We start from the raw sequence: 143,548 nt of genomic DNA, 5'->3' as shown, positions 1-143,548 counted from the left end.
AATGTACGAGAACAAGCCATTTAAGTCGCATAAATATGCTCCTATCAATATGCTAAGTGTAACCCTAATCTAATTAACCATAGGACTATATAAACATAATTTCAGCCACAATTTAGTAACACCCCCTTATGCTATTCAAAAACTTGTGCCGCAACACCTTAGCCTTCATTCTTCATCCTTCATCCACTCCATACACCTCCATACACAACCTGCCGCACCCTACCACCATAATCAACCATTATTCATCATCCTAAACAAGAACACACCATTCACAACCCCCAAATCCACCACCCACAACTTGTGTCGCAGCAAGGAAGAGGAAGGGAAGCCTAGCCATGTATGCCATTCATCCTGGAATTGCTGAAACGTTTAGGTGTAATCTTTCTTGTGTTTTCAATGTTTAATTTCAAGAATCTTTGCTTTGCGAGTATGAGGAACTAATCCCCTTTTTGAGCTAGGGGGAATTTCGAAACCATGGCTATATTTGCATTATGATTTGATTACTTCTAGTTGTGATTTCATGAATTGTGAATTCAATTTACTTATCTATTTGAATTAAAACTTGTTTGCGTATATGGGTTGAGAATGCACACTTAATTTGCATGCATAAATCAAATTTTGGCGTCGTTCCTTGTACATGCAGGTTTTTATCGAAGGTTCATTAAGGATTTCTCGAAGGTCTCCCAACCTCTATGTCGTCTCCTAGAAAAAGATTTAACTTTTGATTTCAACAAGGAGTGCATGGCAGCCTTCCAACACCTCAAAGACTTGATAACCACAGCACCCATCATTGTTCCCCCGAATTGGAGCCTTCCTTTCGAGCTCATGTGTGATGCATCCGACTATGCGTTAGGGGCTGTTTTAGGCCAAAGAAAGGACAAGAAGCCGCATGTTATCTACTACGCATCCCGAACGTTGAATGATGCTCAATTAAACTATTCGACCACTGAAAAAGAACTTCTTGCCATTGTCTTTGCTTTAGATAAATTTCGATCATATTTACTTGGTACTAAGGTTATTATTTTCACTGATCATGCAACTTTAAAGTATTTGTTCACCAAGAAAGAAGCCAAACCAAGGCTAATTCGATGGATGTTGCTTCTTCAAGAGTTTGACATCGAAATTAAAGACAAAAAGGGGAGTGAAAACGTGGTGGCTGACCACCTAAGCCGTATGGTACATGAGGAGGAGCGCTTACCTATTTTAGAAACATTCCCTGATGAGCAGTTGCTAAGCATGAAGGTAAGTGAGCCTTGGTATGCAGATTTAGTGAATTATTTGGTGGCTAAACAAGTTCCAAGCACTCTAAACAGAAACCAACGTGATAAATTGAAAAAAATGCTAGATTTTATGTTTGGGATGATCCATACTTATGGAAATATTGCTCGGATCAGATTATACGTAAGTGTGTGCATGACATGGAATTCAATTCTATTTTAACATTCTGTCACACTTATGCATGTAGGGGACACTTTGGGACACAACGCACAGCCCTTAAGGTTTTAGAATGTGGATTTTATTGGCCAACTTTATTTAAGGATGCTAGAACCTTTTGCATGTCTTGTGATCGTTGCCAAAGAATGGGTAACATAAGTGCAAAGGATCAAATGCCGCAAAATGTTATACTTCCTGTTGAAATTTTTGATGTTTGGGGCATTAATTTTATGGGTCATTTCCCTTCCTCACATGGTTTCCTTTATATCTTACTTGCTGTGGATTATGTGTCGAAATGGGTGGAAGCAAAAGCCACCCGAACTAATGATTCTCGAGTGGTTGCAGATTTCATTAGAACTAACCTATTTGCAAGGTTTGGAATGCCACGAGTAATCATAAGTGATGGAGGGTCTCACTTTTGCAATCGAACCATTGAGGCTTTGCTCAAGAAGTACAACGTCACGCATAAGGTTTCAACACCTTATCATCCTCAAACCAATGGGCAAGCCGAGGTTTCAAATAGGGAGATCAAGCAAATTCTAGAGAAGACCGTTGGCCCAACAAGGAAGGATTGGAGCATACGTTTGGAGGATGCGTTGTGGGCATATCGCACAGCATAGAAGACACCCTTGGCCATGTCCCCATTTCGGCTCATTTATGGCAAACCATGCCATCTTCCTGTAAAATTGGAGCACAAGGCGCATTAGGCCGTCAAAACATTCGCGCATTGGGCCGTCAAAACATTCAACATGGACATTGATGCCGCTGGAATTCATAGGAAGCTCCAATTAAATGAACTTGAAGAGATTCAGAACGAGGCTTATGAAAACGCTCGAATTTACAAGGAGAAGACAAAGGCTTTCTATGATAAGATGATTCGAGGCAAATCATTCTCCTTTGGGCAGAAAGTGCTACTCTTTACTTCCCGCCTTCGCTTGTTTCCTGGTAAGTTGCATTCTAAGTGGGTTGGCCCGTTTGTTATTACTAATGTCTTTCCTTATGGTGCAGTCCAAGTTCAAAGCTTGAAAACAGGACAAGAGTTCAAGGTGAATGGCCATCGGTTAAAGCCCTACTATGAGAATTTCGAGGAGCATGTTGTGGATGATGTACCCCTCCATGCCGTGGGTACTAGTGAAGCTTAGCATGGCGTATTCGTCCGGCTGGAAGATGTTAAAGCAAGCTCTTCTTGGGAGGCAACCCATGTATTCCACAAGGAGAAGATGGAACTTCCACTCCAAACCCAGATTTGTGTTTCTAAACCCTTTTCTTTGCTGCTTTATTTTATCATGCTTAGTTGTTTGTTATTTGTTGCTTTTGTGTGAGTCTTTGTGTGAAACATTGAGGACAATGTTTGATTTAAGTGTGGGGGGGGGGGGTAAACAAGTGTTTTTATGCAAATTCATGGGGTTCTATCACCTATCACTTCTAATATTGTTTCTCACTGTTTTTAAGTGTTTTTAGTGCATTTTGAGCTGTTTTGGTGTGTTTTGAAGTAAAAATCCGAAAAATTGAAAAAAAAATTGAAAAAAGAGTTTTGAAAAAGCCAAAAAGAGTTGTTTTTGTGTGTTTGTTTGTGTCTTAGGGTACCTTCCAACACAATGATGAGGATTTGGTTTTTCATGCATGACTGTTAAAGAGAGTCACAAACATAGATGAAAATTTGAATTGCTCTTTGGTTTATGCTTGGTTGTAGTTATAGTTTACGAATTCACATGTAATCACAAAGGATAAAATCAATTTTTGTAACATGCTTGAAGGAAGGAACTTAAACAAACGCTACATCCTTGAGAGACTTGAGCTTAAACATTTATTTGGAGAGTTATTAATCTGTGCATTCTTGTTTCTAAAGTCGTTGCATGATCTCATTATTCTTTGCTTGGTTGCTACTTAGAATGCATTTCATCACTATAGTTCCAAATACTAGAACTCATACCTGTTTTATTCAAAGCATGAAATTGATTAGCATAACAAATAACAAGATGAAGTTGTTGAGTAGTCGCCACCATAGCCAAAAAGCCGAATCCACCCTTGTCATTTGTATTGTAGGATTATCCCCTTTGACCCTTATTTAGCCTATTTTCTTTGTTAACCACATCCCCCTTACCTAGCCTAGAATAGGACTTTCCATACCCTTGTTCTTGAAGTATAGTGGAGCATGACATGGAAGGAATTCCTTTTGAGTGACATTTGGGCAGAAAATAAGTGTGGGGGAAGGGATTTTGTGTGTGTGTGTGTGTGCCAAAGTCTTAAAGGAGGCACGGATAGAAAAAAGAAAAAGAAAAAGGAAAAGAAAAAAAAGAAAAAAAAGAAAAAAAGCTGAAAATAAGTGAGAATGAACTCACATGTATTGATTGTTGAAGAAAGGGTCCAAAAAGTTGAATTTGACCCTAAGTATTGCATGAATCTCCCCTTGTGTTTAAAAGGTAGTTTTCTGCATTCTAAAGGGAATTCTAAGTGCCTAATTCATTACTTTACTCACTATTGCTTTAAGAACGTTTGTTTCCTCTACCTTTCCTTGTTAGCCAATACCTTAGCCCCCTTACAACCCTTAGACTTCTATCTTGATTGTTATGTGTTTCAATATGTGAAGTTTAGAATTGGTTTGAGCATGTGGTATCCCTGGTTCTCGCGTCTAAGTAGTGGCATTCCATTCATGAGATCATATATATATATATATATATATATATGCATTAATAATTCCACAAAGTGCTTTCTTTCATTATACATATGTGAGTGGCTCGTCTACATGTTTACATCAATCTTCTGACATATACTTAGTGTAGGGAGTGTAGTCAGAAAATCTGAGTGAAAATAGAGAGTATATCCGGTGAGGAATTGAGGGAATTCTCTAAGGCATGTTACTACATTCAAAATGTTGTTTTAATTGATTAAATGTGAGCTAGTGAATGGTGACTATGATTAAGTATGCTCGAGGGTAAGGATTGCTTAAATCTATGTGAGTGGTGATCTTTGACATGTTATGTTTCATTGGAAATCCTTGAGGCAAACGTTGGAAGGTTTAGATTATTTGTTTTGGTTCTTTTGTTTGTTTGTTTTGCTCGAGGACTAGCAAAAGCTAAGTGTGGGGGAATTTGATAGGAGCATATTTAGGCGACTTAGCTAGCTTATTCTTGTGCATTTGTGTTATTATTTCTTAGTTAATATAGTATTTCAACTCATTTTCGTGTGTTTGTAGGTCCAAAGGGTTAAAGTACCAAGGAAGTGCGTTTTGGTGCATTTTGGAGCAATTTTGGGCACTAAATGGATAGAACATGTATGGGCCAACATGGATGGACGAATTTGGAGTTCAAGAGGCTAGAAATATGGTGAGAAGATGAAGGAACTAAGCTCAAGACAAAGTGGATAAGGAAGTAGCTCAAAAAAAGGAAACATTATCCAAAACCTTATCCAACATTATCCAAAACATTATCCAAAACCTTATCTCATCTTATCCTATCCTAACCTTATCATGCCTTAATCCTAGTTGCAAGGGGACCTAAATAGATATTTCTAGAACCTATTTCTAGAAGCATTGATAGGAGCATATTTAGGCGACTTACTTAGCTTGTTTTCGTGCATTTATATTGTTAATTCGTAGTTATTTTAGTAGTTTAAGCCATTTTCGTGTGTTTTTAGGTTCATGTGGCTAAGGAAGCAAAAAGATGCATTTTGGAGCATTTTGGAGCAAAATTGGACTTGGAAGGGATAACTTATACTTGGAGCAAAAGGAATGGACGAAATTGAAGAGTTGATGTCACAAGGATTCCTACTTGAAGTAGCCACACACCTTCCACATTTCAGCCACATGCACTTGTTCCTCCATCATTGCACCAACAACAACATTGCACATGCACTCCCTTTAGTTAATTAACCCACATGCACCCTTTATTCTTTCATCATTCCAGCCACTCCACATCCCTCACCAAGAAATCATTCAACACATGCATCCATAATCATTTCTCCACACCAAAACCGTGCACATGCATTCCCCTTGTGCAATTCCATCATTCCACACCTCCATGGCAGCCACCAACCAACCTAGCTGTCATGTTTCCCCTTTAATCATTCAAACATTCACCCACATGCATTTCTAACCCACATGCACCCTAGATTCTAATCAGCCATTCACATTTAATCATTCATTCCCATCAGATTTCTAGCATATTCACATGCATTCCATCCTTTAAAACATTGCACATGCACTCCACATGCATTCATCCTAGCTGTCATGTTTCCCCTTTCATCATTCCCTCACATTCTTTAAATCAGCCAACACATGCATCCACCTTTCTCCCATCAGATTTCCAACATTGCACATGCATTCCCCTTACAATTTCAGCCATCCTAGCTGTTTTGCACATGCATTCACTTAACCTAGCTGTCATGTTCCCTCTCCCATCCATTCATCTCCCTATAAAAACCATACACACTTCACACAACATTCATTCACACTCATTCACATTCTCATTCACTCTTCCATATTCCACAAATTCGTCAAAACCTCTCCACACCCTTGCAGCAGCCACCAAAACACTTTTCTCCTCCATTGCAGCCACTCCAACCACTCCCCAAACCATTCACACCATCAAACTATCCTTAGACCTTGTGCTACAACGAAGAGGAAGATAAGAGGGCCTAAACGTTCATACAATTCAAGTTTGAGTTGTTGGAATGTTTAGGTGTTTCTTTGATTTCAATTTTTAATTTCAATACTCTTTGTTTTGTACGAATGAGGAATGGAAGAGAAGAGGGCCTAAACGTTCATACAATTCAAGTTTGAGTTGTTGGAATGTTTAGGTGTTTCTTTGATTCCAATGTTTAAATTCAACTAAACCCCCCTTGGCTAGGGGGGAATTCGAAATATATGTTTATGCTTGCATTTTGATTTGATTACTTCTAATTGCGTTTCATAAGTTGTGGATTCAATTCGTTTAACTGTTTGATTGATAACTTATTTATGTATGTTTAATTGAGAGTGCACACTTAATTTTCATGCATGAATATGACGCTAGAATATAAGTGAGTTTCACCTAATAGTTACGAACTTATATTCACAAGTAGTGGAGGTTGCTTATAAACAATCGCGTTAAACGAATTCTTGGCATAAGTTTTATGCGTATTCCATAGTAACGAATGCCTCGTCAACACTTATAATTTTCATAGAGCGTAATGATTCTTGCTTGTATCTCTATTATGCAATCATGTAGGGGACTTGTGGGGAATGTTTTGGGTTGTCGTATGCAATCATCCAATTCAATAACGTTAGGAAGATTTGAAAGTTAATTTAAGCGGACCTAATTAACTTGGAGCATTGAGAAGTCATGGTTTATTGAAATGCAATTGGAAATCATTTTATTATGCAAGTGTAACATATATGGAGATGAACCCCTTAGCTATTCTATCATCCATTCATTCCATTTCATCAATTTCATATTTACAATCTGTTTTAATTAGAATCTGTGCATTTTAGTTTAAATTCGTCCAAAACTCAATCCCCCTTTACTTTATTGTCCAATTTAGTTAGAAAGTGTCTTAGTTTATGTTTCTAAGTGTTTTCATTCAATTTATTACACAAATTCGTCCAAATTCACCAAAGTGCTCAAAACTGCCCAGAAAGTGTTTTTAAGGCAGTTTTGAGTGTTTTGGGTGATGTTTGAGTCTTTTGGTTTGTTTTAGTGTTTTAAAGTTTAGTTTTGCATTCTTTGAGTCTAGTATAGTGTTTTATATTGTGTTCTTACGTTTTTGAGTCAAATCCAAGTGATTAACAATCCCTCCTAATCCCCGGTCTAGAACGATCCCTACTTATACTTATACTACAATTGATAAAAAGAGGGTTTAATTTGTGTGCATATAAATCACGCATCAAATTTTGGCGCCGTTGCCGGGGATTAGCAAATTTGCTAATCTCTTGGATTGTTTGTTTCTGTTATGTATTTTAGTTTTAGTTTTTTATTTTTGTTTTGTTTGTTGAATTCAAATACTAGAGAAGAACAACATGGCACTTGATAATGCTTCTCTTTTGTCACAGCTCATGGAAAGGTCTCAAATGCAAAGTGTTGATATATTTGATCTTCAATCAAGGAATAACGTGTTTTCCAATACTTACAGTTCAGATTGGAGTGATCATTCAAACTCTATGTGGTGGGAACCTCAACATGTTCAAGAAGAAGGATATTGGCAGCCATATGAGGAGTTCTATTCAAGACCTATACACCCACCACAACCTCATATTCAATATGCCCAACCAAATTTAAGTTCGTCAATAGATTATAATTAAAAGCTTAACGAATTAATTTGTTTGGTGCAGGGCTCACAAAATCAAGACAATGAGGCTCGACAAGAAGACAAAAGGTTGGACCACTTGGAAAAGCAAATTGGGCAGATAGCGGAGTTCGTAGGACAATTTTGCGACCAAGGCAAACTCCCTAGTTCAACCATTGTAAATCCGAAGGGAGGATTTGAAGCACCTTTGTCAGAAGCACTTATTGCTCCTACGCCATCTAATTCAAGTAAGGTTGTTCCAATTAGTTCTAACCCCATTCCAACAAATATCCCTATTCCTTGCAGGTTCATGAATTCCAAGGAAGAAGAAAGTGAAAAAGACATCTTGGAAGCCCTTCCAAAGGTGCAAAGTAGGGAATGTCATGAATTCATCAAAGAGGACGTTCTTGAAACCACAAAATCCAAAGAAGTTAAATTTGATGACATTGGACAAGTCATAACCATCACTTGCAATCTGGCCAAGTCCAATATCCCTGAAACTTTCAAAGGAGTGGTGTTTGTCATTGAGTTCTTATCGGACAAAACAAGTAAGTTTTTTTTTCCAAATTCCATTACATTTTATACTAACTTGCTGTTTTTTATGAATCAGGCACCTACACTAGAATTCAAACCAATGCCGGTTCACTTCAAGTATCACCTTCCATTCAAGGACCAAGCATTCTCTTCTAGAAGTCTCAAATCAGCCACAAAGCTCATTCTTTCTAGAAACCCTACAAAGGTGGCGCCTATTCCCTTCTAGAAGGCCTTGCCTTGCCTTGCAAGCCATTCCCCCTTTCCCTCCAATTTGTGCCGCACCCTCTAGGCCCTATCCTTGAATGATTCTGATTTTTAGGGCCTCATTCCTTGTGGATTTGGGTTACACAAATCCTTTTATGAAATTAATTGGGCCAAACCCCCTCCCAAGTGGATTTAATCACCTATTGCCGAACCCTAGGGCCCTAATCCACTAAATCTGCTAAGTGTAACCCTAATCTAATTAACCCTAGGACTATATAAACATAATTTCAGCCACAATTTCGTAACACCCCCTTATGCTATTCAGAAACTTGTGCCGCAACACCCTAGCCTCCATTCTTCATCCTTCATCCACTTCATACACCTCCATACACAACCTGCTGCACCCTACCACCATAATCAACCATTATTCATCATCCTAAACAAGAACATACCATTCACAACCCCCAAATCCACCACCCACAACTTGTGCCACAGCAAGGAAGAGGAAGGGAAGCCTAGTCGTGCATGACATTCATCCTGGAATTGCTGAAACGTTTAGGTGTAATCTTTCTTGTGTTTTCAATGTTTAATTTCAAGAATCTTTGCTTTGCGAGTATGAGGAACTAATCCCCTTTTTGAGCAAGGGGGAATTTCGAAACCATGGCTATATTTGCATTATGATTTGATTACTTCCAGTTGTGATTTCATGAATTGTGAATTCAATTTACTTATCTATTTGAATTAAAACTTGTTTGTGTATGTGGGTTGAGAGTGCACACTTAATTTGCATGCATAAATATGATGCTAGGATATAAGGGAACTTCACCTAATCGTTGGGAACTTATATTCATAAGTAGTAAAGGTTGTTAGTCACGATCATGTTAAGTAAATTCTTGGCATAAGTATCATGCGCTTTCATAGTTACGAATGTCTCGTCAACACTTATGATTTTCATAGAAATTAATGATCCTTGATTGTTTCCCTATTATGCGCTTTCATGTAGAGAACGTTTGAGGAATAATTTGATTGCAATGCGCTAATTCCATTCAATTCAATGACCTGAGGAAAATCTGAGAGTTAATTTAAGCGTACCTAATTAACTTGGGGTGTTGAGGTTCATGATTCATTGAGAAAGCAACTGGAGATTGTTTTGTATGCAAGTATGACGTTTGAGGAATAATTTGATTGCAATGCGCTAATTCCATTCAATTCAATGACCTGAGGAAAATCTGAGAGTTAATTTAAGTGTACCTAATTAACTTGGGGTGTTGAGGTTCATGATTCATTGAGAAAGCAACTGGAGATTGTTTTGTATGCAAGTATGTCATGTGTGGAGAAAGACCTCCTAGCTAACCCATCATCCATCTAATTTCACCAATTTCGTGCAAATCTGCCTAGTTTAAATTCTTGTTTTGTTTATTTTATTTTCGTCCAAAATCAAATCCTCATTTATTTTAGAGTGTCTAACTAGTTAGAATATGTTTTAGATTGTGTTTTCAAGAGTTTTGAGTCAAGTTAGAACCAAATTTCGTCCAATTTGGTGTTTAGAGTCAAATATGCCCAGTTTGTGTTTTTTAGGCAGTTTTGAGTGTTTTTAGCTTAGTTTGAGTCTTGTGAACTTGTTTTGAGTCTTTAAGTTGAGTTAAGTGTTTTCAGGTTTAGTTTTAGTTATTTGAGTCAGTTTAAAGTGTTTAGCAATCCCTCCTAATCCCATGTATAAGAATGATCCCTACTTACTTATATACTACAATTGTCAAAAGAGGGTTAATTTGTGTGTTAAGTTAATTTTCGCATCATGGCCATAGAACACCTCATCGTCAGGCAAGTCGTTTGAGATTTTCCAATCAGTTGGGATTGGGTGATCGGCAAGGAAGTCTCTAGCGCTTGTCCTTTGATGACTTTAGCTGAGATGCTAATGATCTCATAATGATTGAGAAGCAATGCCCATTTAGCTAGTCGCCCTGTTATAATGGGTTTCGACATAAAATACTTGACTGGGTTGTCTTTAGCAACGAAGTGGGTGGTGTAAGCATGCATGTAGTGTCTTAGCTTTTGGACGGCAAAGACTAAGGTAAGGCATATCTTCTCAATTGGTGAGTAGTTAAGCTCGGCGCCAGTGAGAGTTCTACTTAGGTAGTAGAGTGTTCTTTCCTTTTGGTCTTCATTTTCTTGTGCCAATAGTGCTCCAATGGAACCCTCTTGTACGACAATGTATAGGATGGGCGACTTTCCAAGCACGGGAGCTCCTAAAATAGGTGGGGTTGCCAAGTACCTTTTTATGCTCTCAAAGGCATTGCGATAAACGTCATCCCATATGAACAAAGCGTCCTTCTTCATGAGTCGACTAAAGGGTTGACAACGTCAAGCGAGGTTGGAGATGAAGCGTTTGATGAAGGCTAGTTGCCCTTGTAGACTTTTCAGCTTGTGTAAGTTGCTTGGTTCGGGCATGCTTTAGATGGCCTTGATCTTCGATTGGTTTACTTCAATGCCACGGTGCTTGACAATGAAGCCGAGGAACATCCCAGAAGTGACGCCAAATGCACACTAACGAGGTGGGCATGCTTTTGAGGTTGTAGTGCCGTAGTTCATTGAACACCATTCGTAAATCCTTCAAGTGATCGGATCTCTTTTTGGTCTTAACAACTACGTCGTCCATGTAACATTCTACATTTTTGTGTAGCATGTTGTTAAAGATCTTCTCCATTGGGTGTTAATATGTAGCTCCAGCATTCTTCAAGCCAAATGGCATTACTTTGTAGCAGTAGATACCTTTTGGAGTACGAAAGGTTGTTAGTTCCTCATCTTCGGGAGCCATGCATATTTGATTGTATCCAAATGAGCCGTCCATAAATGATAGTGCCTCATGGCCAGTGATTGCGTCCACCATGATTTCGATGATTAGCAAGGGAAAGTCATCATTTGGGCAAGCATCGTTAAGGTCTCGGAAACAAACACGTATTAGTCCAGATTTCTTAAGGACAATGACAATGTTGTAGATCCATTTAGGGTATTGCACTCTCGAATGAAGCCTACTTCGATTTGCTTGTCAATCTCGGCCTTAATTTGTGGGATGAGCTCGAATCGATAGCGTCTTTGAGTTTGCTTGATTGGTCGTGTTCCAAGCTTGATTGCAAGACGATGCACGACGATGGTAGGGTCAAGGCCGTCTTTGTACTCCATTAGCAATTGGTAATACTCCTCAATCTCGTCTGTACGTAGTAGTGCACTTACGAAGATAGCCTTCAGTTCCTCGCTTGTGCCTAAGTTGAGCTCCTTGAGATCATCAACAGTGGCTTGCCCCCCATCCTTGAGCTGTGGTGGCGCAGTCGTGACGTCCTTCTCGAGGATTTCGTCTTCATTGTCTTCTTGGATTATGATATGGAAGACGTCTTGGACCTCCTCTTCAGTGTTGTCCTATTGAGCTTGTTGGCGTAAAGATTGGGTAGTGTGGATGATGGTGCGCCTCTTTACCTTCAGTTTTCCTTTTTGTGTCAATTTTCAAGGTTGCTTTGCGCTTCATCCTTGAAAGAATCAAGCTTTGAACGTCATCCTTTGCTGCTAGACCGTCGAGCTTTTTTCTTTTGGCGTTGTCTTCCTTTTTCTAAAAGGCTGCTTGGTTTCTTCAAGTCTTTCCAAGGCCAATCGTCGTGGAGGAGAGCTAGCCATGTTGCTTTGCTTCTTAGGTTTTGACAACCTTTCAAAAACACAGTTTTGGGGTGCTGTAACATCCTTGCTGGAGCATCAAATATTCAGTGTTTGGCTTTGCTTCTCTATTTTCTTTTTGGTCATGTAAAGGTACATATCTATATTAAAAAAAGAAAAGAAAAAAAAAACAGGAATTGTGCCAAAAACATGAGGAAGGGGGAGGGGATGAGTCTATATACTGTTAAAAGAGTCTCCTTAGCATTTTTCAATTATGGAAATTTCTTTTTGTTCTTAAGGTTTTCAATGCCGAAATGTCCAAAGTGATTGTAGGTTTTACTAACTTTAGTATTATCAAACTTGTGTTTGTCTTATTTATTTCAAGTTGCCTAGTTTTTTAGTTTAATTGCCACATGTAAATACAAATATGAGCGGGTAGTAGCATTGTTCAGTTTAAGAAATAGTCAGTGTTTAGTTCCAAAAATAGTCAGTGTTCAATTTAAGAAATAGTAATAGTACATGTGTTTAATTTTAAAAATAATCAATGTTCAGTTTTAAAAAGTAGCAATAGTATCAGTGCTTAATTTTTTGAAATAGTCGGTGTTCAGTTTAAGAAATAGTGATAATATCATTATTCAGTTTAAGAAATAGTCAATGTTCTGTTCTAAAAATAATTAGTGTTCAGTTTAAAAAAATAATATAGTATTAATGTTCAATTTAAAAAATTATCAATATTCAGTTCTAGAAATAGTTCATTTAGAAGAAACCCCAAACAAAGCGGTGTTCAATATTTATTATGGATATATTGATTGCAACGATGCAATGTAAAATGTCTAAAGGAGCAACTTAATTGCTTTAATTTGTCCTTATTCCAAGCACCTGCTAATATTTTGATTAACCAGAGGAAATGGAAATTATCCAACTAAAGGTCCAAAATTTAATATAATCATTTCTTATTATTCATATGATTGTCAACTTAGTATTACGATATGGTGATATTCATTTTTATTTGTAAGTGAGATGTTTTAGGTTTGATTCTCGTCAAATACGAGTTTAAACCACAATATTGCTAGTCTATTGTGAGATGTAGCTGACTCTCTAATTCTCTTAATGTAGATAACGTTTGTTAAAAAAAAAAAAATTATCCATCCGATTGTTTTAAGAAGGATGCTCCATTTCCAAGGAGACCTTTCCACGTTGATGATTTTAAGTTTAACAATTGGAAGAAAGGAAAAAAATATTTAAATCCTTGGAATAAATAGTAATACTTGGATCCAGTAGTTTTTGTCTCAGTAATTATCTTTCATCCAAGTTTAGCCAAAGCAACATTATTAAAATCAAAATGATTCATTCATCGTAGACTTAATCCTCCCACGTTTTTAGATTTACTTGCTCGGGACATTTTTTGCATTATTTGTGCCCTAGCAGCATTGACGAGAAATTAAATGATTAGACATTTTTCACTCAATACACCACATGAACCATATAGGTGTAGACACAACCAAACAAATTTTTTTGGAGAAATATGAAATGTACTTTTTCAAAATGAAACTCTCCACTATATTATTTTTTTACATAATATTTTATAATATTAACATAAAATTTACACTAAAAATATGATACGGCAAAAAGTTAACAAAGAAACTTCTTAGCATTCTCATATTTTAATGGAAATGTGGCCCTGACGAACTTATCACTCAGAGCGTGTGGGGAAAATTTAACTTTCAAATTCCAAAAAGTCTAACTTTTCACTCAAAGCGTGTGGGGAAAATTCAACTTTCAAACTCTAAAAAGTCTAAAGCTCAATACAGGCTGCATATTGGTCTTCTATAAAGCCCCAAATAACTTTGCAGGATCCTATTGTTATGACAATTTTTCTGATGGATTTGGACTGACGGAATAAGTAGTCTGTCAGGTGCAGCCAATTTTTTTGTTGGAAAATTTTATTTTAATTTATCTAACATTTTTTTATATTCAATTTAAATTTTAAATATAAATTGTTTATTTTACTATATTGCAGAGTTATCATTAAATACAAATGAAATTAACAATAAAACTAAAATTTATAAACAAGCCCACACTTATTAATCAAACTCTAACATCACATAATCTTTATCTTACATTTATTCTGACTAAAATCTTAAAAATTGTCATAAAACCCTACCATCTCCCAATAATCAAGCCCAGTTGCTTTCGTTTCGTCTCTAGCTTCATGTTAACTCGATCAACAAGAGCAAATAACTACAAGGCATATCACCACAAGAAACAAAAAAAGTTGGAAAGCTTTTAACACATCGAAACATTTTTCATGTCATTACCAGCTTCTGTTTAAGGTGTGAGTTCTCTTCTCGTAATTGGTTCATTTTTGCTTCTAATTCAACTATGTATGCATGTAAAAACAACATATATCACTCAAATAAAAATAACTTCCATGATCCTTCAAGAAAACTTGATGAGAAATTTTATCGAAATTTACTTTTACTAAGGTGTCCACATAATTTTATATGATTCAAAAGTCCAAAAGGACATGTTCAAATTACCTGGACAACTCTATTAAGAGCTTGGCGAAAATCATTTCCTAGCAGCCTTGCACTCTAAGCCGAAATGTTTAAAAAACAAATTGATGATGCTGATCAATCCATCTATAACACTTTAATTCTTCATTCACACATTTGGTATTTTAGTTTCTAAATAGGTATAAAGATGAATTTACATATTGAATTGGGTTTGTAAAGGTAGTTTAGGTAGTAAATTTGGGTTTGAAGAGAGATTGATTCTTTAATTAAAAATAATATGGATCTAGGGAGTAAGTTGGATGTAGAAAAATGTTATATATATTCAAATAAAATTTTCCTTTTTAGTTTTGTATGTGGGCTTGTTTCTACTCACGAGGCTTTTATTTTTGTCCTTATTATATTTTATTTTGTCATTTTAATTAAATTTCAAACTCGTTACATTAAATAAAGTTATTAGATGATTTTTGGTTAAATAAAACTTAATTCACGCTAATGAGTCGATTTTATGCTTTATATTTTACCCTACTCTTAGTTATAATTTATTGATTATTTTGATAGAACTTTGATCCTTTGTTATGTATTTTCAATGTAAGACATTCAACTTCCTCTTGAGCAAAAAGTGATTAAACGGATGAATTTTGGAGTGATTATAATTGGAGGATGTTCATGAGTCTTTCAAGATGATTGTGTCAAAGTTTCAGATTTTTCTACCAAGCCGTTTGATCGTGGCAAGGAAATGAAGGTCCACTATGCAACTTTCCCAATTTGACGTTTTTTGACGTTTTGGGAATAATCCGGCTTAGAGAGCCTTTGACGATTCAAGTTTATTTACAAGGTGTTTTCTATTCCTGTTTTTAATAATATTTTGTTTTATGGTTGTTCGTAACCAATTTCCGCTTGCTAGGGCGATGCCTTGAACCTTAGCATGAATATGTAGTCATTATTTAATTGCTTATGATATTATACATGCATACTTTGAATTATTAATCACTGCGTTTAAACTGTCTCTATATTTTAATGCTTAGCTACCACTAGGATGTTTAGATAAGCAATTGGATGCAATTCAGTTGGAATGCCACTGGATGATTGAGTATTGCTTCTTGTGATTGATAATTGTAATTTCACTTTGGGCGAATGCCACGTCTTAAGGATTGAATGGTTTTTCAAAGGGTTTTCACAAAGCATAATGAGTCATGCATGTTTATATTTGATCTGAATGCCACAAACGGATTGCATGTTTGATATACGTTCTAGCTTGAAAGCCACAAGTAGAATATATATTAGGAAAACATAACCTTCAAAGTTGCATGGGTAATTCATAAGTAATCTACATATGATTGTTAAGGTGACGGCAGAATCCTAGTGCTTTTCCAAATTTATTTCTCAAAACCTTTTCTTTTTTATGTGATTTCTTTTTAATTGGCTACTAGTTGGTTTTCTTAGATTACATTTATTAAATTCGTTTTTATTATGTTTAAATTCAAAAACAACCTTTTCCAACCTTTGTTTTCAAATTATTAACTAAGATTTTGGTTTCGCATAAATTGTTTTAAATAATCCATGTGGAAACATTGCTTGAGCCGTTTATACTACAACTACCTTGTCCTCTTGCAAGTATTTTTATCCATACTTTTGCATGTGGTAAAAATTCTATCACACACCATTTTCATTAAAGCTAGACCTAACAATTTCTTACACGACTCGTGTTATACGATATGAAAATAACGGGTTTATGGTAAACAGATAACTAATTAGGTCGTTTTCGAGTCACCCGTTAAGAAACCGTTACTAACGGGTCCTTAACGGGTTTACATGCAGGTAATCCGTGGGTAACTCATTTCAACATGTTAAGAAACAAATTATTTTGATGATTATAAAGCTAAACTACAGAAAAAACTTACTATAAAATACAATAGTCATAGTGAACATATTATATATTTGTTCTATATAAGTTTAAAAAAAAATTAAGTTTTATTTATTTATTTTTATTATGAGAGTTTTTTCTTATCATTACTGGTATAAATTTTACTTGACATGCAATCCAAAATTCAAATAAGCTAGTATAGTATTAGTATAGGCAACAAAATAAACTTTCAATTTTAGAGTTAACTACCTAACAAAGTTGCTATAGCCTACTAGATTTTCCTCTTCTTGGAGTTGTTCATGGCCTCCAAGTATTCAGACTCGACGAAGATGCCGTTGATTCTGATGGTCTTGACAGGTGGTTCCTCGTCTGCTTCTGCGTCTGCGTTCTTCCTAGGCTTTGCAACTGGCTTATCCAGGTATCTGTCGCATTTGTCGTCATTCACAAGCTTTTCTAGGTAATCCTTCTAGGTATAGTAGTTGTTGGTCATGTGACCGGGACCTTGGTGGAACAAGTAGTACTTGTTGTGATCCAACTTGGAGGTGTTTCATCTGGATTGTCTTAGCAGCTTGAACCAAGGCTTACTCTCGAGGTCACGAAATATCTAGTTGATCGGGGATCGAGAACTTGGTATAATTCTTGGTAGCCTGACTTCCTCTTGTTGGGGACCGGTCTCTGTGCTTGTCCATCTTCTTTTGGGTTGTCTCGAACTCTTTCTGAGGCTACTCAGGTGCTTTGTTTGCATGTTAGGCCTCATCCCAAAGCACATGTTTTTCTGCTAAAACGAATAAGTCTGTCGAGTCAGGTCTTCTTTTATGATCAATTCTCTGCCTTGAACCTTTTTACATAGTCGTAAAGCGACTCATTTGGATTCTTCTTGGTGTTGAAAATATGGTCGAACTTCTTCTTGATCGAGCGATAGGATGAGTATTCCTTGGTGAAAACTATAGAAAGCTCATCGAAACTCTGGATGGATTGTGGAGGCAAGGTGTGGAACCAATCCTACGCCTCACCTTGCAAAGTAATGGCAAATAACTTACACATGAAGGTGTCAATGGACCTGTAAAGGATCATCGCTTTCCGATAGTGTTTCAAGTGCCTTTTCGGGTCTTTGTCTCCTTTAAATAGGGTGAAATGTGGCATATTGAACTTACGCAGAGGCTTCGTTTGCTCGATCTCGTCCTTGAAAGGTGTTTCACCCATGTGTGCCACGTCCTTGTGAAAGGCCTCGTCTGTGGTTTCGATGTGCAGGAATTTACACAATCGCTCAATTAGTTGCCTCTCTACTTCTTCATGAGTTTGCCTCTGCTAAGGCAGCAGGGCTTCTGGCTGCCCTCGATTATGACATACTGGGCTGCGTTGCTATTCCTTGTGTTTGGCTCATCTATCTCATGGTCCGTTCCTAGCAGGCAAGCAGGATGCTCGTGGCTCCTCAGAGCACAAACTGTCAGTTGAACTCAAGCATAACTGTTTGGCTGCTTAGTCCACTATGCTGCCTATTCTGAGGTGAAGTGGAGGATACTCTTTGCGGGCCTAACCGCGAATGGACGTTTCGCCTAAAAGGTTGCTCATAATTTCCATCAGTGCGTGGACTTAAATGTGAGTGCACACTTGCTTGTAGGCCTAAACAATAATGAATGCTCATTTGCGAACTTAGGCAGGAGAAGACGTTTTCCCAAAGGCCCATGCTAGAGTGCACACTGCCTGATTGCTCAACACATGGTCGGTGAAGTGGCTGCTTGTCCTATTTTATAACATTTCGTATGAGGCACACTACATCTCGGTATGCTACATGAGTTGATTTACCAAGGTAGTTTGCTGCGCGATAGCACTTGTCAACTCGGCAACCTGTCAGGACATGAGTTATTGCCCATTTAGAGTATAAAAGCTAGGACGATAGGCGTCTACTTGAGTTATGGAAGTGTAATGGACTCCAGGTACAAAGTTTGAGCTAGGATGGGTCGGATCTGTAGAAAGGTAAGGTGAAAATACTCTTGGTTCAACCGTCAGCCTCGAAATCTGGATCTGGGCTGGTTGAACTAGTTTGGGACCATGATGGACCATCTGGAAGGTTGTGGGAGTAGGTCGGGCATATGGGTACTGGGCAGTTTTGGTTTATCCTGCTTGACCTCTAGTTGGAGGTGCGTCCGAATGCGAGCAGCTGCCTGGGCTTGTGCCTGCTGGCTATTTGCGTCGCAGGCCTCTAGCCCTAGGTTTCCCCTCCATAAGTTGGGGTGGCCTTATGGGCCATTGCAGTAGCGACTGCAGCTATTGGCATGGCTATGGTACCCCGTGGAGGCAAATGAGCGTTTCTTATTGTGGTAAGCCTCGAAGAGCAATGACGTGGAGCCACATTACGATCTTCATCGTTTGGTCAATGTCCTTCAACGTAGAGGCCTCATTGGTTGTAATTTCGGAATTTCTTGCCATCGTAGTAATGGACCTACGAGCGAAGGAAGTTGAAAAATGATAGTCTTCTTCGAGTCTTCGAATCAAAACTCTCAATGAAAGCACTAATTTGTGGATGCAAAGTTCCATTGTTTCTTCCTTTGATGAAAATGCACCTACAAAATAATAACACCTAAGATTAAGGCCAAAAGCCTCACCCGCCCAAGATGAATTGGGGGAGGGGGCTTTGGCCAAAGAATCTCTGATGCCAAAGTTAGAATTCTGAAAAGAATGTGTTTGGGTGTTTGTGGGTAGCAAAAAGCATCTTGAATTTTAGAAATAAAGTGGGCATTTATAAGAGAAATGGAGGAAGTCGGCCGGCCTTCTAGGGTTTAGGGGTGGCCGACCCTAGGGTGGTATTTTAGTGGAAATATTCAAGATATTTGTGTAAATAAATATCATTAGGAATGATTAGGAATGATTTAGTTGAGTATGGAAGATTCAAAATATGACATTGACATGATCTTTTTTTTCTGGTCCAATTATACGTTTATTTTCTTCCATGCTATAGCAGACATTGACATATTGATAATTTTAGACGTTTAGACATTGAAAAGAACTTTGACAGTTCTATTTTAATATCTCGAAATTATGTGCAAGTCGTTTCAATAAAAATTTGAGTGGGGCGTTTATGGATGACTAAATAGGCATGCAGAAATCTTGACCAACCATAAAATGCATAATCACTTTCATGTCAAATAAGTATAATTATAATAAAATGTGACACACCCTGACCCGGAAAGTCTACTTGGACTCCTAAATCGAGTTGTGCTAGCCGACACCTGGAGGATGACGAAGTCATAAAGTGTAGTGTAGTGGAAAAAGAATGTGAATAAATTTAAACCTAAAAGTGCCTAAACAAAAGAGTGTGTGAGTGAGCGGGATTGCACTCATTTCACATGTGATGGTAGAGTATAAGAACAACGCAGTAATTAGGGTGAGGGTTATACCACTAAAGATAACCATCTCCTGAGATTTTCCAAAACCCTCATTTACACGTAAGTCCAGCTACTAAACCTGGAGGGGAGAAAAACAAAGTTGAGTGGGTCAGCAAAACAACGTTTGAAAGAAAACCTTTATTTTTTAATATATTAACCCCTCACCGTAAAACAAGTATAGTTTCCTTAAAACAAACTACGTATGAGTATGAAGATTAACTGTATGCCAACAATATATATCAGAAATATGACACAACAGAAATAATTCAACAATAATGGAACTACAGGCATGTGCTTGACAATATATTAGCACGCGAGTCGGAGTCACTTAACGTGACCTGTACAACTGCATCTATGGCTCATCAATCTATACTATCACACAAGTCGGAGTCACCTAATGTGACCTGTACGACAGGCTAGTGTAATAATAATATACGCTTTAGTGTTACGATCACGTGAAGCTTGCGCTAAGCGTAGTCACCTACAAGTCGGAGTCACCTAATGTGACATGTACGACAATCTAGCACCTAACTTGGATCCAAGACGAGTATACGATGTGGGAGGTGAACTTACACATGAAGGTTGGCCCTGGCCCGTGGCGGGAGCACTAACACTTGGGTGTAGTAATGATGAGCTAACTATCTGAATATATGTATGCTACACAATTCAAATCAATACTGAACTCACCTGAATTTACCTGCGCGTCCTATAGAATCATTTTAGTATTCTACCACAGTAACATAATTATAAGCAGACAATTATACATATGAACATGCCATAACCATTTTATAATTCCAAGCACAAAGCACATTTACCAAATTAAACTAAAATTGGCATAATAGGCATAAATCATTTAAATGCATTTTATGGAAACTATAAGCCATATATATATATATAGAGAGAGAGAGAGAGAGGGAGAGAGAGGGAAAGAGAGAAAGAGAGAGAGAGAGGGAGGGAGAGAAATAAACTAAGCACTCACCTGGAATCCACGCTACAACTCCCTAGCACGAATATCAAGGCATCACGAACAATCATCGCCTAGAAAAATTATCAAATCACAACTCAGGATTTTTATTGATAGAACACGCAACTCACGTAAAACACATCCCTAAGGATGTTCTAGAATGATTTGAAACCCATTCACCAAAAGTCAACCGTCGGTCAAAGGTCAGCTGTTGATGCGTTACGAATGTGACACACAAATTAAACCCTATTTGTGACAATTGTAGTAATGATGTAAGTAGGGATCGTTCTAACCGGGGATTAACTAGGGGTGCTAATCTAATATAAATTGACTTAAAAACACAAAAACTAAACTTAAAAACACTTAACTCACTTAACAAAAACTCAAAACAAGTCCACAAGACTCCAAATACTTAAAAACACAAAATAAGATAGATTGTAACGACGAAGACTTAACAAAATAAAGGGGGATTGAGTTTTTGGCGAAATTAAATAAAATGCACAGATTGTAATTAAGGGCAGAATGTAAATATGAATGTGATGAAAATATGGATGGAATGCTAGCTAGAAGGTTATTCTCCACACATGTTACACCTGCATACAAGATGATTTTCAGTTGGTCTTTCGATAAATTATGAAACTCAACACCCCGGGTTAATTAGGTCTGCTTAAATTAACCGTCAAGTTCTCCTTAAGTTAATGAATTGGATGGGTTAGCGCAACGCAATTCAAAACATTCTCCAAAAGTCCTTTACGTGAAAAGCACAATAAAGATACAATCAAAGATCATTAAGCATCATGAAAACTATAAGTGTTGACGAGGCCTTCGTTACTATGATGAGCATGAAACTAGTGCCAAGAATTCATTTAACGCGACTGTTTATAAGCAACCTCCACTACTTGTGAATATAAGTTCATAACTATTAGGTGAAACTCACTTATATTCTAGCGTCATATTCATGCATGAAAATTAAGCGTGCACTCTCAATAAACATACATAAATAAGTTATCAATCAAACAGTTAAACAAATTGAATCCATAACTCATGAAATTCCAACCAAAGGTAATCAATTCATATTGCAAGCATAAACATGGTTTGAATCACCCCCTAGCTAAAGGGGGTTTAGTTCCTCATACGTACAAGACAAAGATAAGTAAATTTAACCATTGAAATCGAGGAAAGGAAACACCTAAAAATTCCAACAACTCAAACTTGAATTGTATGAACGTTTAGGCCCTCTTCTCCTCCTATTTGTTGCGGCACAAGGTCTAAGGATAGGTTTTGGGGTGGTATTTGTATGGAGGAATGGATGTGTGATGGTTGGGTAGTGTTTTGGAGATGGTGTGAAGTGTATGAATTATGCACGGGTTCTATGAATGGAATGGGAGAGAATGGATGAATTTCTGTGGTGAATGGAGGTGTGGAATGCTGGAAAGCTGGAGTGGGAGTGCATGGCACAAAGGGAAGTCCTCCTTGTTGGTGAGGGAATGCATGGTTTTATAGGGAGAATGGGAGAATATGTGGCTGAATGATTAAGATTGCATGTGGCTCTATGATTATGGGTGCATGTGGCTGAAATAATGAAGGGAATGCATGTGAAAAACAGCTAGGAAAAGTTGCTGAATGATGAATGCATGTCACGGCTAGGGGAGTGAATGATTATGGGTGCATGTGGCTGAAATAATGAAGGAAATGCATGTGAGTGACAGCTAGGGTGAATGATGATGAATGCATGTGGATTAAAGAGGGAATATGGAAGAGAATGTGCTGCAATGATGAAGTGGGAAAGCTGGAAAATGGATATGAAATGCATGGCTTAAGGATTCATGCTGGAATGGATGGTTTTGCACGGCAAGGGATTGTTATATGGCTTGGGTGATTAATCCATGGAAGAATATATATGGTTTAATGATGAAGAGTGCATGTGGTTGAAATGATAGAATGGGAAACAAGGCCCTTCCTTGCACGACAAGGAAGGCAAACACAAAGGGGATACACGGCAAGGACTTTGATGATGCAAGAGACTTTGTTTTGTGACTTAGAATAGATAGGAGTCTTCAATGTTGCTCAAACATGAGGTCTTTTAGGATTTAACTTTCCTACTTCAAGTAGGAAACCTTGTTTAAGTAGGAATCATCATCTTCAAGTCTTCAATTTCGTCCATCCTCTTGGCTCCAAGCATATGATATCCATTCCAATCTCTAATTTGCTCCAAAAGGCTCCAAAATGCATCCTTTTGCATACTTTGCCCTTAAATCCTGAAAATACATAAAACTAGCTTAAAAGACTAGTTTACTAAGGAAAAACACTTTAAATGCACAAGACAAGCTAAACTAAGGTGCATAAATATGCCCCTATCAAATTCCTCCACACTTAGCTTTTGCTAGTCCTCGAGCAAAACAGAAAAACAAAACAAAACCTAAACCTTCCAACAATGGTCTCAGGGATTTTCAATGCACATGACATGTTAAAAATTCATTATCTCCACAGATTTAAGTCATCTTCACACTTAAGTACATTCTTAATCATAGTCACCACATACTAGTTCACAATTAAGCATTTAAAACCATGTTTTGAATGTAGTAACATGCCTTAGAGAATTTGCTCAATTCCTGACAAGATATGCCCTCAATTTTCACTCAGAATTTCTAACTACACACCCTAATCTAGTTATATGTGAGAAGATTGATGTAAACATGAAAAGAACACTCACGTATATGTATCTCAAAGGAAGCAATTTCTGGAGTTAATAAGCATGTTTAGGTATGATCTCATGAATGGAATGCTACTACTTAGATGCGAGAACCAGTGACACCATATGCTCATACCAAGTTCAAACTCCACAAATTGAAACATATAACACTCAAGATTGAAGTCACGGGTTGTACTGGGGCTTGGAGTGTTTGGATAACAAAGAAGGGATATGGAAAACAAAAGTTCTTAAAGAAATAGTGAGCAAAGCACTTGAATCAACTTAGAATTCACTTTTGAATGAAAACTCAACTTTTGAACAAAAAGGGAGATTTTAGACAATTTAGGGCCAGTTTTGGTGTTTTGGACCCTTTCTTCAACATTCAACACTTAATCACTTATTCTTTCATCTTTTCCAGCTCTTTTTCCTTTCTTTCTTTTCTTTTGTGTTTCAAAACATTCATAAACACTTAAGAACAAACATTCTCTTCCCCACACTCATTTTCTTTCATAATGTAACTCAAAAGGAATTCATTTAAGTCATGCTCACTATCTTTTAAGAACAAGGGTGTGGACTGTCCTAAACTAGACTAGGTGAGGATAATGTGGGTTAACAAGGATAAAGGCTAAACAAGGCTCAACGGGGTTAACTTAAACATATAATGAAGTAGGATACACGGCAATTTGGCTTTGGTGGTGGTCACTACACAACTTCTTCTTGAATATGTGTTATGCAAATCAATAACATGCTTCGAATGAAATGGGCATGAGTTCTAGCATTTGGAACTATACGATGAAACGCCTTCTAAGTAGTAACCAAGCAAAGAATAATGAGATCAAGCAACGACTTTAGAAAACAATAATGCACAGATTTTAACTCTCTAAATAACGTTTAGGCTCAAGTCTCACAAGGTTGTAGCGTTTGTTTGAGTTCCTTCCTTCAAGCATGTTATAAAAACGAATTTTTCTTTTATGATTGCATGTGAAGTCATACATTATAACCATAACCAAGCATATACCAATAGTAAATCAAACTTTTCTCCATGTTTATAACTCTTTTTAACAGTCATGTAATTACAAACCAAATCCTCATCATTGTGTTGGAAGGTACCCTAAGACACAAACACACAAAAACGACTCAAAACACTCTTTTTAGGCTTTTCAAAACATGTTTTTCAAATTTTTATGTGATTTTTGGAGTTATAAAACAAAACATACTAAAACACTCTAAAACAGCTTAAAAACACCTTAAAACAGCAAGGAACAACACTTGAAGTTATGGGTGATAAAATCCCACGAATTTGCATCAAATGTACTTAGTTACCCCCCCCCCCCCCACACTTAAATCAAACATTGTCCTCAATGTTTTAAGCATAGATTCACACAAAACATAAGTAAACACATAAACAGCAACTAAACATACTAAATATGGCAGAATGTAACTTAACAAAGAGAAGAGTTTAGGGACGCAAATCTGGTTATGGAGTGTAAATTCCATCTTCTCCTTGGTGATTGCATTGAGGCTTGATCTTGGTGATTCCACAGGCTTAATCTTGAACTGGGCTGGAGGATTCTTTTGGTTTCCTCCAATCGTTGATTTTCCACAGGCTTAATCTTGAACTGGGCTGGAGGATTCTTTTGTTCAATCTTTCCAATTCGTATTGAAGAGGGTTAGAGGATAACTCAGCATATGCAGTTGTTGCGCTTGTCTCCACATGCTTCAATGTATCATTTTCACTTGCCTTAGCTGTTCTCCAAGCAAATGGGGTCCCTTCTCTGGAAGTGTATCAACCGTTGAAGATGACTACTCGAGAGCAACGCTAGGTAAGCAACCAGGGAATAGATTCCAAGTAGTCGGTTCCAGATCGGAAGACTGACTCCAAGTGCCGACTGATTGCTCTCTTTCACTTTGCTATGCGAGTAAGAACAAGGACAAAGGAAAAGACAGGGAAGGAGCATGATATGAGATACCTTTGCTTTCGCCCTTGATGATTGATGCGAGATTTATACGCACACAAATTAAACCCTCTTTTTGTCAATTGTAGTAAGTATGTAAGTAGGGATCGTTCTGGACCGGGGATTAGGAGGGATTGTTAATCACTTGGATTTGACTCAAAAACGTAAAAACACAATATAAAACACTATACGAGACTCAAAGAATGCAAAACTAAACTTTAAAACACTAAAACAAACCAAAAGACTCAAACATCACCCAAAACACTCAAAACTGCCTTAAAATCACTTTCTGGGCAGTTTTGAGCACTTTGGTGAATTTGGACGAATTTGTGTAATAAATTGAATCAAAACACTTAGAAACATAAACTAAGACACTTTCTAACTAAATTGGACAATAAAGTAAAGGGGGATTGAGGTTTATACGAAATTAAATTAAATTGCACAGATTGTAAATTAAAGCAAAATGTAAATGTGAATGTGTGATAGAATTGAATGGAATGAAGGCTAGCTAAGGGGTTCATCTCCATACATGTTACACTTGCATAATAAAATGATTTCCAATTGCATTTCAATAAACCATGAATTCTCAACACCCCAAGTTAACCGTGATGCACTAATTAACCTTCAAATCTTCCTAACGTTATTGAATTGGATGATGCATGCGACAATTCAAAACATTCCCCACAAGTCCTCAACATGAATGCATAGAAGAGGTACAAGCAAGAATCATTACGTTCTATGAAAATTATAAGTGTTGACGAGGCATTCGTTACTATGATTGCATGAAACTTATGCCAAGAATTCATTTAACGTGATTGTTTATAAGCAACCTCCACTACTTGTGAATATAAGTTCGTAACTATTAGGTGAAACTCACTTATATTCTAGCGTCATATTCATGCATGAAAATTAAGCGCGCATTCTCAATAAACATACATAAATAAGTTATCAATCAAACGGTTAAACAAATTGAATCCACAACTTATGAAACACAATTAGAAGTAATCAAATCAAAATGCAAGCATAAACATATATTTCGAATCACCCCCTAGCTAAAGGGGGGTTTAGTTCCTCATAACTTTGAAATCAAAGAAACACCTAAACATTCCAACAACTCAAACTTGAATTGTATGAACGTTTAGGCACTCTTCTCTTCCATTCCTCATACGTACAAAACAAAGAGAATTGAATTTAAACATTGAAATCAAAGAAACACCTAAACATTCCAACAACTCAAACTTGAATTGTATGAACGTTTAGGCACTCTTCTCTTCCTCGTTGTTGTAGTACAAGGTCTAAGGTGGGTTTTGGGGATTATGGATGATGTAGAATGATAGGTTTTGTGGAATGGTGAAGGAAGTGATGGTGTTTGGATTGGTAGGGAATGCACGGCCAAGGGATGATTTCTGGTGGTGTGTATGGATGATTTTCTGAATATGGAAGAGTGAATGAGAATTTCTGAATATGGGAATGAGTTTTGTGGCTGCAATGGATGCTTATTTATAGGTGGAGAAAGGGGTGAATGTGCATGTGGCTGATTTGTGGTGCAATGATGAAAGGAAAAGTGCATGTGGCTGATTTGTGATGCAATGATGAAAGGCAAAATGCATATGGCTGATTTGTGGTGAGTGGGAATGCAATCTGAAATGGGAGAGCATGTGGATTAAAGGGGGAATGCATGTGGCTGCAATGGATGTTTATTTATAGGTGAAAAAGAGGGAATATGACAGCTAGGAGGTTGGTGGAAAGCTGGAAATGCATGTGGAGTGGCTGCAAGGTGTGAATGATTATGAATGCATGTGCAATGTTTTGGGAGAAAATGGGAGTGCATGTCAATGATGGTGTTTGGTGCTGAAAATGAATGTATTTGCATGTGAATTAAAGCTAGGGTGAATGATGATGAATGCATGTGGATTAAAGAGTGAATGGTGGCTGCAAAGTGAATGAATAATGAAATGGGAAAGCATGTGCAAGGTTTTGGTGTGAATGATTGAATGTGCATGTGGCTGCAATGGAGTAGGAATCCTTCAATTTCGTCCATCCTCTTGGCTCCAAGCATATGATATCCATTCCAATCTCTAATTTGCTCCAAAAGGCTCCAAAAGGCATCCTTTTGCATACTTTGCCCTTAGAACCTGAAAACACACAAAAGAAGCATAAAGGACTAAAATAACTAAAGAAACATAACGTAAATGCACGAGAACAAGCCATTTAAGTCGCATGAATATGCTCCTATCAATGATATGAGATACTTTTGCTTTTGAAGAAGCAGCGAATGAATCAGCACATATATTTGTTGTGCTTGTCTCCACATGCTTCAATCTACCATTTTCTCCTGCCTCATCTATACTCCAGGCATCTGGTATCTTCTTTGGGGGTACATCAATGGTTGAATAGGTGTTCTCAAGGGAAAAAGATAACTGAGCATGTTGAGAGGTTTGGTTGCAGCTACATTCTCGGCCGAGAAGAAGAGTCATGCATTTGTGGATGTATGCCTTGCCATGAATGTTGACATATATAGAAATTTTAATTGCAAGTAGTAGTGCGGATGCGGCTCTGTCACCCACGCTTGTCGGCAAAAGTGTGTAGTTAGGATAATGACTTCCACGCGTTTTCAACTTTGTCAGAGATCTTTTGACAAAATTGCACGCGTTATCTGAAAAGCCGAGATTGTGTCTGAAGAGTGTTGACGAACTTTGCGCAGGAAAATTCGGCTTTTTGAATCGGTGGTTGTGTTGCCTCTCCTTTTATAGTGGTACCGATCACCTCTAACATGCACACTTTGAAGATTGCCCATTCGTGAAAATCGTCTCCGGCCCTTTGAGATTTTACTACATCCAACCCTTCTCTTTTAACATCTTTGAAAAATGGCTAACCCATCTAACATTTGCTTAGATTTGAGTCTCAGCAGTGATCCGAGTGCGCCGCGTCAGGTAAATGTATGGTGCCCATCTTTCTTATCTTCTAATGGCCATCTTACAGGTGAAGACTCTGTGATGAAGGATGCAACAATAGCTACGATAGTAGTTAGGAACCTCCTCACTCCTAAAGATAGTAGGCTGCTTTCAGGATGGTCTGATGAGTTAGCCGTTCAAGAATCCCTAGCTCTTAGTGTTCAGTGTGCGGGCTATGTGTCCAACATGGGCCAACGCCTACTTGCTCGATCCCGTCAAGTTGCATCATTGATGGTGGAGGTGGAAAATCTTAAGCAAGAGATCAAACAGCTTAAGCACGAGAATAGAAGTTTGCACGTGCTTGCAAATAATTATTCGACAAGCATGAAGAGGAAGCTTGACCAGCTGCAAGAATCTGAAGGTTGAATTCAAAGTGACCGTCAAAGGCTTGCGGCTTTCTTCCAGAGGCACCTTTTTCCTGCGTCATCTAGCGTTCCACCAAGTATTGAGGCCTCGAATGATCCATCTTCGATGCCTCCCGCGCCTGGAGTTTTGCCAAGTAGTGGGGCTTCACGTAAACAACCTTTGTGAAGGCTCCATCTTTCGCATTATTATTATTATTATTATTATTATTATTATTTTTGTACTCACTTGTAATTTCTCGAAGATCAATGAACATGCTTTTTTTTATTCAGTGTATTGGGTTGCCTCCCAAGTAGTGCTTTCTTTTACGTCTTGCAGCCGGACAATACCTTCATTTCTTACTTAGAGCCCACGGCATAGAGAGGTATGTCCTCCACGGTATGCTCCTTGAACACTTTCATAATATGGCTCACTGAATGGGCGGGGATAACGATCCTCCCTGATGGTGGTGTTTTGGTTCCGAACGTCCATGTACATGCTCCCACCACCTTGAAATTGATTGGGTACCTGCACCAAAGAAGGTAACAACCTATTAGTTGAAATGGGGATCGGAATTGGGATTGGAGACTTACTAGGATGTTGTGGCAATGCCCCTAGGGCAGCCACCATCTCGCCAATTTTAGCACAAGGCACAGCCATATTGGATGTTTTTAGGGTAGTGGCGTGCTCTTTTTGCTCCAATCCAATTCCTTCCTCGATGGTGGTTCTAGATGCATCCTTCTTGATTGGTGATGAACGTTCCGGCCCTAAATTTTTAATTATACCAATGGCAAAACAAGAACGAACATCATTAGTATTCTCAATGGATTCAGAAACTTTAAAGTTAATAGTATCACCACCAAACTCCATAGTTAAGGCTCCCTTGGCCACATCAATCTTAGTGTGGGCTGTTTTCATGAAAGGTCGTCCAAGTAAGAGTGGCGATGGTCGAGAGTGGGTTGAATCCTCCATGTCAAGCACATAGAAATCTGCAGGAAAAATCAAATGGTCCACCTGCACCAAAACATCTTCCAAAACTCCTCTCGGGTATGCATTAGATCGATTAGCTAATTGAATAATGACACCATCATTTTTAAGCTCTCCTAGATTCATAGATGCATAAACAGAGTATGGCATGACATTAATTGATGCACCTAAATCTAGCATAGCATGTTCGAACCTTTTATTACCAATTACACAAGGGATAGTGAAACTACCTGGATCTTTGCATTTAGGTGGCAGCTTTCTTTGCAATATGGCAGAGACATTCTCACTTACATGTACCACCTCTTTTTCCCGAATCCGTTTCCTTGTTGTACAAATCTTTTTCAAAAACTTCGCATACTTCGGAATTTGCTTTATTGCATCAAGGAGCGGGATATTGACATGCACCTTCCTAAACGTCTCCAGGATGTCTTTTTCATCCTCCTCTATCTTGGTTTGCATAAACCTGCTAGGAAAGGGCACATTTGGTGGAATCACGTTAGAAACAATTGAGTTTGGACCTACCTTACATTTGTTGGACGGCCTAGGAGCTTGAAGTGGTTGCGGCAAGGGTTGCTCCACCCTTGCCGTGGCTTTGCCCTTCCTCTCTTCCTCTTGCAACAACCTTTCATCCTCTTCTTGGCTTGATTTTGGTGGTTGTGCGGTGGTTCCAACTTCCTTGCCACTTCTTAAGGTGATTGCATTGGCGGTTTCAAAACCATCCTTGGGATTGACCACCGTAGTGCTTGGTAACTTACCATTTTCACGGAATTGTCCCAAAAATTCGGCCATTTGGCCCATTTGCTTCTTTAGCTCATTAACCTCCTTTGCTTGGTTCTACATTCCCTGCGCCATTGTGGTTAGTAACTGATATGTTTTATCGTCATTCATAGACGTACCTGAGTTGGTTTGGGATGATTGTGCTTGAGGAGGTGGTTGTGGTGCCATTGGCCTTGGAAAGAAACCCGGGGGTTGTCGGAATCCACTTTGTTGGGCATATTGTGGTGCATCTCTCCATCTGAAATTGGGGTGGTCACACCATCCCTAATTGTATATGTTGGAGAAAGGATCACCCCTTGGTTGGTTTTGATTTTGATAGCCCACGGCATTGGCAGATTCCCATCATTCGTTCTCAATTAATTGAGGGCATTGATCAGATTGGTGTCCTTGAATGGAGCATACACCACAGATTGTAGTTCCTTGCGTTTTAGGGCCTTCAACAAACTGCGATAACATAGACGTAAGGTTAGCCATCTGGGATTGTAACTCAGAAATAGAACTTACCTCATTTACATGATGTGGCCGTGGGGTGTCTCTCTGCCCAACACCTTCATATTGTTGTGCATTGAGTGCTCGATTAGCAATGAGAGTTTTGGCATCCCTAGGTGTCTTGTCCACTAGAGCTCCTCCCGCGGATGCATCCAACATTTGTCGTTCAAGTGGTAGAAGACCTTCGTAAAAATATTGAAGAAGTAGCTCCTCCTTCATTTGGTGTTGTGGACATGAAGCAACAAGAGTTTTAAAACGTTCATAATAAGTTGGAAAAGATTCACCTTGGCTTTGCTGAATTTCACTAATCTTCTTGCGAAGAAGAATGACTCGTGATGTCGGAAAGAACTTCTCTAAGAAGGCTCGCTTCATACTCTCCCATGATGTGACAGTGCCGGGAGCCAACTCATACAACCAATCCTTGGCCTTCTCCAACAAAGAAAAAGGAAAAGCCTTCATCTTCAATATGTTGCTGTCCACGTTCACCGGTGTCATACTTGAGCATACGACTTCGAACTCCTTTAAATGCTTATTGGGGTCCTCCATTGATAACCCATAGAACTTGGGTATATGATGTAGCAAGCTGGACTTTAACTCAAATTCATCGGTCTTCTCAGGGGCTGCCCTAGGGTATTGGATGCAAAGAGGGGCTGCATTGGCCAAACCCGAGGCAGAAAGCTCTTTGATGGTTCGATTGTCCACTGCCATGGTTGGTACTTCCTCTTCAACCTCAATTTCAACTTCTTGCTCCTTTAATTCAGGTTCGGGACTAGGAGGATTAGACGCTTGCGATTTCTTTTTCCTTCTCAAAGTCCTCTCGAAATCGCCGTCAAAGTCGGAGATATGCTCACGAACAGTTTGTGAGCCACGGGTCATAAACTAGTACATGCACACAAGAACAAACAAGGTTAGCAATCAATCTAATAGACTCGGCACAAGTAAGGAAATAAGGTGCCACACACGGCACAAAAACACACACACACGGTGCAAAAAAAAATTAAAACAAAACAGAACTAAACAATTTAAACAAGACTCAAGACAAGGGATTAGCAACTTTGCTAATCCCCGGCAACGGCGCCAAAATTTGATGCGTTACGAATGTGACACACAAATTAAACCCTATTTGTGACAATTGTAGTAATGATGTAAGTAGGGATCGTTCTAACCGGGGATTAACTAGGGGTGCTAATCTAATATAAATTGACTTAAAAACACAAAAACTAAACTTAAAAACACTTAACTCACTTAACAAAAACTCAAAACAAGTCCACAAGACTCCAAATACTTAAAAACACAAAATAAGATAGATTGTAACGACTAAGACTTAACAAAATAAAGGGGGATTGAGTTTTTGACGAAATTAAATAAAATGCACAAATTGTAATTAAGGGCAGAATGTAAATATGAATGTGATGAAAATATGGATGGAATGCTAGCTAGAAGGTTATTCTCCACACATGTTACACTTGCATACAAGATGATTTTCAGTTGGTCTTTCGATAAATTATGAAACTCAACACCCCGGGTTAATTAGGTCTGCTTAAATTAACCGTCAAGTTCTCCTTAAGTTAATGAATTGGATAGGTTAGCGCAACGCAATTCAAAACATTCTCCAAAAGTCCTTTACGTGAAAAGCACAATAAAGATACAATCAAAGATCATTAAGCATCATGAAAACTATAAGTGTTGACGATGCCTTCGTTACTATGATGAGCATGAAACTAGTGCCAAGAATTCATTTAACGCGACTGTTTATAAGCAACCTCCACTACTTGTGAATATAAGTTCATAACTATTAGGTGAAACTCACTTATATTCTAGCGTCATATTCATGCATGAAAATTAAGCGTGCACTCTCAATAAACATACATAAATAAGTTATCAATCAAACAGTTAAACAAATTGAATCCACAACTCATGAAATTCCAACCAAAGGTAATCAATTCATATTGCAAGCATAAACATGGTTTCGAATCACCCCCTAGCTAAAGGGGGTTTAGTTCCTCATACGTACAAGACAAAGATAAGTAAATTTAACCATTGAAATCGAGGAAAGGAAACACCTAAAAATTCCAACAACTCAAACTTGATTGTATGAACGTTTAGGCCCTCTTCTCCTCCTATTTGTTGCGGCACAAGGTCTAAGGATAGGTTTTGGGGTGGTATTTGTATGGAGGAATGGATGTGTGATGGTTGGGTAGTGTTTTGGAGATGGTGTGAAGTGTATGAATTATGCACGGGTTCTATGAATGGAATGGGAGAGAATGGATGAATTTCTGTGGTGAATGGAGGTGTGGAATGCTGGAAAGCTGGAGTGGGAGTGCATGGCACAAAGGGAAGTCCTCCTTGTTGGTGAGGGAATGCATGGTTTTATAGGGAGAATGGGAGAATATGTGGCTGAATGATTAAGATTGCATGTGGCTCTATGATTATGGGTGCATGTGGCTGAAATAATGAAGGGAATGCATGTGAAAAACAGCTAGGAAAAGTTGCTGAATGATGAATGCATGTCACGGCTAGGGGAGTGAATGATTATGGGTGCATGTGGCTGAAATAATGAAGGAAATGCATGTGAGTGACAGCTAGGGTGAATGATGATGAATGCATGTGGATTAAAGAGGGAATATGGAAGAGAATGTGCTGCAATGATGAAGTGGGAAAGCTGGAAAATGGATATGAAATGCACGGCTTAAGGATTCATGCTGGAATGGATGGTTTTGCACGGCAAGGGATTGTTATATGGCTTGGGTGATTAATCCATGGGAGAATATATATGGTTTAATGATGAAGAGTGCATGTGGTTGAAATGATAGAATGGGAAACAAGGCCCTTCCTTGCACGGCAAGGAAGGCAAACACAAAGGGGATACACGGCAAGGACTTTGCTGATGCAAGAGACTTTGTTTTGTGACTTAGAATAGATAGGAGTCTTCAATGTTGCTCAAACATGAGGTCTTTTAGGATTTAACTTTCCTACTTCAAGTAGGAAACCTTGTTTAAGTAGGAATCATCATCTTCAAGTCTTCAATTTCGTCCATCCTCTTGGCTCCAAGCATATGATATCCATTCCAATCTCTAATTTGCTCCAAAAGGCTCCAAAATGCATCCTTTTGCATACTTTGCCCTTAAATCCTGAAAATACATAAAACTAGCTTAAAAGACTAGTTTACTAAGGAAAAACACTTTAAATGCACAAGACAAGCTAAACTAAGGTGCATAAATATGCCCCTATCACTGTACGGTCCACAACCCTACGTAATTCGATCCGGAAGATCTGTACCTCGGATTTTTGATCTGTAAGTTCCTATGGACCTCAAATATTATGTACTATAGGGTACTAAGGTTTGATGACGATCCAATGGTCGGATCATCAATTCATGCAAGAACCCCATGACGGCCAACTAGGTGGTCAACTACGAGACTACATTAAAACATCGTAATTTCACTAAACGGATGTCAAATATAGAATTGCAACATCCAAATTAGCCTAAGATAGTCAGGTGGGGTTTCAGCCCACGCGTCGCCACGGTTTGCCGAAAAATTTCATTATTTCTAAAAATTCTCAAATTTCACACAAATGAAGATCTTGAATAAAGGAAAAACTTTCATACCTGCCATGAAGTCCAAAAGTGGACGGAAGATGGTCAATTTTTCCCACAAAGCCGGCGGGTGCTTAAAGCTTCCCGGCGTCGATTCTTCATCTACGGTGGTCCAACGAGGTCAAGGCTGGTTGAGATTTGCTCCAGGGATGATGGGCTACAAATCCCAAGTGGTAGCATCGGCCATCGCTTTGCTGATTCGTCGAAAAATTGAAAAGAGTGGCCAAAGCACTGTTGATTTTCGTCGACTTTCGTGGCCTCAAACCGCCATATACCGTGGTTAATCAAGGTGGGTCTTGGGTGGGTTTTGTAGAGGGGAATGAGAGTTTCAAGATGGTGGTGGTGGCTTCGAAAAATTCCACTGGAGTTGGCCTTAATCGGCCTTGGAAAATGGGAGGTCGAACTGGGTTGCACGGGCTGAAAGGCTGACGGGAATGGAAGGGAGAAATCCCTCTTTTTCCTGATTGGCTGCTGCCCTCTCCCTCTCTTCTAATTGGTTCCTTGTCCCTTTAATTTGATTAGTCCTTTATTCCTTGCTGAAGGCTGATTGGGCCTCATCCCACAAGGTGGGAATTTAATTTAATTAAAACTAAACTTTGAATAACCAATTTCAAATGTCCGTAACTATACCGTTATACTCCAGACTCGCAAACGGCTTTCGCCCATGCGTTCATAGTGACGAGTACTACGAGCTAAAAGAATAAGTCCTACGTTCCTCTAGACAATGGTCAACGGAAGTTAAAGTCCTTGCCTCTAAGGCATTTTCGTAAATTCACACTTTTAAAATTAATAAAAACATAAAATTAGGGATGGGTTGTCACAAAACGTGTTTAGATATGCGGTGTAGGTCGCATTACATATATATCGACAATCAAAAAACGAAATTCGGTGAAAAAAATAAAGCGTAAACGACAATCGATGATTAAATATAAATCTAAAGTTTATGGACTATGATATCAGATTTCGGAGTTGACCTTTTCATAAAAGTTGTAAAGTTTGCCATTACTATTGATTGTAGATTGTTTTTATATTTTTCACTCATAAAAGTTTATGGACTTTTCATAAAAGTTCACCCTTCTACAATAATTATTATGATTTTTTTATTAATTTTTCACTCAAACAAAATACATTATTCATGAGGGTTTGGAGAGTTTGAAAAATATAAACGACGGTATAACTATCATCTATGCATGGAGGATGCGATCACGAGTGTTTATGTATTCTTTCACAATTTTCACACTTGTACATTAATTATTATTTATTTTGAACTCCCCTAAAATACTACTCACGAGGGTTTGTAGGGTTTTAAAAATTAAAACCACGATGTACCTGTCTCAAAACGTAGAGGATGCGATCACGAGCGTTTGCGTATTTTTTCACATTTTTTCGCAATCGTAAATTAATTATTATAATTTTTAATGTGTTTGGATTATTTAAATTACTATGATATTTTCATTTTTTAAGTGTTTTATAATGTATAAATCCTACTTTTAAGAGGATAAAACATTTATGAGTATGACTTTATGAGAGAGAGTAAAGAACTTTGTTAGGTCGTTGACTTTAGAAAGTTTGTTTTTTTACCTATACTAATACTACGGTCTAGTGGTATTCCTCTTCACTATTAAGTGAGAGATGTTAGGTTCGATTCTCACCAAGGGCGAAGTTGAACCACATTATTGCTAGTTCATTGTGAGGCTAAGCTCACCACTTCTCTTAGTGTAGATAATATCGTTTGTCCAAAAAAGAATACCATACTAGTTGATTTCAATTTTGGATGGCTTGTCAAGTAAAATTTATACCAATAATGATAAGAAGAAACTCTCATAACAAAAATAAAAATTTTTTAACCTATGTAGAATAATAATACAATAATATATATATATATATATATATATATATATATATATATATTTCATATACGTTACAGACACTAATATAATAGTAAGTTTTTATATTACTTTAAAATCATCAAATAATTTGTTTCTTAATGGATTGAAATGGGTTTCCCACAGATTACCTGCATGTAAATTCGTTAAGGACCTTTTATTAACAGGTTTTTAACGGGTGACTCGATAACGATCTAATTAGTTATTGTGTTGACTCGAAACCCGTTATTTTCGTGTCATATAACACGAGTTGTGTAAGAAATTATCAGCTCCAACTTTAATGAAAATTGCTAGGATTAAGTTTTGTTTAACAAAAAATCATCTAGTAACTTTATTTAATGTAAAAAATTTGAAATTTAATGAAAAGCACAAAATACAATATAATAAGGACAAAAACTAAAGCCTCATGAGTAGGAAACAAGCCCACATACAAAACCAAAAATTAGTTGCCCCTGACCGACTCCCTATTACCGCGCAAATAAGTTATTGAACAGCTTTCATTAGGAATGGTGAGTTGGGGTTTGGAAGATTCAAAGTATGACATTGACAGGCTCTTATTTTCTGGTCCAATCATACGTTATTTTCTTCCATGCTGTAGCAGACATTGACATAGTGATCACTTTAGACATTTCAACCAGAAATTTTTTATTGTGATCAGAATATAGATAATACATCACGAGTTTTTATATAAGTAGTGAGAAATTTTATCTTTTAAGCTATTAACTTTATAACACATATCCCTTCATTTGTATAATAACACATAATGTATCATCTTGTGTACCGGTCACACTGAAAAATATTTTCATTTCAACATTGAAAACCTCACACATAATAACAAAGAAGATATTTCGTTTTGCATTATTTCGTCAGCAGGTAACTTTGACAGTTTTATTTTATTATCTCGAAATTATGTGCAAGTCGTTTCGATGTAAGTTAAAGTGGGGGGCGTTTATGGATGACTAAATGGGCATGCAAAAATCTTGACCGACCCCTAACATGCATAATCAGTTTCATGTCAAATAAGTATCAATAAAAATAAAACCTTTAGAAAATATGGAGTTTTAACGAAAAGTCCGTGATACTATTTACTTTAACGAAAAATTATATTTTTACACTAAAAAGTCAATCCTGATATTATTCACTTTACCCCTTATTTTGTTTTTATCGTTAAAACTCAAAGTTTTCAAATCATTTTCATTAGGTTTCCTTTAGAAATATAGTGTAGGTCGCATTACAGATATATATATATATATATATATATATAGGATGATTTTTTTTTTTTTTGAAAAGTCAATATTATCTACACTAAGGGAAATGTGATGGATTTAGCCTCATAATGGGCTAACAATAATATGGTTTAAATTCGCATTTGATAAGAATAGAATCAAACATCTCTCACTTACAAGTGAAGATGAATACCACTTAATATATAAAAGACTAGAAAACGGAGGAGTATGTGAAAGAGAAAAGTGAATGCAAAAATCACCTCTTAATAAGTAATCTACCAAGCTTGTAATTGTATTTTCTACCGGTGAGAGATGTGTGACTAGAAATTAGTATATGATATTAATCTTTAAACTTTGTTAGTTGAGTACAACATTCAAGCGGTTATTCTATGATTATAAAATAAGTGGAAGAATAAAGAAAATATATTATTTTTTTATTTATATTATGACATATAAAGAATCGTTGGTTCTGTATTGAACAGCATTCACTAGTGGAAGATTCAAAGTATGACATTGACAGGCTTCTATTTTCATGTCCAATCATTCGTTTATTTTCTTCCATGCTATAGAAGACATTGACGTTAGTGATCACTTTAGACATTTCAACACTGAAAACCTCGCACATAATAACAAGGGAAGAAGATATTTCGTTTTGCATAATTTCGTCAGCATGTGACTTTGACAGTTTTATTTTATTATATGGAAATTATGTGCAAGTCGTTTCAATATAACTTTGAGTGGGGGCGTTTATGGATGACTAAATGGGCATGCAAAAATCTTGACCTACCCCTAACATGCATAATCAGTTCCATGTCAAATAAGTATCAATAAAAATAAAATACGTTTAGAAATATAGTGCATGTCGCATTACATATGTATGTAGGAGGTTCTTTTTTTTTTTTTTTTTTTTTAAAAAAAAAAAAGTTAATATCATCTACACTAAAAGAAATGTGACAAGATTAATTAGCCTCATAATGGGTTAGCAATAATATGGTTCAAATTCGTCTTTGGCGAGAAGTGAACCTAAAACCTTTCACTTACAAGTGAAGAAGAATACTACTTAATATATAAAAGACTACAAAATGGAGGAGTATGTGAAAGAGATAAGTGACTGCATAAATCACCTCTTAATAAGTAATCTACCAAGCTTGTAATTGTATTTTCTACCGGTGAGAGATGTGTGACTAGAAATTAGTATATGATATTAATCTTTAAACTTTGTAAGTTGAGTGTTTAGCATTCAAGCAGTTACTCTACAGTTATAAAATAAATAAAAGAACACAAAAACTATATTATTTTTTTATTTATATTATAACCGATAGAGTATCGCTTATTCAATTATTGAACAGCATTCACTAGGAATGAGTTAGTTGGGTTTGAAAGATTCAAAGTATGACATCGACAGGCTTCTATTTTCTGGTCCAATCATGCGTTTATTGTCTTCCATGCTATAGCAGACATTGACTTTACTGATCAGTTTTTGACATTTCAACATTGAAAACCTCACACATAATAACGAGGGAAGAAGATATTTCGTTTTGCATAATTTCATCAGCAGGTGACTTTGATAGTTTTATTTTATTATCTGGAAATTATGTGCAAGCCTTTTCAATGTAACTTTTGAGTGGGGGCGTTTATGGATGACTAAATCGGCATGCAGAAATCTTGACCTAACCATAACATGCATTATCAGTTCTATGCTAAATAAAAATAAAACGCAATTAGATATGTAGTGTACTTCGCATTACATATATACATATACATATATATCTATATATATATGTACATATGTGTGTGTGTGTGTAGAGAGAGAGAGAGAGAGAGAGAGAGAGGAGGCTTTTAAGAAGAGAGATGTCCATTTTTCACTTATGCTAAAAGATAATGTTTTCAAAAGAGAAAATCTGAAAAGCGAAATTCGATGAGAAGAATAAATCGTAAATGACAATTGACGATTAAATAAAAATATGAGGTTTATAGATTATGGTGTCGTATTTCGGAGTTGACCTTCATGAAAATTGTAAAACTTTTCATTACGAGTAATTGTAGATTTTTTTTTATATATTTTTTACACTTCTACAATAATTATTATGAGCTCTTTATTAATTTTGCAATGAAACAAAAAACATTATTCATGAGGGTTTGAAGGTTTTAAAAATCTAAACGAAGATGTAACCATTGTCTATGCATGGAGGATGCAATCACGAGCGTTGATATATTCTTTCTCATTTTTTACACTTGTATATTAATTATTATGAATTTTTATGGGTTTAAAAATTCAAACGATGATATACCCATCTCAAATTTTAGAGGATGCGATCACGAGTTTGTGCATATTTTTTCACATTTTTTCGCAATTGTAAAGTAATTATTATAATTTTTTTAATGTATTTTGGATATTTAATTACTTTGATATTGATATTACAATAGAGGAGTAAGTGAAAGACGATGTACCCGTCTCAAAGTGTAGAGGATGTGATCATGAGCATTTGCATATTTTTTTCACATTTTTTTGCAATTGTATATTAATTATTATAATTTTTAGTGTGTTTCGATATTTAAATTACTTTGATATTTTCATTTTTAATGTGTTTTATATTGTATTAATCTCACTTTTAAGAGGATAAAACATTCATGAGTATGATTGCATGAGAGAGAGTAAAGAACTTTGTTAGATTGTTGACTCAAGAATGTTTGTTTTTTTTTTTTTTTTTTTTTTTGCCTATACTAATACTACACTAGTTGATTTAAATTTTGGACAGCTTGTCAAGTAAAATTTATACCAGTAATGATAAGAAGAAACTATCATAATAAAAATAAATAAATAAATAAAACTTAAATTTTTTTTGACTTATATAGAATAATAATACATATTTAATACACATTACATACACTATGAGTATTATATTTTATGGTAAGTTTTTATATTAGTTTAACTTTAAAAACATCAAATAATTTGTTTCTTAATGGGTTGAAGCGGATTATCTACAAATTACCCGAATGTAAACCCGTTAAGGACCTGTTACTAACAGGTTCTTAACAGGTGACCCGATAACGATCCGATTAGTTATTATGTTAGCCCAAAACCCTTTATTTTTGTGTCATATAACATGAGTCGTGTAAGAAATTATCAGTTCTAACTTAATGAAAATGGCTTGCATTAAATTTTGTTTAACAAAAAAATCATCTAATAACTTAATTTATTTAATGTAAAGTGTGAAATCCCGTTCCTAGATTCACTGTTATAATCTACATATTTGTATTATTGAGATTTTATATTATTTTCGAGAATTTATATTAATTTGTTTGAATTTAGATTTTAATTAAACTAGTTACGAAGTTAAAGTTTGGAAATTAATTATTTAAAATTCGTGAACCTTTTGAGATCACAATTTATATTTTCGAATAGAACTCGATCTCACGAATGCATAGGCGTAAACCGTTCGTGAAACGGAGTTATAACGAATGAGTTATTAATGTTTAAAGTTAGGGACATTTTTGTAAATTTGGTTTCCATTTCTAGATTGCTCCAGCAAAATCTGGAGCAAGGTGCTTTAGGATGGAGCCACGTGTGTGGCTGGGGACGAAAAGAAAGAAGAGAAATGAGGGATTGGGGTGATGCCCAATCAGAAGAGAGATCAAGGAAAGAAACGAGAGAGGGTGAGAAACACCCAATGGGGTTTCCCCCTTGTGACCCGTGTACTCGCAGACCTGACCTGGCCGGATCTTCTAATTCCGGCCACCGTTGACGACGGAAAAGATGCCAAAATGATACTTACTTCTAATTGAATCGTTAAATTTTCCATTTTCACCCGAAAATTGATGGAATTGGGTGAATTTCAAGAGAAACCGCACCAGGGGGGTGTGCGACGAGTTTGGCTTTGATCCACCAAAATCTGAAACAATTTCCTTTGCTTACCACCACCTACAGCATCCTGTTGAGGCCTGGAACAAATCCCAAACAATTTTGGGGGCGGTAGAGCTGTTTTGGAGTCAAATCAAGAACACCCAAATAAAGGGTTTCTGGCCGTTCGTGGGTGTTTTCGGGTGTTTCCCGAGTGAATTGGACTTCAGCTCAGGTATGAAAGTTGTTCCTCTCATTGAAATATACTTGCCTGTAAAATTTGGTATTTTTTAGAGTTAGTCGAAAAATTAGGTTTCAGTTCGTCGGAAACCGCCACCGGCGGCAGTGCGTGCGATGGTGTGTGGCTAATGGGCCATCGATGTTATTTACTCTAAATTTATATCCTGATCTATGAATTAATGTCCGTATGACGTGGTTGATTGTTTCAACTTAGTTTCATTACGATACATCACTTGATCATTGTATGAATCAACGATCCGACCGTTGGATCGTCACCAAACTTTGATATATTATAGTACGTAATATTTGACGACCATAGAAATTGACGAATTGAGAATCCGATGTACAAATCTTCCTAAGTTGGATTTGTAAGTTCGTAAAATAAAACGTTGATCGCCACTTGAATTTGTGATTGGCGGAGATCCGACCGTCGGATTGTAGTTAGATTTTATTATGTTATTATAGAAGCATAATTGGACCTTGGGAAGTTACGGATTAGAAATCTGATAAGTGGATCTTTCAGTTTAGATTTCTAGGGTTGTGGACCCTACTCATGACCTTGATCGATGGTTGACTTTTCAGTCAACTAGCCCGAGTTCTTCTAGCATATCGGTTATCTTAGAGTGCTCTTGAGACTTCATGAAGCATGATGGGCTTATCGAGATGGCGTGTATCCTTGATTGACTTGCGAGTTGATTTGCGTACTAGTGGCATCGTATTATATTATACTTGTTTATTAAGTATGTTTTGATTGTGCATTGGAATGTTTGTGGAATGTGGTTTGATTTGTATGATTGGCATGTTGTGATGAAATGTGAGGGCTAGTAGTTGACCATGAACCCATTATCATGGGGTTTGTTGTTTCGAGACTTATTTCACATATCGTATCATTGTTCCATTTCTTGTTTCGTTCAGCTTCTATATTTTGAGTACTTGATTCATGCCTTGTTTCTTCGAGCCATTGATTTGTTCCTTGGCCCTCCGCTCGATTATGTTAAGTGATCTGGAATTGAGTATCCGCTGGGGTTTCGTTGAGTGGTCTGGTTTCCTGTTTCATCTGGATTCTGTTGAGAGGTCTGGAATTCCTCGTGATTCGCGATTTCGTTGAGTGGTCTGGAACCGTATTCAGCTTTGATTCTATTGAGTGGTTTGATATGCATTGTACTCCGCGATTCCGTTGAGTGGTTCGAAATCGTATCCACTCAGATTTCGTTGAGAGGTCCAGAATCCCTTCTACTCCGTTGTTCCGTTAGGTGGTCCAGAATCGTATCTTGGTTTGGATTCCGTTGAGTGGTACGGAATCCCCTTTGGTGTCTTGGTTCCATTGAGTGGTCTGAAATGGCATCATTTGACTGGTTGGTTCCTTGGATTTAACTTCAGCTTCAGAGATGTAGGCTTCGGCCGAACAGTGTCGCTCTAGCCCTACATTTCGATGCATTGTATGTGTTATTGATTGGTGTAATTATTGGATGATGTTGGAAACAAGGCCAAAAACTAAAGCTTCATGAGTAGGAAACAAGGCCACATACAAAACCAAAAATTTGCTGCCCCTGACAAACTCCCTATTCTGTCGGTCCAATTTCATCAAAAGAACTTGTCATAAGACTATCTCCGACCTTGGGGATAAAGCTTAAAAATTTAAGTAAAAAAATTTGAAGCCATAACCAGAAAACTGTTGTTCTCCTTCAAGTGCCGGCTAATTGCTCTCTTTCTCCTTGCCCTACAGGTAAGAACAAGGACAAAGGAAAGGACATAGAGAAAGCATGATATGAGATACTCTTGCTTTCGACCTTAATGATATGAGATACTTTTGCTTTTGAAGAAGTACTGGCGATTTGATGGCGTCGCGCGGTGAAGCTTTGCTCTTTGGCGACGATGTCAGCGGAAGGTTGTTGAGGCTTCTCGAGCTCTTTGATTAGAACAACGATGTCAGGCTTGGATTTGACTTAAACTCCTCCGTCTGGATTATGCGGTTTTGCAGGGGAAGGCGTTATGCTACAATGATTTGTTCCAGCTCCTTCTACTGCATTCTTCTCTGCTTGTTTCTTTTTGCATAGCCGAGGTGGTGCACAACCCTTTGCCTTTAAATGGTCTTTCAGAGCATCACTTCTCAGCGATTCATCCATACTTGACAGCTTCAGTGTAAAGAGTCGACATCATGTTAACTGTCCTGAAGTATTTGCTGAGGGAATTTGAGACTTACCAACAATTGAAGACGAGCACTCGAGAGCAACGCTAGGTAAGCAACCAGGCAAAGGTTCTGGGCAATCAGTTCCAGATCAGAAGTTTGATTTTGGGTTCCGACTGATTGCCTTCTTTCTCCTTGTCTTGCAGGCAAGAGCAAAGGCAAAGGAAAAGACAGGGAAAAAGCATGATATGAGATACCTTTGCTTTCGCCCCTGATGATATGAGATACTTTTGCTTTCGAAGAAGTAGCGGATGAATTAGCACATATTTTTGTTGCGCTTGTCTCCACATGCTTCGATCTACCGTTTCCTCATGCCTCATTCGTTCTCCAAGCATCTGGTATCTTCTTTGAGGGTACATCAACAGTTGAAGATGAGTACTTGAGAGCAGTGCTAGGTAAGCAATCAGGGAAGGAGGTTCACGGCAGTCGGTTCCAGACGGGAAACTTGATTTCAAGTGCCGACTGATCGCTTTCTTTCTCTTTGTCTTGCAGGGAAGAACAAGAACAAAGGAAAGGACGTGGAAAAGGCATGCTATGAGATACTCTTGCTTTCGACCCTAATGATATGAGATACATTTGCTTTTGAAGACTTAGTTGAAAAGGTGTTTTCAGGGAAGAAGAAAACTGAGCATATTGAGAGGTTTGGTTGCAGCTGCATTCTTGGAGAGGAAGAAGAGTCATGCGTTTTGGATGAATGTTGACATATATAGGGATTTTAATAGCAGGTAGTGGTGCGGGTGAAGCTTTGTCACCCACGCTTGTCGGCAAAAGTATGGTAGTTGGAATAGTGAACTCCACACATTTTCAACTTTGTCAGAGATCTTTGACAAAGATGCACACATTATCTGAAAAGCTGAGATTGCATCTGAAAAGTGTTGACAAACTTTACGCAGGAAAATCCAGCTTTTAAAATTTGAAGAGTGATGTCTCTTCGATTTTTTTTTTTTTTTTTTTTTTTGAATTGGTGGTTGTGTTGCCTCTTCTTTTATAGAGGTATCGATCGCATCCAACATGCACACTTTGAAGATTGCATGCTCGTGAAAATCATCTCCGGTGTATTTTTTTTGATATTTTACTCCATCCCACCCTTTTCTTTTAACATCTTTGAAAATGGCTAACCCATCTAACATTTGCTTAGGTTTGAGTCTCAGCAGTGATACAAGTGTGCCGCGTCAAGGTAATATATGGTGCCCGTCTTTCTTATCTTCTAATGGCCCTCTTACAGATGAAGATTCCATGATGAGGGATGCAATAACGGCTACGGTAGTAACTAGGAATCTCCTCACTCCTAGAGATAATAGGCTGCTTTCAAGACGGTCCCATAAGTTGGCCGTTCAAGAGTCCCTAGCTCTCAATGTTCAATGTGTGGGCTCTGTGTCCAACATGGGCCAACGCCTACTTGCTCAAACTCATCAAGTTGAATCATTGACAGCCGAGGTAGAAAATCTTAGACAAGATATTAGACAGCTTAAGCGCGAAAATAGAGATTTGCACATGCTTGCAAATAATTATTCGACGAGCATGAAGAAGAAGCTTGATCAGTTGTAAGAATCTGAAGGTAGGATTCAAAGTGACCATCAAAGGTTTGTGGCTTTCTTCCAGAGGCACCTTTTACCTTCGTCATCTAACATTCAGCCAAGTATTGAGGCCTCGAATAATCTATCTGCAATGTCTCCCCTATTTTCTTCTTTTCAATAATTCTGTCGCCACCATCTTTTTTCCTTTTTTCTTCTTGACTTGCTAACAGTAGCTTGCACCTTCTTTTTGTGTGCGTGTACATTGTTCTGATGACGAGTATGGTAGATTGGCACTGCTGGGTTCCTTGCTGCACCGCATGCGGACCTTTTTTTTTTTTTTTTTTAATTTATATAGTCATCTTATTACGTTCTTCACTGCATGCGGATTGCTGTTTGCATAGTCACCACACCATTATTTGCACAGTCACTGCACTTCATTTACTTCTTTGGGTTCCTCAATGGGATTCCTTGCTTGCATCATTTTCTGCATGCGGACTCGCACAGTCACCACATCATTACCTGCACAGTCGCCGTACTCCATCTGCTTCTCTGGGATCCTGTACACACACACACACACACACACACATATATATATATATATATGTATGTATATATATATATATATGATCGCACCATCACTGCGCAACCATCGCACAGCCGCTGCAATATTTGCTGTCTTGTGGTAGAGGAAGAAGAGAGATAGGGGATTTCAAAGTACCCGTTGGAGGACCTTGCGTTGCTCAAGGAGGTTTTGTCAAAGCTTGTTTCTGCGATTGACAATCTTAACGTTGATTCTTCATCCTTGAAGATCAAGATTGCCGAACTGATGGCCGCCTCAACTGAGTATTTTTCCTTGCGTGCTATTTCCTCAAAAAAGTTGAGTCCAGATGTTAGAGATCACCAGCTTGCAGCAATAGACTTTTCACTAACCCAAGTCCGGTCTTCTCAGCAAGCTGTTTCGGGAGATTATCAAGCCACAGAGACTTCTTTAGCTTCCATCCATGTGTGTCTAGATACATTGATACGAGAGCAAGAACAGCTGGGCATCGAAGCATCACGACTTGAAAGTGTTCTTGGGGAGCAGGGAGCTACACTTTCTCAATGCCAAGAAGAGATTTCACGCCTAGAACAAGAGAAAGGCATGGCTATGGAATTGCCCATCTTGTCTCCCACCGAGGTAGAGACTTTGAAGACTTTAAAAAGGCTTGCTTGAAGATCACCTCCGTAGTTTTAGGGACATAGTTTTCAAGTAGTGTCTTCTCCTTTTTTTTTTTTTTTTTTTTTTTTTTTTTTTTTTTTTTTGTAATCAAGCTCTAGGGCTGACTTTTTCCTTTAAAGAAATAAAGTGTTTGCATTCTTGAATTTGCTCTTTATTCTTCAAAGTGTTTGTGTTTTTGTTGATGACGTGACTATACTTGAAGTTTTGAAGTTTCAAGTTGCCTACGTACCCTTGGTTGAGGAGGGATCAAGTCATGACGTAGTTCAAATGAGTGATGGTTTTTTTTTTTTTTTTGGTGATTTTAATGGTGATTTTGATGATGATTTTGCCGTACACAGTTTATGCTCTTGCGGGCCAGAAGCGTGGTGCGTTTGTTTTAGGGGTAGTAGCGCTTCAAAAATCTACCGTTAATGGGGCCGATCTTCAAGCCGTCTTCTGCTATGATTAAGTAGGCGCCGTTAGTGTAGACCTCTTGTATTACGTATGGTCTATCCCACTTTGATGTGAACTTGCTTTTTGTCTTGTGAGTTGTGATGATAGGCCTACGCAATGCAAGGACAAGATCTTCAATGTGGAAAGACCTTGGGCGGACCTTCTTGTTGAATGTCTTGGATAGCCGTGCTTGGTAACATTCCAAGTGTTGTTGAGCTTCGAGCATTCTTTCATCCAGTGCTTCCAGCTCTTGAAGGTGCAACTTTGCATTTTCTTCATCAGTCAAGCTTTCTTGTATAGCCATCCTTAGTGAGGGGATTTGACTTTCGAACGGTAGAATAGCTTTCACGCCATATACGAGAGAATAAGGCGTAGCTTGGGTGGGAGTCCTATGTGTAGTCCTATATGCCCACAGTGCTTCACTTATTCTTTCATGCCAGTCTCTCTTTGTTCGGCCGATTACCTTCTTCAAGAGGTTGCACAGCGTCTTGTTGAATGCTTCTGTGAGGCCGTTGGCCGGAGCATAATACATAGAAGACTTGTGCTGCTTGAACTTGTATTTGTTGTAGAGCTCATCCACAAGTCGGTTGGAGAACTGTTTTCCATTGTTAGTGATAATGTAATGAGGCACACCATATTGGTGGATGATATGCTCCTTGATGAAACGAATGACAATTTCCTTTTTGACTTCCCATAAGGGTATGGCTTCAGCCCACTTGGAGAAGTAATCTGTTGCAGCTAGGATGGCTCGCAATACGATGGTACTTGCAGTACCTAGGATCGTTTATGCGATTCATCTCTTTAGGACACTTGCATTCGGGTAGCTCGATCACCTTTTTTCCAACAAGTCGTCTAACATTGCAGCCATGTCAGAGTCAGAAAAAGGGTACGTTTTCTATTACAGCTCCATCAAGGTGCTCTTATACCTGTCTTGGGTGCAAGAAGGCTCACCTTTCTTTATCTCCTTTACTTTTTCTTAGAGGAGATCTTGATAGGCGCAGAGGAGGTCTTGATGGGGGTAGTGTTGATGGTGAAATCTTCGTTAGCGGGCTTCTTCCCAGTCTTGTCTACATTTGGGGTGAACACTTTATCTTTCTTTAAGTTAGTGATCGGCTCATTCTTCCCGTGATTGGCGATACTCAGCTCCATGTCGTGGGAACGAGTTGCCAGCTCCTCAAATGTTCTCGGTTTTATGCCTTGGAAGATGTAATGTAAACCCCAGTGCACGCCTTGAACGCACATCTTAATGGCGAAGGTTTCAAAAAGCCGATCTTTGTAATCCAGACTTAAGAAGCGCCATCTATTGATGTAGTTAACGACAAGTTCATCCTTCCACTGTTTCATATTGGTCAGCTCTAGCATGCTTACAGTGCGGCGAGTGTTGTAGAAGCGGTTGAGGAATTCCCTTTCTAGCTGATCCCAACTGTTGATAGACTCGGGTTCGAGGTCGATGTACCAGTCAAAAGCGTTACTTTTCAGCGAACACACGAATTATTTGACGAGGTAGTCTCCCTCTGTCCCAGTATTGTTGCAAGTTTTAATGAAATGGGCGACATGTTGCTTTGGGTTGCCTTTTCCATCGAACTGCATAAATTTTGGGGGTTGATAACCCTTGGCATCTTCAAAGCATCAATCTTCTTAGAGTAAGGCTTTGAGTACAGTACGGAGTCATGTGAGTTTCCTTCGTATTGTGCCTTGATGGTGCTTGCGATCATCTCCTGTAGTTGCTGGATAGAGAGATCCCATGAATACCGTTGCTTGGTCTAGCTTCAGCTTCTCTTCGACTTTCTCCGCTGGAGGCTCTTCTTCTTCGTCGACTTCTTTCTTTAATAGACCAACATTTGGGTTGACTTTCACGTCGAGCTGCGCATCTAGTTGGTTGACGAGTGCGGCGATCTGTAAGTCCTTTTCTTCCACAGTCCGTGTGAGCTTTGCGATTGCTTCATTCATCTGAGCTAGCGGCTCCTCGATTGAAGTTGCTCCAGTGGTCATGACTTGCATGGTTGTACTGCCGCTCGAGTCTGCATCGGAGAGTAGGGACTCTGGGTATTTCCTCGGGCTCTCCCCTCTTGGCACCCTTAGCGAGGCTAGGGTGATCATAGGCTCGTGCCTCATGTGCTCTTGTTCCTTTGACAGAGTTAATGCAGGGGCGGAAGTCGCGGCAAAGAGAGTTTTTGCCTTGCTTCGGGTTGTGATGCCCGAAATATCACCACTTGCGGCGATGATGTTCTTGTTCTTTGCTTTGATTGCGTGAACATCTTGATCCTTTCTTAATGCCATTTGCGCTTTTTGATAATTTAAGGATAGAGATGAGAGGTAGAGAGATCCCACCGGGCGTGCCAAATTTGTAAACACGAAAGTTCCTGATGAGGAACGAGACAAGAACACGTGTACAAAATAATATTTTGTATTAATGATTTTGGGGTTACAATCTCTTTGTAGTTTGATCCTTTGATTCGATCTCCGTAAGGTGTTGATTTGTGGATGTGCAATTGATCCAAGGGCTGTCAAGGCTTGATCTTGGATGAACGGTTTCAAGTTTCTTCAAGGGCCGTTGAGGCTTGATCTCGAAGGTGGAAGTTCTTCAAGGGCCGTCGGGGCTTGATCTTGAAGGAGGATTTGACGAAGAACGAAGAGAGCTTTCTTGATCCTTCGGGATTTGCTTGAGAGCTTTAGAGTTTCAAAGCTTCAAGGTTTTGGTATGATATCAATTGGTCCTTTCCCCCCCCCCCCCTTATCCCTTGATGGAGAAGCCTATTTATAGGCTTTGAGAGTGAATCACCACCATCCATTTTTTTGGTGAAGTGAGTGGATGTTGTAGGTGAAATAAATGGAGTTGGTAGGTGAAGTAAGTGTGTGATGTAGGTGAAATGAATGGAGTTTGTAGGTGAAATGAGTGTGTGATGTTGGTGAAGTAAATGTGTGAGGTTGGTGAAGTAAGTGGAAGTTGTAGGTGAAATGAGTGTGTGTGAGATTGGTGAAGTAAGTGTGTGATGTAGGTGAAATGAATAAAGATTATAATTTTAATACATTGGTCAACATTTATTTCACTGAAATTTCAATGTCTACATGAATATTTGATGTTACGACAAGGAGATTGATTTATTATATACTAGCAGATGAGCACACACTCTGTGTGTGTGAACAATTTCATTTTATTTTTTGTTATTGATTAAGGGGTGTGATTAGTTTTTAAAATTTTAAAAGAAGTATAGAATAATGATGATTGGACAATTTCTCTTAATAAGTGTTTTTTTTCTTAATATTACATAATTACTGTTTTATTCTTCTTATGTAAATATTGAATATCAAAAGTGAGGGTAAAATAAAAAAAATAGAGATATGATTATCATTTTGTCAAAAGGTACAAAATTACTATTTTTCCCTCCTTATGTAAATATTGTGTATCAAAAGTGAGGGCAAAATAGGTAAAAAAGGGACAAAAAGTTGACAAGGAGGGTTATCTTAATAATAGTATAGATATAAAAGACTACAAAATAGAGGAGTATGTTAAAGAGATTGTTATGGTTTGCCATCAATCTTTAATGCTTTTACATCATTAGGAATGCCATTGGTATGTTTGCATGGACTCTCTCTCTCCCTGATGACCTGAACTTAATAAGTTTGAAGCGGACATACAGGCGGGTTTTGGACTCCTCCTGGTTAACCCAAGTGGTGAAAGAAAGTGGCAAAATGGGTTAGGATTGAGATAGGTAAGGGTCCGGTTCCCTGAAATTGTGATTGGATTTTCTTGGACGCATGTCAAAGCTAAACTTATGGGTACTGTATTGGACATAGTATACCACTAGAAACTTCAACCCGCGCTCTGCTGCAGGATTGAAAATTGTATGGAATATTATGTTTGAAAGTTAAAAGAACAATTCATCAGTTGTGCAATGGAAAACATAGCATTAGAACACATCCAATAGAGGAAAAAAATTACAACAAACCTTCATTAACTGTCGATGGAATACTAACAACAAAAATTTTCTCTGTTTTGAAATCATTGCCAAAGATTTTCAAACTCACGATCATTAAGCACAGGATCATCTGGAAGAGGAAGAGGAAGAAGAAGTCGTCGTTCCTTCTGAGTCTCATAAGTTGTGCCCACTACAGTAGGTGTCCCTGAAGCAGCACATAATTATGTAAGCAAAAAAACAAATTCATAAAAGACCATTGAAATCAATTTTCAAAATGAAAACATTTAAGAAGCTTAAACCTGAATCAAATGTCACTATTCGATAAAAATAAACTCAATATTTACTAAATGAATGTAGAACTTGTATTGCATAATATGCCTACTTCATATAATTGCTAATAAAAGGAACAATTCCTTATCCATATGGATATTATAAGGAAAATCAATTCCATAGTGTGTCCATTGCTTTCATTCTCAAGCACACAATACAAATAAACCAATGAAGGATAAAACGCTTAAGTGAACTAATCAATGTCATTATATATTTACTAATTGCTATAACTCAAAAACGCGGAATTGTCTTTAACTTTTTTCTCAATTCTCTATACAACAAATCATAACGTATAACAAAAGTGTATATTTATATTTATTTATTATCTCTATACTAAAACGGGGTGTACCATTGACCATCTATCTTTACTTCATACAACAGACAAGGATTGTCTGCCCTCCCACTTCCGGTGCCCTCCCGTGCCCTCATGTTTTGTGTCGTCACGGTTAAACCACGTCAACATTTTATGTTGTTTTTTTATAGAGATAATAAAACAAAAATGAATAGTAATATAAAATGTTGACGTGGCTTAACCGTAACCACACAAACAGGAGGGCACTGGAAGTGGGAGAGCAGACAATCTTTGTCCGTTGTATGAAGAAAAGATAGATGGTCAATAGTACACCCGGTTTTAGTATAGAAATAATAAAGAACTAACTATTCACTGTCATGATAATAACTAACATGCATAATTATACTATATACTATCACTACTCCCACTAGTTCAACAAATCTAGGGTTGTAGTCACTCCCATATTGACTGCATGCTTGTGAAAAACTGCATTTGATAATACCTTAGTGAGTGGATTAGCAAGCATTGCATGAGTGTCAATGTAATCAACCTTGATCTCTCCAGATTTTACTTTCTTCCTTGTCAACGCATATTTGGTGTTCAAGTGCTTAGTTCCAAGAGACCTTTTATTATTCTTAGAATAGAAGACAGCAACTTTGTTATCACACCAAATTTGAACAGGCTTTGCTATAGAATTTATGATCTCGAGGCTACTGATGAAGTTTCTCAGCCATATAGCTTATGATGTAGCTTCATAACAAGCTACAAACTTAGCTTGCATGGTAGAAGTGGCAACAATATCTTGTTTCACACTCTTCCATGACACTGCCTCATTTGCCAACGTGAATATATACCTGAAGTTGACTTAATTGATAACAACCTCATCAAACTTCAAAGACCACTGTCTCGAGGCCTATTTGAATCCATAAATGGACTTGTTAAGTTTACAGACCAAATTCTCTCTCCTTTCTTGAATGAAACCCTTTGGTTGCTTCATGTAGATCTCTTCCTCAAGATTTCCATTCAAGAATGCAATCTTAACGTCTATTTGATGCAGAAGTAGGTCAAAGTGAGCCACTAGTGCCATGATCACTCTAAAAGAGTCTTTTGTAGAGACTAGAGAGAATGTTTCATTGTCATCAACTTGATAGGAATTTTACCACCTACCAAAGTAGGGATAAAATCACACAAAATACATGCAAGAGAACAAGGTTGTTATAGTATAAACGGCTCAAGCAAGGTCGTTTTCCTCTGGTATTATTTAAAACAATTTATGAAAAACCATAATCCTAGTTAATTATCTGAAAGTCAAGATTGGAAAAGGTTGATTTTGAATTTAAAAGTATTAAAAACGAATTTTAATAAAAGTAATTTAGAGAAAACAACTACTAACCAAAGAGAAAAGATTTTTGAGAAACAAATTTGAAAAAACACTAGGGTTCCGCCGTCACCCTAACAATCCTACGTAGTTATTCTAATTCCTTATGAATTACACATGCATATTTTGAAGATTAGGTTTTCCTAAAGTATGCCCTACTTGGAACCCCCAATATAGAACGTATATCTAACATGCAACCCGTCTGTGGCGTCCAGATCGAATGTGAACATGCAAGACTCATTAAGTTTTGTGAAAACCTTTTGAAAAACCATATCACTCCTAAGACGTGTCGTCCATCCTAAGTAGTTACACATGTTAATCACAAGAAGCCTTAGTCAATTTTAAGGACAGCCCTCCACCAAAATTGCATTAAATTACTTTTCTAAATATCCTAATGGTCGCGAATCACTAAGACAAATAGATAGTTTAAAGCACAGTGATTAACAATCCAAAACTTGCATGCATAAATTCATAAGCAATTAAATAAAAACTACATATTCATGCTAAGGCTCAAGGCATTGCCCTAGCAAACGAAACTAGTTACTAACAACCATAAAACAAAATATTATTAAGAATATGGATAGAAAACACCTTGATAATAAACTTGAATCGTTAAAAGCTCTCCAAAGCCAAAGTATTGCGTTCTAACCCCCCCCCCCCCTTTTTTTAACCTATTGGCTAAAAAGCCTTATTTATACTACTACAAAATAAAATCCTACCTTGAAAGGGTCTTAGAAGAAAACTAGGAAACATAATTAAATGACAAAACAGAAAATAAAAGGTTTCCTATTTGAACTAAAATTCGGAGTTCTATGAAAACCATACTTTTGACTAACCAAATAAACTCCAATTTTGGTCCCAAAAGGTCTCTTTTGAAAGGTGAAGACGTCCCCTACAAATCCTCAGAAGGAATTTTCCTCAAAATATGCCATCTCGACTTTCAAAATATCTAAAATGTCTAGAAACATCAATTTGGGAAACCTGTGCGCTGGGCCTTAATTTCATCGCCATGGTCAAACGGCTTGGTAGAAAAATCTGGAATTTTGATACAATCATTTTGAGAGACACACGAACATCCTCCAATTAGAATCACTCCAAAATTCATCCGTTTGATCACTTTTTGCTCCAGAGGAATTCGAATGTCCTACATTGAAAATACATTACAAAGTATCAAAATTCTATCAAATAACTAATAAATTAATACTAAGAATAGGGTAAAATACATAGTATAATATCAACTCATCACAACTCATTCTTGCTAAGTGTATCTCTTAGCTACAAGTCTAGCTTTGTATCTTTTGATATCACCCTTGGAGTCTCTCTTAGTCTTGTAAACCCACTTACAGCCTATTAGTTTGCATCCTTGTGGTAGCTCAACCAACTCCCACACTTTGTTCTTATTCATGGAATCCAATTCTGATTGCATAGCTTATTGCCAATGTGCATTACTAAGACTCTCAATTGCCTTCTTGAAGCTTAATGGATATTCTTCTTGGCTATTGAACTCAGCTTCTTGCAAATACACAAAGAAATCATCTAAGATTGCAGGCTTTCTTATGCAAATTGATCTTTTGGTTTCCATGCGCACAGGCTCAAAGTTCTCTTCTTGAATAGTTGGTGTGTTGTTCAACTGCACAGGTTCTTCTACAATCACTTCATCTTGTTGAATAGCTTGTGGTGGTTCTATAACTCAGTCATTTTGCACTGGAATTGGTACAATAACTTCATCTGTCATAGCATCACCTAGGTTTTCTTCTTGCATTGTTGTGGTCTCTTCATTCCAATCAAGATTATCCTCAAACTTATCATCATTAGCTTCTTCAATGAACTTGGCTCTCCCAATTTCAATGAATCTTGAAGTATGATTGGGGCAAGAAAACCTATAACCCTTGGTTCTTTCTGGATATCCTACAAAGAAGCATGTGATTATTCTAGGGTCCATCTTCTTCTCCATTGGATTGTATGCTCTTGCTTCTACAATGCATCCCTAAATTCTCAAATGATTTAACACTGGTTTTCTGTTAGTCCACAACTCGAATGGTGTCTTGGGGACAAACTTGCTAGGGACTTTATTTGGCAAGTAGTTTGCAGTTTTGATTGCTTCACCCTAAAGAAAGGTAGGCAGTTTTGAATTACTCATCATGCTTCTCACCATCTCGATTAAGGCTCTATTTCTTCTTTCACTAACTCCATTTTGCTCAGGGGTGCCTGGATTGGTGTATTGAGCAACAATTCCATGCTCATGCAGAAACAATGCAAAAAGACCAAGCTATCTTCCAGATTCACTGAACTTTCCATAATACTCTTCACCCCTATCAGACCTTACTACCTTGATTTTGCAGTCTAATTCTCCACTTCTGCCTTATAAATTTTGAAAGCAGCAAAGGCACTAGACTTTTCTGTCAACAAGTATACATACCCAAACCTAGAAAAGTCATATGTGAATATAATGAAATACTTGTAGCCATCGTGTGTTTGTGTTGGAAAAGGTCCACAAATGTCTGTGTGGATTAGTTATAGCAGCTTTGTACTTCTAGTTGAAACCTTTGTCAATTTTCCCTTAATGCAGTTAGTACAAATTTCGAAATCACCATAGTTCAGTGATGGCAGAATTTGTTCTCTAGTTAATCTTTGCATTCTCTCTTTTGAAATATGCCTTAATCTCTTGTGCTCTTAATCTCTTGTGCCATAACTTGGATGAGGTGTCGTTTGTCAGTGTTCGTTTATGCCCTGTTGTGTTCACCACACTTATTGGTATATTGCAGTTTATTTTGAACATATCACCAATCAATACTTCATCACCAATTAGGTTGGAACTTCGAAATATTTAAAAACCAATCTCATTAATATCAAACTTAAACTTTGATTTAACAAGCCTACTAACTGAGACTAAGTTCATTCTCATGGATGGTATATAAACAACATCAACTAAATCTAGCAAAAAACTAGAAAATAATTCAAGCCTAACTACTCCAATGAACTCCATGGCAACTCTAGCTCCATTGCCCACGAACACTGACACCTCATCCTTGTTTGGCACCCTCTTACTAATGTACCCCTGCAATGAGTTTGTTATATGAATTGTAGCACCAATATCAAGCCACCATGTATCATAAGATATCTAACCAAATTCAATTCAAAACAAACTGAAATTTTATGCACCATACCTTTGTTTTTCATACTCTCTTTGTTTTCCTTCCAACGATTATACCTAGTGAACTCCTTTTTCTGATGTCCTATTCATTCCAACACCCTTATGAATTCTCAAATGGTTATTGCCCTTATTGACCCTTCCAGCATCTCTTTTGTTGTTTCTCTGTGGAAGGTTGTCTTTTTCATTGGGAGGATGCGACAAGCATAGAAAGAATTGAGGGAATTGTGAAGTGCGTTTTCTTACCCATTGTGCCTTCATTTATAATAGTAGGGAATGTTAATTCCTTACCCTAATAAAATTACAACTCTAATAGGATAATATCTAAAGATAAGATATGGTAGAATCCCATAAGAATTTTCTAAGATTTACATAATCACATTCCTAAACTATTAGAACTGCAACAGTTTTTAATTTTTAAGTAACTAATTATAGGATATATTTGTCTTTATAGAGGTGATTAGAAAGTAAACTAAAATCTTATGGGATGTTAGTGTTATTTTTCAACCGTGAGATAGTTTTGAAAAAACACGATAAATTTCATGGGTGTTAGTGTAATTAACGCGTCATATGTATTGATGAAAATTTTAATTCAAAATGAATTAAAATATTTGATTTAAATATAAATGATATGGATGTGTTGTGATTATACATGATCATTGCGTATACAACTATTAACTCTTCGAGAAAAAACGTAAGTACTTTTTCAAATGGTCACTTCCACATCTATATAATGGTCTCTTCTTATTATATAATGAGTCAATGATCCAATTTAATCCAGGAATACAGTCTCATGTGAGTTATTTCATTTAGAAATCAAGCGAGTCTTTGAGAGAGTTCAACTTAATCGTAATTGAAGACATGATCATTGTATTTGGTGAAACAAGCACTGATCAACCATGAGTACCATGATAAGGTAAATTATCTTAAAGAGAAAGAACCAGATTCTTAACTCGACTTTATTTTCAAAATTAACTTAATGTGCATTTTATAATCGAGTATGTATTGAATTATTGCAGTTACATGAATTATATATTTTATGATTTTCGGTGTGATTAAATATACCATTAATACCAAATGCATCATTCTCATATTGGAAAATTCTAATGTATACCTTACTAATTGCTTTCAATACTTAGCTAAACTTCAATTTGTTTGACAATATGAATGATACTGCTCAAAATAAAACTCCAAGCTTTCCAATTTCAATTTTAAAGATAAGAGAAAAGACTTCAACACAAAGTGTAGGAAAATTCAAAGTCTTCCCAGACAAAGAAACATAATGGAAACACCACATTCATGTGTGGACCATTTTTGTTCTGGATACTCTTTCTTATCTTGTATCATACGGTATGTGAGCTCAATGGTCTATGGTTTCTAGATTGTTGCCCTCGTTGACTACTAATGCCCTTTTTATCTAATTACATTTTCATTTGCGTGGTGGTAGTTTTAATCTTAAAATTTGACATAATTTTAAATAAAGATAACCTTAAAAATTCAGTAGAAGTTCAAGGTTTCTCCCATTTTCTTTAAGTTCAATAACAAAAACTTAAAAACATCATAGGCTTGTAATTTTTAATATAGAAAACTAGATTTTAATCCTTAAGATGAAGTTTAGAAAAATGTCTTATACAATTGATTTTAGTCCCTAGACTCTATTTAATGTCATCATATGTATTCAATGTCTCTTTTTTATTCATAATTTTGTGGTGTTCATAAATTAAATTTTATGAAATATTATAAATTTAATTCTCATTATGGTAAGTATCTTATATAAGAAAATATTTTTGTAGCATTTTTTTGGTGCACGTATGTTTTTGCATATTTTCTTTTGTGCCACTATTTCATTAGTATAATATGTTTAGGTACAGACATTTTGGTGCACTAGTTTATTATAATATATTTAGGTACTGACATTTCGGTACACTAATTTAGTATCATATATTTAGGTATGAAATTTTCAGTACTCTTATGTTTTTGCATATTTTCTTATATGCCACTAATTCATTACAATATATTTAAGTACAGACATTTCGGTACACTAATTTAGTAAAATATATTATGATACGGACATTTGGGTACACTAATTAGAAGAAGTTAAATAAATTTAAAATTTAATGTAATAACATTAAATAAGATATCTATTAAATATTTAAACAAAAATATAATATAAATTTGAATTAAGTACATATTAAGGGAATAAAATCAATATCCAATCTACTACTAGGTTTTTATTAAATTTTAATCTTCTTCAAGGATTAAAGTTCAAAAACCCCTTTAATAAACCATTTGGATGAAATGTCAAAAACAAGAAAAACAAATAGAGGATATTCAAATTAGTAATGCATCTCACTATAAGTAAAGCCGTGAATTGCTTAAAAAAAAGGCGTACACAAAAACCATGACTAGAGTTTCCACTTATTGTGATAAACTATGCTTTCTAGCCTGCCTTATCTTGTATTTTCAGCTAGCTTCATCACAAAGAAGTGCTTTTGCTTCTGCCAATTCCACTGAAGCAGAAGTACTTCTCAAATGGAAAGCTAGCCTTCAAAACCAAACCCAAAACAACCTGACCTCATGGATTAATGCAAATGAAGCCCCATGCAATACTTGGATTGGTGTTTCATGCAACTCAGCTGGAAGCGTCAACAGATTAAACCTCACCAATTTTGGTATACAAGGTACTCTACTTGAATTTCCATTCATGTCCTTGCCTAATCTTGCATATGTTGATCTAAGCCTCAATGAACTTTTTGATCAAATCCCACCTCAGATCGGTTCCCTCACCAAACTCATCTATTTTGACGTATCTTACAATCAAATGTCCGGAAAAATCCCACCCGAAATCGGTCTTCTAACAAATCTTCAGGTCCTTCACCTAAATGCAAATAAGTTCAATGGCTCAATTCCTCAAGAAATAGGCCAACTTAAATTTGTCTATGAGCTAGCTCTAAACTCAAACAATTTAGAGGGTTCAATTCCACCCTCTGTGGGTAATTTAAGCCAATTGACTTCTTTAATTCTCTTCGGAAACCAACTTTTTGGTTCTATTCCTCCAGAAATAGGAAACCTTTCGAACTTGGTTAGACTTTACCTGTTTGACACCTATGTATCAGGTCCAATCCCTCTGAGTTTCGGAAACTTGAAAAATCTAGCCGTCATGATGTTGTACAACAATACCCTTTCTGGTTCTATCCCAACTTCTTTCGGCAATTTGACAAACCTTGTATATCTCTCTCTCGACGGTAACAAACTTTCCGGCACCATTCCTGAAGAGATTGGAAACTTGAAATTTGTTGAGGATGTACACCTGGCTGCTAACCGATTTTCTGGTTATTTGCCTCGAGATATTTGTAGTGGTGGACTGCTACAAAGGTTTACTGCAGAAAATAACGAATTTACAGGGCCAATCCCGAAAAGCTTGAAAGGTTGCAAGAGCTTAGTTAGAGTCCGTCTTCAAGGGAACCAACTCAAAAGCAACATATCTGAAGACTTTGGTGTCTATCTGAATCTTCAGTTTGTAGATCTAAGCCACAATAGCTTATATGGAGAAATCTCAGACATTTGGGGACAGTGTCCCAACTTAAAAACCCTACGATTTGCAGGGAACAACCTTACTGGTAGCATACCATCTGAGATTGCCAATGCAACTAAAATTCAAGAACTTGATTTTTCTTCGAATCATCTGGTTGGGGTGGTTCCCAAGGATTTGGGGAGATTGACTACTTTGGTGAATCTAAAGTTGAATGGCAATCAACTTTTGGGTTCTATACCCTCAGAATTTGAAGCATTCACTCAACTCGACTATCTTGACTTGTCCACCAACAAGTTGAATGGCTCAATTCCAAGCATTTTTGGCGAATTGGTCCATTTAAACTACTTGAATTTGAGCAACAACAATTTCAGTCAAGAAATTCCATTTCAGTTGGGGGAGTTATTTCACCTGTCACAGTTAGATTTAAGTCGTAACTCACTGGACGGAAGGATACCATCAGAAATTAGCAATATGCAGAGCTTGGAGGGGCTGAATCTTTCCCACAATAATCTTTCCGGTTTCATTCCAGCAACGTTTGATGGAATGCGTGGCTTGTCGTACATAGACGTATCCTACAATCACTTGCAAGGTCCCATCCCCAACAACAAAGTATTTCAAGATGCTCACAGCTTTGAAGGGAATGAAGGATTGTGTGGAAATGTTGTAGGTCTAGAATCCTGCAATAAGCACGTCTCAAAAAGAAAACTCGTGTTTGCAATCGTTTTCCCTATCTTGGGAGCAGTTTTACTTGCTCTCCTTGCAATTGTTTTCATCAAAACAAGAAGAAAGAAAGAGCCGGGAACAGAAATGAGTGATATCCATGATGAAATTTTTTCAATCTCTCGTTTTGATGGAAAAAAATTGTATTGGGACATCATAAGAGCAACCAATGGTTTTGAGTCCATATTTTGCATTGGGAAGGGAGGATCTGGAAGTGTCTACAAGGCAAAGCTACCATCAGGCAGCATAGTTGCAGTGAAGAAACTCCATCAAAAACTTGACGGCGAGGAGACATCGCAGAAGGAGTTCCACAATGAAATAAGTGCACTAATCAATATACGACATCGAAACATTGTGAAACTTTGTGGTTTTTGTTCGAATTCGCAGCACTCCTTTCTGGTCTATGAATACCTAGAAAAGGGTAGTCTGGCTTCAATCTTGAGCAAAGAAGACGAATCAAAAGAATTGGATTGGAGTAGGAGGGTGAGAATTGTAAAAGGTGTAGCTCATGCACTGTCTTACCTGCATCATGATTGCGTGCCGCCAATTGTACACCGAGACTTATCAAGCAACAACATTTTGCTGGATTACGACTATGAGCCTTGTGTTTCAGATTTCGGCACTGCTAAGCTTTTGAATCCAGACTCATCGAATTGGAGCTCCCTCGCAGGCACATATGGATATGTAGCACCAGGTAAAGTAAAACAGTTCAAATATAAAATGTTGAAATTTGATAATATAAATTTAAACATATATTAATGGCTTGCCCTGCCTTAATTTTTATGCAGAGTTGGCATACACAAGGAAGGTAACTGAGAAATGTGACGTTTATAGCTTCGGAGTGCTGGCATTGGAAGTGATCACGGGAAAAAGACTAGGTGATTTAATCTCATCCTTTTCATCTCCATCTGCGTGTGAAAATAAATTGTTGAAGGATGTATTGGACCAACGGCTTCCACCTCCCACACTTGAAGTTGAAGATGAACTGACAACCATTGCAAGGGTAGCAATCACATGTAGGGATTCGCGACCGCAATCAAGGCCAACAATGCACATGGTTTCTCAGTCGTTATCATTCCAAACTGCAGCTTCCAGTGGAGGACCAAACATCACACTTGAACAACTCATTAAGATTTGAATTGCATTTGATATTGTTTGAGTTGGCACGAAATTTAGATCGTCTTGTTTAAATATATCATATATGTACTCTGTTATATTTGTAGTTAAATTGAGAATAAGAGAAGAGTGCTAGCTGGACTCACTCAACAGCAAGTCACACATGTATTACCACTTAAATGGTTAGACCAAAATATCATATTTAGTATTTACTAGAAATTGGTGCACGCGCATTCTACGGACTAAATTGTATGAAATGTGACATTTATAGATTCACAGTTTTTTGTTTTGAATATATATAAAACTACTTTACCATTCAATCATATTAGTGGAAAACAATTAAACCGAAAAATTAACAACAATTAAATCTTTCCCTAGGCAACTCCGACTCATATGTGATGCGCCTAACTCCAGTCTTCACGTGATTGTAGTACTAGAGCGTATATTATAATTACTCTCAATCCTGTTCATGTCAGATTCCCTCTACATGATATCGTGTGTTAGCATAGATTGGATGAGCACCTGATTTTATTATGCTACTGTTGAGATATTGTGATTTGGCGTATTTATGGATTTATTATTGATTTACAGTTGATTTCATACTTATATGTAGTATGATTTTCTGGAAACTATACATGTTTTACGGCGAGAGGGTTAGTATGTTTAGAAAATAAATGTGTTTTGTAAACCTTTGTTTTTGTCCACTCACCCTTTTGTATTTCGCCCCTCCAGGACCTAATTAGATGAACTCTCTGTGGCATATGAGGAATAGCCGGCGGTTCTAACATACTCCTAATTAATTGTAGGAGATTAATTTCTTGTTGTGTACTAAGTACTTTAACTAGTTCGACTGCACTACTTATATCATCTATGCTCTGAACACTTGTGTTTTATTGGGTTCTACCCACTACTGCGCACTCTCTACTTTAGTTTAAATAAATGTTAGCTTTGGTTTAAATTTATTCACATATTTTAATGCATCAATTTCCTCTTTGGTTACAGTATGCCTCAACTCCGTTCGGGGTGTGTCAGAACACATTAAAAGAACTATAATAATTAATTTACAATTGCAAAAAAATGTGAAAAAAAATATGAAAAAACTCGTGATCATATCCTCTAACCTTTGAGATGGGTACACCATCGTTTGAATTTTTAAAACCCAACAAACCCTCGTGAATGGTACTTTTAGGGGAGTTGAAAATAAATAAAAAATTCATAATAATTAATGTACAAGTGTAAAAATGAGAAAGAATATATCAACGCTCGTGATTGCATCCTCCACGCATAGACAATGGCTACATCTTTGTTTAGATTTTTAAAACCCTCCAAACCTTCATGAATAGTGTTACTTGTTTCGATGCAAAATTAATAAAGAGTTCATAATAATTATTGTACAAGTGTGAAAAATGTAAAAAAAAATCTACAATCACTCGTAATGACAAGTTTTACAACTTTCATGAAGATGTCAACTCGAAATGCGGCACCATAATTCATAAACCTCATATTTATATTTAACCGTCGATTGTTACTTACGCTTTATTTTTCTCTCCGAATTTCATTCTTCAGATTGTTTTTTTTCAAACATGATCTTTTAGCATAAGTAAAAAATGAAAATCTCTTTTCTTAAAAGCCTTCTCCATCTATTATATTAAGAGAATACCCCTTGTCAACTTTTTTCCACACTTTTTCCAATTTTTACCTCACTTTTCAATACAAAATATTGACATGAGGAGGGCAAAATAGTAATTTTGTATCTTTTAAGAAAATGACAATTATATCCTCATTTTTCCTATTTTACCCTCACTTTTAATACACAATATTTACATAAAGAGGGTAAAATGGTAATTATGTAATATTAAGAAAAATATGCCCTTATTAAGAGATCTCATCATCATTGTCTCATACTCTTTTTAAAAAATTTAAAAACTAATCAACTTTTTTAAAAATTTTAAAAACTATCACACTCCTTAATCAAAAACAACAAAAAAAATTAAATTGTTCACATACAAAATGTGTGCTCATCTTCTAGTATATATAATGCAAAGTACACCACTATCTAATTGCGTTTTATGTTTATTAATACTTATTTGACATGGAACTGATAATGCATGTTATGGTTAGGTCAAGATTTCTACATGCCAATTTAAGGCTGGTTTGGTATTGCTGTGCTTTGAAAAAAAAAGCTGATTCTGCTGTGATGTGAGAATAAGCAGCCGTGAAATAAAGCAGAAGAGTGTTTGGTAAACTTTTTTATAAAAGTGCTTTTGGAAAGAAAAAAAGCAGTATGATAGTGTTTGGTAAACTTTTATGTAAAACAGCTGTGACTGTATGAAATGACAAAAAATGGTATAATAGTATGATATTTTATTTAATATTACTATTTTTACGTGAGGATTTTGTGTGGTCGTGGGGCCCACACCCCATTTCCCTTATCCCCGTGTCTTCCCTTCCCTCCCCTAATTCTATTTTTCCCCTCCTTACACCGAGTTTGATACTCATCTTCCCCATTCCCAAATTTCCTTTTTCATTCTTGCCCATCTCTTTTCTCCGTCTATTTCTCATCTATCTCTTCAACCACCCATCTGCTTCTTATCTCTCTCTAACCCCACAACCACCATAGTTGTGGATCCACTAACACGCAGCTTCAATTCCAGATGCTGGAGTGTCGTTTTCATGTCAGATGTAGCACCGAATGGGTTTTAAATTCGATGTTCGCCTCAATGTCAAATCAGACCTTAATCGTCCATAAATGTCCCCACGCAAATTTATATTAAAAACGACTTGCACATAATTTCGAGGTAATAAAATAAAACTGTCAAAGTCACCTGCTGACAAAATTATGCAAAACAAAATATCTTCTTTGTTATGATGTATGAGGTTTTCAATGTCGAAATGTCTAAAGTGATCACTAATGTCAATGTCTGCCATAGCATGGAAGAAAATAAACACATGATTGGACCAGAAAATGGAAGCGCGTCAATATCATACTTTGAATCTGCCAAACGCAACTAACTAATTCCTAGTGAATGTTGTTCAATAATTGAATAAGCAATATTCTTTCTGTCATAATGTAAATAGAGAAATAATATATTTTTTGTGTTTTTCTACTTATTTTATTTTTTTTTTTTTTTTTTTTTTTTGAAACACTTTTCTACTTATTTTATAATCATAAAGTAACTGCTTGAAAACTAGACACTCAACTTGCAAAGTTTAAAGATTAATATAACTACTTATATTATATATAATGCGATGTCTAAACGCCTTTTACATTTTGTTTTTGGTACTAGTTATTGACCTAGAATTGGCCAAGTCAAGCGTTTTATCCCTTGTCATTTTATGAGTTTTCCATGCTCAACTTTATAATTTGTTAAATTTTTATATTTCTTTCAATATTATTTTTTGCTAGCAATTTTGGAATTAATTTTTTATAATCTTTTTTTTTTATGAACATTTTGATGTAAAAAATTGTTTACAATTTTGAGTTTCTTTATGAATAGGTGAAAAATGAACTGGTATTTATAGAGTTTTGGAGAAGTTTTGGTGTTAGATCTAATTTGAATTAATTAGTAATATTATTTTGACTGCTAGATTTAAATTTGAGCCGTTAGATCTTTTTTATTACCGTTAAAATTGATTAAATTGGATTGAGTCGTTGGATTAAAAAAGATGCAGCTAGGTGCGCATCATTGGATCATAATCCAGGAGGTGTGACAACCAATGAATAACAATGGCTCCCGCATCTCAGCCTTAGAAACTGGGCTTGCTATGAGCCCACCCGCACCGAATCTTTCTATTTTGTTTCTTCTGAGCAGCGGACCTACCACACCCCCTTCATGCGCTATTGCAACTTGTTGTCCCCCTCAGCCCACTTGCATTTCTTATCCATTCGACGTGGATGCAAGATCCAAATATACACTCAAACCCAAATTCTTATTTTTCCCACCTCCTAAATGCATCCTTTGGAGATAATTTGGACCAAAAACTTAGGTTTTATCCATAAACGTCCCACTCAAATTTATGTCCAAATGACTTGCACTTGCACCACGTGATTTCGAGAAGGACGATATTTGGCTACTGAAAAATCAATATAATTCGAGATGAACAGTAGCAGGCTGCTGAAAAATTAGCAGTTCCTGTTGCTAGTCAATCACAAATGAACACGTGTTTAATCTGTGATTAAAAGATTAATTACTCGAACACATATCTGTGATAAACAGCAACAAAATCTGCGGTTAATTTTTCAACAGCCAAATTATGTTGCTTCAAGATAACAAAACAATCAAAATCACGTGTTAATGAAATTGCGGAATTTTCTTCTTGTTATTATGCTGAGGTTTCCAATGTCGACATGTCCATATATGGAGTTAAGCATGGAATAAAACAAAACTAAAGTCTGCAGATTGGACCAGAAAATAGAAGCCTGTCAATGTCATGCTTTGAATCTTCCAAACCCCCAATGAACTCATTACTAATGCATGCTCCTCGCATTATTTGTGAGGATGTGAGGAATGTCTTAGTGAGAGATTTTTTTTTTAAGGAATAAGATTAGGGAGATCAAATTTTTAAACCGAATGATGTGGTGGTGGATGAATGAATTATTACTTAAATGTTTTTTACAAATGATATTATCTACACTAAAGGGGTGAGGAGTGGACTAAGCCTTACAATGAGCTAGCAATAATGTGGTTCAAATTCATTTTTTGCAAGAATCAAACCTAAAACCTCTCACTTACCAATGAAGCGGAATATCACGGCGATTATTACTTAAGTGTTGATTAACGTGCATATTTTCTATTAGTAACATCATTTGGTTTGCAAATTGAGTTTAAAAATTTGGTCCTCCTAGCATTATCATTTTTTAAGTATAGGGTATTTAAGCAATACTCTGCATGCCATAATACAAGTGAAGCAAATGATATATTTTTTTGTGTCCTTATTTTATAACACATGGAGTACCGCTTAAATATCGGATACTCGAAAAAACTTCTCCTAACTAAGAAAGTTCAAAGATTAACATCAAGTACTAATTCTAAGTTGCGCATTTGTCACTTATAGAGAATACACTTGCAAGCGTGGTAAACTAATGATTAAGAGGTGATTTCCTCGTTAACTTTATATTCCACATACTCCTTTTTTTATAGTCTTTTATATATTTAATAAATCAAATCGACAAAGAGAAAACAGCAGTGCGAATATATACTACTTGTAATTAGGGGTGGTTTGGTTTAGGATAGCGAATAGAAATGGTTGGTTCAAAAACTAAACCGAAATTGTTCAGAAAAAAGAGGACGAAAAACCGAAACCAAACCAATATTTCGGTAATATCGAAATAGTTTCGGCTTTTTGGTTCAGGCTTGAGAATGGGCCTTCAGGTCAAACTTTTTGGGCTTCTGATTTCAAGACCAACAAAACCCAATTGTGCCCAAACATTTTCAGCCCCAAATGTTAAGCTATGGGCCTATGCTCATGTGCCCTATTCATCTACATTTCCTGAGCAAAAGTACTTATGATTATTAGAATTACATCAATTTAATGAAAAAGTTTGTATCTTACTATGATCACATCAATTCAAAAATTCTTATAGAAAGGAAACAAATTGCTGCAATGGCATTAGTACACCATTACAATACAGACCTCAGCAATCCCCTCAACCATTCCACGAAAGGTCTGACCTCAACAATCTTCTAATCTCAAATCAAAATTCGAAACCCAAATCGGAACTCTAATCCCCATTTCAAAATCCCAAATCAAAATCCTAATTTAAATATGACGAATTAAAGGGAAATTTTCTTACATTGAGCAAGACTTGATCGAGAGAGAGAGAGAGAGAGAGAGAGAGAGAGAGTTGGAGAGGAGTCGAGAAAGAGACATGTGGTGTTGTGTCGGAGTTGAGATCGACCGAGAGAGAGAGTCAGCGGAGGTGAAACACAAAGTCGAGATCAGGTGGTTTGGGTTCAAGTAGACCAAGTCAAGAGAGAAAAATCAGGTTACTGGGTTAAGAAAGTAGAGAAGACGAACTGAAGAGAAGAGAGTCGAGAGAAAGAAACAGACTAAGAGAAAGAAACAGACTAAGAGAAAGAGAGGAGTTTCAAAAGAGAGAGATAGTTGTGGAGGTCATTGTGATGTGGCATGGGTGGTCGGAGTGGGAAATCGGGCGACGAAGTTAAGGGAGTAGGAAAGCTCGGGGAGTCAAGGTTCAAAGTTAGGAGGAGTCGAGAGAGAGTGATCTAAGTGAGATGAGGTTGAGAGAAAAAGGTTGATTTTGAGTGAACGGTTGAGATAAATCCGATGACTATAAAAAATTAATATTACAAATTAAAACAATATATATATATATTTCGATTCAGTTTGGTTTTATTGAACTAATCCAAATTTCGTGCCAAATCTCTTACCGAATTTTCGGTATTATCCATTCGGTTCAGTTCGGTTTCCGTAGGTTTGGTTTTTTTGGTATTTTATTCCAACCCTGGTTGTAACATCAAATATTCAGCGGCTGTCTCTGCTTCTCTCTCCCTTTTCTTTTTGGTCATGTGCCTACAAACTTATATTAAAATAAAAAATAAAAAAATAAAAAAATAAAAAAAAACGAACTATGTGGTAAACAATTGAAACCGCAATATTTAATAATAATTCCTAAAGAAAACTAGTAACAAATATAACTAGATAAATTCTAAATAGTCATGTCACATTTTAAAAGCTGAAAAGATATAACCATCAAAACGATTTCTTCTCATCAGAACCCAGACGATGAACGCCACCTTCTAATTGTGCTGCTCCTGTTCTTACCTGCACAGTAAAATACATGTCAACTGATTGAGAAACCATATTAGTTCTTGAGACGACCATCATTACATCTCAGATTCCTTGAGCAATAGCAAGGTAATCGTGGAGTGCGCTTTTCCTTGAGGTAATATATGGGGATGGAAAACTATCTAAGAAGTAAGCGGGGTCAGGGAAAACCCTGAGAGGCTCTACAGGTTTCTTTCTGTAAGTAAATAAGTGTCTGAATATGAGTGACACAGAATGGCAATACTCTAGATTAATAGGTTTCTTCCCCACTCATTTCGGTAGTTTAACCTAAGATTGTAGAACAAGAATACAACATGGTATGGAACAGACTACGAAAGAGTAAGAAGTAAGTTATTGAAAGAAACATTGGCTACAATATCAATTCTCATTTAAAGCATAAAACTAAAATGACATCCTTAATAACGATGTTATGAGTATCACAACGTCTGCAAAATGGTCTACTTACCTCTAGCCTTAAAACGCTTGATTTTAAGAGGTCATGAGCGGACTGCAATGAAGAAGCACCAAGATCTTGGAAACCTTGTTTCACAGCTTGCATTGGGTATGGTATGAACTTCAAAACAGAACCTTTGTCTGCAACCGCCCCAACTACCCCCTGTGCAATTTTCAGCTTAGCAGTATCACCCAAGTACCTCTGATCACTCCCTTTTGTCATTGCTTCAAGAGATCCCATGCCTCGATGTTTTTTGACTTGGAAGACCATTCTAATAGAAAACATGAAATCACTTATATCAAACTGTTTCCTTAATAGAGGTTAAGCACGCAGAAATCTAATTAACAATGACAAAGAAATAACAAACAGCATGTTGCTTATAAAAGACAAGTACACTGAAAATCTAGTGCAATTTATATAGACAACTTTTTCTTTTAGTTCAGAAATAAAGCAAGTTACATCATTTGGGTCGTAGGTTAGATTAGCAAAGACCCTCTGTTCAAATTGCTTAATAAGCTAATTACCATAAAAAATTAAAAAAGGGAAAGACACAGAAATGAAATCCTATGTCCAATACAGTTCCGCATAAGTCTAGTCTCACCACTTGGGTTAACCCCTGACTGTATGTTGGCTTCAAACTTATTAAGTTCAGGCCATCAGAGAGAGAGTCCATGCAAACATACCAATGGCACTCCTAATGATGTAAAAGCATTAAATTTTGATGGCAAACCATAACACATCAATGACTGATCTGTTGAACGATATTGATGCAGTCCAAAAAGGATGAGAAATAACTCAGGATGTATAACAAACTTAGAAACACATATCTTCTAGGAAAGTTTCTTTACCAATCACATCTGCAATTCAGTATTCATAAATCTGCCTAATAAACTCCTTAAACTGCTCAAAAAGTTGTCAAAGAACTAGAAAAGATATATGGAGTAAACACTCATACAAACGAGAATAAATGTTCAAAAAGTTTTAATATCTGATGGTATGAGCAGTATACCCGTTCCAGCAATATAAACATAAGTAAGTCCAAGACATACCTGATGCACAAAAACCCCGGGAGCCTCCATGCTTCCAGCTAAGAAGCTTCCCATCATGACAGTAGAAGCCCCAAGGACCAAAGCCTTGACAATGTGTCCAGAATTCGAAATTCCACCATCAGCAATCACGGGCACACCACTTTGTGAAGCAATAGATGCAACCTTGTAAACAGCAGTTGACTGAAACACATCACCAAAAACAAAACAACTGTGGTCATAAAATGGGATAGCATTCAGAAATCTGTAGAACTAAACGTCAAACAAAGTCTTCAAAAAGTTCCAAAATGTAATTATATATTTTTTTCATGCCACAAACTACACTTTTTTAGTCCATCAAAGGGTTGTCACTGCCAGAAGCTAAAGTCGAACCTTTGTTTTCTACGTTCAGACTAATAACTAAATAATAAAAAACCTATCAAAACAACGATTGTTAGGCACAATGTCATTGATTAAACAAATCCTTAAACAAATATTTTTCATCCACAAAGAATTCAAGAAATTTAACCGATCACTACAAATATCAATCACAAATGAGAACACAAACTAAGCATCAATCACAAAAGCAACAACTAACAAAAAGAAGGCATCTTTATACCTGCCCGCGACAGACAGCGCAGACCTATTGAGTGTTACAAATTGAGCCAGACCCCATTCCAACCCTCAACCCTTCAACACCAGCCTGAATCAATTTCTGCGCCTGACTCACTGTCACCACATTCCCGCCAACTACATCCAAACTCGAGTACAATTTCTTCACATACTTTATCATCTCAATCTGATAAATGGAGTTCCCCTGAGAGCTATCCAACACCACTACATCCACCCCTGCCTTCACCAACTCCTCCAATCTCTCCTTATCCGACTCCCTTGTCCCGACCGCCGGCCCGACCCGCCACGTCCCGTCGGGTACCCTTTAATCCTCTCCACCTCCTCTTTCGCCACAACATCCACAACTTCATTGTCCCTCACAGTCGCCACCACATCTCGCCTTTTCTCCTCCATGTACTCCCCAATCCCCCCCAAATCGTAACTCCACGGCACCATGAAGTCCGTACAGTTCACCATGTAATCGTAAATCTTCACCTCCTTGTCCCCCAATTTCACCCAATCCTCCACGTACCCCAAAAGCTTCCAATTGGGGCTGCCACTCTCAGTAACCAGGACGTAGGGATTGGAAGCGTCGAAAACGTCGTCAGATTGGATTCGATCGCTTGGGGATTTGAAGACGGGGTTCGAAAGAAGCGGGACCCGGCGGGACTTGACGGACCGGACCATGTGGGCTTGCTCGGACGATGGCAAGTTGGAGTGGATGATGCCTATACCGCCGAGTGCGGCCATCGAAATGGCCATGTGGAACTCGGTGACTGTGTCCATCGGGGACGAGACGCAGGGAATCGAGAGAGGGACGCGGCGGCTGAGGTTGGAGGCTAGATGGACGGAGTCGGTGGGGAAGTCAATGTAGTGAGGGAGGAAGATGACGTCATCGTACGTGTAGGAGTAGCCCTGGTTGAAGAGCCGGTCGGAGGAGAAGAAGTCTTCGAAGATTTAGGCCAAGATTGCGATGGCTGTAGTGGGCGTTGAGGGTGGCGGCGCCGCCTAGAGAGAGAGAAATGGTTGGGAGGGAGGGAGGCGGCGGGTTCAGGGTTTTTGCGTGAGTTGTTTTGCTTGCTTCGGAGTTTGGGAAGGAAGCGGAGCAGTGGACTTCTGCCAGTGAGTGAGGCGGGTAAGGCGGAGGGAAACGTCCAAATTTATTGGTTGGGTGTGGGCGGGTGCATGAGACCTAGCCGTATTGCTTCTCTCCTTTTCTCTCTTCTTTCCTCTTTTGTTTTCTGGTTTTTATCAGCTTTTGATGAGTTCTTAACTAAATTTAGTTTGATACTTACAAGACACAAACAAGATTTCTATAGATATTTAATGAGCACAAGGGCCGGTGGTGATCATCAAGCGTTTGAATGTCTTATCAGCAAATGTAGGTAGAGATCGACAAGTTATGCTCAACAAGTTTTATTAGATATCAATAAATCCACTAAGTATTTGACAAAATACTTCACTAATAAAACTATGTATAAAATCAACTAAAGTCATAAAATTTGCATGCCAATATTGTTTTTATAGTGAAAAGTTTTGAACTTTACATTAAAAATTCATAAGATGTGATTTCTAAATATGTTGCTAACCCAACATTATCTTAATTAGCCATTTCAATTTCTCCATGTCAAATATTATTAGTTGAAGTTTTTCTTTTTATTAAGTGGTGGCCATAGTCTATAGATATGGATAAAGGAGTATACAATTCCAAGGAGAAAGATTTTCTTCTCTTTTTTTTCCCTTCCCTTTCCTTCATTCCTATTTGAACAATCACGGTTAAGCCACGTGAATAGTTTATATTAATTTTTTATAGAAAAAAATGACAATATAGAGAGTGTAAGAAAAGAAAATGGAAAAGGATGGAAAGATGAGGGGAGAGAATTCTAGTCCCAATTCCAAACATAGGATCCTAGTAGATCAACCACATTAGAACATTATCATAATGCTAAAAGATGTTTCCAAATCTTAGGATAATAATCCATGTTAATTAATAAGTGGATTGCAGATGTTTGGCACTAACAAAAGTACATTTGTCATGATGAGTTTAGTCATTGGCTTTGAACCTAACAAAGTTTGCATAAAATATATATAAAAAAAATACAATTTATAACATGAGAAATTATTGAAGTTTGTATTCATGATTGAACAAGAAGTTATCTCTCCATTGTACTTACAAAATTCCTGTTCAAATTAGGGTTATATAGACTGAGATTTTGTGCTTTTCTAGTCGAAAAGTTGAAAAGAAAAAGAAAAAGAACGAAAAAAGGATATGCATTATCATTGTGATCGAGTCTATTTTGATATCAATAATAAACAAATCGACACCCATCATAACCTGTGAAGACGTCACCAAAATAATGGATTAGTTTTTTATATAAACTAAAATGAAATATGAAAAGTATTGGGATTAAACAAGAATTATTGAAATATGCACTCTCTTACTTGGATCAACAGTAACTAGCATGGCAGTTCCTCCAAAAGAACAAGTGCCACCAGCAACCTTAGTCCTTTGCCAGTAACTATTGAAGGCATAGGAAGCATGGGCAAACAATGTGTCGGGCATGAAGCATGACCCATTGGGTTGGATGGAAGCGCAGTCCGCTCCCGACCCACATGCATAATTCATAGCTTCTTGGATGATGGGGTCGGGCACAGATGGCTTAGCCACGCACCACAGGGCCGCCGTCGGGCCTCGTCTTGGACTCGGCGGAGTAGTGGGCGGAGGGAACACAATGGGAGGTAGGAACACCGGCGGGCTTGGTTGAAACCCAAAAGGAGATGGAACCGAAGAAGGCGGGCTTGGAACAAGACCGGGCGGGCTTGGCTCGAAATACGGTGGGCTTGGGATGTAGATAGTGGGACTAGGTATAAAGCCCGGTGGGCTTGGAACGCTTTCGGGCGGGCTTGGGACGCTTTCGGGCGGGTTGGGAGTTGGGATGGATTGTGGTGTGCCGGGTACAAAGCCCGTTGGGCTTGGGACGGTTTCCGGTGGATTAGGGGTGGAGATAGATTGTGGTGGACCTGGGATGCTTGTTGGGCTTGGAGGTGGACTTTGGAGAGGAAGGGTTGGGGGAACGTAAACGAAGGGTGATGAGAGAGTTGGTGGTGATAACACAATAGGTGTTGGGACGGTTGTAGAGGGAGTTTGTGGGGTATTGGGTGGAGTTGTACAGTACGGAGGCGCATTTTCAGGCATGGAAATTGGAGGTAAAGAATCATAAGGTGGCAATGTGAATGGTGAATCCACAGCATATGGTTGGATGTCTTTTGATCCCTCCAATGGAAAATCAATGCGGTTTAAGTTCAATTTGTTTGCAGCTCTGAGAAGCAGGCTTTGGTGCTGTGTTGGACTTGGAAGACTAGCTTTTAGCAATCTCATTGATCTTCTTGCCTCTACCAAAACATATGGATTACTTGTCAACAAATAAAATTAACCGTCTCATAGTTGTATCGAGATGTTATTCGATCATCTCTTACTGTATCTCTCATCACGTGACTTTAGTCACCTAACGAGAAATATAGTAACTAAAAGGGGATATATCACCGGTCATCCCTAAGAATCTACCCTCAGCTTGAGGTTAAGCACTGTATATATAATGTGGTTAAGTACTAAAATGATCTAATCAAGGAAGAAGCTTACCGCATTGAGTGAAGGAAATAGTTGCCAAAGTTAAATACAGAAAAACAATGCGAACTCTTGTGTTATTTCTACTCGTTTCCATGACTTGCAACAAAACCCAAAACTTCAATTTAAGCTTCTTCTTCTCCTCTTCTGCTTTTGCTACAGTTCCCACAAAAAACTCAAAAACCAGAAGCAGCAAGACATGCAGAAGGAAGCATTTGCATATTAAGCAGCAGCCTTGGACCACACCTCCCCAGAATTGCCCACAAGAAAGGGCAAATGTAGACAAGTGGTTAGTTAGCTCGGGTGGCCATAAAGATTGATTCTTTAACAGTCCAGCTTTCATTCACTTTGCTCAGATGTGTGTGTTTGAAGGAATACAAAAAGGGTTCAAGGAGAAGGTGTATGTGATAGGAAGATGAATTATTCTGCATGTATAACATCTCTTTTGCCTCCTCAATAATATTGTTTTTGCATGCAGCTGAACTGGAATATATGCTTGCTTGATCTGAGAAAAATCAAAGTGTGATTTTCTCTGCCCTTTTCTGTTGCTTCCTTTCTACTCAAAGCGCTCTCTCTCTCTCCCTCTCCCCTCTCAATTCTCTTTCCAAGTGGGGGGGGAAACCAAACCAAGAGACAAGGTGGATATGCATTATTCAAATGAAAAATTGGTTGTTTGTTACACGAAGTTGCAGAGTCAGAAATTCATACTAGGGGGAAGCGGCAGAGTTAGAAGTTCATGTTAGGAGGGATACACTTTATACCAAGGTGGACATAATATAAATAAAAGTAGTTGTCTCATTCGTTCTAGTTACCATGATATTAAATTCAAAAGCGAGTAACCATGCATGCATTTATTATCCATTATACATGGTCAACTATATCAAGTCCATTTATTCTTCATTCTTTATACCAAACACAATGGTGAGTGATCAGACACTTATTTTCTCATGGAGACTAAGAGAACATTTTTGTAAAAACATTAGGAATGAGAGAATTTGAAGGGTTTTTATGCTAATTTGGACACATGAAATCTTTTTCTCTCTTTTTGATTTCTTAGATGATATAATAGAAGAAGATGAGAAATGAATCAAAAAATAATAGTCAGCAAGTGAAGGGGAAAAATTGTATATAGGCAAGAAACAGATAATATGATCAATTATAGAACTATAGTTTCAAATCTTTGATGTAAAAATTAAAGGCTTTGTATTTGTTGGGTTGAAGTTAATTTGACTAACACGCACAATTACAAATTCAAGTTGATAGCGTTAAAATTGATTAATGGTGGTAGAGGTTTACAGGAAAAAACAACTTCATCATAGGCCCGAGCCTACCTTGGCCTCAAGGTAGCTCCACTACTAGTTATACAGTAGGAGAATTTATAGTTTAAATGATTAAAAGCGTTTACTCTGTATTCGATGTCTCCCTCTTCCCCAGGCGCGTGCCGCCCAATATCACTTTGCATCAAAAGAATGCTTGTTACAATCACTTTTGTTCTGATTGCTTACCGGCTTGGATTTGCTTTGTTCAAATGATCTTTTACATGTTCGGTTAAAAGTACATTTGCAGGTTTGATTACGAAACGTACAATGCCTTTAACACAAATTGCTTCAATGGGTTATCCTAATCACCATGTCCCCACCAAGGATTAATACTCCTTAATCTATTTGAAGGTTGATTAGTGCTTTAATCTGACAAATTAAGAAATGAAGGCAATGCCATATTCGAGAACATGCACCATTCACCAAGGGCAGTCTCATCAGAGTCGTGGGATTTTAGAATCAAAACTCCTCTCTATGTTCTTTTATCCCGTTTTGCTTCTGACCTTGTACCAAATTCAAAAATTTAACTAATCAATCGTTAACTTGTAGCTTAAGTTGTTGAAAGCGTTCTTCGTATCATAATCTATCTGTAGACTCTTACTTATAATCAAATTGCAGAAGACATGAGTCTTGTGGTGGCAAACATGATCTTTATAATTCATTATACCCTTATACACTTTTAATATAAATCATTGTACCATTTTAAAGTTACAATGTGTTAGACTATTGTCCTTTTGATCCATTTAACTGTCAAGTAAATTTGTTATTTTTTTACGTGACACGTTAAACTCATTTTTATTTATTTAGACTCTACATTAAGTGAAATTACACATATCCTAAAGAGAATAAATAAGAACTTTTTTTTTTTCTCAAACACTCTATAAAATGATGAAAAATGTTCCAAGCGGCCATGCCACACCAACCCAACGTTGATGTAAATGGACACAGATCCTCTCCGGATCAACACAGCCAGAGCCTAGGAATTAATGCATCCCGGCCATTGAAATTTTATTTAACGGCTACAATTATTATAACTTTTAGAGAGCCTTCTATTTGTAGCTGTTGGATAAAATTTCAATGGTCCGGATGCATTGATCCCTAGGCTCCGGCTGTGTTGATCCAGAGAGGATCTGTGTCCGATGTAAATGACCAATTTCACACATTTCCTAATCAAAGGATGTTAGTTATACAGAGGGGCCAATTGTGTAATATTTTGACAATTTAGGGTTGATATTGTCAGTTTGAAAAAAAAGGGACCAAATTGTTAACCATCCCAAATCACAGGGTGCAAAGTGCAATTAAAAAAGGAAGCTTACTTTCAGGTATTCGCAGCACAGTACGGTCAACGGTTGACACTTCAGTCTGCTGCAGCTGCCCATTGAAAGCTAGGGTTTAAGCTCTGCTGTAAAGACGGCATCCTTCCAACAATCAGGTGACACATTCAACCTCCATAAACCCTAATTTTATCCCCAAATCATAGTTCTGTATACCCAAGAACTCAATGCTTTGTAGGAGGAAGCTTTGCCCTATAAATATTTGTAGACTCACCAAAAACCCTACCGTCAGCTCTGCATTTCGTAGTTTCCTTTCAAAGTACCCAAATTTATATGCAAATGAACTTCATAGTTATGGAGGAAGATTCGGGTTATGGAGCTCTATAACGGGTTTCAATTCAATTTCTCATAATTTTTCTGTACCAGCAAAACCCAATTTCGTGGGGGGCTCTGGTGTTTCGGATACGAATTTGGTTGAAACCCCAGTATCATTAGGCCGTTTCATCAGAAAATACTGTTCTAGGAAGAAGAGTGATGAGTGGACTGAGGAAATTGAGTATTTGGATGAATCAGGGAGTGTTATTTATACCGGGAAAGGTATACGGTCGGTCGAGCCAGGGCTCGATGACCATGTGATGGTAGGAGGGTTGAAAAGGCCGATGTTGAATGCCTCTGCCATTGCTAAGATTGTTGAGGTTGTGAAGAGGTGGAAATGGGGGCCTGAATTGGAGACCCAATTAGACAAACTCCAATTTGTGCCAAACATGACTCACATTACTCAAGCCTTGAAGGTTATTAAGGATGGCGATGGTGCTTTGAGTTTGTTTCGACGGGCTAAGAGGCAACCGTGGTATTTGCCGAGTGATGAGTGTTATGTGGTGTTGTTTGATGGCCTAAACCAAAGTAAGGACTTCAATGGAATCCAATCCTTGTTTGATGAAATGGTGCAGGATTCAGGTAGTAGTGGGGTTTTGTCATCTGGTGCATATAATCATGTCATTCAGTTCTTGGCTAAAGCAGATAAAATGGAGGTGGCATTTTGTTACTTTAAGAAGATTCAAGATTCGGGTTTTGAAGTTGATACTCAGACATATAATTCGCTTATATTGCTGTTTCTAAATAAGGGTCTACCTTATAAGGCATTTGAGATATATGAGAGCATGCAAGCTGCAAGCTGTTCATTAGATGGATCAACCTACGAGTTGATGGTACCAAACTTGGCGAAATTGGGCCGCCTTGATGCTGCATTTAAGCTCTTCCAAGAAAGGAAAGAAAGGAACTTTAAACCCCGCTTTAATGTCTTTGCATCACTTGTTGATTCAATGGGAAAAGCTGGGTGGTTGGACACGTCAATGAAGTTATACATGGAAATGCAGGGCTATGGTTTCAGGCCATCCGCTCCCATGTACCTTTCTATGATTGATCATGTGTAAAGGCTGGCAAATTAGATGCTGCCCTTAGGCTTTGGGATGAGATGAAGAAAGCGGGCTTTAAGCCTAACTTTGGGTTGTACACAATGATTGTTGAGTCCCATGCAAAATCAGGGAAACTTGATACTGCAATGTCTACCTTTACTGATATGGAGAAGGCTGGATTTCTACCCACTCCTTCGACATATTTGTGTCTATTGGAAATGCATGCTGCCGCTGGACAAGTAGATTCTGCTATGAAGCTGTATAACTCAATGACCAATGCAGGTTTAAGACCAGGTCTATGTACTTACACATCTCTTTTGATGCTTTTGGCTAATAAGAAGCTTGTGGACATGGCTGCCAAGATTTTGCTTGATATGAAGGCCATGGGTTATTCTGTTGATATGAGCGCTAGCGATGTTTTAATGGTGTATATCAAGGAGGGTTCCGTTGATGTAGGGCTTCATGGGCTCATCAGGGATTAGACCAAATAATTTTATAATTAGACAGTTGTTCAAGTCATGTATGAAGAGTGGTTTGTATGAGTCAGCAAAGCCTCTCTTAGAAACGTATGTGAATTCTGCTGCAAAAGTCGACCTCATACTTTACACATCCATTCTAGCCTATCTCGTAAGATGCCAGAAAGAAGAGCATGAGAGGCATTTGATGTCAATACTTGGTGCCACAAGACAAAAGGCACATGCTTTTATGTGTGGACTCTTCACGGGCCCAGAACAGAGGAAACAACCAGTTGTGAGGGAATTTTTTCAAGGTATCGATTATGAGTTGGAAGAGGGGCCTGCTAAGTAGTTTTTTAATGTTCTCCTCAACTACCTTGTTCTTATGGGGCAGATAAATTGAGCCTGGTGTGTTTGGAAAGTTGCCTATGAGAACAAGGTTTTCCCAAAGGCAATAGTATTTGATCACCAAATTGCTTGGCCCCTGGACGTCAGGAACTTATCAGTTGGAGCTGCTCTGATAGCAGTTGTGCATACTCTCCATAGGTTCAGAAAACGAATGTTATATTATGGTGTCATCCCAATACGCATTAAATTGGTCACAGGACCCACTTTGAAGATTGTGGTTGCACAGATATTGAACTCAGTGGAATCTCCATTCGAGGTTAGCAAAGTGGTGTTGAGGGCTCCAGGAGATGTTGTCATGGAGTGGTTTAAGAAACCCATAGTTCAACAGTTTCTTCTGAATGAGATTCCGTCAAGGTCCGACATCCTCATGCACAAGCTGAACACTCTTTTTCCTAGTTCTGCACCTGAATTAAGGTCTCTGGCCCCTCCCAAAATGCTCATGCCAAGGAAAGCAATGTAAACATAGAGGATATATTCGACATTTAGTTACGCGTCTGTTAAATGGAAAATGTATAAGTTGTTGATTTTTGACCTTTCTCTGAAATTAATGAAACATGTATATAATAAAAAGTTTCAGCAAGTTCATTGTTCTTTCTCTTTTAAGTTTGAATGATTGTGTGAGTTCATGAGACTCCCCCTTCCCCCTAGCCCTTACACAGTGCACCGTATCCTTTTGTTTAAGTCCTGAAGAGACAAGCTTTGGTAAGAAGTGGATGCTGGATTCTGTACATTTTCAGGCTTCTTTTACAAGTTTTAATCGATTCAGACGATGCAGATGGGCGCAATTGAGCCTGGATCATTATGATGTACGCAGCCAGGGGTTGCCTCAAGATCTGTGCTTTGTTATTTGGTGAGTCAGGAACTATTCTTGCTGCGGTTCAGTGATAATTGTCTCTGGAATCAGTCATTTATAATTATGTTTATGTTATAATTCATCGAATAACAAATTCTAAGTTAGCTCTGATGGAGTTGATGAATTCTAAGTTAGTATTGATACCTGATGAGATGACAGTTGGACTTTACATTCGATATCTGATAGTAACTGATTGCCATGAATTGACCATAAGTGTTTCAATGGCAGATAACACGGTAACTAAACCGGTGAATGGGAACTTTCCCCATGGATTTTCTTTGATGCAGGGTGAAGTCAAGTTGTCAAATGCATCTGGTAGTATGTGAAAGAACCCTGTTTGTAGAATGACGCCTGCAGCGAATGCCCTGATCAGGGAGAAGGTGGCATTTTCGGGCCTTGGAGTTGGGATTTTCTTGCCTAGCAATGGCAGACTCAGCCCAACAGTACCAGCAACAAAAATGGAAGCAAGGGAGCCTACTTTACACTTGAGTGCGTCTTCTTCGTTGTGCTCTGTGTCTCGGATTCACACGTACAATCTCCGTATATGGCGGGAAATAGAAGTAGTAGGATTGAGAGTATCTTTAACATGTTGGAAGATTGAGCTCACTGAAGAATGGACATGGTTTGAACTTTGAGATATGGGAAAGGGAGAGGGAAAGAAGTGATGGAAAATAGTTCATAGCGAAAGTTCTTTTGGTTTTTCTTTCCCTTTAGTAGTGGTACTCTAATTTATGGGGAGAGTAATACGAACTAGAGAGCAAGGGGGCAGATGCTTATTCACTGACCAACTAGCTTAACCGACATCCATTGACTTTTGGGTCGTTGAGATAGGGCGAGTTGTCTGGACTCAGCAGGCAACTTCATCCCCAAGGTCCTCTTTGAATGGAGAGTGAATAGTACTTTCATCCTTTTTAGCCAATTTTATTTTACAGCTTTTGACACACCCCGACCGAGATCAGGGCATGCTGGCCGTCACACGAAGGTGACGTAACCATGTGCGCGTGCGGAAGCTATTAAGATAGTAATATAAAAGTACGAATAAATAAAAACCTAATAGCATACAAAGTACTAGTGTATGTGAGACACAATTCAGAGCAATTCTACAACAGTCCAAAAGGAAAAGATACGATGTATTTACACCCGAAGGTGACCCTACAATGGTGAGTGTCTGTCAGAAATGCCGGGACGCCCTCTGGGATAAACCACTGAACTTGCTAGACCACTAGAACCTGGAGGGGCGAAAAAACAAAAGCGTGAGTGGGCAAAAACAAAGTTCTTTGAAAACTCTTTAGCAAAACACATTCTAACCCCTCGCCGTAAAACCTGTATACTTCCCAGAAAATGAACATATATACGTATGTATAGGTATGTCAATCATGCTCCACATATGCCATTTATGCTCACAATATGCCATTCATGCTTGAGAATATGTCACAATAGAATCTCATAATCAAATATAAATACTCAAGCGTAATTCACATCAATCACATATAAACTGGCAGCCGGGAGTCACCTAACGTGACATGTACCGCTGCATATAGAGCTCCACGCTCAACTCAATCACTGAATCTGCACACGAGTCGGAACCACCTAACGTGGTCTGCACGACAAGCTGGGTGTAATATATATGTATGCTCTAGTGCTACGATCACGTGAAGCTGGCGATAAATCGCGGGTCACCTACAAGTCGGAACCACCTAATGTGATCTCTACGACAGGCTTGCACCTAACTTGGATCCAAGACGAGCATGCGGTGCTGGTGAACATACACGTGAAGGCTGTGCCCTGGCCCTGGACGGGAGCACTAACACCGGGGGTGCAGATTATGAGCTCTCTAAGCATTTCAAACTACTATTGCATAATAAACAGGAATGCATAACCACCTGAATACCGCTTACCTAGCACTTACCTGTGCATCCGCCGCACCAAATACACATGTATATATGTATGTATATCACCGATAATACATGTAATGATGCGTAAATAACATTCATATAATGCATGGCATAAAACAAATAACATTTTCTATTTAATTTCTGGGAATATAACTGTATATAGGTATATACGGAAAACAAAAGCCCACTCACTGATAATTAGAAGGGTCGTAGCCCCCCTGCCTCGAGTGTGTACGCTCGACTTCGGAAAACGAATCACCTATACGCGACAAAGTTACGAAAACATTAATTTAAAAGCACCTAAGCAACTTCTCGTAATAACTTCTCATACATTGCTCAAATTGGACAATTGAATATACCAATGTGATCTACACAACCTCAGGATCACACCCATATTTTTAAAATAATTTTTGGACCACGCACGCGCCCCCACGCGCCTGACCACGCACGGACCTACGCGCCCCCACGCGCGGCCCACGTGCACTGCACACTGACGGCGTCAACAGACGCCGTCAGGAATATTCCGTTAACCTGACGGAATATTCCGTTAACCTTAACTGACGCCGTTAACTGACGCCGTCCACTGCCGTTAGGAATATTCCGTTAAACTTAACGGAATATTCCCCTGTCTTCTCCGGCGAGCCTTCGCCGGCGCCGTCGCCGGCGCCGTCGCCGGAAAACTGGGAAAATTTCAAACTTTGTTTTCTCCTTCGTTTTTCAACCAAATTTCACGTTCTTTATACCAAAATGAAGCCTAGGACTAGTAGAACAACGTTAGACTAGTTTTAAGGCCTAAAAATCACTAGATCATACCTGTTTTCAAGGTCAACTCTCGGCCAACTTTGCACAGGACGATCGTGACGTCCAAATTCACCCAACGAACCACTCCGAGGCTCCTTGGGACCTCACAAACACATCTACAAGCTTAGAAATTCCAAAAACAAGCTAGATTAGGTTTGCATGAACAGTGCATAATTCGGCCAAGGCGATATCGACGTGAAAACAACGATATCCTTACCTGAAAATGGCACCTTTGAACTCCTCTCAGCTCCACGAACACGATGGTGGTCTTGGTTTCTTGTTTGGTGAAGGTTTGATTATGTTTGTATGTGTGTCCGTGTGTAGAGGAAGAAGAAGAAGAAGGTGAACTCGGGGAGGAAGAGAGAGAGAGAGAGAGAGAGAGACTGAGACAGAGACAGAGAGACAAAGAGTGAGGGAATGAGGGAGGGAATCCCGGGAAAGTGAGGGTGAGGTGTGAGTGTGTGTGTGGTCCCACCACACTACACAACACACATTAACGGGATAAAACGAATTAGGGGTATAATCGTAAATTCACACGTACGTTAAAATAAATCCCGGGACGGGATGTTACAACCTACCCTCCTTAATAGAATTTCGTCCCGAAATTCAAAACAACCTTATATAACCCCTAGTGATCGAAAAATAATCGAGGATACAAATCCCTCATTCTACTTTCTGTCTCCCAAGTAGCTTCTTCAACCGAGTGATTCCTCCACAAGACTTTCACCAAATTCACCGTCTTGTTCCTCAGAACCTTCTCTTTCCAATCCAAGATCGTTAACGGTTCCTCGTCATACGTCAAATCTGGATTTATCTCTAACGGTTGAGGAGGTATCACATGTAACGGATCGGCAACATAGTGTCGGAGCATAGACACGTGAAAAACGTTATGCACTTTAGCTAACTCCGGAGGCAACTCCAACCTGTAAGCTACCTCACCAACTCGTTCTGTGACCGTGTACGGTCCAATGTACCTGGGACTCAACTTCCCTTTCTTTCCAAACCGCACAACACCTCTCCATGGTGAAAGCTTCAGAAATACCCAATCTCCGACCTTATACACTCTGTCCGTAGCATGTCGATCTGCTAAACTTTTCTGCCTGTCTTGAGCTGCTTTCAGGTTAGACCTAATTACCTGAACATTTTGAGTAGTCTCCTCAACAATCTCCGGACCTACTAAAACTCTTTCGCCAACCTCTGACCAACACAACGGAGTGCGACAAGATCTACCATACAAGGCTTCAAATGGCGCCATGCCAATGCTCGAATGGAAACTGTTGTTGTAAGCAAATTCCATCAAATCTAACCGCTGGTGCCAAGCATCACTGAACTGTAACACCGATGCTCGCAGCATATCTTCCAAGGTCTGAATAGTTCTCTCGGACTGTCCGTCCGTCTGTGGATGATACGCCGTACTGTAAAGTAGTCTCGTACCCAAAGCTTCCTGAAAAGCTACCCAAAACTTCGATGTGAATCGTGGATCACGATCCGAGACAATACTTACAGGGACACCATGGTACTTTACAACCTTCGAGATAAACAATTCTGCTAACCGGCTCAAGGAGTACTTCTCTCTCACTGGAATGAAATGTGCCGACTTAGTGAGCCGATCAACGATCACCCAAATGCCATCAAAGCCATTATGTGTACGCGGCAACTTGTACACAAAATCCATAGTGATATTTTCCCATTTCCACTCTGGAACGGGAAGCGGTTGCGACAATCCAAACGGCTTCTTTCTTTCTGCTTTAACCTGCTGACAAACAGCACAACGGCTCACATACTCAGCTATCTCCCTTTTTATACCCGGCCAATAGTAAAATGGTCGAATGGTATGATACATTTTAGTTGCCCCTGGGTGCATGGCATAAGCCGAGATATGTGCTTCATCGAGAATCTCCTTCTTCAAATCTGCATTACTAGGCACGAACATTCTACCCTCTAACATCAACATGCCATCAGAATCACGAACTCTGAGGTCTCGCCTCCTTCCTTGATCTCGAGCTCGAATTAGTTCTTGAGTCTGTTCATCAGCTACCTGAGCTTCAAGCACCCGATCAACTAAGATTGGCCTAACTTGAAAATTAGCAAGTAATGCCACTTCTCGATCTTCTGCTTCTAACCTTACTCCCGTAGCACGCAAGTCCACCAAAAGAGGAATACGACTAGCGTACAACGCATTGATACGACCATGTGACTTTCTGCTAAGTGCATCGGCCACTACGTTCGCACGACCAGGGTGATAATCAATCGTGCAATCGTAATCGCTGAGCAACTCCAACCACCTCCGTTGACGAAGATTAAGTTCCTTCTGGGTGAAAAGATACTGAAGACTCTTGTGATCTGTGAAGATCCTACACTTCTCTCCGTAAAGATAGTGTCTCCACAACTTCAACGCAAAGATGATAGCAGCCAACTCCAAATCATGTGTAGGGTAATTCGTCTCATGAGGTTTCAACTGCCGCGAAGCATAAGCAATTACCCTACCATGCTGCATCAATACACATCCCAGACCATTCAAGGAAGCATCACTATAAACCTCGAAATCACCACTATCGTCCGGGAGTGCCAAAACAGGTGCATTAGTAAGACAATGCTTCAACTGCTGGAAACTTTGCTCACACTTATCATTCCACTCAAACTTAACATCTTTCCTTGTTAACCTCGTCAGTGGCAAAGCAATCACCGAAAAATCCTTAACGAATCTCCGATAATATCCCGCCAAACCAATGAAACTTCTCACCTCAGTGACGGTTCGTGGTTGCTCCCAACTCTCCACAGCTGCAACCTTTTGAGGATCAACAAGAATACCTTGAGCAGAAATGATGTGCCCCAAAAATGCGACTTGATCTAACCAGAACTGGCACTTGCTAAACTTAGCATACAATTGGTGTTCCCTCAACCTCTTCAACACCAAAGTAAGATGTCTAACATGCTCTGCTTTGGACGTAGAATACACCAGAATATCATCAATGAAGACAATAACAAATCTATCCAGGTAAGGCTGAAATACCCGGTTCATCAAATCCATAAAAGCTGCTGGTGCATTCGTCAACCCAAATGGCATAACCAGAAACTCGTAATGACCGTAACGAGTCCTGAACGCCGTCTTAGGAACATCATCCCTACTGATCTTCAGCTGATAGTACCCAGACCTCAAGTCTATCTTAGAAAATACACAAGCACCTCTCAGCTGATCAAACAAATCATCGATACGAGGCAATGGATAACGGTTTTTAATCGTCACCCGATTCAATTGTCTGTAGTCGATACACAGCCTCAAAGTTCCATCTTTCTTTCTCACAAACAACACTGGAGCGCCCCAAGGTGAAGTACTAGGCTGAATGAACCCTTTATCCACTAATTCCTGCAACTGTACTTTCAATTCCCTTAACTCAGCAGGAGCCATACGATAAGGAGTTAAAGAAATAGGATTAGTACCTGGAAGTAACTCAACATTGAACTCCACATCTCGATCTGGGGGTAAACCAGGTAAATCCTCAGGAAAAACATCAGGGAAGTGTCTAACCACTCTCACATCCTCAATTCTGCTAGGAACAGTCTCCTCTAGCACCACATGAGCTAGATACCCCTGACAACCTTTAGACAACAACTTCTTCGCTCGCAAAGCCGAAATAACACCGTGTCTTACCCCACTCTGCTCACCCACAAAAGTAACCTCAGGTAATCCAGGACGGTGAAAAGTAACTACTTTCCCGTAACAATCAATGTTAGCACGATAGAAGCGCAACCAATCCGTGCCCAAAATCACATCAAAATCAACAATATCTAACGGGATAAGATCCGCTGGCATAACCACATCCTCTACTAACACTGGACATCCTGGGTACATACAATCTACGACACATCTCTCTCCTCTAGGCATAGCGAATTCTAAATCGTACCCTAGAGGTGTGGGGCGAGGTTGCGTTACTTGAGCAAATGTATGAGAAATAACGGAATGTGTAGCTCCACAATCAATTAAGACTCTAGCAAAATAACCAAGAATATTTAACGTACCCATTATCAAGTCCGGGTTGTTCTGAGCATCCTGCAGGGAAATATTGTGAATACGCCCCTGGCCCTGCTGTCGTCCTCCACGACCTCTGCTCGCTTGAACACCGCGACCTTGAGCTCCACGCCCCTGACTGGGCTGACCCATCTGTCTCGAAGATCCTGCACTACTAGTGGCATTCTCACTCTGCTGATATTGTCCTCCTTGGTACCACTGAGAACCACCAACTGGAGCTGGAGGATACGGCATGTAGTTGCTGGGATATGGGGGATAACCACCTTGTGAATACGGGTCCTGGGGATACTGATACGGTCCCGGGGCATATGGAACAGCATCACCCTGATAGTGATAGGCACCACCTCTACCTGCTTGACCATAATTACTCGGACCCTGGATTTGCCGAATCGGTGCAGGTGGCGGCATAAAGGTCTGCTGCGGCTTCTGCTGCTGACCCTGGGGACAATTCACTGCTTTATGTCCCACCTGTCCACAAGTGAAACAAGCACCGCTGATCTGCCTGCACTCGCCGAAGTGTCGGTTATTACACCTCCGGCAAAATGGGGGTCGGTTTCGGCCACCATCACTTTGTCTCTGGCCTCGAGCACCACCATAAAATCTACCTCCGCGTCCTTGTCCAGAGGCACTAAAACCACCACTAGACGAACTTGAACTTGCACCACCCCTTTTAAAGTTCTGAGTTTGGCGAGGCCCAAGCGATGTTTGACCTTTTCCTTTGTCGTCTTTCTTCTGATTGCCGTTTTTCTCTTCGTCACTATCACTTGACATATTCTCAGAGTCCTCTACCCTCAACAATATCTCATAGAACTCCTGGTAGGACTCACAGTGAGTAGTAGTTACCATAGAACGCCATCTCTTCTTAGTGCCCAAGCGAAAACGACGAAGCATTTCCGCCGGATTACCAGCGACATCAGGATAGTAACGAGACAAATCAGTGAACTTACGATAATACTCGTTAGCCGTCATCTTTCGCTGTTTCAACTCAGTAAATTCCTGTTTCTTACGGTCGATATACTCAGGGGGTACAAATCTCCTCTGAAACACATCCTTGAAAACATTCCAATCGGTCCTCTGAGCTGGAGTCAACATACGAAGTTCTTGCTCCCACCAGGCTGCAGACTCCATCTCCAGAAACCAAGAGGTTGTCTCAACCCACCTTTCCATAGGAAGGTTCCCCTGGTTATGTAACACACGAAAAGTCTTCTCTATGTGTTCCAACCAACGTTCTGCACCTTCGTGACCCTCGTTACCTTTAAACTTATCCAACTTCAGGTTATACATAGTCTCCAGAGGAGTCCTCTGGGGAGGGCGCATCACTGTTTGAAGGGCTGTAGCAATCACTTCCCCCAACTGAGTAAGATCAGGGAAACTAGGCTCATCTGAGCGACGTGGTTCCCGACGAGGCGGCATGATTCTGACAGAAGACACCAACTATTAGAATACTCACAAAGACACAGGACTGCCAAACCTAGGCTCTGATACCAAGCTGACACACCCCGACCGAGATCAGGGCATGCTGGCCGTCACACGAAGGTGACGTAACCATGTGCGCGTGCGGAAGCTATTAAGATAGTAATATAAAAGTACGAATAAATAAAAACCTAATAGCATACAAAGTACTAGTGTATGTGAGACACAATTCAGAGCAATTCTACAACAGTCCAAAAGGAAAAGATACGATGTATTTACACCCGAAGGTGACCCTACAATGGTGAGTGTCTGTCAGAAATGCCGGGACGCCCTCTGGGATAAACCACTGAACTTGCTAGACCACTAGAACCTGGAGGGGCGAAAAAACAAAAGCGTGAGTGGGCAAAAACAAAGTTCTTTGAAAACTCTTTAGCAAAACACATTCTAACCCCTCGCCGTAAAACCTGTATACTTCCCAGAAAATGAACATATATACGTATGTATAGGTATGTCAATCATGCTCCACATATGCCATTTATGCTCACAATATGCCATTCATGCTTGAGAATATGTCACAATAGAATCTCATAATCAAATATAAATACTCAAGCGTAATTCACATCAATCACATATAAACTGGCAGCCGGGAGTCACCTAACGTGACATGTACCGCTGCATATAGAGCTCCACGCTCAACTCAATCACTGAATCTGCACACGAGTCGGAACCACCTAACGTGGTCTGCACGACAAGCTGGGTGTAATATATATGTATGCTCTAGTGCTACGATCACGTGAAGCTGGCGATAAATCGCGGGTCACCTACAAGTCGGAACCACCTAATGTGATCTCTACGACAGGCTTGCACCTAACTTGGATCCAAGACGAGCATGCGGTGCTGGTGAACATACACGTGAAGGCTGTGCCCTGGCCCTGGACGGGAGCACTAACACCGGGGGTGCAGATTATGAGCTCTCTAAGCATTTCAAACTACTATTGCATAATAAACAGGAATGCATAACCACCTGAATACCGCTTACCTAGCACTTACCTGTGCATCCGCCGCACCAAATACACATGTATATATGTATGTATATCACCGATAATACATGTAATGATGCGTAAATAACATTCATATAATGCATGGCATAAAACAAATAACATTTTCTATTTAATTTCTGGGAATATAACTGTATATAGGTATATACGGAAAACAAAAGCCCACTCACTGATAATTAGAAGGGTCGTAGCCCCCCTGCCTCGAGTGTGTACGCTCGACTTCGGAAAACGAATCACCTATACGCGACAAAGTTACGAAAACATTAATTTAAAAGCACCTAAGCAACTTCTCGTAATAACTTCTCATACATTGCTCAAATTGGACAATTGAATATACCAATGTGATCTACACAACCTCAGGATCACACCCATATTTTTAAAATAATTTTTGGACCACGCACGCGCCCCCACGCGCCTGACCACGCACGGACCTACGCGCCCCCACGCGCGGCCCACGTGCACTGCACACTGACGGCGTCAACAGACGCCGTCAGGAATATTCCGTTAACCTGACGGAATATTCCGTTAACCTTAACTGACGCCGTTAACTGACGCCGTCCACTGCCGTTAGGAATATTCCGTTAAACTTAACGGAATATTCCCCTGTCTTCTCCGGCGAGCCTTCGCCGGCGCCGTCGCCGGCGCCGTCGCCGGAAAACTGGGAAAATTTCAAACTTTGTTTTCTCCTTCGTTTTTCAACCAAATTTCACGTTCTTTATACCAAAATGAAGCCTAGGACTAGTAGAACAACGTTAGACTAGTTTTAAGGCCTAAAAATCACTAGATCATACCTGTTTTCAAGGTCAACTCTCGGCCAACTTTGCACAGGACGATCGTGACGTCCAAATTCACCCAACGAACCACTCCGAGGCTCCTTGGGACCTCACAAACACATCTACAAGCTTAGAAATTCCAAAAACAAGCTAGATTAGGTTTGCATGAACAGTGCATAATTCGGCCAAGGCGATATCGACGTGAAAACAACGATATCCTTACCTGAAAATGGCACCTTTGAACTCCTCTCAGCTCCACGAACACGATGGTGGTCTTGGTTTCTTGTTTGGTGAAGGTTTGATTATGTTTGTATGTGTGTCCGTGTGTAGAGGAAGAAGAAGAAGAAGGTGAACTCGGGGAGGAAGAGAGAGAGAGAGAGAGAGAGACTGAGACAGAGACAGAGAGACAAAGAGTGAGGGAATGAGGGAGGGAATCCCGGGAAAGTGAGGGTGAGGTGTGAGTGTGTGTGTGGTCCCACCACACTACACAACACACATTAACGGGATAAAACGAATTAGGGGTATAATCGTAAATTCACACGTACGTTAAAATAAATCCCGGGACGGGATGTTACAGCTTTGTTGTTTACGCTACGTAAGATACTTTGATCTCTTACATATAAGAAGTCATTTCTCCTAACAAACAAATGTTCATCTACAAGTGTGCAAGAACTTTGTATGGTGTTTTTAATGAGTTAGTTTGTATATGTATTAGACTGTGATTTGCAGGTAAGGAGGAACGATTAAAGAGTTAAGAAATTCTTTAGCTACTCGTTTTGAAAAAAATTCATGCAACCTATCAGTCTAAGATGCACAGGTGCATTACACGGCTGAATTTGCGTGATTGGATTCTGACAATCTCAGTTAGCCGTACCAATACCCGCAAGACAAGAAAGATGAATGCAAGCAAAATATTCATCCGTACATCCAACTCTCATATATCAAATTTCTAAAACTTTGATTCGCCCTCATTAATTTTTACTGTTTGATTTCTTTAAGAACTTGAAAATAATGAAAAACATGGTGGACGTTAGGCCCCGTCGAGCGCCACACACAAGTCACTCTTAATACCTTGTAATTGGATTTTTCTTTCCGACAGTTGTTGGAGTGATGTTTTCGGTTCTGACTGTAAAATTTCGAATTCAAATTCAAAAATTCCGAATTCAATATTTTTAGAAAAGTTGGAACGGTGGAATGCATTTACAAATTTCGAGAATTCTGAATTTTTGATCTGATTTTTTCTGAAATGTTCCGAACACATTCCCGTTGAAAAAAACTTATGAATTATTCCCATTTATTATAGTTGTTTAGTCTAATTATATATTTTGTAATCAATTTTGTATTTTTTTTTTTTAGTTTGGATACATTTTGTTTATTGTTTTATATTAAACACACACTAGTATTGTTGGGGTTAATATTTAACTTTGGACTTCAAGGGAAGAAAGCCCAAAAGAACTCAATAAAAGAGATTTTTGCCCGAGTCCTAGAGTCAAGCCCAGATACCCATCTCGAGACAATATGACGGCTCCCCATTTAATGCAAAGGCTAGGCGTTTACAAGAGAAGTGACAACCGATGTAAATTCACCTACTCCCGGTCCAAAAGCACTTTCTGAATGACAGAACATGTAAAATGATGATGACTCACTACTCTTCAGTCACTTTCGAGTAGAGCATAAGTAGTACAATCAAGTTAATTCGCCTATAAAAGGGGGAAGAGGGCCTAGAGATAAAGACACTTAACCAATCAAATAAACAAACATACAACTTGCCTCTCAGTCAATAAAATACCTAGAAAGCTATGCTTTGTCCAAATTCTGCACCCTTTAGCCTTAGACTTCCCTTAAAAAGACATATTTTGTCTAGTGTAAAAGCTCTGCTGCCATTTCTAAATGTTGTAGTATCAATTCTTTTGTGTAAACTTGTTCACCACTCATCATGCTTTAATACCCAACCCCTTGTAACCACAAAGAGAAGAGACCGCAAGATGTTTCAGCCTTGCCCGACTCTCTTTGTTTTGTCTTTAAGTTAATAGATCTGGTGTTATGATGTATTCCCCAATATATATTCAAGTCATTTCCAGTCTTTTGATGAACCAAAGTTCCATCAGTTCTCAGATCTGATTTATTTAGTGGTTTTACTATCAAAGAAGACCAAATATGATTTAAACGGATGACTTGATCAGATTTGGACCTCCACCTCTTAATCATACAAGATAACTAATTAAAAGTCCTTGATTTCAAGACATAGAGAAGAACTTAATATAGACTTAACTCATCTACGACAATCATTTGATAACAAGAAGTCAGAATAACTTGAGGCGCAAGTAATCGGCTTAAACACAGTTGTTCTACATCTGCGATACTGAGATGGCAGTGGCACGCCTAAGCACTCAGTTAGTTTTGATTGTGAGCCTCAAGGCTTATACCTAGGGCCCCACAAATGCACCTTTCAGAACTAACTTTATCCTCTTCTTGCAGCGTCTTAGCAAGTCGAAGCTCGACAATCAACCAAAGTGCCAACTCCTCGGGAAGCTGTGTGCTCGAGTCAGGGACCCTTTCCAGCAAGATTTCCTGCCCGAACAAGAATAACACAAAATTAATTGAATTTATACATATACATGTAACAAATATTAAGAAGAACAACAAATTGCATGAACAATAAAGTTAGAGTGTAAGAAAAAAAAAACTTATAAAATATATGAATTTCCGAATTATGTTCTAAAATTTTTGAAATTACTCCGTTTTTGAAAATTTTAAATTGGCCAAAAATTCCAAATTAAAAAATTGTGATATCATCCAATCCAATTATGAAATTTTGAAACAAAAATTGAAAAGAATATTTCCGACCCGATCCTTGCAAAAAACACGCTTAATTCTTCTTCGTATATTTTTAACTTTTTAAATGAATAAATATAAAATAAAAAAACATAAATAAATAGATGCGGAAATGATTTCCCCATTTACTAAAAAGCATTTTAGGTAACAATATAATTCAGTCTCTAAAAGGAGCTCATCAGATTCGATTAAAAAACAAAAAAAGGAGCTCCTCAGATAAGCAGACAATCTCGACTCTTCGTAGACGAAGGAATCTTGGGAAGCCCAAACCAAAAAAAGAAGCCCACTAATTTACAAGTGAAAAAAGAGTCGGTGACATAATTAACTTATTTTTTTTATTAAAAAAGAAAAAGAAAAAGGATATTTCGCCTCTGCTTCCTCCTACACCCTCACTCACTGAAGCTCTCCCTCTGTCTCTCTCTGTTTTCGCGATTGAAGTGAGGTTGATTTCTTTCCTTTATAGGTCTGTGAAAATCAACTGCAGTTGGGTATGAATTCGCATTCGAATTTCGTTTAAATTTCTGTTTGGTTGCCCAGAAAATTGCGGGAAAAGTAGACTGCCTCCCAATGAATCTCCGACAGTATCGACATTCTGAATTATCAAAATTCTTGCCCCTCCGTCCCCCAAAAAAACGAATTATGAAAATTTATTAAAATTTTGGTTACTGCTTTTGATTAAATTAACAAATTTTGAGTAATGTGGTCAATGATTTACGTGTTATGATTGAATCCTGATATCTGTAGCTGCAGTTGTTTGTTTGTATTGTTTCAGCTAAGTGGGAAGATATGGATTCATCAGTTCTGCTATATAACCAGCTCAAGGTTTAATTTTGTTGGGATTTTTTTAATTCTTACGTTAAAGGGTATATAAATTCGGATGCTTTATTGCTCCAATGGCACTTTAATTTTATTTTGTTTCAATCCCAACAGGCGGCAGAACCGTTTTTCTTGTTAGCCGGTCCCAATGTGATTGAATCCGAGGAGCACATTTTCCGGATGGCCAAGCACATTAAGAGCGTTGCAACAAAGTATTCTCCTTCTCTTTGGAATTTATGCATTTTGTCGAAATGGGATCAAGATTGGATTTAAATCTGTGTATTTTTTGGGTCTTTGGCAAGATAGCTAATTTATTGTTTAATCTTGTAGAGTTGGATTGCCACTGGTTTTCAAGTCGAGCTTTGACAAGGCCAACCGTACGTCCTCAAAATCATTCCGGGGTCCTGGCTTGGAAGAAGGCTTAAAGGTGGACCACTGTTCGTTATCTTGTTCTCATGCTAAGTTTAGATATGAATCGCTTTGGCTGATACGGTAATAAATATAGAGAACGTATTAGATATTGTTAAATGTTCAAAGTGATTATCTGTGTCATCAGATTTAGAAGACTTCAATTCAGTGTTATTGATCAGTTTTTCCCGTTGTGGTTAGTCGATAGGTTAGAAGTTCTTCTGTGACATGTGTTCTTACTACGGGCATATAGAAACCATGGTTTGATTCTTCGAGAGTGGAATTTCTCTTTCTTAACGTTTAACTTGGCAGTAATTTTCAATATAGACGACATTCAATTTAGAATCACCAATTCCTCTTTGTTTCTCCTTTTTCTTTCAGATCCTTGAGAAGGTTAAAACAGCATATGACCTCCCTATAATTACAGATGTACATGAAGCTAGCCAGGTGAGCATTCCGTCTCCTCTCTTCAGACACAAAAGTTTAGATCTTGTTCTTAGTATACTTGTTCGCTTAAGCTTTAAAGTTTGTGGGTCAAAGATAAGGCCGTAAGAGTAAAATGATCGAATTTCATTTGACAAAACACTGTTTGCTTTGCTGAATAAATGTGTACCATTTGGGTAACTCGGATATACTATCCTCATCACTATATGTCTCTGTAACAATGTGTGTGGACTGTGGATAACTAGAAGTTAGACTCTGGCATTGATTATAATCTACTCCATTACTAATTTCTTGATCTTGAACCCGACGAATAGATCTATATGTTCTATCTTGAATACTTGCATGCACATCTGAAAAAGCCATCCATGCTTGTCTACTTCTTTGCCATCCCGTGTTAGACAAAGAGAAAAGTTTGAACTGGATTTTGACAGGTCAGGAACTGTTTCTCACGTTTCTTCTTTGTTCTTTGTTTTTTCTAGTGTGAAGCAGTTGGTAAAGTTGCAGATATTATTCAGATTCCTGCATTTTTATGCCGCCAGGTGAAGGAATAACACTGTGCCTCCTACCAGCAGATATTTTCATTAAATGTTTTTACGGATGTGTTGCTAAAAAGAGGAATAAAAAGTTAAAAAGGAAGCTTTGAAAGGATGCAATAGCTGGAATCTTATCTTATTTGTGACTTCTTATGATGACAGACAGATCTTCTAGTTGCAGCAGCCAAGACTGGAAAAATTATCAATATTAAGAAGGGCCAGTTCTGTGCTCCTTCTGTGAGTGATCTTTCTCTCTCTCTGACCTAACTGATTAGACCTCCGCCGACTACTCTCATTTAAAATATTTTTGTATCCTTGTGCTTCAGATATTAAGCTTGAACGTGTTCGTATTTCAGGTCATGTTAAATTCTGCGGAGAAGGTTAGACTGGCTGGAAATCCAAACGTGATGGTTTGTGAGAGGGGAACTATGTTTGGCTATAGTAAGTCTTACAGCAGCTATGTATTAAGCTATGCTTGCCCTGCTATCTGTATCCATTGCTTTAACACAAGTGAAAGTAAATTCTGCTTGCATCATGTCCCCTTTTTGTTTCTAAACTTTCATGCATTGACTCCCCATTCATATTGTATAAGATGTACAGTTGACCTACATTCTAGGAAATTATTTGTTCATTCTCATAAATTGTTCTTACTCAGTTGATTAATCCTATGTCTCTTCTTTGATTCATAGATGATTTAATTGTCGATCCTCGCAATTTGGAGTGGATCAGAGAAGCTAATTGTCCTGTGGTAAGTTAATGTTAAATTTTGCTCTTTTATGTGCTGTTGTTGTTTTATACTCAATTTCGTTTTGTTTTTGCTTTATTTCCGGAAATTCTGTTGTGAGGAATATTGGAAGTATGTATAGGAAGCTTTTGTAGGAAGTGTTGCCTGTTGAGTATGAAGTCAATTACAAAGAGGTTGGGATATGTGTTTCTATGTTGCTAGTTGGTACTCCAAGTCATCTGACTGTAATGTGGCAATATAGATATAGAAGCTGGTTAACAACTTGACATGTATCCTGTTCAGTTGGGTGACTATTAACTGCTCCTTACTAATGCTTTCAGACCTTGGTTCTTGTCAGATGATTCTTTTGTATTTTGCATTCGTTCAGTCCCAGTTTTCAGTTATCTTAACGTGCTGCCTCCATTCTCATTTAACAATGTGACTCAACTCAAATGTTTCACTACAGGTTGCTGACGTCACACATGCTTTGCAACAGCCTGCTGGGAGAAAGGTGAGAAAATTTGTTGAGCTCTGCAGCTTCCTCTCTTAGAAACGCATGGTTATGATAGCTGCAAATTATATATTCTGTGGTATTTCACATGAAATCTGTAACCAATATTATTTATTCATCTTCATGTCTCATTCGTATTAGCTATGACCTGTAGGTTTCTAAGGGTGATGTTGCAATATTTCTACCATTTTTTTTTAGCATCAACAGCTTTAATATGCTGAATTTAGTTTGATATTATTTTATTGTCGAATTTGGCTTCCCATTTCAAATGGCTGAACCCTACTTTATCCTGTAGTTGGACGATGGAGGTGTTGCCAGTGGTGGTCTTCGCGAATTGATACCATGCATTGCAAGGACAGCAGTCGCTGTTGGGGTGGATGGAATTTTCATGGAGGTAAAGTAACCTTCTGAGTTCTGAATCTGATGCCTGCATTTTTTGTTTCGCCTTCTCTGAGGATTATCATTTTCAATTCTGGGGTTTAGTTTAAAACAAATTGGGTGATGTTAACTAATTCCACTTACCAGTAATGCAAAATGTGACTTGAATTCATTTTGAGTTCACTTGAAGGAGCTTTATGAATAATTTCTCTTAAGTTATCTGTAACTATAAATGTGCATGCAAATTCGAAAGTGTCCAATACGAATTCATCTTTCTTAGCTTTTCATTGTATGACCATAACATACAAAGGTGCAGTTGCAGATGTTTCTTAGGGTAATCTTCTTCATTATGAATAGATTCATACACACATACTTATTCACGCTTGCATACAGACTTTTGGGTTGCTAAGATTTTCCTTTGGTTACTTAGGCACATGATGATCCTTCTAACGCTCCAGTTGATGGTCCAACTCAATGGGTGAGTAATGCTTTCTTATTTGCATGCGCATTTTTTCTGGAAGTTCATTCCTGTTTTGGGATGTTTGAATATGCGGGCATTGTTTAACTAAAGAGTACTTTCTTAAGTTAAACTGTTTAAAATACTTCTAATTTATGATTTTAGCCCTTGCGCCACTTGGAGGAACTGCTGGTAGAGCTCATAGCAATTGCTGTAAGTCCCTTCCGTAATACAAGCATTTACATTTATGATCATTTTTGTGTTAATTGTTGAAAAACTACTTGAGAGAATTTGTGTAAATGGAAACTATAAGATCTTGGTTACTTGGGAGAGTCAAATACATAGTCATTACATTAACCATGGAAATGCAGTGTTAGCTGTACTATGAATACTAGATTCTTTTAACAACTTTTCAAACAATTCAGAAGTACTTATTTAGACATATTTTATACGGTCCAGTCTATCATCCCACAACCTTCCGTCTTTCTCTCACAAGGCTAGAGAGTGAAAGATAAAGAACAAGAATGATTTTTCGTTTTGATTTTTTTCGTTCTTAATAATATGATTTTTCGTTTTATTACTGGATATTCTGTTTTGTTGTTAACTCTTAGAGGGTAAGCAAGGGGAAGCAACCTTTCAACATTGATCTCACACCCTATCGCGATTAGAAGACTTGAAGCTACTCTATTGGTAAGATGGTGGTATAACACATTAATCATTTGTCTGTTTTTCTTATGTTGCCCATTACTGTGAATCGGTGGTGTGTAAAAGCCCATCCTAGAGTAAAGGGAGAGCACATCCACCCTCAGCGCTGTACCCGTGCAGGTTGGGGCAAAAAGATGCAGAATTAAGCGTTTTGCGGTACTCTCAATCATATACTTTTAACACCTCCAGGCAATATATAGGTCTAGAACTCTCATAAGAAAATCAATGTTAAAGAGTTTAAGGAGTTTCTTACTTGTCACCGCCAACATATATGCTGCCTGGCGATGGATTTTTACAGAGTTTAATAAACCTACTTTTGACCAAAACGGCTGCTTCTTTTTTGCGCAACTGCTTCCATTTCTTGTTTCTTTGAGTCTGCTCCCGTTGTTACTTATTCCTTTTTATTTCAGGTATTTATCTGTGTTGGGGGAAGGGGAGTGACATTGTACCGCAGCCTCCCCCGTTCGATGAGCCGAAATGTTTACACTTCGAAGCATGCAGACCAGGATCAAATGTGAGATAAGATGCTGTCCTCCTTGGATTTGCCAGCGTTTGTTTATCATTGTATTCATGATGTCATTAGTACTGCGCCCTTGGCCCGAAGAAATTGTTTGTCATGATATTCGTGTTTGCGTTCCTCGTTAAATGTCCGTACATTTTATTCAAGATCTTCAAGTTCCGACTATGTACCTTGTCGCTTAAGAAATAAAGAATTATGTTTTTCTTCAACTATTAGTTTTCACTTTTCATTGGATAAGCATCAAGGGTGTTTTCAGTGAAAGTATTAACGTGTTTCTAATAAAATCGTTTGCTAACGGATGTTGGCGGAGAATTTTTAAGGACTTTGCACCAAGTGGTAAACTTGATGTTTAAAGTAGTTGTATACAACGATTGTTAGTGGTTAAAGTGGTAGTGTTATCGCTCGGAGTAGTAATATTGTGTTTGAAATGTAATTTCTCACCATGAAGAAGCAATATATTATGTAATAATCCGTCGATGTGAAAAAAATTCCGTCATTTCCATTTCGTGAGGATCGAACCTCAAAAAAAAAATAGTTGAAAAAAAGGCTGAGTTAAATACGAGATTTACCCTTTAAACAACTGAAAAACCCTCGTATTCATAACACGTGTTTATCAAAGCCCTAATTGCTACAAACCAGAGAACTTCCTCCGCAGCGCGGCCAAGCCATCGTCGTCGTCTGCCCCAAAAAAGAATCCGAAACCTTCGATTTCCCGGCTCTCATATTTCTTCCAATGGCCGATAACACCCGAAACATCCGAAACATATGCATACTGGCGCACGTGGATCACGGCAAGACCACGCTCGCCGACCACCTAATCGCCGGAACCGGCTCCGGCGTCGTCCACCCGAAACTCGCCGGGCGCCTCCGGTTCATGGACTATCTCGACGAGGAACAGAGGCGGGCCATCACCATGAAAAGCTCCTCGATTGCGCTCCACTACAAAGACCACTCCATCAATCTCATCGACTCCCCGGGCCACATGGACTTCTGCAGCGAGGTCTCCACCGCCGCCCGATTGAGCGACGGCGCTCTGGTCCTGGTCGACGCCGTCGAGGGCGTCCACATCCAGACGCACGCCGTGTTGCGCCAGGCCTGGATTGAGAAGCTGACGCCGTGCTTGGTGCTGAACAAGATCGACCGGCTGATCTCCGAGCTGAAATTGAGCCCCATGGAAGCTTACACGAGGTTAGTGCGTATTGTTCATGAGGTTAATTGGATTGTGAGTGCGTATAAGAGCGAGAAATACTTGTCCGACGTGGATGCTATACTTTCTGGGCCGGCGGGGGATGTGGGTAGTGATGAAAATCTGAGCTTTTTGGATGTGGAGGATGATGAGGAAGATACGTTTCAACCCCAGAAAGGGAATGTGGCGTTTGTGTGTGCTTTGGACGGTTGGGGTTTCTGCATTAGTGAGTTTGCTGAGATTTACGCTTCAAAATTTGGGGTGAGTGCGGCAGCATTGACAAAGGCTTTGTGGGGACCTAGGTACTTTAATCCAAAAACCAAGATGATTGTGGGGAAGAAAGGTGTAGCTGGTATGAAAAATGCTAGGCCAATGTTTGTTCAGTTTGTGCTTGAGCCGCTCTGGCAGGTTTATCAGGCCGCTTTGGACGATGATGGCGGTGGGAAAGTGATGCTTGAGAAAGTTATTAAGTCCTTTAATTTGAATGTGCCGCCTCGTGAGCTTCAGAACAAGGATCAGAAGGTTGTGCTTCAAGCAGTGATGAGTCGTTGGCTTCCGCTTGCAGATGCTGTTTTGTCGATGGTTGTGAGGTGTATGCCTGACCCGGTTGCAGCACAGGCGTTTAGGATAGGGCGGTTGCTTCCAAAGAGACAAGTTTTGAGTGATGGGGTTGATTCGGATGCGCTTGCAGAGGCGGAGCTTGTGAGGAAATCCGTTGAAGCTTGTGATTCGAGCCCTGAAGCTCCCTGTGTTGCTTTTGTATCCAAAATGTTTGCTGTCCCTATGAAAGTACTTCCACATAGGGGATTAGATGGGGAAATTGAAAACAACGTAAGTGATGAGGGTGAATTGAATGAGTGTTTCCTTGCATTTGCAAGGATCTTTAGTGGGGTTCTTTATTCAGGACAGAAAATTTTTGTCCTTTCGGCTTTGTATGATCCATTAAAAGGGGAGTCGGTGAAAAAGCATTTGCAGGTGGCTGAGTTGCAATCTCTGTATCTCATGATGGGCCAAGGCTTAACACATGTGGCCTCTGCCCATGCCGGGAATCTTGTGGCAATTCGAGGCCTTGGCCAGCATATACTGAAAAGTGCAACACTTTCATCGACAAAAAACTGTTGGCCTTTCTCCAGTATGGCATTCCAGATCGCTCCTACTCTAAGAGTCGCAATTGAGCCAACTCATCCTGCAGATATGGGTGCACTGACTAAGGGTTTACGGCTGCTGAACCGGGCTGACCCGTTTGTTGGGGTAACAGTTTCTGATAGGGGAGAAAATGTGCTGTCTGCTGCAGGAGAGGTGCATCTTGAAAGATGCATAAAAGATTTGAAGGAGAGATTTGCAAGGGTAAGCCTGGAAGTGTCTCCACCTCTTGTGTCTTATAAAGAGACCATTGAGGGTAATGTAGCCGACAAACTTGAGAATTTGAAATTCTTTCGTACAAGCTCAGATTATGTTGAGAAAAAGACAGCAAACGGTAGGTGTACGATAAAGGTGCAAGTCATAAAGCTCCCACCCTCTTTAACTAAGGTGCTTGAAGATAGTTCTGATTTACTTGGAGATATCCTTGGAGGTAGAGCTTCTCAGACCACTAAAAGTTTTGACACAGAGATTTCAAGGATTGCAGAAGATGAGAACCCGATTGAAGCACTGAAGAAACGTATCATGGATGCTGTGGAGAGTGATATTCTGTCTAGTGGTGATGACGACAAGCATCGGGTTGAGAAGTGTAAACTAAAGTGGCAAAAATTACTTAAAAGGATATGGGCGCTTGGCCCTTCGCAAGTAGGTCCTAATATCCTCCTTAATCCAGACCTCAAAGGAAAGGGTTCAGATGGCTCTGTCCTCATCTGCGGTTCCTCCCACGTATCTCAAAAATTAGGGTTTGTGGATGCGTCTGGCATTGGCAATACACCTGCTGATACATCTTCAGAAGTAGCTCAAGCATTGTTAGTTGAGGCGGAGAGCCTTGAAAGCAGTGTAGTATCTGGGTTTCAAGTGGCGACAGCAGCTGGACCTTTATGCGATGAACCTATGCGGGGTTTAGCCTTTATTATCGAGGCTAAAATTGAACCATTGATGGCTCAGTCTGATGAAGGGGAAGCCTCCCACCACCAACCTGAGCAATATGGTATCTTCAGAGGACAGGTAATGACAACCATCAAAGATGCTTGTAGAGAAGCTGTACTTCAAAAGAAGCCACGGCTTGTGGAGGCCATGTACTTCTGTGAGTTGAATACGTCAACTGAGCATTTGGGTTCTATGTACGCTGTGCTTGGGCGAAGGCGGGCTAGAGTTTTAAAGGAGGAAATGCAGGAAGGCTCCCCATTGTTCACTGTGCATGCATATGTGCCAGTTTCTGAAAGCTTTGGTTTTGCAGATGAGCTTAGAAGATGGACTGCTGGTGCTGCAAGTGCTCTTCTTGTGCTTAGTCACTGGGAAGCACTTCCAGAAGATCCTTTCTTTGTACCAAAAACAGAAGAAGAAATTGAGGAGTTTGGTGACGGGTCTAGTATGCTTCCCAATACTGCAAGGAAACTAATTAACGCCGTAAGACGGAAGAAGGGCCTTCCTGTAGAGGAAAAAGTAGTACAGCACGCGACCAAGCAGAGGACCCTGGCTCGTAAAGTGTAAGAGGTTGGTGATATACTTTAGCTTTAGGGTTAGGGCCAAGTTAGATGAGCGATTTACTACTCCTGTCGAAATGCAGGAGTTTTTGGTATCTACTGACTATAGCTTAATATCTTCTGGCAAATTGGCAGTGCTGCTATAGATTGAGACTAATTTATTTGCGTAAATGGTTCGTAATCGCAGTTTTTGTATGTTGCTGTGGCTGGATAACAATTTTGATGGCCCTATAGAAATCTGAATTTTGAATGGATATGTTAATTTGACCAATTAAGGCCAAAGCATCAATAACAAAATTCGCTTATGACGGAGAAAATCAAGTTATTGGTTGAACGTTGAAGATGAACCACGAGTCCACGACTTTGGATCAAACATTATGGTGTTCTTATTTGTACAACGAGAGAAATTTGGGCTGAAATCTCACAATAGGTCAACTATAGTCATCAAGTTAACTGTTTTTGGGATTCGAACTTGATAATTCCTTTACAAGTGGAGATATATACCATCATAATACTAAATGAATTTACATACCCCAGTCATTTTTGTTTCTTGATTTTTTTTCTCTACATCCTTCCATCCAAAATTCAGGAATAAACAAAAGCCAAATTGCCAAGTAATAGTCGGTCACATAACCCCTTCTTTGTTGGGAGAAGTTTTTAGTTGTGACGGGAACACGGGTGGTATACCACGTGTTTTTATGTAAGTAGTGAAAAATTTTATTTTTTAAGTTATTAACTTTTTAACACACATATCCCACCATTTATATAGAGATACGTGGTGTAACACCTCGTGTGACGATCACACTGAAAAATCTCTTCTTTGTCAGGTTGGCTTAAGAGACACTCCAAAATATAGGAAATATGATGTCATACTCCTCCATTATTAGTTACCCTTTCTCGAATGAAAAAAGGGTTCGGTTACCCCTTTTAGTAATTTTTGTACCCAGTAATCCTAGGTAGATCATTTTTTTAGATTAAATTTACAAATTATGTAATGTGTCATTAATAGATGGTATTCCTAGTATTATCTGTTTGTATTAAATAAGAAGAAAAATGGTAAGCATGATATTATTGTATAAATCAATTTAATAAAAAAAAAACCCAATTCCATATTTTGCTGGCTTATGACAATCCAAAGAAAAGGAAACTCTAGTTCTTCATTAATTACAGGCAAGCTGTCGTGTATATATAGAGACCCTAGTTCTTCCTTTGTGAGTACTCACAAGTCACAACATTCTTTTGAGCAAATTCTATAGATCAAGAAGAAACGTTTCGTGTATACATCTACAATCCATTCATCGGAAGCAGGAAGATCGACATATGGAGAAGATAAACAGCAAGAACTGCCTAAAGTCCACCTTCTCGGAGCGTCACAACGCTTTGTTTCGTGAAGCCGAAGAATTTGCTCCCGGCCGCCTGGTTCCGAGATGGCTGTTGTCGTCTTATCACGGGACAACTAGCCCTACGCCTATGGAATCCCCTCTGTGAACAAGGTCTTGGATCGCTTTCTTGGTGAAGGAACTTCATCTAAACGTCATGATGATGATAATGATGATGGTGACGACGACGACGATAGTGATGACGATGACGATGATGATGGCGACGAAGACTTGGAACGCAAGAAAGAGAGAGAAAGTGGAAGAGATCAAGCGGTTGTTGCCTGCGCCACATAAAAACTGGGGACTAGAGGAACTGCCGAAATATAAGGCCTTCATGCAACGTCTCAAAGCGAAAGTGGATTCTAAGATAGATGATATGAAGAGGAGAGAAACCAATAACTAATATGGTTGCAGTCTGAATTGTTGGTTTTATTAGGGAAGTTTTGATTCATCAAGTGTTTTTTGATGTTCAAAACTTCAAATAAAGATTCTTTTATTGTATTCCTTTTGGTTTATTCTTCAAGCCTTAAGACAATAATTTGTATTCATCCTTCATCGTTGAATGATAATTTAATCTACATTGTTGCAGCATTCTGTATGTCTCAATCGATTTGTTCTTGATGCAATTGCAACTATTTCCATAGTTCAATCTATAATAGATCACCATTTAGATCACCACTGACATGTAGTCTTACGGGGATGCGAAGAATTGTCCCACATTAAATTTTATTTAAAAAAAAAATGTAACGACTTATAAGGAATTGGATCACTCCTATTGATGCCAATATAATGTTTCCTTCTGTATAAAGAAACATTATCGATCTTTATACTTTGACCCATTTTAACATTTATCTCCATCTAGTCCTTTACTTTTGTTCAATTAATCAATAATAAGATCGTACAAATCTAATAAGCAGAATATATAGACGCTTACAATTTTGGGATGATTGAAACTGTTTTGGAGATACAAAATGTCGGAACCGGATCTCCTCTAGACCCAAAGAAACTGAGCCCAAGGATCAAATGATTCGGATCATTGAAATTTGATCAAACGGTTACAATTATTATAACTTTAGAGGGACCTCCTGTTTATAGCCGTTGGGTCAAATTTCAATGACCTAGATCATTTGATGAGTAGGCTCAGTTCCTTTGGATCATGAGGGGATCGGTTCCCAAAATTTCCTCACATTTGGTGGTTGCATATTGCCATGACGGACTGACCGAAAATTTTTCATAACAAATAACATTGTAAGATCAATTTGCCAAAGGGTCTCGGATGGTTAACTCGGAAAGTATTTAAGGGAAATTGAATGTAGTAGAGTTCAACTTTTCGTTATCACTTTCTTTACGTGACTCGACTATTTATAGAGGAAGAAGTCCATAAATCATCAGCTTGCAAGGCTAGGCAAGTTGATGTCACTTAGTACTAGAGTTTAGTGGTATTCATCTTAATTTATTATTGTAAGTGAGAGGTCTTAGCTAGGTTCGATTCTCACTATTACTGAATTTGAATTATATTACTGCTAGTCTATTGTGAGGCTTAGCCCACTCTTTCACCCTTTTAGTGTAGATAACATCGTTTGTAGAAAAAAAAAAAAAAAAAAAAAAAAAGGCTAGGCAAGTTGACGGGCGGAGCAGTCTTCCTACCGGGCGGAGGGTGTATCCCTCTGCAGATGACCGCCTAGGCAGAGTTATCTAGAGGTCATTGACTCGTTCCTGGACTCAGACATGCAAGAGATAATCTTGGCGAACATGGAATCAGGCGGGAGAGTACTTTGACATGGTAGAGACTCAGTAGAGCATTCTCATGCATGCTTAGGTGCCCTACGGACAGAGTTGCGAGGGGTAGACGCATCTCTCTGTTCGAGGGACATGATGTCTGCTTCGTCCATTAGGGTTGAGATAGCAGTCTGCTTACGATGTCAAGGGTAATCTAGACACATTGAGCTCATATCAACATGACACACTTTGGTTAGACAATAGACATGGTTAGTTTGTCTTCACAAATTCACATTATAATTTAAAAGAATATACGATTAAACTTGATAACAATTGACCGCTTAATTAGTACTACAGTATAGTGATATATCTCTTTACTTGTAAATGAAAAGTTTGAATTTTGTGGATAATAAGTTTGATACTAATTTATTCTCTTACCTTTTTGTGTATATATAGTATTGCATTTAAAAAAAAAAAAATTCTATAAATTGTAATAACACAAACCAAAGTGGAAAATGAGTCAAACCATATGGACCAAAAATGTAATTTAACCATATGTGCGTGTCGAATGAAATTACTAAATTGCCCTTAAAATCCCTAGAAGTCCTCGTTCCGGCTACTATTTATTCTTTCGTTGGTCTAATCCTTTCTCACTCGTAGACCCGCCGCTGGTTGGAATTTTCTCTCTCCTTCTGGGTGCATCTCCTTGTCTCATTTTCAGACGAGTTACTCTCTCACTCTTGAATTTTCTTTTCACCGGATCAGAAATCTCTCACTCTCGATTTTTCTTTTCACCGGATCAGAATCTCAATCTCAATTTTAGCCAAAAGTTAGAGGTACGAAAATCATACATTTTATGTAGTCAAATGAGTTATTCATTTAGATTTGGTTTATTGATGATTTATTGATGATTGTTAATATGGAAATTTTCTAGTATGAAAACTCAAAAGAATAAAAAAAAATCCTTAATCTAAGCTACATTCTGTTTTGTTTAACTTTCTTTTAGCTACATTGATTTTCTAATGCTTAGATTATTAGATTAGCATGATGATGGCCATAACTGCTTGAAATAAATATTAAAAAACAGGAATATTTTAAATTTCACTTTGTTGACGATTTGATGTGAGAGCGGTGGATTGTTTTTTATTGATTATTTATCTTTCGTATCAAAAGAAAATTTTTATTTAATAAACTATAAGATAATTACATGTGTTCCTCTTTGGAAGATGAGCAATGCACTTTCCCGATTACACTGTTGGGTACCAACGGGAAATCTGCTAGAAGATACTGATATTTTATTTAGGTAGTTTAGTCAAAATAGTTTTCGAAATTGTCATAACTCTTCATTTTAGTTTCTGAGATTTAAAATCAATAGAAGTGGTCATTGAATTTGTCCACTATCAATCATTTTAGTCATTCCGTGAAAAAACTATGACCAAAATGATAAAAAAATACCCTCAATTTAATAAATAACAGGACAAATTATTTGACAAAAAAATGAGAGGATTTTTGTAATTTTGGTCATTATTTAACAGAGATTTTTTTTTAAATGACGAAAATGATTGACGGTGGAATAACTCAAGGACCAATTGCGAAATTATACCAATCTCAAAGACTATTTTAGCTAAAAAAACCTTTTATATATTAATAGGGATAAAAAAGATTATACATTAATAGGGATAAAGTTGAAGGAAAGAAAGTGGAATATGAAGATATTGCAGGTATAATTGGTCTTTCAACATTAAATGAGGACAATTTTGTCATAATATTTATAATAAATGTTAATTAATGTTGAAAAAAACAAATTAACATAAAGCCTCAAGAGTTTGCCTTCCCTATATTCTAACATTTATTATATCGTTTGTTTAAAAAAATAAAAAACAACATGTGAAAAGAATTTATCTTTCCCAAGTCGTTTTCCTCACCAACCAAACACAGCCTAAGTGTACACCATGCATAAGACATCATAGAAACAAAAGTAGAGCCTAGCACCCAAAAACAGTCGAACTAACAACTAAAAATCTCACATTACTAAAAAATGATTGGATTGGAAAAGGTAAACTTTAGAGGGAGGATCATAGGAGAAAGATTGGGTTGACAAAGGGATAGAAAGAGAAAAGAGGGAAGATAGGATCAATTGAACTTGCATAAATAGTTAAATACTCGGAGTCTATTAGCGCATTTATTTAAGATTTAGCGATTTTAACGATTTACAATGAGCATTGTGGTACACACATATGCAGATGGCGCACGGCTACCACCTGAGAAGTAGGAGGAGGAGGAGGAGATTGGACCCCAAACCAGAAGAACCAAAGCTTCCCTTTGAAATCGTTATCGAGATTCTGAGCTGGTTGCCGGTAGAGGCATTACTACGGTTCAAGTGTGTCAGCAAAACATGGTGCTCTCTGATTGAAGAATACAACTTCATTTTAATGCACATGAAACGGGTCAGTCCTATCCATCTACAGTTTCGACTTAAAAGCGAAAGGAACCATGTAGCCCCTTACTTTGATTCAAATTACGAGGGCATGGGACGTGTTGCTGGGATGTTTCTGGAGAAGCATATTACTACTCACCTTTGCCGCATCAGAAATCCGGCAACCCGCCGAGTACTCAACTTGCCTGAAGCTCATAAGGGTGCGAGAAGAATGTCATCTGCTTTCAATTTATCGACTGGTGAGATCAAAGTGGTAACTTTATATGTCGAGAACAATGAATTAGGGTTTCAAATTATGACCGTTGGGAAAGATGAGAAGTGGAGACCCTGGAAGCACCCAAATCAGGGTTTGCTCAAGGAACAAGGCAGAAGGGTAGTGAGATGTAATTTTTTTGCAGCTGAAAAGATGAATGGTAGGGTTTGTTATTCTGCTGAGTTTATGAAAAGAGATGGCCAAGATCTGTCAATATTAGAAGTCCAACGCCTTGATCTGGTGGATGAGTCTGTCTTAACAGCAACCCTACCTCAGGGAGTTTTTCCCGATTTGAACAAAGTTTGCGTCATCAATTGGAACAAGCATGTGGCTGTGGTTGAGATAGTAAATGCCACCCTTCATGCCTTGGTGTGTGAAGACTCCAAGGAGAACAAATGGAGCCCGAAAAAGATCGCTGTTCCGTTGAAGTTCATGGAGAAAATACTTCCACCTCTTCAGGAAGGTCGAGATGTGATCATTCCGGTGAATGTTGATGGTGATGACTTCAGTTTCTATTGTTTTCAGGGAGAACAGTCTTTTGTGTACAACACGAAGATGCAGAAGGCTAAGTACTTATACTCTGGTGTGGATCGTTGGACTGCTCATAGGCCAAGCTTGATGGGTTTTAAGGGAATGAGGCTGGAAGAGGAAGCAACTACAAGTGCAGCCAAGATTGAGGAGTAATTGGGAGCATTTCAATTACAGTGTTATTTTTCTATGCTCTTCGTTAAGAATGTTGTTATGTTAATTTCTAGAGGATGTTCTTCTTTAAGAATGTTGTTATGTTAATTGAATTTGAACCTTTTAGTTATCCAGTTGCTGCATATAGCATATAATTTTGTCCCGGAGGGCCGCCGCAATGGGTTAAAGATGAATGCTTTAACTAATAGGGAGAGTTTGAACACGGGGATAGTGGGTTAAAGAGGAATGCTTTAACTAATAGAGCAACCCACCATTTGCAACCGAGCATATGATTTAAACTTGATTACTACTAGTCACTTAGTATTACAATAGTAAAATATCTGAATTTCGTAAATATCAAGTTTGATACAAATTTATTCTCTTACCCTTTAGTGTAAATATATCGTTTTATAAAAAAAAACATTATTGAAATTGAAACTAGATTAAATTTACTAGAATTGAAATGACACAAACTGAAGTGGAAAATGAGACAAACCATATGACCAAAATTGTAATTTGCGTGTTGAATGAAATTACAAAATTGCCCTTAGAACTCCTCTTTTCGACTCTTATTTATTCTTTCGTTGTTCTAATCCTCGCTCACTCTTAGATTTGCCGCTCTTTCTTCGTCTTGGTGTATCTCCTTGTCTCATTTTTAAATCAGTTACTCTCTTCCTCTCAAATTTTCTTTATGCCCGATCAAAATCACAGTCTCAATTTTACCAAAATTTAAATGTACGAAACGCATACGATTTGTATAGTACAACATGAAGACAAATTTATGGAGAAATTTCTGCCCCTTCCTGAAGGTCAAGGTTTGATCATTCCAGCGAGTGTTGATGGTGATGAGTTCAGTTTCTATTGTTTTAAGGAAGAAAACTCGTATGTGTACAACACGAAGACGCAGAAGCCTAAATCATTTTGGTGTGGATCGTAAGAGTGTTCACAAACCAGTTTGATAGGTTTAAAGGGAATGAATCTGGAAGAGGGAGCAGCTACAGGTGCAACCTAGACTAAGGAGTAACTGGAGCAATTATAATTTTGATTACATTGTTATTTTCCATGCTCTTCGTTAAGAATGTTGTGGGTACATCCTGCGTAAGTCTTTTCGGCTCGAGATTGTGGGTATATCCTAACGCTGGTGGTGAGAACAACTAATATTCCTTAAACTTTATGGAACAAATTATAACTTATAATTTGTTGTTTGAGGCTTTGAGCACTTATTTGGTTTGGTTTGTCACATGGGAAGTCCATCACTAATCAAATAATTTTGGATTTTGTCACATGCATTGAACACTGCTTATATATTCTTTTCATAAGTGAAGATCTGTAGATATTTTTTAACATTGAAAAGAGAAATATCATTAAATTAGCAAGTTTAGTTGGTTAACTTAAACATGTTTAATATTAAAACTGCATTACAAATTTAAAATAAGCGTCTACTTTGAAACGACTGTGAGATTAGAGAAATGTGTATGAGGTGAGAAAGAATGTTCAAATCTTTTTCTTTTTTGGTTTATAAAATCTTACAACGAAGAGTTTGTAACAAGGAAAGAAGGGGGTACCCTTGACCAAAAAATTTGAGGACAGGGGTAGTAAAGTAAAATCGCATCCTTATTTCAAAAAACGAAAATAAAGATCGCCGCTTTAAGGAGAAGACTCAGAACTTTGCAACGGTCGACTGATCTCATTCCTCTCCATCTCCGAAGATCAGAATCCGAGAAGAGCAAGATCTATCTCCAAAATGACGTCGTTTAAGGTACACTTCCTTCTACGAATCTATGCAAGAAATTATCGTTTCCAATTAATTCTTTAGAAATCGAATTATTCGAAGGATCGATTCAATTAGGGATGCTTTTTGAAATTTGAATGTTACTGTTCACACAAATTCGAAGTTCTTTTGAAAAAATTAGGGTTTAGCTTTCAGAAATTTGGGGTTTCTTTTCTGGAAGTTGCTTTCTTTTGAATTTTAGCTTGAATTGATTGTAATTCTCTCGGTCTTTCAAGAAATTGGATCATCGACAGAGCGCTGTGACATTTCAAGAGAGAAGCAAAATGTTGGCTACTAAGGTCAGAAAGAATCCTAAGATTTTCGATTCCCGGTTAACTGTCTTTGATTTCTTTCTCTGGTGTTTCTTTTGGGTGAAAGTGATTCTGACATCTGCGAAACCTGCTTGGGTTTTCTCAAAATTTCAGCCAAAATTCAGCGTAGGACAAAATCGGGTGGGAAAAGACAACTCGACACGCTCTAGTGGTGCGGAACCGCAATTCTTGGTTCTTCTGCTGGTTTAAAGTTCTTGTGGTGGTGATTTATTGATTTCTGACATTATATTTCTATTTTTTAAGCAGTTGGTGTCGCAAGTTTTAAGGTTTATACAGAAAGTGACACTGCTAAAGCTGACGCCGGGAGCAGGTAAGTGTAATTTCATTTTGATTATCGAATGTTATAGTTTTAATCAATATCTAAGTTGTTTTAGAACATTAAGTTTTAGTTATTGGCAACCATTTAGATTGTAAGAGAATTATATTTGTTTGCCCCTTTTAGTTTCAGGACTTATGCAGCAGTTAACAAAGTATCAACACAGGAGAATACAGCTGCTTTAAAGGTAACCAATGACCTCCTCCTTCATCTGTTTTTTTTGGCGGTGGATTGGTATGGAGTGTTATTTCTTGTGTAATAAGGAGTTTTTGTTTTAATTGTATATTTACTGCTCTCTTTCTGTAAATTGTTTTGTTATCAAGGCTGGTTTGAAAAGTATGGAGAAGCGAAAAGGCATACTTGGTAACTCGGCAGGTAAGGTTAAACCAGACTGTACTTGTTAGTTGAGTTACACATCTTGAATCAGTTTCTTCTTAAAATTCGTGTTGTCCTTATCTTAGCAAATGCAAATGTTGGAAGAAGAGCATTGGCCGATGTTAGCAACGTCAAAAGCAATTCTTCTAGGATTGTAGGGGGTGATGCCGCTAAAAAAATGTTGGTACCTTCTCATTTGCTCCAGTAGTTCCTCCATTTTGGGTTTTGAGCTAAGAAGTTCTAAGTTTGGGCTATCTTCAATGCAGGACTGGTAAAAGTGAGAGAATTAAATCTTTGCAGCGGTATGCATTTGATATCATGATATTTATTTGCGCTTGTGAGGTCAATACTTTTTGGTATATATGCATACCGATGGATATAACTATAGATGCTAACAAAGATGTGAGCAGGCTCAAGACCCTTTGATTTTGCATTAATCTAGTATTGTATTTTTTGTATCTCTTTAGGGTTTCAGTGGGTACAGGCGTTAGGACTGTGAATTTATCATCAAGAAGATCCTTCCTGGTAAGAATGCTAAATCCTAGCATGCCTTTTCCATGTAACTCTCTTATGTACATGATTGTGTAGTATGTTGTTCTTCTGACTTCAATAGATATTTCTCTCTGTAATCTGAAATAAGAAAAAAAAGAGCCTGCATATGAGGGGTTCATATGTCAATTATCTCCACTACTTTTAAGATCTCACAGTTATTTTCAACCCTTCAACAGGGTATACATCTGCGAAACTTAAAACTCCTTTTCCTGTCCATGTTTTGCTTCTTAAGGGTCAACTCAGTTTGTTTTTTCCACTGTCCCGTTGTATGTTTGACAGCACAAAGACAGGGTTTTATTTTTCTCGAAAGGCTTAGCGAGTATCAATGCCAATCATTTTCATATATTGCAATATATTCTTCCAATTGTAAGTATTGATTATTTTGTTACTTCTGTCAGGGAAAAGGGCGAGAAAGCCCTAGCCAAGCTACTTCTAAGTTACAGACTTCCAAGAGAGGTAACTTTAATACATCCGAAATGTGGTTATATTTTCCCAGATTAAACAATAACTTTTGAAAATCTTCCATTATGCACAAACTCTAGGTATTAAAGACTTGAAGGCCCTTTCAGAGAATCAAGGGACCAAGGATATTGGTCTAAACCGTGAGTCTGTTGTTACCGATGGCAGGTCTGAACAACCTTTGTTTTCCACCTCTTTATTAGAAATTAGAATTTGTGCCACAATTTTTTTGTTGTGCCTTCAAACAATTCTTCTCTGGCTCCTATGCTTATGAAACTAAACATTTATAAGGACCCTTGATTAAATTTCTTTTCTTTCTTTTTTTTTCAGGAGCACTTCTTATACTTCGCTTAAGCCGATAAGGTATCTGATATGCAAAGCATGTTTAGTTACCATGAATAAGATGTGCATCTGATATTGACGTATTTTCTATTTCCCCTCTCCATTTTAAAGGAAATCTCTGCCAGTGCTAAAGGTCAACCCTGAACAAGCAAGTATTCCAAAGGTTGGTGTGATATATTATATTTATGGTCTTTGGTTTAGTTTAACGGGAGTAGGATTATAAGTTGGACATTTATCTTTTTCTGTTCTCCTTCTTGTAGGACAATGCTGGTACTTCTGAAAATTCTGAAAGGAAAAGTGAGTGTAATGGTAAGATGGTGTGAATTATTTAATTTGACAAGTGCGTGGCACAGGATGTCTGACCAAATGGCATTTTGGAATACAGTTAAGGTTAAAGTTGGCAAGAAAGTAGCATCTAGAGTAAACGCTAATGCTAGGAGCCATCTGTTGAGGAATCGAGTGAGTGATGGCTTTGTGATTATGTAAGTGACAGTGATCCATACTACTAGTTTTCTTTCCCGCTTAAATCCAGTTAAAAGATTTTTCTGATTTTGCTCCTTATTCCATTAAATCTCATTTTGTTTCTGAATGAATGGACTGGCAATATCTTTCTTGCATTTTTATGGATAGGATTATTTGCTCTCAAGTACGACTAATATCTCAATTTCAGAGCTCAAAACAAATAACAGCAGATGCATATAGAAGTAAAACTATAAGGGAGTAAGACAAAGAACATGTATTCTGCAGTTCACTCCCAAATTCTCTGAAACTTGGGGCTCCTCCCAGTTATTTTAAATATTTCCAGTATTGTTCTAGAGAAGGAAATTTATCATTGTTCTTGTCCTATGGTGTCTAAAAAATTGATTTCATAATGCTACATGTGAAAACAAGTCTTGAAAGTCACAGCGTACATAGATTTAGAATGGCTAGACTGGAGAGTAGATTTAGAATGGCTACACTGGAGAGTTGGTTTAGGTTGTCAGTTTATTTTTAGTCTTGATGGGCTCCTGTAGTCAATTTATTTTTCCTTTATTATTATTGTTTGAATTAGTACATTCATTAACTTTCTATTTCATCGAATGTCTGTTTCGTTACATTCATTAACTTGCTATTTCATTGAATGATCATTTAATCTTTCATGTCTTAGTTAAACAAGGGCGAGCCTCCTATCTATTAATAATTTGCATGTGCTTTGAGATTGCAGGGGTCAACGCAATTCAAATGCTCATGTATTGCCAAGAAATTCTGTCAGGGTAAGTGTAATCAGATATAAAACTCATGTCACAGCTCCCCCAAAGGGAAAAAAATTAATGTCATTTTGTTGGACCAGTTGTGACATATAGTTGCTCGACCGTTGTCTATTTCAAACAGTAAAACAATTCCAATTGCATTGCCATATTTTCTTTTCAGTACTTGAAACAATCTATCAATGTTTTTACGACATTTGGTCCCTGAAATCTGTTGAATCTGTGTTATTGTTCAACACAGCAACCGTATTGGCATCAACTTGAAGCTTCATGGCAGTGCATTCATTTTATCATTTTACCTGAGTGATTGCTTTACATTATTATATTTTATTTAGTGTTCTGTACATTATCTCAGCTATCTATAAATATGAGAATACTGCATCATCCTGACTTTGTTTCTTGGCATGTTAGATCTATATGAAATCAATGTACGTTCTACTTATATTCCCTTTATTTTTATTATGATCCAGCCAACTTTGTCCACACTGAAAGCACATGAGTCGCAAAGGACTTTGAAATCCAAGGGTGCATCAGGTCCAAACAAATTAGTTTGTGCTGCTGCAACTTCATCCAAAACTGAAAAAGTCGTTATGGCTTTCCTTCCTGATAATGTTAAGCATGAAGCCACTCAGGTAGAGCTCCCATCTGAAGAAAACAGCAGACAGAGTGCTTCAACTGTCATTTCCAGGAGAAAGTCAAATAGGAGGAGATCTTACACATCTCTACTGATGACCGGATCAAAGGTTGGGGCTTACCGTGTTCTAGTGACGCCTTTATTCTTATTTGTGGACTTTAATCACACTTATACCTAATTGCAGTTACTAGAGGAACGTGTTGAAGCTATGAAGGAGGAAGAACTACCAAGCATTGATGATGATTGCAATCAACTGGAAGTTTCCGATTATGTTGATGAGATCTATCAGTATTACTGGGTTTCTGAGGTAATCGTTATGCTCTCTCTAATACCATTTTTTTCATCTTAGTCTGGTAAGGATAGTAGGCTTCAAAATTTTCTTCATACTTTCAACAATTTACCTCCCCCATGATAAAAGGGACTCAATTCATGCTGGCCTTCAGTATCATTGTCCATAGGTCTTGTCAAGTTCGTTACTTTTCTCCATTTTACTTTCATGATTGTCTTATGGGTTGAAAGACTATGTTTCATGTAGTTCTAGTTCTTTCCTGTTTCCACTTTCTTGTTCCTCTCCTGCAGTTCTAGTTCTGACTTCTTGGCTTTTTTACATTGCTTTTCAACTGCAGGCACAGAATCCACCTCCAGAAAATTTGTTGTCGATTCAGGCAGACATTACTCCTCATATGCGAGGCATATTGGTCAACTGGTTAATTGAAGTACTGATTTTACCTTCCGATAAACTGTCATGTTTTTTTCCTTTCCGTCTTGCTTAGTTCAATTTTACATTTCATCATGTCTAATAGCTGGCTATCCCCTTGATTTTTCTGTGCTAACATTTTTGGTTCATCCGGGATCAGGTACACCACAAATTTGAGTTAATGCAAGAAACTCTTTATCTCATGGTGACATTGCTCGACCAATATCTTTCTCAAGTCACAATTAAGAAGGATGACATGCAGTTAGTTGGTCTCACTGCACTCTTGTTGGCATCGAAGTACGAGGACTTTTGGCATCCGAGGGTAAATATCAGTATCTCAACTCGGATGAATTTTTCATGTTTTCTTTCTAATTCTCTACAACATGAAAAATTACAGGTCAAAGATTTAATTAGCATCTCAGCTGAGACATACACAAGAGCGCAGGTGCTTGGAATGGTATGTGTTTTTCTTAGAACCGGGAAATGTCCTGCTGCATTCTATAGTTCCCTTTTCACTTGTCCTAACAGTAAACACTGGATTTGCTCTTCAGGAGAAAGCTTTTCTTAAAAAGTTGAAGTTTCGTCTTAATGCACCTACTCCTTATGTCTTCATGTTAAGATTTCTCAAGGCTGCTCAGTCGGAAACAAAGGTATACCAAACTGATAATTTGATTAGCGATTAACTCTATAAGTATAATTGGTTGAATACGACAGCTTAATGAGAGTATTAGTTATGGGATTGGATAACAATAAAGTCATATCTGAGTGAAACTTTAAGTTTGCTAATAGTCTGTTGCTTTGTGGACATTGCTGCAGCTTGAACATCTGGCATTCTACCTCATCGAGTTGTGCTTAGTTGAATATGAAGTTTTAAGGTTCAAGCCCTCGCTGCTGTGTGCAGCAGCGCTATATGTCGCAAGGTGCACCCTGCAGATTACTCCGGCTTGGACTCCACTGCTCTGCAAACACGCTCGCTATGAAGTATCCCAAATCAGGTACTTCTTTAAAACCTAAGTCAATAACTTTTGTTCCTAACCTAGTAATTGCTTCGGAATGAACATTGACGATCGATATTTTGATTGTTGCAGAGACTGTGCAGAGTTGATCTTAAGATTTCACAAAGCTGCCAGAGTGGGACGTTTGAAGGTCACATACGAGAAGTACTCTAGCCCTGATCTCAGTGGTGTTGCAGCGATAAAACCCTTGGACTCGCTTCCACTCTGATTGAGCTCAGAGGAGTGAAGATAACAATGCTAACAATTCGAGAGATATAGACTTCAGCATCATCTAGTAGACATGTTTTCCCCTACTGTTGTTGAAGCCTGTGTGGTAGGACAAAATTCTGCTTGTATATCGTACTCATCTTACCCGATTTAGGGCATCCATCAAGTCTGTAGCGCTCCTACTGATGGCATCTGTCTACTCTATGGTTTTCTGGACTGTAAAATCTTTGTTCATTTGGTACCACAGTTCACATCGGTGTGTTGTGTTGCACGCGTTGACGTTACAAGCTCACAGGGGCGTAACAACATATGGTTGTTGCTAAGAAATTATGATGTGAGAACTGAACATTGTTGTTGTAACAACCATTGTTGTGTGAATCTAGTTTCTTGTTAATGGTATACATTGCTTAGATCAATCATTTTCTCCTTTTATCTGTTGATAGATCAAAATTAGCTCTTAATTAACATTACATAATCTGATTTTAATGACTCATGCGTGCTTACGAAAGCAAACAAATTTCCCGATGAGCTTGAACTCAAGTTGCAAGGGTAGGGTGACGGTAGATCCTAGATTCGATTCCCGTTTTAAAGAAAAATCATACCAGCTCTCACATTGGACATAGCAGAACTGATTTTCGACTCAATAACCGGTTTATCTGCTCTGAAATGCATGAAATTGGCTTGTCCGGGATGCAGTTAGTTAGACAGCAGTTTCTGTTAAGAAATGAAGCTTCGTGGATGATATCAAGCAGAACATTTTCCGAAAGCTTGATAGGCTTGAAGTAAAGAAGCGAAAAGGTCACAAGTAGAGATAGCATCGAGGTTTTTGTACTATGGAAATGTAAATCCGGAAGAGATTAACATAACTCCGAGTAGAACATACGCATGTTTGATATTAGTGATGACAAAAAACTACTGATAATAGTGACCGGACCAGACAATCAAGCAATAAAGGAGGCAGAATCGATCATGTAAAGCTACATTATAAACGCAAAACAAAATTTATATAATGAAGCAAGATTTCATATATAGTATTCCGACCTGTATAAGCTCAAAAAATGTAACCTCGCTTCTTTGCCTCCACCACCACAAGAAGTATATTGAACTCTGTAGGATCTCCCTATGTATGTACAACCTTGTTCTTCTGCAAAAACCATGACCTGCTATCTACCAACATATACAAAACGTAGTGCACAAGTTCATATACGTTACTTATTCTACCGTATAGATTAATATCTGAAGTAGCTAATCAGCTGACCAAACCATCTTGTGGAAGCAAGTAACCATCCCGATTCAAAGTCCCCCTCACTGCTCGATAAAACTCCAACCACGAAGATGAGTACACATCCGCAGGACCCCACAGAAATGTCAGGTTAGGACTTGCAGGGCAAGCTGCTACTAAGTCTAACACTGATGCAGCTGGTTTGAGCTTCTGTGGAAAGTTAAACGCCAAGTTATCGACTTTATGTTCATATATTTTGCCCTTTCGATCCAATTTATACCGCGAGGTGCCCTGAAACTGTCCTTTCGCTTCCCATGGAACCCGAGGAACACCCTTCATGTTCCACCTAATCAGTATCACATTCTCCGAAGGCTGCCAAATCCTATATACCTCGAGGGAGATATCGCGGAACAGAATCTTTCCATGAAATCTCAAAGCCCAGAAGATCAATTTGTAATTCTCAATGCCAGTAAATGTGTTCAAAGGATCCGTAAATGTTATATCATCCCTGAAATTCATCAAATTCCACAAATGAATCCAAACAAATGTAACTCTACATTTCCAATAACATATCAAATGATTACATCCATCAAACTTCTAAAAATATCAAATTTCTTAACAAATTTACGAACTTTCTGACAAACCAAACACTATGAAAGAATATTTAAGAAACCCAGATGAGAAAATTACCTATAAATATCATAATTAAGGTCCTTGGAAAAAATCAAGGGGACATCTTCACGAAGCGTCCGTACGGCCAGGCCAAGATTGACATAAAAGTCGTCCCTTTGCTGCTTATCCTGCGCAACCCTGGAGGTGTTAAGCTGCGCACCCTCCGACAAAGTGGGCGTCTGTACGCTGGCGAGAGGAGAGAGGTGAGAGAAAGAAAAACTGGGTTTTGTCTGGGCTAGCGTTTGGTGAATGGGTTTTTCTTTGGTTTTGGTTTGGAGGAGTGGGGAGGAGGGAGAGAAGTTTGGTAGCAGAAAAGCCATTGCCTTCCCTGTTATTCTTCAATTCACCTTCTCATGTGGAGAACTTTATAGAGAGAGGGAAAGGATTTGGAGTTCTAGAGAGAGAAGGGATGATTTTTTGAGAGTTTCGTGTTCTCCGTGTGTGGGTTGGAAGAGGTAGCTTAATTTGATTTTGGTGTTGTATATTTGGGGAATTTTTTTATTATTATCGAAATACAAATAATACAATACGTGTTTTTATATAAATAATAAGAAATTATATTTTTTAAATTATTAACGCGTGTTCCAGTTATGTTAAAAATCTCTAGATGTATTGAGTGGTTTTGAACGTGGCCATGAATATGTCTCGTGTTCCGATTGATTGGAAGTGCTTCGAAGTTGAAAGCGGACAAACTGAAAGAAATATTATTTGTGGTCTTGCACTTTTTCCCCCTGAACTGTGCACTATTTTGTTTCAATTTTCATTTGAAATCGAAGAGATGCAAAAATCTTGTTGCTCCCAAGCCCCTTCTCCCATAAATAACTTTGTTAGCATCTTAAAATTTTCTTATTACCCATTTTTCTTTGCAAACGTGAGGATAGTCATATTTATTAACGATCTGAAATCTTTTCGCGCAAAGTTGAATATATCATACATGGGTTTAGCTAGTTTAGCTAGAACATTATGTTTTCCGTTCTGCACTCAAGACCTTTCCTTTCTTTTCAACTTTTAGTTGTAATTTTTAATTCATTCATCGAAAAAGAATTGAATCCTAGGATTTTTATCTCCAAGTAATTAAAGAATATTTTTTTCCGACATTCAAGGTCTTCCATTTGATGTTCTCCTCTGTTAATATCACTTGTAAAAAGAAATAAAAGATAAAATCCTAAACTTTCACAAGTGATATTAACAGAAGAGAAAATCAAATAGAAGTTTCAACAATGAGATTGATGTTTGTTTCACGTTTCATGAGCATTGAATTCAAACACATGTCACACACAATAATATACTAGTATGCAATCTTTATCCAAGAATCCTCCTTTTACTAGAAAAAGGAAGACGATTGTAAACTTGCTCGTTAGACCTTTCGGTATTAAACCAAAGCATATCTTCCTTTCAAATATCTCATAAGATCCAAACCCATTTAAACGGTTGATTATTCTAGAGTATATGATCTTTCTTTTCAACCAAGTACATCGCAGGTTCAAACTCTCCTCAATGATAATAATAAAAAATGATCAAAACCCATTTCTCTCCTCAATGATAATAATAAAAAATGATCAAAACCCATTTTCTTGTTTGATGCTAGGAGGATACAAATCGAAGAAGATAATGAAATCTTATCCCCAAAGGTCAAAGACCAAATCTAAGTTAGACATGTACAAGTACGCAATTGTCTATGAGGTGGACTCATGCCTAATTGTCTACCTTAGTTTGACTGGAATGTAGAGTACGCAATGACAAAACAAGACATTTTTAGCTACGTTTTCTAGAACTTCATTTATTTTACTTTTTATAACTTAAAAGTCATAATTTTCTTTCTTGAAACTCAAAATTCGTTCCATTACACTTTTGCTTGTGGACTCTCTCTTCTTCCTGAAACTTATAAATCGCCTCCTAAAACATATATGAGACTCAATACCCAATAAAACTATGTCATATGTGCAATAAACTTGATTATAAATCTCCATCATGCATCAATATTCAACAATCAGAGAATATTAAATTTAAAAGATGAGAAAAATGAGAAAGCAATTGATTAGCGTGGCTCACCCAAATCAAACCCACAAAAACTAACATATCTAAGGCAATGGGCAACGAATTTTGAGTTTTATAGAGATGACTTTCAAGTTTCAGGGGACAAACTAAGATCAAAATCGAGTATCAAGGGGCAAAGTGAAGCAGATTTTGAGGGGGAGTAAAGTGACAACTTTTGAGTTAGAGAAATTTTATTTGAATCCATATAACCTCATTTTACACCCAACTTAAATTTTAAATGTGAATTATCTTTTTTACCCTATTGCATAATTACTATCAAGTACAAGGTGAAAATAACAACAAAACCAAAATTTATCAATAAACCCACACTCAATAATTAAATCCTACTATCACACAATGTTTATCATACGTTCATTCCAGCTAAAACCCTAAAAGCTCTCATTGAGAAAAACAAATTCTTTGATCGATGGATGATGATTTTGAAGTTTTGAATCCTCAATCTTAGGTATGAATCGATTTATGCAAAAAAAAAAAAAAAAAGAAGTTTGATTTCAATTTTTTTTTAAGTGGAGAAGATGAGTTTTTGAGTTTCGATGGGTTTTTGGGTTTTGCTACTACTTCATGTTACCATTACAATTAGGAACTTGTACCCATCTCTCCTTTAAAGGCAGAGTTTGTAAGCAAAAACGTTCCTCTCTCCCAATCAGCTTAATTTTCATTCGTCATTAGTCTTCTTGCTAGCTTACTTGTTAACAGACTTATCTTCTTAATTTGTAAGCAACAATAGATTTATAAACCTCTTCAAACGTTGTCATTTTTCTTCCTTTTGAGAAAAGATAAGTTACAATGGTAAAGGTCATGCATAAAAAATAAAAAATAAAATAAAATAAAATAAAAAAGGGTTTGGAACATCCTCTACAATTACAAATCTATGGCATCAGTTGGTCAAAATAGCATTTTATGACAAAATCAAAGTCTTCGTGAGTTTCAATTCACGATCATCAAAATTGAGAAGATGAGTTTTTGGGATTTTATTTATTACATGGGTGTAAAGATAAATTTACATTTTGAATTGAGTTTATGAGGGTAGTTTAGGTAGCAAATTTGGGTTTAAAAAGATATTAATTCTTTAATAAAAAATAATATAAATATAGCGAGTAAGTTAGGTGCAAAAAGATATTATATGAGTTCAAATAATTTTTCCCTTTGAGTTCAAGAAAGCAATTGAAATTAAAATCGAGTTCCAAAAGACATACATAAAAATAAGGCACAAAACAATGCAAAAGGTTAAGAAGCGATTGCATGGAATCTTCAAATTGAGAAAGCACATTCCTTTTAGAATATACCAATTGTGAACTAGGCAAACTTTTGAGTCAGAATCGGAGCATTGCCTTGGTAACTAAATCACAAAGATTGTATGAGAATGTTCTTTGAATTTCACAAACGGAGGCAGATTCTCTGCCCTCCCACTTCCCATGCTCTCATGTTTGTATGGTCACGGTTAAGTCACGTCAACATTTTATATTATTATTCTTTTTTGTTTTATTATCTCTATTAAAAAACAATATAAAATGTTAACATAACTTAACCGTGACCATACAAAATAGGAGGGCACGAAAAATGGGAGGGCAAAGAATCTGCCTCCTTCACACTTGCGCCCATGACCCATAATTAAATTACATTGATAAGTCCTTCAAGGTTGAAACTGCAGACAAATTACAAATTTCTTCGAGGTTTCAGCATTGGTGAAGCTAGGTCCTAGGTTAGATTATCTTCGACTTTTGAGTTAAAACTTAAAATTTTTTACTCAAAAAATTTAATTGTTTTTTTACTCCAATCCTTATGGGTTAAATATTTAACCCGAGATTAATAAGGAATGAATTTATGATAAATTTTTTCTTAAAGTAACTTTTTCTAAATTAAAAGTTATGTTGACTATTTTAATTTAATTTCAAGAACATTTTAAACTAAAAATATTTAAATTTCGATAAACATTGAAAAATAAATAAATCAACGTCATAAAACTTGTAGAACACTATGAAAGAATATAAAACATATAAAAGAATTTGTTTTAATTATTTTAGACGTTGAATTTAAATTAGGACCGTTAGATTTTTATTTTTTTTTAACCATTGAAATTAATCATATTAAATCTTAACTGTTAAATTCAATGAACTTATAATTATAAATCTAAAAAAAATACACAGACACCACTAACTGAAGTGGAAATTCTAATTTAAATTTGCCTCAAAAATGAATTTTGAGTTAAAACTCATATTTGACTCAAGAGTGGAACAAATTAGAGTGGATTTAGAATCCAAATTTTGAATTTTTCTCCTAAGGTTGGAATCCAAGGTGCTTCGGTCCTAGGGTTAAGAGTCCGAGGTGCTGAGGCATCAAGTCTGAGTTTCGTGTGTCGGTGTTCCGTCCGAAGCAATGGTGCTTGGACTCCACCTCAGGCAACTCTTTGGGTCTTCCACTACTTCCAACCAAGAAAATGAGCAAAGGCCGCACGTATTCCCACCTTCTGATTTTCTAGTTTTCTTCCATCCAAATTCTGCAACTTTTAATCTAAATACTTGTTCTCTATATTTGTTTGTTCCTGTTAAGCGTGGCCCTTAAGAACGCTTTCCTTTTTACCCATGGAAACGTTTGGAATCATAGCTGCGCAATAGTGTGAAAAACTCCATCGGGGAGGGTCTCTTTTTTAGGGTTTTCCTTCTGAAGGTTTAGTTCACAAACAAGTGGGTTTATGCTAATTTGAAGGTTTAGTAAACTAATTTCAGCAATAAACAAGATACGTATATAGAGATGGAAAGCAAGTCAGACAAATCCAAATGCCTCAAATAATTGAGTTCATGAAAAAAGATTTCTCCTTTTTTCACACATCTAATTGAATCATCACTCTTGCCAAATCCCACTTCCAACTCAAACAAATTCATCAAACATATTGCAAAAAAAACCCCAAACAGGACTTCAGATTTAAAATGTTACCCACCCAAGATGGAGACATTTACAAATTAACAGTTTACCAAATGGTTTAGAAGCACCCCAATTGACTGAAATATCAAATAGCATGGAACTATCTGCCTTAAGGTTTCAAGAAAAATGGGGAAAAAGAGCTCCAAAACCCATAAGGAAAATAGAGCAATGCCTCAGAAAACCGAGGTGGGAGGAGAGGAGGGTTTCAGAAGGAAAACCCTAAAGAGACCCTGCCCGATGGAGTTTTTCACTATTGCGCAGCTATGACTCAAAACGCTTCCATGGGTAAAAAGGGAAGGCGATCTTAAGGGCCACGCTTAACAAGAACAAACAAAAACTACAGAACAAGCATTAGAATTTGAATGGAAGAAAACCAGAAAATAATTCCCGAAGAGGCAGAGGAGGCGGATCAACAGCAGAAGGTGGAAATATATAGGGGATGCGAACAATTAAATAACACAAATACAATTAACTTGAATTTTTAATTTGGATGTGGGAACATCTGAATGCATAAACCTTTTGGAAGTAAAAGGCAAATGCCAGAATCTCAGTTCCATCTTCTTATCGGCAACGTACAGCACTAATTACGCTATCAAAACAAGCGAATCAGAGACTCTAATTTGTTGCCTTTCCAATCACCCAACCCAACAAATTCCCATGCTTTCTCAATAACCCAATTTACCCAATCGAAAAAAGAAAAAAAGAAAGACACAAATCACCGCAAAAATCTCACAAATTTTGAATAAAATTAAGGCTCAGAGTGTAAAGTTGGCATCAACAAGCCCGAAAACCAGAGCTCTCAAAGTTTGATGGTATACAGATTTAATCATCACCGCCTCTCTTTGCCAAGCCCAAAAAAACAACTACCAAAAATTTAGACAAATTAAAATACTTTATCAGAAGTGTGAGAGGCGGCCTCAGAGGGTAGTGATTGAAACATCAAAGATACCAAAACATCTCAGATGGTACGGACAATACAATATCAAAACATCACAGGCCAATTTCATCACCACAAAAATGACAAAATAAATAATAATAAAGAGAGAGAAGGAGAGGGTTGAAGGAGGCTGGAGGTATGCTTTGCTATGCTGATGGATGTGAGTCCGGAGGCGGGTTTAAATACTAGTGAGGAGAAAGAATCGAAACCCTACTTGTGCTAAATTACCATGATGGCCTTGGTTCAGATGGGTTTGGTTTTGTTGTGAAGCCCATGGCAATCTTAAACAACTTCAAGCCCATCTCACACAATGGTGGCCCAAATTGCTTTTATAGGAACTTGGGATATGAAGGTTGGTTCATGAGTTTTGCTATTCCTTTGATTAGTTTGCTGCCATGTAGTCTAGTGATATTCCTATTTACAAGTTTGTTAAATCTTTTTGTCAAACTATGTTGTATGGAAGAGTTTTTATGTTTCAAAGTTGTTAATCCCCCTACTCACGAACCAAACGCCACCTAACTGATTGTCTTTCTTATTATTTCCAAATGATTCGAGTCAGAGAATGAAAAACAATGTCTAACCTTATTCATTTCATACATGACTTGATACATTAATTGGCCCTTAGATTACGCTCGTGTGTTCAAAGGAGCCTCTTAGACATGGAAGTGTTGCGAGTTGTGCATTGCTTGATTGACAAGCAATGAAGAGGTTGAATGAGTGATTACAATTGAGGGAAGGCGTTCTGTCACGTGGTGTCTCCAATCAAAGTCTTGTAAATACGCTTGTTATAACAAGACTAAAAACGTATCAATCTGTGGCCGCGTGACTCTTGCCCCGAAAAACTTCTCTTTTATTTAGACATTTGGGAAGAGCTTTTAGCATATCATAGGTGGTGTGTGTTAGTGATTGCTTCATCAAATAATGTAATTGTCACAAAGAAATGAGCAAATACTCACTATTGACAAAATAAAAGCCACAGAGGAAAGGTAATTCCATAAAACTCTACAAACATTTGGTTGTACAAGCAAATATATAACAAAATGAATGCACAACCCGCCGCTTATTTAAAAAACTTCGGTCTGTGAAAAAACATAGCTCTACAAGTTACTACCATCTTCACTACCGCTGTCATCGTTAACACACACTGTTCTTGTGTTCCGGCCTGTGAGTGAACTCAAAATCTATATGCACAAAAGCCCGTTCCACTTCAGGGAGTTGCTCAAGCTTCTCTTGGAGAGTCTCGCCAATGTTGTGCGCTTTGTTCAGTAGCATGTGGTCGTTGTATAGCTTGTAGAGGTATCAAACTATATTCACTTGTAAATTTGAAATTTTAGCTTTGACTCAAATCCATGTGGAGTTTGATAACTTTCATGATTGACTCATTGTATAGCTTGTAGGGGTAGCATCAAATTGATTGATTCAAATTATTTTGGGCGGTTAATTTGGTTTTGATCAAGAATAAAATAAAATACAAATTAAAAGTCAAACCAAACCAAACAAATCATATATTTTAATTATTAATTTAATTTATTCAGAGGTCTTCCTAAACACATTATAAGTGTCAACATATTATACTTGTAATGACTATTAACAATTAGTATATTTATTTTTACCTTATGCTTATGTGAGTTTGTAACTAATAGGTCATTTGGTAGCATCAGATTTTAGTTAATTGAATCTTAGTCTTAGTCAGTGTTTTAAAAATGAACCCCAACGCGTGCCTAGGTGACTTTGAATGTGGGGTGATGAAATTACATCCGTCCAATGAGAGTAGGCGAAAACTCACTAAACGTGGCTAAGGCGTACCTAAGGCGCTCAACTGGGCGTCAATTTTTGTGTAAGAGTTGCCGGAATATGAAAATCTTTATGTTGAATTTGAAAGTTTGCTCATCTAGTTTATGGTATTTCTCTTCTTAATATTGAAAGAAGTAAAGCGTTACTTTAAACTCGCACACTCAATGGTAATGATTGTAATGTGGAACACGAACAAACAAACTATTGGAAGTGTGGTTGTTGTATAGCTTGTAGAGGTATCAAACTACTTTCACTTGTAAATTTGAAATTTTAGCTTTGACTCAAATGCATGATGAGTTTGATAACTATCATGACTGACTCATTGTATAGCTTGTAGGGGTAGCATCAAATTGATTGATTCAAACTGTTTTAGGCGGTTGATTTGGTTTTGATCAAGAATAAAATAAAATTTAAAAGTCAAACCAAACCAAACAAACCATATATTTTAATTATTAATTTAATTTATTCAGAGGTCTTCCTAAACACATTATAAGTGTCAACATATTATAATTGTAATGACTATTAACAATTAGTATATTTATTTGTAATTTATGCTCATGTGAGTTTGTAACTAATAAGTCATTTGCTAGCGTCAGATTTTAGTTAATTGAATCTTATTTTTAGTCAGTGTTTTAAAAATGAGCCTCGAAGCGTGCCTAGGTAACTTCGGATGCGGGGCGGTGAAATCACATTTGCCCAATGAGAGTAGGCAAAAACTCGCCTAAACGTGGCTAAGGCGCTCGATTGGGTGTCAATTTTTGTGTAAGAGTTGCCGGAATCTAAAAATTTCTCTGTTGAATTTGAAAGGTTGCTCATCTCCATGGTAGAAAAAATGCACGCTCGTACAAGCCATATGCGGCATCACCGTTGGCTCATCTAGTTTATGGTATTTCTCTTCTTAATATCGAAAGAAGTAAAGCGTTATTTTTGAACTTGCACACTTAATGGTAATGATTGTAATGTGGAACACGAACAAACAAAACTATTAGAAGTGTGGTTGTTGTATAGCTTGTAGAGGTATCAAACTATTTTCACTTGTAAATTTGAAATTTTATCTTTGACTCAAATGCATGATGAGTTTGATAACTATCATGACTGACTCATTGTATAGCTTGTAGGGGTAGCATCAAATTGATCGATTCAAACTGTTTTGGGGGGTTGATTTGGTTTTGATCAAGAATAAAATAAAATACAATTTAAAAATCAAACCAAACCAAACAAACCATATATTTTAATTATTAATTTAACTTATTCAGAGGTCTTCCTAAACACATTATAAGTGTTAACATATTATAATTGTAATGACTATTATAAGTGTTAACAATTAGTATATTTATTTGTAATTTATGCTAATATGAGTTTGTAACTAATAAGTCATTTGCTAGCGTCAGATTTTAATTAATTGAATCTTAGTCTTAGTCAGTGTTTTAAAAATGAGCCCTGAGGCGTGCCTAGGCAACTTCAGAGGCGGGTTTAAACAATAGTGAGGAGAAAGAATCAAAACCCTAGTTGTACTAAATTACCATTGTGACCTTGGCACAGATGGGTTTGGTTTTGTTGTGAAGCCCATGGAAATCTTAAGGAACTTAAAGCCCATCTTACACAATGGTAGCCCAAAGTATTTTTATAGGAACTTGGGATATGAAGGTTGGTTCATGAGTTTTGGTATTCCCTTGATAAGTTTGCTTCCATCTATCTATTCTTTTGGTATTATGATATTCCTCTTTAAAAATTCAGTAAATCTTTTTTTCATACTAAGTCGCATAGAAAAGTTTTTGCATAACGGGTGTTTTGAAGTTGTTAATCCTCCTACTCATGAACCAAACGCCACCTAACTGATTGTCTTTCTCATTATTTCCAAATGATTCACCTTAGATAACGAAAAATATAGTAGTGTCTAACCTTATTCATTTCGTATATCATTTGATACGTTAATTGCCCCTTAGGTTATGGTCTCGTGTTCCAAAGCACCTCTTAGACGTGAAAGTGTTGTGAGTTGTGCATTGCTTGATTACGAGCAATGAAGAGGTTGAATGAGCGATTCCAATTGTGGGAAGGCAGACAAGTTTAACCGTCACATGGTGTCTCCAATCAAAATCTTATAAATACGCTCATTATAACAAGAGTGAAAAAGTATCAATCTGTGGTCGCTTGACTCATGCCCCGAAAAACTTCTCCTTTATTTAGACATTTGTGAAGAGCTTAGCATATCATAGTTGGTGCGTGTTGGTGATTGCTTCATCAAATAATGTAATTGACATCAAGAAATGAGTAAATACTCGCTGTTGAGAAAAATAAAAGCTACACAGGAAAGGTAATGCCATAAAGTTCTACAAGCATTGGTTGTACAAGCAAATAGCAATAACAAAATGAATGCACAACCCAATGCTTATTTAAAAAACTTTGGTCTGTGAAAAAACATAGCTCTACAAGTTACTACCATCTTCACTACCGCTGTCATCGTTATCATACACTGTTCTTGTGTTCCGGCCTGTGAGTGAACTCAAAATCTATATGCACAAAAGCCCGTTCCACTTCAGGGAGTTGCTCGAGCTTCTCTTGGAGAGTCTCGCCAATGTTGTGCGCTTTGTTCAGTAGCATGTCTTCTGGCAAGACAATGTCAACCTCCACAAAGTAATGGGAACCAAATGTGTACGCCCTCACTGTGTCGATGTGCTTGATCTCTTCGTGGTGGTTCCATATCAAGTATGTCAACTTTGCCAAAAAGTCGGGTGGTGCTGTTCTTCCAATTAGCGCATGTACATTCTCCAGGACTGTCTTTGCCCATGTATTAATGGTATATAGTGCTATCTGCATAATGTGTTCGAGAATGAAGTTAAAAGAATGAATAAAAAGTACAGCAGATAAGCGGGAACGAAAATGGTAAATGAAGAACTTACTATAATAGCACCAGTAGGATCAATCCACCAGACGAACCGGACAGCTAGGACTGCTGCTGCTAAACCAACTGAATTAGTAATGACATCGAAAAAATGGTCTTGTGCATAGGCCCGTACAATTTTATTTTCAAATCTACGACAGTAGACCATGAGCACAAACTTCACTACTGTGACCGAGACCATGATGCCAATCATCCAATTCTCCTGCGTACCATTCATTTTTTCGGGCGGTGACTGCACCCACAAAATGATACAAGGATACAGCAACAGCATTAATTACAAAACAACTAAATTAAGATCTACACAATAACCATATATTTACAACAAATCAGTGCACATAGGACCATGAACTCCTTCATTCGATGAAGAAAAAACAACCTAGACAATCATATTTTACATAACAAAGCAACTCCGACCAAAAGAAAAAACATCAGCTAGAAAGGCTAAGAAACCATCCTCAGGATTGAGATTCACAATCAGTTCCAAAATAAACTGAAAATCTAATGTTACACTTCCACAAAAATATAATAGAAGACAATTAAAAGGGAACACCGGAACGTATCAGAGGTTTCCCAAAACCAATCCGATCCTGTTCATCGATGGTCGGCAAGTATGATGGTCCTAATGATGATCCTGCACGTATTTCGTGTGTTTCTCACCGGCGTCTTTAAAAAACCTCGTGAATTGACTTGGGTTACAGGTGTGGTTTTGGGTGTATTGACCGCATCTTTTGGTGTAACTGGTTATTCCTTACCTCGGGACCAAATTGGTTATTGGGCAGTAAGAGTCCGAAACCTGGCAAGGTTCCTTCCTAGTCCAACTTTAAAGATGGGAGTGCGACGAAAAATATTAAAAAGGTGTCACCTGCCTGAGAGACGAGTTCCCGACCAGACTCGATCAATATTTGCAGTCCAAGAGTAGCCATAACAGATGCGAAGACAATGATACCCTGCATGATCAAACACAATTAAAGACAAACAAAAAACAAAAAATAAAAAAAAGAGAAAAAACAATAGGACGAATCATGCCGGACAAGAGATCCAACCCAAGAACACAGAAAATATGCAGCTCCAACGCATCCAATCATTGTGGGAACAAAGACCCAACTATTTTCAGAATTGCCATTGTTATCTAGCTTGATAACTTACCACTGGTTGCATACGTTTCTTCCCAATAGGATAGCGAAACTGGTTGGGATTTTTCATGGCATTAGCAGTGAACCACAAAATAAAGCCGGATAAGAGATCCAAGAGGGAATCCAAGGTAGAGGCAATAACTGCCAATGATCTGCTCATAATTGAAGCATAAACTTTTGCAGCAAAAAGAACCAAATTAGCTACGTTTGATGCATGAACCGCCATCCGCTCACTCTTCGCTAGCTGCTTCATTTGATCCTGAGAAGAAATGTATGCAAAAGACACGAGTTCAATTGAGAAATTGGACATTCCAAGGAATTTCATGCTGTGAGAAAATAAAATTCAAGGATAACAAACTGCTAAGAGTCGGCCGTCTCCCTCAAAATATAACGAAAACGCATTTAATTCCACAAACTGAAAATAAACAAGCATGAAAATAAAATTCGAATATCCAAATCTGAATACACAAATTGAACAAACCTCTGTAAGACTTCCGGGCAACCAACCCTCTTCAGTCATGGTCTCCATCTCACTGAACCCTTCAAGAAGCCTTTCTTGTTTCTTGTAATATTCTTCAACCTTGTACTTTTTCTCTGAGTTTAAAAGCCAAAGCAAGAAAAATTCATGAGCCTATGATACTTGGCAGTGAGGAAAAAGGCCGTAAAACCAAAAAGCCAATGAAAGTGTCCTAAGTTTATCATGATTGATAAAACCATTACAGGTGAACCCCAATCTTCCAGAAAGTTTGAATCCTCTTAAAATTATGCATTAAGAAAAATAATTAATACCAAATCACCAAATAGCCCAAGAACAAAGTAAATTTTGCAGATAAATCCCAAGATTCAATCTTTGCTTAATACGATCAAGATTACTAACATTGCATGCAATTCAAACGCAAAGAAGGAAACGGGTAATAAAGAAAACGATGAACAGAATCCTTACTGGTGGCGCAGAGGCGACGGAAAGCGAAACGACTCCGTCCACTGTCATGGTCGTTACCGCTAGTACCGTTCTGCTGGGGCAGCCGGAACTCCTTAACATCGAGTCTCCACGATGTGTTTCCGGGCTGCTCTACTGCGTCGTCTTGTGACACCAGAAGCGGTTCAGTGCGGCCTTCGGAAGTGGGCGAACTAATCTCCATTGTTGTTGGGGATTTTTGGGGACGCAACTTCTCCGGAAATTGCCAACTTATAGGATATGTAACCACCCCGCTTTATACGTGGACTGAATTACTATATAAGTTTATCGTTTATACGTCTAAATTTATTTAGAATTTCTTTTAAATCTATACGTACTATTATTAAGTGAACCATCATTGTTAAATTTTTACCCCCTTTTTTCTTATTTTGCATTCTTTTTTGATACATAATACTTACATGATGAGGACAAAATAATAATTTTATATTTTTTAAGAAAATTATAATTATATCCTTATTTTTCTTATTTTATCATCACTTAATTTTTAATACACAATATTTACATAAGGAAGACAAATATTATTAAGAGAACCCTTATTGTCAATTTTTTGCCTTTTTGTTCCTATTTTGCCTCACTTTTGATACACAATACTTACATAATAAGGATAAAATAGTAATTTTATATCTTTTAAGAAAATGATAATCCCATCCCTATTTTCCTTATTTTTCCTATTTTATTCTCATTTTTCGTAACAATCCGCGAGGTCTCAGGCAACCGGAGGCCTCGTCGACGTAGAGATGCTTCGATCGATTCCGCATTTTCTAGCGAAGATCGAAGAGAACCACGAGGGCGACGAACCCGACGACGATGACCTGGCCGGTAGCGACGAATCCCTAGGATCCGACTAGGACTTATCGGATTTTGAGATTATTAAATCTGCATAAATTGGGGAATTGAGGGGAGGTTGTGGATTTGGATGGGAGAGGAGGTTGGTTGTGTATGTGTTTGTGCTAGAATGGACTTCGGGCTCGTCATTCGGACTGGTGCAAATATGGATGAGAGACGACGCCCTCCGCCGCAGATTTGCACTGCAGGGAGGACGACGGGAGGGAGAGCAAGGAAGGGCGCAAGGGAGGATGATGCCTTTCTAATTTTTTTTAATTTTTTTAATTTTTTTAATTTTATTATTTATTAATTTTTAATAATCATGTGGGGCCCCATATTGACATGTGGTGCCTAGATATTGTTCATGTGGACGCCACGTCATCGATTTATAGAGATTTTGACTAAAAAGTTAAGGGTTGTATGAAAGTGTTCCAAAATTATGACTTTAGGTACTACTTTAGGATGAAAAAAAACTTCATGTATCAAATATTGAAAACCGAGAAATTTCAAAATAATAAACTGAGATTAACCGCAAGGGAGGAAGATGTCTTTGTAATTTTTTTTAATTTATTAATTTTTAATAATCATGTGGGCCCCATATTGACATGTGGCGCCTAGTTATTATCCACGTGGACGTCACATCATCGGTTAACAGATATTCTAATAGAAAAGTTAAGGGATGTATGAAAGTGTTTCAAAATTATAATTTTAGGTACTACTCTGGGATGAAAAAAAACTTTGTGTATCAAATGTTGAAAACCGAGAAACTTTAGAGTAGTAAACTGAGGTTAACCCTTTAAAATAATAATTCAAAAAGGTCACTATCACTAGAATTTTATTTGCTTGATACTACATGCATACAAGTAGTATTTACGGGGGAGATATTTGAACTCGGGACTGCAAGTATAATTTTTGAGAAATTTTATTTGAATTCTTGTAACCTCTTTCTACACCTAACTTACTCTCTCACCCATATTATTTTTAATTAAAGAATTAATCTTTTTTTAAACCCAAATTTATTACCTAAACTACCCTCCATACCCAATTCAAAGAATCAAGATGTTAATTTCTTTTTACACCCATTTATAAAATAAAATTTCAAATTAAGTAGTTTTGTTTTCAAAGAAATTCGAAAATAAAAAATCTTCTGGGTCCCTTGTAACCCCTCGCAAATGCAATTGCGGTAGCTGAGGCGAGAAAAAGGAGGAAAATTTTCACGAAGCCATAGAACGTTCATGGCCGGCAATGTCGGACACAGTGCAGATTTGTGTTGGCTATAAATTCTCTCATAGTTTTCATGCAGGTCCTTTTATTTCAAGGGGACTCCTTGGAGATTTGATCCAGAGCACATCAACTGACCATGATTATAGAAGGTTGTTGAGACAATAAAAGATGTGGCCTATAACATAGGTACATCTTCAAGGCTTTTGTTTGTACTTTATATGTTGTTAATTTATTTAATTCGAATGGTTTGAGAGTGAGAGTTGGTTCATCCAGCTTCTCCATCCTTGTTGGAATTAGGGTTTTAGCCATCAATAAAAAAAAACTTGTTTTTCTCTATAAGAGTTATTAGGATTTTAGTCGGAATGAACGTAAGATACTGAGTGATGGTAACGTTTAATTATAATGTGTGAGTTTATTAATGAATTGTAGTTTTATTATTAATTTCATCTTGTAATTGATGGTAATTATGCAAGAGGATAAAAAAGATAATTAACATTTAAAATGTAAGTTGGGTATAGAAAGAGGTTACATGAATTTAAATAAAATTTTCCATAATATTTTTTTGAACTAAATGAATTATAATTCCAAAAACAAAAAGAATTAATCAAGTTATCATTATGGTAATGTAACTGAAATTAATCCTTAGTAACAAATTCAAGTGAATTCTGAAAAAGCATTGTAATCGTTTTATGTCATTTTAAAAGTACTTCCAAATAAGCCAATTATCTTCATGTGTAAGGGTTTGATTTCAAGTTTTCCTAAGCTATGATATTTAAAAAGAAAGTTGAAGATAGCCCCAAAAATATACATTAAGAAGAAAAATAATCATAAAGAAATATGATTTTGTTTCATACGTGAACCTTCCTCATTGGTACTCCTAACAAAGTGGCTTTAAATGGAATAAGTTTTGTTGGGTTGAATCTTTGCATGCCCAACACACAAAAAGATAGCGGCAATATTTCCTTCCCTTGCAAGATGCATAGAATACTACGCGTACCGACTAATTTACTTTTCTTTTTACACGTCTCTACGTTGATTGATGAATGCTTTTTATAAGAGGAGATAGCTGATCACTTCATCACGGTAGTTTATTTTATTTTATTTATTTATTGGTTAGGAAAATCCACTCAGGTATTTTAGCTCCCATGGCCGTCATCATGTATTTTATACAATGTTAGGAATCGAACTTCAGATTTGTTGTGTGAAATATGAGCCTAGAATTCTTTCCCAACACTGGATCACCTGGGGTGGTTGTTGGTTGATCATGTTTGGCAAAAAGAAAACACTATTTATGTGTTGCATAAAAACTTACCTACAACAAGTTTATGCATATAGTTATTACACATTTTCGCAAGTCATGTAAATTGTGAGATTAATATCATGCTAGAGAGAGATTCATTAATCTCGATTATCTTTTTTTCTAGATAGACCTTGTGGTCCTAATCTTTTGGGATTCGAAATTCTTCATAGATGAAGTTGGATCGTTGTTCATATTTACATGGAGAGAAACTCCTTGTCATATTGCATGTAGGATTCCAAGTATAATTTGGTTTGTAGAATGAGTTCTTTGGGAATTAACCTTCTTCATACAACGTTACTTTTTGTGTGCCATAGGAATCAAAATTTTGCTTTTTGATACAAAGAAGAAGAGTAAATCAAACTTGGGAATATTTTTAACCAGTTGAGCTCTTGCAGGATCCATCAATTAAATGCATTTCCATTTTCCATATGATGAAAATGATCCAAAAGAGGTTCCAAGGTTTTCACTTTCGAGACTAAGAAAAATTTAACACAAACCTCGCTACAACATTTCACTACTTAAATTTTCACACTCTAAGAATAATTAACTGAACATTTTTCATGTGGTGCAAAAACAACATGATCTCTTTGGTTCTCTTGTTGTGCAAAAACAACATCTACAATTCATGGACAACCATGCTTTTGAATTTCCATATGGTGCAAAACCAATAAAATTGTAGCTTGGTGCACCAGCTTCATTCTGGACAGTTTGATTTTGAACATTTTCACCTTAGCATCCTAGTCAAACAATACAACTTAACATTATAATGCAGGATGACTCAATCTTAATTTAATGTAATAAATATATGTTAGTGGGGTAGACTAAGTGGGGTTAATATTAATGAGTTCATTAACTCTAGTAATGACGCATGAACTAGGATGTATCTATCAGTAATTATTAAGAGGGGGTTAGACGTTTTATAAATTATGAGTATTTTGTATTCTAGGGGGAAGATGATGATGAATTGAATTGAAAATTGAGTGCAGTTTGAGAGAGTTTTCTCATTTTTGTTCTTGTTCTATCAACTCGGATATTCCAACAGAATTAACGAGGTATAGACACCCCAACGATCATTGGCCATTCTCGTGCAGAGAATCAACAACGTTTGTGTGATAAACTTCTTCGCATTCTTGGTGAATCAACAAGAGGTTTAGGACTTGTGAAATTCGGTATTGTCTTTATAACAAATCTGGATACCGATCCTTGAATGGAGAATGAATGTTAAAACAAAAACACACGAAATGCAACTTTTCCTTGCAAATTCGTTGATTGTCAAAGACAATACCGAATTTCATGTCCTAAACCTATTGTTGATTCACCAAGAATGCCAACAAGTTTATCACACTAGCGTTGTTGATTCTCTGCACAAGAATGGCCAATGATCGTTGGGGTGTCTTTACCTTGTTAATGCCGTTGGAACATCTGAGTTGATAGAACAAGAACAAAAAATGAGAAAACTCTCTCAAACTGCACTCAATTTTCAATTCAATTCATCATCATCTTCCCCCTAAAATACAAAATACTCATAGTTTATAAAAAGTCTAACCCCCTCTTAATAATTACTGATACATGCATCATTACCAGAGTTAATGTACTCATTAATATTAACCTCACTTAATCTACTCCACTAACATATATTTATTACATTAAATCGAGATCGAGTTATCCTGCATCACATTATAAGCTCATAATTTGTGTAATACAAAAACATATGCAATGTAACAACTTATCAATTCATGGCCACTGCTTATGCCATTTTGTTTATATTTACCTTCATCTCGCTTCAACCTTCAAGAGATACATACTGATCCTATAACATTATAATTTTTTTTTTTTTGAAACAAACATTATAACATTATAAATATTAATAATTAAAGAATTAGATTTGTCAAGGTGGATGATTAATGATTTAATTGACAAATGGGTTTTTAAATGGGGCATTAGTGAACAAGACAAAAGAAATTTTAAACACAATGAATGCATAAATTTGGTGCAAGATAAGTCTATATGGCATCCACTAAGTGTGTGAAGGTATGGGGAAAAATAGTCAGCATTCCTCATGTAAATAATTTAATCATGAAGAATCACAAAAATGCATTTTCAATTTCCAATGATGAAAAAGACCCAAACGATGTCCAGAGGTTTCGAGTTCTCCTTTATTTGAAAGAAAAATTAATGAAAATGATTTGAAAATTTTAAGTTTTAACGATAAAGATAAAATAAAAGGTAAAGTGAATAGTATTAAGATTGACTTTTTAGTGTAACAATATGATTTTTCATTAAAATGAACAATACCGAAAATTTTTCGTTAAAATTCTTTTATTTAAATAAGATCTCTTTTTCACGCTCGTCCTCAAAAATTTCATTCTTATTAACTTAGACACACAAAGTTAATTATATTGCTGATAATGTTGTAATAGAAATGAATCTTATCATTAATGTGAAGCCTGGTGATAAGTAGAGGCATGATGAGAAATGTGAGCGGTCTAGGATATTGTGATGCCCATTAATTTAACGGAAAAGTAAAAATACGGCACCACAAGGTCTATTGCATATTATGTCAGTATATCTTTTGATGTTGGAATATCCCAATATTATAGACTTCTGTTGACATTGATATCTCGTAGCTCAAGAGAATATATTGATTAGAATGGTCACATGTCGGTCCTGACTTGTGAATTATGAGGAAGGCATATTCTTTACCCTCCTATTTTTCATACTCTTCTGTTTTGTGTGGTTACGGTTAAGTCATTTAAATATTTTATATTATTATTTATTTTTATCTTATTATCTCTATAAAAATAATATAAAATATTAACGTGACTTAATCGTAATCACACAAAACAGGAGGGCACGATAAGTGGAAAGGTAGAGAATCTGTCTCCAATCATGAGAAAGGCGTATCTACCCATTGGCTCTAACTTTTATTAAGCTTCATGAGAGAAGATGAGGAGAACGACATCATTTGGTCTTTTGGGTTTGATATGTTTTGTTTTGTCTGTTTAATGAAACAGTGAGTTTGGGTAGGGGAGATTTTATAAGAGACGAGCAATCATGAATAGAAAAAGCAAACCTGCTATTAATTCTATTCTCTCAACTACAGTAATATGCACTTTATTATTTACTAATGGAAAAAATTTTCATACATCATTTTTAGCTTCTAACACCTCTCTTTATTTATAATCATCGGATTGAATAAATCAAACGGAATTAATAGTCAAGATTAAACTTGAGTATGTAAAAGGATAAAAAAATGTGTGAAAATCAGTTCTGTTTTCTAAAGCAACTCACCCCTTCATTATTTGCAAACCTCTTCCTTTACTCTTCTATTTTCTACCAAATTAGATTTCTTTGTATTTCTCTACCTCCTACTTGGTTGTCAGAATTTGTGTAATATTTGTATTCTATTGAATTTAAGAGGTCTTTCAGTTTGTGTACTCCAATTGCTCATGCTAGTCTAAACTGCATCATAGTAAGAGGATTCTTTGGACACCAAAGTAATTAAGGAACAACTAAGGTTAGTTCTTCAAGTTTTGGAGTTCCATCGCGTTAGTGAATACGGTTGGAAAGACCAATAAGTTTAATCTTCTTTAGTATAAACATAAATATTTGAGAAAACCCCCTCTCACGTACAATCCTAGGCCTGCTACTAGTTGTTTGTTGATTTTAGACTTTTCGTTTTGTCCAGGATGAGGTGAAGAGATATTAATATTGAAAGAAAATGGCAAGGGCTTTACGGCATGACGAGCTGTCGAATTGGGGATGGAGATATAAGTCGCTGGTTTGGTGTTTAGGTCAAATTTGGCAAAGATTGAGGTTCAAGTTGCAGGAATTTTGGTGGCAAACAAAATCAAGGGCTTAAGAGGCATGCTCTCCACCAAATGTATACTAGGCATAAAATTGTACTATATCACACGTCCTCAAAATGAGGATCTTAGGAGAACAAGACTGTAGACTAAAGTGATGAATAAACCCTAGTAAAAGTGAGTATATAGTTAGCTAAAGATTTAAAGTTAGAGTATTTTTTATTTAGCTTTGCAAATAATGAGTACTTTTGTCAAAAACTCAAAAAATAATACCGACGTTAATTAATATGTCACAGTTGATCGGCAGTCTAAAATCTTAAGAAATTCTTAACTTCATCGCCAAGAAGAAATCTGAGAATATGTGAGAATGTGCGAGTGATGTGATGTGATGCTGATGGCGTATGCTGTGTCATTGGGAATTCCATTGGAGACCAGACTTGGCTCAATCAAAGCAAAACTTGTTGGATATATTTATTCGTTGCTTTAAGAAACCATTTTTAATTAGAAATTATTATTGGCACTTTAAAATTCTCATTATACACTTTAAATTTTCTATATTTAAAAAAAAAACACTTGTAAAGAGTGTAGAATGAAATTTTTGGAGTGCCAATAACAATCCATCAAGCTATATATATATATATTATTGTAATTCTCAAGATAACTTATATGGTTTTGCTTTGCTTTTGCAACATTGGATAGCTAGCTATAGCGCTGTACGTAGTTAATATCCAAGACATCTTAAAAAAAAAATTAACAAGAAGGAAAATAAATTTTAATAATTGCACGATGACACAATAATACAAAAAGAGTCATTTAGTACTACGGTCTAGTGATATTTCTCTGTACTTGTAATTGAAAGGTTTTAAGTTCAATTCTCACCAAATACGAATTTGAACCACATTATTGCTAACCTAGCTTAACACAACTCTTTTGTTAGTGTAAATGATGTCGTTTGTTAATAAATAAATAAATAAATAAATAATGCACAAAGATAATGCATCTACCTTCAATGGGATGCGAAATTCTAATCCTCTCCTAGGAAAAATCAGAGAGGAAGAGGATTGGTGGGATATTAGTGGAATCCTTGTAATTACAAACAAATTAAATTAATAAATACTAATTATCTTGGGAAAAAGATTCTCGTCCGACTTTGTTTTAGAAATTCTGTGATCGTGACCGTTCATCGTACATTATGTAGTCATAAATCATTTCAATATTTAAAATTTAAAATTAAATATAAATAGTATCTAACAAAAACTGATCGTAAAATATACGATGAACGGTTATGATCACGGAATCCTTGAAAATTCCTTTTCCATGATCTTATTCCAATTTGGGAAAAAGCAGGACATGGTCGGGGGGTGGTGCGACAAACCTCGACAAATATGAAGTTTTTACTCAAACAATATGTTATTCGTTTTGTTTGTTGGCCTCGCGCGGTAGGCTTTCTTGTAGCTCTTTGGCTTTTAGCCCTAGTAATATATTTTAGTTTCTAATATATATATATATATATATATATATATTATTCGTAAATAAATGTAATGCTTTTGAACTTTATATCGTTTTAGATAATTTGCTGGTAGTAGGTGGGAAAAACATTCTTTTTAATTTTTCGAAAAAGATTAGTGGGTTGTTTCGTCATGGTAATTCATTTTTTTTTTTTTTTTTTTGTGTTAATAAAACAATGAGTTTGGGTATTAGAGTTTTTATAAGAGACGAACAATCTTGAATAGAAAAAGCAACCCCACTATTAATTTTATTTTCCCAACAAGAGTACTATGCACTTTATTATTTTATAGCGAAAATGATTTTCACATATCATTTTTAGTTTCTAACACCTCTTTTTATTTATGACTATCAGATTGAATAAATCAAACGGAATCAACAGTAAAAATTAAACATGGGTGTGTAAGAGGATAAAAAAATGTATGTGAAACTCAGTTCTCTTTTCTAAAGCATCTCACCCCTTCATTGTTTGCAAACCTTTTCCCTTACCCTTCTTTTTTCTACCAAATTAGATTTCTTTGTATTTCTCTACCTCTTACTTGGTTGTCTGAGTTTGTGTAATATTTTTATTCTATTGAATTTAAGAGGTATTTCAGTTTGTGTACTCCAATTGCTCATACTAGTCTAAACTACATCATAGTAAGAGGATTCTTTAGTATACACATAAATATTTGTGAAACCCTCCCCTCTCTCTCTTACAGACAATCCTAGCCCTCCCACTAGTTGTTAGTTGATTTTAGACATTTCGTTTTGTCCAAGATGAGGTGGAGAGATATTAATATTGAAAGAAAAGGGCAAGGGCTTTGGGGCATGGAAATGGATCCTCTCTATATCCCTTTCTCTTAATTCACCAAATTCAGGGATCCAGGCCGTTGAAATTTGATTTAACGGCTAAAGTTATTATAACTTTTAAAGTGGGCCCCTGTTTGTAGCCGTTGGATCAAATTTCAATGGTCTGGATCCCCATACTTGATGGATTAGGAGGAAGGGATCTGGAGAGGATCCTTTTCCTTAGGGCATGACGAGTTGTCGAAGATTATTGGGGATGAAGATATAAGTCACTGGTTTGGTGTTTAGGTCAAATTTGTTGAAGATGGAGGTTCAAGTTGTAGGAATTTTGGTGGCAAACAAATCAAGGGCTTAAGAGGCATGCTCTCCACCAAATGTATACTAGCCACAAGATTGTACTAGTTTATATCACATGTCCTAAAAAATGAGGATCTTAGAAGAGCAAGACTATGGACTAAAGTGGTGAACCCTAGTCAAAGTGAGTATATAGTTTGCTAAAGATTCAAAGTTTGAGTATTTTTTATTTAGCTTTGAAACAATGAGTATTTTTGTCAAAAAAAACACAAAAAATAATACCGACGTTAATTAATATGTCACAGTTGATCGGCAGTCTAAAATCTTAAGAAATTCTTAACTTCATCTCCAAGAAGAAATCTGAGAATATGTGAGAATGTGCGAGTGATGTGATGCTGATGGCTTATGCTATGTCATTGGGAATTCCATTGGAGACCAGAATTGGCTCAATCAAGGCAAAACTTGTTGGATATATTTATTCATTGCTTTAAGAAACCATTTTTTAAGCAATCCATCAATCTATATATATATACACTAGTAAATTTTAGAGTGCATTTTTGCTCATCATCATTTAATGTGGTGTATGCACACCACCCATTTATCACTGTTAGATGAGTTTGAATTTTGAGATTTGTGTTTATCCACTACATGAATCTGGAAATTTCAACTCATCTAACAGTGATAAATAAGGTGGTGAGCATATACTACACTAAATGGTGGTGAGCAAAAATGCTCCCTAAATTTTACCCACACATTGTTGCGGAAGTGAAAATATAACTATAGATTATGTTTTTAACACATAAATATGCAAGGAGTGTTATAAATACTAAACAAAAAAGGGAGCAAATGTGACGACCCGTCCCAAATTATTATATATTTTTCTCCCCGAGTGTGTAAAGTGCCGAATATGCCCTCGTTGGCTTGGTGATGTGGATGCATATATGTAGTTTTAAATTATTTCCTCGCCATTGTAATTAAATCGTACTTGACGTCACGAGCGTGTCGGCGTGAGTTAGGGTCGAATCGGATTTCTAACGAAAAGGTTACGGCGATTAAAGATCGAGTGGAAATATAATTTTGGGTTGCCTATCACTTATTCACCAATCATTTTAGTCCCTATATTCTTGAGCCAATCAGATTTGGATTGTTTTGCTTTCCTTGGGCCAACTAAAACCTAACTCTCTCTCTCTCTTCCTCACGGCAGCCCAATTAGGGCTTATGATCATTTTCTTCTAACCACTCCCGTGCGCACACACACATACGCATCATTCTTATCTCCCTCACCTTCTCGACCTTTCCTCGTCCGTACACCGTAGCACCCATACACCCAACCATCATCAACTCGCACAAATCGAGCTTTTGAAGACCACCTTCGTGTTCCTTGCAAGCTTAGGAACCTAACCGTACCTTTAGTTTGAAGATCGGATCACGGGAACTCGAGAAACCATAACCTCCGACGAGGTGAAGTTTGCTCCGTCACGATCCATACGTGATTTCAAGGTTTTAAGGCTTAGTAAGGTACCCACACAACTTCTCTAACCTCTTGGAGCAATTTTGGAGTGGTTTGGACATCGGATTAGGCAAGTTCTTGAAGTTCCAGTTTTGGTCAATTTTTCCAAGGATAATTTTGACTGTTTTCCATTAGATTTTGGACCTCTAATAGGTATGATTGTGTTCTACTCTTCAACACCTTCAAATCCATATAAGTTTCATGGATTTTGGTTGAGAATGGAAGAGGATATTAAACTTTGAAAATTTTCTAGAAACCGGCGAGTACAGATGGCGGCCAGTGGCGGTTCTGGCTAGTCATCGGAGAAGAATAGGAATATTCCGTCAACTTTGATGGAATATACTGACGGTGTCAGGTAACTCCGTTAGGATTTAATGGAATATTCCCTAACGCCGCTAGGGGTTCCGTCAGCGTGCCAGGCACGTGTCTACACGTGGTCGGCGCCTGTGATGTCCAAATTTTTTTCTAAAAATATGGGGGTGTTTGTGTTGTCGAGTAGATCATTTTGGTATATTCAAACACCCCATTTGAGCAACGTATGAGAAGTTATTCTTAGGGTTTGTGTATGTGTTTTAAAATTAACGTAAAATTAGTTATTTCACATATAGGTGAAACGTACCCCGATGAAGAGTGTGGACAATTGAGACTGGGGGGCTACGATCCTGCTACTTATCAGTGAGTGGGCATTGCTTTATATATATATATATATATATATATATCGTGGTTTCTAGAACATTTAAAAAAAAATGATTTATGCTTTAAATGCCATATCGAAAATGAGTTACATTTTAAGTATTGCATTATTCTAAATCGTGAATTATATTGTTTGATGTTGCAGAGGCTCAAGTAAGTTTCAGGTGAGTATATTGTGATGGTATTAGTTACATTGCACATCGTTATGCATAAATGCATTTAGAGTTCATCATTGTTGCACCTCGGTGTTAGTGCTCCCGTCCGAGGCCAGGGCACAGTCTTTCACATGATGTTCACCTCCCGCACTGCATGCTCACCTTGGATCCAAGTTTGGTGCCAGCCCTATCATACAGATCACAATAGGTGGTTCTGACTCATAGGTGATCCGCAATTATTCGCACAACCTTCACGTGATCGTAGCACTTGAGTGTATATATTTACACCCAACTCTGTCGTAGAGACTACAATAGGTGGTTCCGACTAGTGTGCTAGCATATACTGATGAGCTATGGATCTAGTCGTACAGGTCACATTAGGTGACTCCGGCTGACATATTACTTTATATTGATTTCACATGGCTTACATCTTTTAGTGCGGAAACGTTATGACATGGCATACTTCAGTTTTTACGG

At 37.6% G+C, this 143,548-nt stretch overlaps 9 protein-coding genes, 3 non-coding genes and 3 pseudogenes across 22 annotated transcripts; 6 read left to right on the top strand and 9 right to left on the bottom strand.

The window, feature by feature from the left end:
- Window positions 1-29,107: 29,107 nt before the first annotated feature.
- On the bottom strand, window positions 29,108-31,877 carry LOC148693775 (uncharacterized; annotated as a pseudogene).
- Window positions 31,878-58,546: 26,669 nt separating this feature from the next.
- Window positions 58,547-61,809, top strand: LOC137729595 (uncharacterized). The gene is made up of 2 exons (XM_088678419.1): window positions 58,547-61,168; window positions 61,263-61,809. The coding sequence occupies exons 1-2, from the start codon at window positions 58,621-58,623 to the stop codon at window positions 61,610-61,612; spliced, it is 2,898 nt and encodes a 965-aa protein (XP_088534545.1). The 5' UTR covers window positions 58,547-58,620; the 3' UTR covers window positions 61,613-61,809.
- A 6,379-nt stretch (window positions 61,810-68,188) lies between these two features.
- LOC137730168 (inosine-5'-monophosphate dehydrogenase-like) lies at window positions 68,189-71,829 on the bottom strand (annotated as a pseudogene). The gene is made up of 4 exons (XR_015952737.1): window positions 70,478-71,829; window positions 69,883-70,062; window positions 68,846-69,104; window positions 68,189-68,376 (listed from the first exon to the last, which is right to left on the bottom strand). The product of XR_015952737.1 is annotated as an inosine-5'-monophosphate dehydrogenase-like (transcript).
- Window positions 71,830-72,582: 753 nt separating this feature from the next.
- Window positions 72,583-74,518, bottom strand: LOC137729726 (uncharacterized). Of its 2 annotated transcripts, XM_068468736.2 has the most exons (3): window positions 74,111-74,518; window positions 72,913-73,863; window positions 72,583-72,805 (listed from the first exon to the last, which is right to left on the bottom strand). In XM_068468736.2, exons 1-3 carry the CDS (start codon window positions 74,436-74,438, stop codon window positions 72,774-72,776), a joined length of 1,311 nt encoding a protein of 436 aa, XP_068324837.2. In that variant the 5' UTR covers window positions 74,439-74,518; the 3' UTR covers window positions 72,583-72,773. The 2 variants fall into 2 exon arrangements, with proteins under 2 accessions (XP_068324837.2, XP_088534850.1); XM_088678724.1 differs by lacking the exon at window positions 72,583-72,805 and having other exon boundaries at window positions 72,853-73,863.
- A 2,245-nt stretch (window positions 74,519-76,763) lies between these two features.
- On the top strand, window positions 76,764-79,546 carry LOC137730246 (pentatricopeptide repeat-containing protein At1g79490, mitochondrial pseudogene; annotated as a pseudogene).
- Window positions 79,547-81,902: 2,356 nt separating this feature from the next.
- On the bottom strand, window positions 81,903-87,973 carry LOC148693774 (uncharacterized). The gene is made up of 2 exons (XM_088677264.1): window positions 86,536-87,973; window positions 81,903-81,973 (listed from the first exon to the last, which is right to left on the bottom strand). Exons 1-2 carry the CDS (start codon window positions 87,956-87,958, stop codon window positions 81,903-81,905), a joined length of 1,494 nt encoding a protein of 497 aa, XP_088533390.1. The 5' UTR covers window positions 87,959-87,973.
- A 4,959-nt stretch (window positions 87,974-92,932) lies between these two features.
- LOC137728686 (2-dehydro-3-deoxyphosphooctonate aldolase) lies at window positions 92,933-98,329 on the top strand. Of its 3 annotated transcripts, none has more exons than XM_068467426.2 (15): window positions 92,933-93,066; window positions 93,375-93,446; window positions 93,555-93,652; window positions 93,771-93,867; window positions 94,230-94,295; window positions 94,772-94,831; window positions 94,988-95,062; window positions 95,182-95,266; window positions 95,515-95,573; window positions 96,016-96,060; window positions 96,356-96,454; window positions 96,869-96,916; window positions 97,061-97,108; window positions 97,507-97,585; window positions 98,011-98,329. In XM_068467426.2, exons 2-14 carry the CDS (start codon window positions 93,411-93,413, stop codon window positions 97,561-97,563), a joined length of 873 nt encoding a protein of 290 aa, XP_068323527.2. In that variant the 5' UTR covers window positions 92,933-93,066; window positions 93,375-93,410; the 3' UTR covers window positions 97,564-97,585; window positions 98,011-98,329. The 3 variants fall into 3 exon arrangements, with proteins under 3 accessions (XP_068323527.2, XP_068323525.2, XP_068323524.2); XM_068467424.2 differs by having other exon boundaries at window positions 92,942-93,087; XM_068467423.2 differs by having other exon boundaries at window positions 92,963-93,112.
- A 379-nt stretch (window positions 98,330-98,708) lies between these two features.
- LOC137729129 (uncharacterized) lies at window positions 98,709-102,204 on the top strand. The gene has a single exon (XM_068467969.2). It carries the CDS (start codon window positions 98,854-98,856, stop codon window positions 101,938-101,940), a length of 3,087 nt encoding a protein of 1,028 aa, XP_068324070.2. The 5' UTR covers window positions 98,709-98,853; the 3' UTR covers window positions 101,941-102,204.
- Window positions 102,205-107,274: 5,070 nt separating this feature from the next.
- Window positions 107,275-108,405, top strand: LOC137728446 (putative F-box protein At1g50870). Its single transcript, XM_068467228.2, has one exon. It carries the CDS (start codon window positions 107,275-107,277, stop codon window positions 108,403-108,405), a length of 1,131 nt encoding a protein of 376 aa, XP_068323329.2.
- A 1,625-nt stretch (window positions 108,406-110,030) lies between these two features.
- Window positions 110,031-116,749, top strand: LOC137727381 (cyclin-B1-3). 7 transcript variants are annotated; one of them, XM_088677801.1, is made up of 24 exons: window positions 110,031-110,161; window positions 110,410-110,472; window positions 110,599-110,656; window positions 110,752-110,815; window positions 110,948-111,008; window positions 111,145-111,196; window positions 111,283-111,376; window positions 111,463-111,498; window positions 111,664-111,721; window positions 112,147-112,204; window positions 112,291-112,375; window positions 112,538-112,570; window positions 112,661-112,712; window positions 112,810-112,846; window positions 112,935-113,031; window positions 113,754-113,802; window positions 114,267-114,539; window positions 114,615-114,737; window positions 115,057-115,146; window positions 115,288-115,449; window positions 115,525-115,584; window positions 115,679-115,777; window positions 115,944-116,122; window positions 116,216-116,749. In XM_088677801.1, exons 1-24 carry the CDS (start codon window positions 110,147-110,149, stop codon window positions 116,349-116,351), a joined length of 2,034 nt encoding a protein of 677 aa, XP_088533927.1. In that variant the 5' UTR covers window positions 110,031-110,146; the 3' UTR covers window positions 116,352-116,749. The 7 variants fall into 7 exon arrangements, with proteins under 7 accessions (XP_088533927.1, XP_088533929.1, XP_088533925.1 ...); XM_088677803.1 differs by having other exon boundaries at window positions 110,035-110,161; window positions 110,954-111,008; XM_088677799.1 differs by having other exon boundaries at window positions 110,035-110,161; window positions 110,954-111,008; window positions 112,810-112,858.
- A 583-nt stretch (window positions 116,750-117,332) lies between these two features.
- On the bottom strand, window positions 117,333-118,729 carry LOC137729984 (uncharacterized). The gene is made up of 2 exons (XM_068469046.2): window positions 118,263-118,729; window positions 117,333-118,080 (listed from the first exon to the last, which is right to left on the bottom strand). Exons 1-2 carry the CDS (start codon window positions 118,562-118,564, stop codon window positions 117,600-117,602), a joined length of 783 nt encoding a protein of 260 aa, XP_068325147.2. The 5' UTR covers window positions 118,565-118,729; the 3' UTR covers window positions 117,333-117,599.
- A 4,326-nt stretch (window positions 118,730-123,055) lies between these two features.
- LOC137730387 (small nucleolar RNA Z266) lies at window positions 123,056-123,160 on the bottom strand. The gene has a single exon (XR_011068147.1). It is a non-coding gene; the product is annotated as a small nucleolar RNA Z266 (small nucleolar RNA).
- Window positions 123,161-123,975: 815 nt separating this feature from the next.
- LOC137730400 (small nucleolar RNA snoR116) lies at window positions 123,976-124,062 on the bottom strand. The gene has a single exon (XR_011068159.1). It is a non-coding gene; the product is annotated as a small nucleolar RNA snoR116 (small nucleolar RNA).
- A 74-nt stretch (window positions 124,063-124,136) lies between these two features.
- On the bottom strand, window positions 124,137-124,223 carry LOC137730401 (small nucleolar RNA snoR117). The gene has a single exon (XR_011068160.2). It is a non-coding gene; the product is annotated as a small nucleolar RNA snoR117 (small nucleolar RNA).
- Window positions 124,224-128,209: 3,986 nt separating this feature from the next.
- LOC137729674 (metal tolerance protein 9-like) lies at window positions 128,210-131,196 on the bottom strand. The gene is made up of 6 exons (XM_068468677.2): window positions 130,934-131,196; window positions 130,472-130,584; window positions 130,004-130,249; window positions 129,724-129,804; window positions 128,856-129,089; window positions 128,210-128,766 (listed from the first exon to the last, which is right to left on the bottom strand). Exons 1-6 carry the CDS (start codon window positions 131,130-131,132, stop codon window positions 128,422-128,424), a joined length of 1,218 nt encoding a protein of 405 aa, XP_068324778.2. The 5' UTR covers window positions 131,133-131,196; the 3' UTR covers window positions 128,210-128,421.
- Window positions 131,197-143,548: the final 12,352 nt, after the last annotated feature.

This window comes from Pyrus communis, chromosome 10 (genome assembly GCF_041283825.1).
Source record: "Pyrus communis isolate YQ-2024b chromosome 10, ASM4128382v1, whole genome shotgun sequence".
NCBI lineage: Eukaryota > Viridiplantae > Streptophyta > Magnoliopsida > Rosales > Rosaceae > Pyrus > Pyrus communis.
Note: the sequence above shows the minus strand (reverse complement) of the source record. Positions and strands in the feature narration are given on the sequence as shown.

Bases quoted from the DNA above. Each gene is read 5' to 3' on its own strand.
- LOC137729595 (XM_088678419.1), top strand. From the start codon at position 58,621: ATGACTAGAGTTTCCACTTATTGTGATAAACTATGCTTTCTAGCCTGC. The intron at 61,169-61,262 runs GTAAAGTAAAAC...ATTTTTATGCAG, and splicing joins ATATGGATATGTAGCACCAG to AGTTGGCATACACAAGGAAG.
- LOC137729726 (XM_088678724.1), bottom strand. From the start codon at position 74,438: ATGAAAGCTGGACTGTTAAAGAATCAATCTTTATGGCCACCCGAGCTA. The intron at 73,864-74,110 runs GTAAGCTTCTTC...ATGTTTTGGTAG, and splicing joins TATTTCCTTCACTCAATGCG to AGGCAAGAAGATCAATGAGA.
- LOC148693774 (XM_088677264.1), bottom strand. From the start codon at position 87,958: ATGCCGCCTCGTCGGGAACCACGTCGCTCAGATGAGCCTAGTTTCCCT. The intron at 81,974-86,535 runs GTACGTTAAATA...TGTCGCGTATAG, and splicing joins CAACCCGGACTTGATAATGG to GTGATTCGTTTTCCGAAGTC.
- LOC137728686 (XM_068467426.2), top strand. From the start codon at position 93,411: ATGGATTCATCAGTTCTGCTATATAACCAGCTCAAG. The intron at 96,061-96,355 runs GTGAGAAAATTT...TTTATCCTGTAG, and splicing joins AACAGCCTGCTGGGAGAAAG to TTGGACGATGGAGGTGTTGC. The intron at 97,109-97,506 runs GTAAGTCCCTTC...GTTAACTCTTAG, and splicing joins TAGAGCTCATAGCAATTGCT to AGGGTAAGCAAGGGGAAGCA.
- LOC137729129 (XM_068467969.2), top strand. From the start codon at position 98,854: ATGGCCGATAACACCCGAAACATCCGAAACATATGCATACTGGCGCAC.
- LOC137728446 (XM_068467228.2), top strand. From the start codon at position 107,275: ATGGCGCACGGCTACCACCTGAGAAGTAGGAGGAGGAGGAGGAGATTG.
- LOC137727381 (XM_088677797.1), top strand. The intron at 114,540-114,614 runs GTTGGGGCTTAC...ACCTAATTGCAG, and splicing joins TACTGATGACCGGATCAAAG to TTACTAGAGGAACGTGTTGA. The intron at 115,778-115,943 runs GTATACCAAACT...ACATTGCTGCAG, and splicing joins CTGCTCAGTCGGAAACAAAG to CTTGAACATCTGGCATTCTA.
- LOC137729984 (XM_068469046.2), bottom strand. From the start codon at position 118,564: ATGGCTTTTCTGCTACCAAACTTCTCTCCCTCCTCCCCACTCCTCCAA. The intron at 118,081-118,262 runs GTAATTTTCTCA...GATGAATTTCAG, and splicing joins CTTAATTATGATATTTATAG to GGATGATATAACATTTACGG.
- LOC137729674 (XM_068468677.2), bottom strand. From the start codon at position 131,132: ATGGAGATTAGTTCGCCCACTTCCGAAGGCCGCACTGAACCGCTTCTG. The intron at 130,250-130,471 runs GTTTGTTCAATT...ATTTCTTCTCAG, and splicing joins TGCCCGGAAGTCTTACAGAG to GATCAAATGAAGCAGCTAGC. The intron at 128,767-128,855 runs GTAAGTTCTTCA...CACATTATGCAG, and splicing joins ATCCTACTGGTGCTATTATA to ATAGCACTATATACCATTAA.